Source organism: Atractosteus spatula, chromosome 7 (assembly GCF_055471065.1).
Source record: "Atractosteus spatula isolate fAtrSpa1 chromosome 7, fAtrSpa1.hap1, whole genome shotgun sequence".
In the NCBI taxonomy this organism is placed as follows: Eukaryota; Metazoa; Chordata; class Actinopteri; order Semionotiformes; family Lepisosteidae; genus Atractosteus; species Atractosteus spatula.
Genome location: NC_142712.1, coordinates 64,048,096 through 64,192,274, shown reverse-complemented (window position 1 = coordinate 64,192,274; position 144,179 = coordinate 64,048,096). Strand labels below are relative to the sequence as shown.

Below are 144,179 nucleotides of genomic sequence, written 5' to 3'. Positions count from 1 at the left end.
AATCTTAGTAGCTGAGCATAAAAAGAGGAGCATACTGTAACGCGTGTGAAGGCCATAAACGATATTAATTTTGGAACATAAACATACAGTATATGGCTGGTCTCGGTACTTTAAAGAAAAAATACTCACCAGTATTCCATTTCTCCCTAAACATTTTAAGCATCGAAGTCTTTAACTAACGTCATACCGGAGTCAACAAGCATACTTTTAGAATTTGATTAAAAGGGAATATAATATGGAATCGCGTATCTAAAGAAATTAATAACGATATAATTATATTCATGTACCGCAACACAAGAATAGTACATGCTGTACAATGTCTGTTGGTACTTTTTCTGTAGGGCTTTTTCAGCCCTCATCGTGGGACCTTGCCAGTGGCGCCGTGGGCTAGGTTCCCGACTTATACATCACACGTTGGGTGTTCGAATCCAGCCGGAGCCTGGCTTTTTTTTTCTTTGAAAAAATAAAATAGGGTTAGTGTTAGGGTTACTGTCAAACTTTAAATCAACAATTGATTTAAGGACGATCTGTCAAAGTGCAATGGAATATAATATTGTTGTTGTTTTTATCCTGTAAAGCGTTTTGAGAAGCCACCTTTAAAGGCGCTATATAAAAGCGCTGATTCTTATGGAATGTGTTTTCTTTCTTCTTTCTTTCAGCATGGAATAAACCTATTACTTGATTCTTATGGATGCCCGGTTCCGCCGGGGATTCAAAAAAAAACCCATGGAATCGCGTATCTAAGGAAATAGCAGTATAACCTTATTCATGCACAAACAGTGGCATGTTACACTATTAATTTGGGTGTCTCCTCTTGCCAGAAAGCTCTGAATTGCATTTTGAGTGCGGTTTTTGACTTTTTTTAAATTACAACCCATAAATAAAGCTGATACTGTTTAGACTTTTAATTATTTTAAACTGTATTACAGCAGCACAATGCACAATGCAACGTAAATCGCTATCTTTGTCTTCTGCGTAATAATGTTCACCTCTCTGTCCAGCAAATTCACAATAGTAATAATAATGAACTTTATTGTATATAGCGCCTTTAAAGGTGGCTCCTCAAAGCGCTTTACAGGATAAAAACAATAACAACAATACTGTTAGGCTGGGCAAACGATTTTAAATTTTTTAAAAAAAGAAATAAAAAATGAGATATCATGTTGTGTTCCGGCTTAGACATTAACGAAGAGCATAACGAAGGTGATTTATTAGCATGACAGATGGGTACAATCAGTGTTGGGTATTTACTTTGTAATCTGTGGTCCTTTTAACTGTTTTTACATCTACTGTATTGTTTTGAGATGCCACTTTTAAAGGTGATATGTAAAATAAAGTTTTTTATTATTGTTATAGAGAAACATGATCAGATTTTCCCTGGTTCAGAAAAAAAGATCTTAAGTATACTAGTTTGTCACTCTTCTCATTCCCTCTTTGCTAAATGGCTTTTCATACTAATCTGATAATAAATAAATCTAACTGCCTGTTTTCTGTGCTTTCTCTATCCTTTAAAATAAACTATTATTCCACAATGCAGGGTATTACATGGCCAGTATCACAGGCCAGTTCACAGGTTTGCATGCATAATTTAATTTTGAAAGCCACTGAGACATCAGGTACTGCTGTTGTATTTATGAAAAAGAAACAAAACAAAAAGTATACTAACAACTGTGCCATCCTACTCCTTAGTTAATACATTTTATTATTTATAAACAGTTAACATTGTTAGCAAAATATTTTGAATTATATTTTACCCTGTTTTTTCTTTGGTTTTATATTTAACTTATTATATGATAGTCAGATTTAATGTATATTTGAACAATGAAAATATATTTTTACAAGATGCGGGGGAAAGTGCAACAACTTATTACAGAGCTAAATTCAATATTATTAATTACTAATAGTTTATGCTAACACCTACCTTTCTTAATGTATTTAAAACAGTAAACTACTGTAAGTGTAACATAACATTCAGAAATACAATCGAGAATAGATTTGTGGTGTTTGTATAGATGAAACGTTTCTAAAATGTATAACGTAACAAAATTAAAGACGATAAAAATCTGTAATCTTTCCACTTGTATGTCATTAGAAAGTACAACAAGTTTCTGCTTTGTCTAAGGATGGTATCAAAAAGTAGTGGTGAGAAAGCTGTGCTTATTGATAATTAAGAGACTTAAAAGTAAAAAGAGATGCTTCATATTGCTTGACTAATTTTAAAAACTAAGTTATAAATGCAGACGCTCTCTCAGTGCCGCGCCAGGTCTAAATATCTAAACATATTGCAGCGCATTCGCCCCGGGCAGAGGCCGAAGGGCGCCCGGCTGGGGTGCGCGGGGAGGGGCAGGACAGGAGTGAAAGTGGTCAGGGCGGGGTTTAGGAAGGCCGCTGACCAGTGCGGCTGTCCCACAGTGAAGCGGGCGTACAGTCTGGGGAGGTATCCGTTTTCCTTGTAAATAGTTCCCTGCGGGAGAGCCGGGCTGGCAGGTGGTGACGGAGAAGAAAAATAAAGGCTTTAACTTGCTTTAACTCCGCAAGTCTGAGTTCTTGTGTCCGTCCTATCCGAACCCAAAAGTATTACAATATGTATCTTTATAGCAGGTGATGTACAGCGTTTTAGTACAGATTACACTTTTCTAAAATGTATTTAAAAAATAAAAACGATTACAATCTAATCTTTCCACGTTTGATCCCAAGATCCCAAGAAAAATAAATCTAAACGGGGAGAAAGCTATGCTGAAAGTTTATTAAGATACTTAGAAGACAAAGATATCAATTTATGTTGCATTTGTCTGATTGTGAATCAAAAAACACATATAATTAAACACGCTTTTGCGATTTAAATCAAAACGCGATTTAAATCAATATAAATGTTTATATTGTAACGCATAGGTGACTATTCATTGTTATTAAAATGACTTAAATTCGATCATGTTGTGATATTTAGAAATATAAATTTGTTTGGTGTGAGTGAAGTTTTATTTCATCTCTGAGCCAGGGAAAAGTGTGGTGTGGACGGTTGAGGAGAGAATGCAGGCTCGCACTGTGTCCGTTATTCTTGATTCTTTTTTTCTTTTCCTGGTTTGGTCGGATAGTTTTTGTTTTTGTTTTGTCAATAAAGTTTGATAATCGGCCAGTGAAAGCTCTGTTGTCCTTCACATGAATGTCTGAAACATTTTACCGAACCCAGGATTTTACAGTATTTTTTCTTTAAAATACCAATAACAGCAACATACAGTTTACATAATGATGTTCCAAAATTAATATCGTTTATGACCTTTATGACCTTCGTTATGCTCTTCGTTAATGTCTAAGCCGGAACACAACATGATATCTCATTTTTTATTTCTTTTTTTAAAAAATTTAAAATCGTTTGCCCAGCCTAACAGTATTGTTGTTATTGTTTTTATCCTGTAAAGCGCTTTGAGGAGCCACCTTTAAAGGCGCTATATACAATAAAGTTCATTATTATTACTATTGTGAATTTGCTGGACAGGGAGGTGAACATTATTACGCAGAAGACAAAGATAGCGATTTACGTTGCATTGTGCATTGTGCTGCTGTAATACAGTTTAAAATAATTAAAAGTCTAAACAGTATCAGCTTTATTTATGGGTTGTAATTTAAAAAAAGTCAAAAACCGCACTCAAAATGCAATTCAGAGCTTTCTGGCAAGAGGAGACACCCAAATTAATAGTGTAACATGCCACTGTTTGTGCATGAATAAGGTTATACTGCTATTTCCTTAGATACGCGATTCCATGGGGTTTTTTTTTGAATCCCCGGCGGAACCGGGCATCCATAAGAATCAAGTAATAGGTTTATTCCATGCTGAAAGAAAGAAGAAAGAAAACACATTCCATAAGAATCAGCGCTTTTATATAGCGCCTTTAAAGGTGGCTTCTCAAAACGCTTTACAGGATAAAAACAACAACAATATTATATTCCATTGCACTTTGACAGATCGTCCTTAAATCAATTGTTGATTTAAAGTTTGACAGTAACCCTAACACTAACCCTATTTTATTTTTTCAAAGAAAAAAAAAGCCAGGCTCCGGCTGGATTCGAACACCCAACGTGTGATGTATAAGTCGGGAACCTAGCCCACGGCGCCACTGGCAAGGTCCCACGATGAGGGCTGAAAAAGCCCTACAGAAAAAGTACCAACAGACATTGTACAGCATGTACTATTCTTGTGTTGCGGTACATGAATATAATTATATCGTTATTAATTTCTTTAGATACGCGATTCCATATTATATTCCCTTTTAATCAAATTCTAAAAGTATGCTTGTTGACTCCGGTATGACGTTAGTTAAAGACTTCGATGCTTAAAATGTTTAGGGAGAAATGGAATACTGGTGTGTATTTTTTCTTTAAAGTACCGAGACCAGCCATATACTGTATGTTTATGTTCCAAAACTAATATCGTTTATGGCCTTCACACGCGTTACAGTATGCTCCTCTTTTTATGCTCAGCTACTAAGATTTCCCTTCAGTGGTAAAATTCCATATAAATATTCAATACTTAAACGGGCACAGTAAAGACATTAAATATACATATACATACTGTATACAGTACAGTTTGCATACAGTAATATATTTATGTTCCTAAATCAATCTCTTTTATGAGCATGTGAAAGGCATGGTGAATCAGAGATTCTCAAAAATTACTGTACTGTGCATGATTGGAAACAAATGTGTGATTGCGAAATGCTGTGGTGTTAATTTTACAAAGAGGATCAATGAAAAAAAGAATGTGGACCAGGGCAATACTTTGAGTTTACAGCTTGTACAAGGTCATTCATTATTAATACTATTAGTAATATCTTCGTTAAAGACTTTGATGGCGATAGCTCAAACATGAGAGGTTGAGCTTTATTACCTCCACCTTATGGAAATTCCGGATACTATTATTTTATTTGCGGTACCACGTGGTATTATGAGGTACTATACGAGAATTTACGGTAACTCGCGGTAGGCTGCGTCAAGCGCACCGCAAAATAATGCGGTATCGCCTGTTCGTTTTGAATGGCTGCATCTGTATATGATTTCTCATGTCTCCTTTTCATGTGACTTGCAACATCCAGTTTTGTTTCTGTTTTCTTTTAAAAGAACATTTATAATCAATCAATCATATTTAACAGATCTAGTAAAAAAACATTCTAGTCAGGTGAACTCATGTCATAATATATTACATTGCATGATCAGCTCTTGGGCTGTCCTGTGAGACACCCCTCATCTAATTAGGGCTTGAGTTTAGCTGGCCTAGCTGGTAGTAATTGCTGGGCATTGTAGTAGCAAACTGCTATATACCGATGGACAAAGCCATGCTGTTTATTTTTCATTAGTTTCAATGGTGACTGTATATAGCAATTTTATGTATTACCTGGTCACACTCTTCAGCGAAGTAAAACATTTTGTAGTACAACGACTACCTTCCATTTTCCTTAAGTAAACTGACCTGATATAATTATGATAAACAATTTAAGGAAGTGTGTTCTGTACAAAATTCACATTTCATTTATTACAGTAGCGACAATATCTCTTCAGATGTCTAATGATGTTTGGTTTGTTTTTGAACCTGATGTAGGTGTATATGATTCATACAACTGTCCTTCTTTGTTAATATGTTTTTTCTTTAGGATCACAATGTTACGAGACAGTTCTTTCCGGGCCCTATGCAGATGACACAATCCGGAATAGACACAATGTAACAGACTATGAAAATCCTGAAGTACAAGAAATTTTACTGTATCATTTTTTTAATATGACCCTCTGAACATGGCATGTGAGGATTCATAGTCAACAAAATAGCGCACGTTCTTCTTCGGGTGTAAGAAAGATAGGGCAGTGAATTCACGTTTTGCCTTTGTCTTATTTACTTGTTGTCTAACATGCAGGTCTGTGTTATTATGAGTTTTGAAAATTGGTTTTCGAATTTCCGAAATTTGTTTCATACAAAAATGCAATCTTGTCCAAAAGTATATATTTTACCTTTAATTTGAAGAGTTTAGATTGCTTACTATAAAATACACTTTTGAAAAAAGATTGAAATAAAACTGATACAGTATGCTTATATTCTCTTACCTTCAGTAATTTTGTAAATTTGTTAATATAGTAAAACAATTTGTGTGCTTTGTCAGGCTAGTTAATTCTTCATTGTATTTTATAAAAAAGTAAATGGCACTTTTTAGCATTTACTAATACTTCATATAAGTATGTTTTATGTATATGTATAGGTAACTTCAATTGTAGAATGTGATATTGTAAATGATTTATTACAAGCTTAATAATGTTGCTTGAAAACAATGTGCAAAACTGATAGTCCTCATTAGTATGAACTTATTGATATTAACAATTGACTGCAAAAAGAAGTATTTCCTGTGATTTTAAAATGAATTGATATCAAGTGACCATTCTGATCCAATATCTTTCAGATCTAGCAAAAATGTGAAATTACATCTTCTCCAAGCTTTGACTGTAACTGACAGCTTATTGATAGAGTCAATCTATAAGGTCAATTATAATAAGGTGTAAAATTAATTCACTAATCATTCCAACATTTTCATGAAAATCCTTTCACATTGAGTTGAATACACATATAACATATACAATCAAATTGATGTTACATTGGTTTCAATGATGTACTTCTGGGGTAACAGAAATACCAGCATAAAACAAAAACTTAATTCTGTACACTTTTAAAGTTTAGCAAGACATGCTTTTTGGTTGGTTGGCCATCTCTGGAACAGATATTTTCCCCATATCTGAACTATCAATTTGCAAACAGAAATCGGATCAAAACTGATTGTCTTTCTCACATTTCAGTTGAATGTTTTCATTCTTATTGACAAACTGATGTATCTTTGGTTAAAAATATTGCCTCAGTCAACATTTAAAACTAATTAAAGAAAATCCTTTAGAGTGCATATTGTGGCAAAAATGCCTAAAATAAATGCATTTACACTGCATTCAAATAAATACTATAAATGTAGTATAGGATAAGGGCACATAATAATACAGATACAGTATAGCACATGGAATATTGATTTGCACTTCAAACAGAATGGAACTTCTATTTAAATTAACATTTACCATTTTGATATGTGGTTATAAAATAATACGGGACTCAAATCTGATTTGGATTTATTAAATATATCTACTCAGCACTAACAGTACAATGAGAAACATGTGAGAAATAAACTAATTCTCAGAGAAAGTGTCAGGGCAATGATGTGTTTCAACTACTAGCTTCACAATCAGACCTGAGGCCTGTCAAAGCAACGTATTGTCTGTAGAGACTACAAAAACCCAAACTTGCATGTTCAACATGTTTGGTAAAAACTGCTAAAAGATATTAAAAATAATCAGTGGAATTAAAATTAGAAATGTGTGAGGTGCATGATTAGGCAACAGTTTGAGAGTAAATAGAACAGAAAAAGTGAAGGTATTTGGGTAATACTTAAGATGTATGATCCACTAAATTGACCTAAATGTACAGAGGTTAACTGGCCAGTACAGAAAACCCTGACAACACTTGCCATTGTCCATAATTACAGAAACAAATAATTATGCAAAAAACATAATGTGATACAGAAAATAAGGCAAAGACTAATAACAAGAAAGCAAAGAAAAAATAAGATAACCAATCTGATTACAATTTTATAGTAGTATGTCTTAAGATCACATTTCATCATACTTCAGAAAACAATATCTGATGAATTCTTAAAAGACATCTTGGAAAATGCGATTCTTATACAGAAATAAATATACACTTTAGTGTGTCACCGAGTCTTAAATGTGCATGCTTGATAAAAAATATCTCAGACATGTAGGAGGCGTTTCAGAGTCTACTAATCTGACTACTGAGTGGGAGTTTGTACTTTTCATTTTGAAGTTGGTACATTTTCCTATACTATGTGTGCTAGTTTCAATATTTTGTTTTCTTAAAATATTGTCATACAAAACATTTTTAAATCAACCTGCTGCTGTCAGACTCTGTGTTTAGCAGTGCACCAATCTACAAGGGATGTGGTTGTGGTCAGCCCATTGTGCCATTTTCTTCTGAAAGAGTTCAGCAAAACAAAGTTATTCTGGAAGTAGGTCAAGAAGCCACAACAGATGTTTCATGTGAGGAGAGCTGGAGAAGGGAACTGTAGCATGGCAAGTAGTAAAAAGTAAGAAACAAGAGGCATACAGAGCTACTGTATGTGTTGGATTTTCATCACAGGGCTGAGTCACAGGTCTTTGTCTGAGAGACAATAACAATAGCTAGATGAACACTAGTAAGCATGCAATACTGAAATAGTTTCAGTTTCTGAAAGTTGGATATTCAGTTGCTCACACTCTTTCTCACAAGGACACTCAAGATAAAATGGCATGTATTTTTCCAATACTGTATCTGTACACATCAGTTATGTTTCAGAACATGTTTTTTTTTCTTAGATAAATTTACGGCATAGATATTCATTTTTAAATGGTTGTACTTCTTTATACAGAGAAATTGATTATGATCCAATACAGACCTAATTATGTACTGAATGATTTGTTCTAGATTATTTTGTTCATGAACCTGTCCCAAAATATTGCCACCTGCCAGCCCTTCTTGGATTCCTCTATGGTTGGGGAGGGAGCTCTCACCTGGGCAGGGGAGGAAAGTGGGTGCACTCACCTGAGTAACGTTCTGCAGTAAAACATAAAGATCTCAATATCTTAAATACTAAGGAGTGAAATACCTTCATGAGACTGATGTCTATTCGAGGAGTCATAATAATAATTCCTTACACTTATGTTGTAACAGAAAGAATAAGGTTCTGGGTCCTGAGATGAAGTTAAATAGATGAGTTTATTGCATGCAAGGAACAATAAAGCCGAAGTCTTGTTTCCCGCAAGAAACAACAAAAACAAAATATTGTTCAAAGTGCTGGTACAAACTTTAGGTTTATATATCGTTTCCTTTCCGCTTCTGACGTCACTGTTATTATGGTAAAGGGGGAAGGTCACGTGTTTGGCCAGTTTACAGCTTTTTGGCCAAATGGTCAGGGATTAAGTCCCCAGGGAGTTTCCTAGCTCACATCTGGAATCCTTATCAGTTAACCCCCTTCCTGCCATAAACTCCAGCCTTAGAAGTCTAATCTTCATGCAGAAAGGGCTTAAAATTAACCCCGTCTTCACATCTTACATCACTTATATACAGTGTCTTGCAAAAATATTCAGATCCCTTGGACATTTTCACATTTTATTGTGTTACAGCATGAAACCATGATGTATTTAACTGAGAATTAATCAACACAAAGTACTCTATAATGCCAAAGTGAAAAACAAAATCCAGATATTTTACTAAATTAATTAAAAATAAAAAACAGAAAATAATTGAATGCATACGTATTCACCCCCCCCAACTTAATACTTGGTAGGACCACCTTTGGCAGCAATTACTTGACACTGGAATTTTTGCCCATTCTTCTTTGCAAAATTGCTCAAGCTCCATCACATTGGATGGGGACTGTTTGTGAATAGCAATTTGTAAGTCATTCCACAGTACTCAATTGGATTGAGGTCTGGGCTTTGACTGGGTCACTGCAGGACATTAACCTCTTTGGTTTTAAGGCCATTCCAGTGTGGCTTTTGCTGTATGTTTCAGGTCATTGTCCTGTTGGAAGATGAATTATCTTTCAAGTCCCAGTGCTCTTGTAGATTGCAACACGTTTTCCTCCAGGATTTTCCTGTACTTAGCTCCATCCATTATTCCTTCTATCTTTATGAGTTTTCCAGTCCCTGCCACAGAGAAGCATCCCCAAAGCATGATGCTGTCACCACCATGCTTCACTGTAGGGATGGTGTTATCAATGTGATGTGCTTTTATTTGATGTGCTGTGATGAGTTTTTACCCCCGCACTATCAAACTGTTAAATTCCCAGCCTCTCTCACTCTCACTCTCACTCTCACCTCACCTCTCACCTATGATCTGAACCTCACAGTGCCTTCTTCCTTTCTTTCTTACCAAAAACCCAAACACACATTGAAAATCTACCTCTACCATACATGTCAAAAGCTCACTCCCCATAATTTCTATCCCTTTATTTTATTCTGTTGATGCATATTTTTGCACATAACCTATTACCTTTTTGTTGTTTTGCACATTGCCTGTTGTTGTTTTTTGCACATCGTCTGTTGTTGTTTTTTGCACACTGCCTGTTGTCTCTGTCTTTCTTTTGCTACACAATTGTATTGTTGTTGTTGGTTTTTTTTTCTCTTTGTACTACTTATGTCCGAGAGCTAGCTAAATAGCATTTCGTTATACCATATACCATGTATATGAGTGTAATGACAATAAACTTGAACTTGAACTGTGTTAGGTTTGAGCCAAACATAAAGTTCAATTTTGGTCTCATCAGACCATAGAATTTTCCTCGAAATTGTTGTGTCTCTCACATGCCTTTAGACAAATTCCAGCCAAGATGAAATATATGAGTTTTTTTCAACAAAGGCTTTCTTCTTCCCTCCCTTCCGTACAAGCCAGATTATGAAGTGTCTGTACTATTGTAGTCTCATGCACAGTTTCTCCCATCTCTGTCTTGGAGGACTGTAACTCCTTCAGAGTTGCCATAGGACTCTTGTTGGCCTCACTTACTATGGCTCTTCTTGCCTGGATACTCAGTTTTGGAGGACAGACAGTTCTGGGCAGATTCACAGTTGTTCTATATATTCTCACCTTTTTAATGATGGACTTCACTGTCCTTCGAGGTGTATTCAATGCCTTGGAAATTTTCTTATATCCTTGCCCTGACTGGTATTTTTCAAGAACCTTGTCTCGAATCTGCTTGGAATGTTTTTTGGTCTTCATGGTGTACTGTTTCCTTGGAAATGCACTAAGTGGGTAAGCTCACAGACACAGGCGTATTTGTTCTGAAATCATGTGAAATACCTCAGCTGCACACAGGTGGACTCCAGTCAAGTAATTATGTGACTTGAAGAAGAGAGTTGGTTACTTCAGAGGTAATTTAGGTGTGTCAAAGCAAGGGGGTGAATACTTAGGCATTCAATTATTTTCTGTTTTTTATTTTTAATAAATTTAGCAAAATTTCTGGATTTTGTTTTCACTTTGACATTATAGAGTACTTTTTGTTGATGAGTGGCAAAAAATCTCAGTTAAATACATCATGGTTCCATGCTGAAACACAATAAAATCCAAGGGGTGTGAATACTTTTGCAAAGCACTGTAGCACTTTTCTGGACACTCCACTCAAAGCGCTTTACAGGTAATGGGGACTCCCCAATCACCACCACAACCAATGTGCAGCCCCCACCTGGATGATGCAATGACAGCCATAGTGGGCCAGTACACTCACCACACACCAGTTATCAGTGGGGAGAAGAGAAGAGTAATGAAGCCAGTTCAGAGATGGGGATTATTTGGAAGCCTTGCTTAAGGCAAGGGGGAAATTTGGCCTGGACACTGGGGGAACACCCCTACTCTTTTTCAAGAAATGCCCTTTGATTTTTAATGACCACAGAGAGTCAGGACCTCGATTTTACGTCTCATTCAAAGGATGGCGCCTTTTTTTTTACAGTATAGTGCTCCCCTCACTATACAAGAGCAGGGTGAGCACCCTGTACTGGTCCCATTGACACTTCTTCCAGCAGTAACCTTAGCTTTCCCATCCAGATACTAGCCACCTGCTTAGCTTCAGTGGGTTGGAAGTTGTGAGTTACAGGGTGATATAGCTGCTGACAAATGCAGTATAGCCCTGTAAGTACTATATATTAGGAGACTCTTAATCAGCTTCAGTGACATAACGATTAAAATAAATTGTACATATATTATTGTTTTCACTTATAATTCAAAAAAGGCTTAAAAGAAAAAATACAAACTGCTTTAATATAATTACCTGCTATACTTATATCACAGCTAATTTAAAATTAATACTTTAATGTAAACTTTGCAGATGCTGTTTCTTATCCAATACTTCCCCCTAGTGTTCTAAGGAAAGTAGATCACTTGCAGGTTTTTGTACAGAGGTTCTATTGTGTTTCAATGCTGTGTAGCTGCAAGCACAGAAATACACAGCAGAATCATCAGTCTGCAGATCCACAATGTTTACAGGGGAGTACTTTCTGTCCTGTCTGCTGGCTTTAAATCTGTCTGGTACAGACAACTTCTCCACACCGGCATTCTCAACATTAGAAAAGAAAATGAACTCCAGAGCCTTTTGGGGATACTGTCTGTACCAGTATAATTGTTGATTAGTGCCATCCTGATGGCAATGCAGAACTGTTTCCCCTTTCCTGACAATGGCGGATCTGTTTTGGGTGACTGTAGTTGCTTCTGCCAATTCTGTAAGATAAATCCATAAGAGAAGAAAGCATTAAAAGGACAATTAACAGAAGAAATGTTACAATTTCTTTTTAAACAACTCAGCAAAAACTAGCTTAAAATGCCTTTTTATATTCATTATTAGATGCATCGTATGTGTTATTAATCTCACACATGAGTTATTAATCTCATGTGTGTGTATGTGTATTGATCAATATCTGAGATAGTTGCTGTTCATTAACATTAAAGCCCTGTTACATACCTAACAATAATTGCAACTACAAGACAAACACCACTTAAGCAAACATGACTTCCCAGAAAAATTATCATAACTGAGTACGCGATAAAACTTCTTCAGAGACTGAGGGTGTGATCAGTGTTGACCGCAGAGCTCAGAAAACTTCCTCTTTAGCAAAAACGCTATGTTAGGCTGAAGTTGTTTCTAAAAATACTCTAATAAACCGTAAGATAGGGGATACGAAGTAACAGGCTTGAAAAAAACTGCAACAATGTTACTTACTATTATGGTTTAATTACACTCGGTTGACAACAATAAAGGTATCTCTGCTACGTTTTTTCAACATTAAAACTTTGTAGTTGAGACCTCTAGCATAATAATTTATGATACAAGGTGTAACTGTTACTAACACTTTATCAATAGCCAAAAAAAATGATGTAATAAGAATACAATGCAAATAAAAAATAATACTGTATAGACATTTTATTTATTGTTCATAAAACATCGAACGGATTTCGAGGCGAGGGGAAGGACAATCAACCAGCTAGAAAACCGCACGTTAACACCAGGCTGCAGAACCTACTCTAAAAATACGGTCGGTTATAAAACGAGAGTTCAATTTAGACAGATTTTACACAAACACCACACATAAGATTCCCAACAGATAACCCCAAACCAGCTACGTTCTGTAGCGGAGGGTTTTCTGTGCCAACCATGTGACGTCACACGTTGCGTCTAATACCATAATGGAAAATATAATTTTGACAACATTCCTGGAAGGCACTCTTCCTTTATTTTTACCGCGGGCAATTTAACTGTTTATACCCGTTAAAATGATATGGGTCCATAATAAAAATAAAAATGGTAAAATAACATCAAATTGACAATGAGGTTACTCTTGACCCTGCGTCACTCTGTGAGTTCACAACTCCTGCAGGTGTTGCAGAAAGCTGTTGCAAAGAACCATGCAGATATATACTGTACGTGATATCAAAGACCAGCCCCCTCGAAGAACGCAAAACTGTGCAGAACTGTAGAAAACTGCACTGACGCCTCCTAGAGGAAGCAGGAAAATAAGGAAATGAGTAAAGGAGGGATTTGATTTAATATTAAATTTAACATTATCACAGATAATACAGTTTTAAAGGTGTATTTGAAGAGGTCGCTACATCAAAGGTTGTGTGACGTGCGCGGGGGGGGGGGGGGTGAGGGTGTTTACGTGAATTTCAATTTAATCAAGATTAATCTACACGTGAAGTGTTCATTCTAGAATGAAAACGTGTCTAATTCAAAATGTCTTCGTCTGTCTTTCATAAAGACTTCAATGAGATCCTCAGTGATGATCATTTTCCCTTTTCCCAATCGCTACAGTCCGCCCACTGAAATAACTTTTATCCTCCACATTGGGGCGTCTCTTAATTGTACCCGCACGTTACAATTTTTTATTGATATTAATACGGAATAATACCCTTTTTATTGTTACGCAGAAGTAACACCCAATTTGCAGTATAATTCGGATTGCTAGATGATTTTGAGATAGTTTGAAACAGCTTTTTTAAACAGCGTGTTTCCCGCAAATTCACAAGTCTTGAAATGTATTCGTTCCAGAACGAGCTGATGAAATTGATTCAATCAGCAGATATAAATGTATGAATAACTTTCCCGGAATCATATTTTAGATTTAAACTTTAAAAAAATAAATATGTATTTTTGTATGGTAACTGTCCACGACGCATTTGTCTTTAAAACAATACCTACTATACTGCAAGGTGAATAAAACATTTAAATTGTTGTATTTCTGTAGATATTGTTCATTAGGTTTTACAGTGTACAGAAAAATATTCATGGGATACTGTAAATGTAGTGTAAATGGCAAACTTGTCTACCCTAGGAAATAAACATAAAAATATAAATTAGTTACTAATTACTTGTGGTGAGCAATTTATGTGCCAGCTGGAGGTTTATTTATCCTGAAACTTTAGAATAGTTAATGACTGGTAAGGCTATGCCACCATGAATTCCCTTTTTTGTCATGCCGCTTTGATATCAATTAGGTTTAAGCACTCAAATATTTCAGTTTCCATTTCTTTTTCTTTTAAGTGATCCTTGAATTTAGAGGTATGACAAAGAGCCTAACACGAATGGCCGAATAAAGAGAAATGTATCCATATCTGCTACTTTATACATTCAAAAACATAAAGTAAAGCAGTTTTTTTTCTACCATGATTAGTGTTGAACTAGGATGAGTGGTGATCAGGATTGTTAAAACTATTTCAAAGCTTGTTTTGCAACATTTTTCTTCAGGAACATTAGTAAAAACAAATGAAACTTCCAAGTTCACAATTGTTTCATTCAAGATTCATTACTTTATTTTACTTACTTTAACTTTGAAATAGATTAAGAGTATGATTTCTCTAAAACACAGATACTGTACTTCACATGGTGTAATGGTTCCTTTCATAAACAAATAAGAAACAAGAAAACCTATAATGGTGTGAAGAATGTTAAGTTCTCTTATCAGTGATCTGTGGAATTAATCCCCAACTTAGTTTTATTGGAAAAGCTTGCTTGTTTTAATGCTAATGTTTTACTCTCCAAAACAAAAACATGACCTTTCAGATATTGTGATGATCAATAGGGCATGAGCCCTAGACAATATGTAAACTATTTTTCTGTGCGTTGTTCCTTTGCAAATTAAATTGAGATGATTCAGAAAGACAACAAAATGCTGACCATTTCTAGTCCAACATTTTTTTCCAATTTGTATTTCAGGCATTATGAAAACCTATTGCCTTTGGAGTGCCATTATCCCATTGACATCCCTTATCTGCTCTGTGCCCTCTTGCCAGTGTGGTAAAGTCCTGGTGTACCCTACAGAGGGCAGTCACTGGGTGAATATGAATGTCCTTATTGAAGCCTTGCATGCCAGGGGACACAACATCACAATTGTACGTTCAGAAAATAGCTGATACATCAAAGATAATTATTCTTACTACAATTCAGTCACAGTTCATTGTGCTGAAATCATAGATGAAGCATTTCTTAAGAAGACCTTGAAGAAACTGATGTAGATCCAAAGGGGAAAGAGCTCTGTATTGAACTTCTTTGCCTTGCAACTGGAGATATTTGATACGTTTTCTGAAACGCACAGAAGAGTGAGTGTAATGGTCCAAAAAATGTTCGAAGACCAGCAGTTAGTGAAAAACCCCCAGCCCAGTCAATATGATTTAGTCCTTATTGACCCTGTTTGGGGTGCTGGAGTTTTGCTGGCACACTACCTTAAGCTCCTTTTGGTTTTAAATGTATGCTGGACCACTGCAGGAGAAGCCATTTTGCTGTTGCTCCATCACCAATATCGTACATCCCAATGACAGGATCAGGATTAACAGATAAGATTAATATCATTGAGAGACTGAAGAACAGGCTGTACTATGGTCTTAGTCTCTTTCAAAACATGTGTCAGTCCACATTATCAAGCTGTGTGTGATAAATACTTTAACTTAGGAACTAACTACTATCATCTGTTGCAGTCTGCTGATCTTTGGCTCATGAGGGTTGACTTTGTCTTTGAATTTCCACATCCCACCATGCCTAATGTTGTTTACATTAGGTTTCAGTCCAAACCTGCTAAGTCTCTTCCAGATGAGCTGGAGGAGTTTACTCAGAGCTCTGGAGAGCATGGTGTTATTATCATGTCCTTGGGAACGTTTGTTAGCAAACTCCCCAGTGATATAATAGAAAAGATAGCCACTGCTTTTGCCCAGCTCCCTCAGAAGGTTATCTGGAGACACATGGGTGACAGACCTGCTAACTTGGGCAACAATACCCTATTGGTTAATTGGATGCCTCAAAATGATCTCCTCAGTCATCCCAAGACCAAGCTACTTGTATCACATGGAGGAACCAATGGGATCTATGAGGCAATTTATCATGGTATGCCAGTAGTGCGACTGCCAATATTTTTTGATCAGTATGACAATTTTGCCCGGCTTCAGGTTCGAGGAGGAGCCAAAATCCTTGATGTCACTAACCTAGACAGATATACTTTCTTCCAGGCCTTGCAGGAAGTCCTCAGTGAGCCATCTTACCGGATGAACATGCAATGGCTCTCAAACCTGCATCGGAATCAGCCTATGAAACCACTGGACAGTGCCCTCTACTGGATAGAGTTTGTGATGAGACACAAAGGTGCTGCTCATCTATGTGCAAAGTCCTTCAGACTGCCTTGGTACACCTACTATTCTGTGGATGTTATTATGGCCTTGCTAGTAGCTGTGGTTATCTTCATACTCATTATCATTGTAATTTTCAGATTTCTGTGATATAGGGTTTGTTATATGATAAAACCAAAATCAAAATAAGCTTAATTTATGCCTAGACCGGCATATACACTACATAATCTCTTATTTTTTTGTAGTTTTACTCAGATCAGTAGGTTTCTAATAAACTATAACATTTCATTATGAGAATTATAACATTTCATTATGACCATTAGAAAAATTTACAGAAGACAAACATAGAAATTCATATGGGGCTGTAGAAGAATAGCTCGCTACTGTAAGTATATAACCTCAATAAGTAGTTCATAAGTAAAAGTGCAAGGTAGTTTAATAATATAATTATTTTTTTCTGAGTTTCAACAAAGGGAAATGTTTGCATCTGTGTAACAGCTAACCAGGGCAAACTCTTTGACAACATAAGATAATAATTCTCAAACTAGATGGGAGCGTGGAGGAAAGCTTAGGGCTCTAGCCTCCTAGCTAGCATATAATAGGTTCAAAGGATTCCAAGGTGGGAATGTTGTTGTAAAGTCGTGTTAAGATTAATCCTTTAAATTTGCCATTGAATTCAGATTGATCTTACCCCATAAGACAACAACAACTTTACAGCAAATGAATGGCACAAAAAGACGGTCAACAAGTGAATAACACACAAAAAAATATAAGTCATGACCGACATACAGAAATGTATATCCCCAGTCCCTGTGTACCCCCACCTCACAATCTGGTTTGAGCAGTGAACCCATAAGAGCCCACAGCTGAGTGCACATGCGATTTAAAAAAACTCCAGAAAAGATGGTTTTCACAGAGGACTCGCCCACTCACACTTTAAGGTACTGTAAAAGCACAATTAAGTAACCTGTAATTATATAAATATAAATTAATTATATAAATAATTAATCTGCAGGGATGAGAGCCACATTGTCACACATTTTGGAAATATTTTTTCCTATATTGAAACAGTTGTACAGCTGTCTGTTTTTCATTGCTTGAATAGTTTTGTTTAGCACCTAGTTAACGTAAATGCCATTTCACCTAAAAGGTTGATTCTGGGGTTGTTAACAGCACCTTGACTCTAGTAGAGAAAAGGTTAGTGAACTCACCTATTCCCTTTGCCCCATACAGATAAGAAAGTATACTTGTCTTTAAAGTATAAAGGTTAAGTAAAAAAGACACGCTTACAAAAAAGATTACAGATAAGATGGAGTTTAAAGTGTCTACGAAATGCCAGGTTCTGTTGTCTGTTTTATACAATACTTTTAAGAGGCCTGTTTATTGGTTTTCTATTTAAAAAATGGTCTGAAACCACATCAGCTGCAGATTATGTAGGATAACAAAAATGAAATGGTCTAACAAAATCCACAACAATGAAGTAATATAACTGGCAGCCAAGTGTTAAAGACACACTAACATGAAGACAGTTGACATGGGTCATTCACATCATATATATTTTCATGGAAAACAATCAGCGTCATCAGAGAGTTCTGTACAGTGAATTTAAAAAGGGCTGTGAGAGGGGAAGCTGATTCAGACTCCCCAAGGACTGTCTTAAGTAACAAATACTGTACAGTCAGTCTGTCGGCTGAGCTTAAGGACTTGGGAGGATCCAGTCTATGTCATTTGAGTTTAGTACTCTGGCATGAAGGAACAGAACAGATCATCAAATCACCCTGGCTGACATCAGGAGAGAATACAGAGAGCAGCTTGTACTAGCACATTTCTGGAACTTTAAATGGAAGATCTTAACTGACTAGATACCAAATATATCCTGTTTTTTCATTCATCATTCCTGACATCAGTTCTTAAGAGATAAACATGTATAACATATGTTTTCATAGTTTATTTCATTCATCCCTCCTCCACCCTTTCACCACCTTTACAGCTGTCCCTTGGTCACTCCTCACAATGAATAGGGGTCCCAGCCACCTCATATTATGACCTGGAGGATGGCCCTCACCCAGGAAAGTTCAGCCAAATCTCACTTTACTAAATATTCAGTAAACATCCTTAAATCCTTAAATTCTCTGGTGTTTTAATTTATCATGAAATGTAGAAACTGATTTTTGGTATCACACATATTCATACTGCCAGCAGCTATATCACCCTGCAGCTCTCAACTGGCTACCCACTGAAGCTAAGCAGGGTTGAACCTGGTCAGTACCTGGATGGGAGACTTCCTGGGAAGCTATGGTTGCTGCTGGAAGTGGTGTTAGTGGGACCAGTGGGACCAGTGGGACCAGTGGGGGACCCACCCTGCAGTATGTGTGGGTCCTAATGCCCCAGTATAGTGGTGGGGACACTATAATGTAGTGGGCGCCGCCTTTCAGATGAGATGTTAAACTGAGGTCCTGACTCTCAGTGGTCATTAAAGATCCCTGGGCATTTCTCGATAAGAGTGGGGAGTTATCCCGGTGTCCGGGCCAAATTTCCCCCCTCGGCCTTTACCGTGGCCTCCCAATTGTCCCCATGTATGATTGACTTGCACTGGCCCTGCGATGGACTGGCGACCCGTTCAGGCTGTACCCTGCCTTGCGCTCGTTGCTTGCTGGGTAGGCTCTGGCTTCCCACTACACCGTATGGTATAAAGCGTTTTGGCAAATGACATGACATGACATGACATTCATACTAAAAATATGATTGACAGGCATTATAAAATGACATAGTAGGTGTAGAGATAATCTCTGTATTCATTTCCACTTTTCTCTTGCTCAGCAGATGAAAGTTCATTGTACTTGCCACTATGTCTGTTCTGTCGTCATAATAGGATGTATTTTTTCAATGAATAAAACCCAATGAGACTTTGTCTCAGATGTATTAAACAGTAAAAAACAACATTCTCAATGTGCATCTCAGTAAGTCAAGTCATCACTTATTAGTCCATATCTGCTTCAAAAGGTCCTAAAGAAAATGTATTTTAACTACAAATTTTATTTGCTTACTTTTTGTCATGCATCTACATGCTACATCTGGAAAATGTACAGACAAAAGGAATCACACAAAAAAATCAAAGATAGCAAAAGTACAACATCAATATTTCTATTAGGTTGCAGCTATATACATTTGAATGTAAAATATTTTGGTTAATGGTTCATGAAGGACACGGGGGATAACCCAAATATGAAGAAAATGAAGGATGACAAGTTAGCTTTAGAGATGTTCAAATGCTCACATTGAAATGTTATAAAATATTTTAAACTGTTTCATTACCTTTTAAAAGTGGTCATTAGAGTCGATAGTTTTGAATCCACCTTGCCGTATCATTGGTGTTTAGTATCATGTCTTTACTTTATTGACTGCAATTATCTTTTAGTTATTAATGAAGAGCTTATGACATACTGTAGCTATTTTGTCATTTGTGTGGGCATATATCTTTACAATTATCACAGAAATGTGCCGGAATTATCTGAAGAAAATATAAATCTTATATAAATTTATCAGTGGATTCTAAATCTTGTCTTCGTTTTGATTTGCTTAGTCAATGAATACCATGCTATTTTTAAGAGTGTCACTCCATAAAGTGTGGACTTGGACCTCAACCTAAATGAGTACTTTTACTAAATGACTGAGCAGACTCTGTATGTCAGGGTCACTTTTGGATTTCTCTCTCATGTGCCAAGGATTTTAAAACACGAGTAAGTGAATTTTCAATATATTTACTCCTTAAAACTTTTCATAGAATCTTTCTTCATATTTACATTTACTTTTTAACATGTTCTGTCTTTGTGGGAATATGTACTCTGTAGTATGCAATTTAAAGAAAATGTTTTTAGTATTCTAAGTTAGTGTCAATATCAATGGATACCAAATATTTTCATAAAATGCAGCAAGTTCTAATACATTGGAAGACTTAAATATTAAAATGATTTTTTTCTCATAGAAGTATAAAATCTTTATCTTTATATGTGTATATAAAAGGGCAATTGTTTTCCAATATTTGGGATTTGTGGTCTAGACTGAAAAAAAGGCAGTCTTTCTCCATGTGTAGATTTCTTTTAAAGTGTGCAGCTGTAGAGAAGGAAATTATGGAAGAATAACAACAGTAAACCCATTATACAGTTTGCACCATGAAATGTATCAAAATGGTCATTTTGATTTAAATGGTCTGGTTCAATCTACTGCTTTGTGTATATTACAATAAGACTGCATTATTGATCACCATTTATAAGAATCTTAAATGTTTTTTTTTTAGATACAATGCAGACGTGTGGTTCATGGAAAACTCTCCCCACTTTAATATCTCTTCTAATTATCATCTCTGTCCCCTTTTCTGATGGTGGCAAGATTTTAGTATTCCCAGTGGATGGTAGCCATTGGGTGAATATGAATATTTTGATAGAGGAGATGCACTCAAGGGGACATAATATCACTGTGATCCGAGGTGAAGGCAGTTGGTACATTAAGGAGAACTCACCCTACTACACCTCAATCACGATACCTGAAAATAAGGATATGGATAATAACTTCTTCCACTCATTCCTCATCAAATACCTAGAAGTTCAAATAAAGGAGAGTTCCCTTTTGACATTCCTCACCTTGAAAAGGGATTTCCTTGCCATGATTTCTGAAGTTCACAGAGCTATATGCAAAATGGTGACTACCATGTTTGAAAATAAGCAGCTAATGCAACGTCTACAGGACACTCAGTATGACCTGGTCCTGACAGATCCTGCTATAGCTGGTGGAGTCCTGTTGGCCCACTATCTGAAACTACCTTTAGTTTTGAATGTTCGTTGGATCACCAGTGGGGAAGGCCATTTTGCACTTGCGCCTTCACCATTGTCATATATCCCAGTGCCAGGATCCAGATTCTCAGATCAAATGAATGTCATTGAAAGGGTCAAAAACTTCCTTTATTATGCCATCATACTTTACGAGCAAACGTTTGTGGTTGACCCACATTATCGAGCTGTATGTGATCACTATTTTGGTCCAGGAATTGATATTTACAGTCTCATTCAAAGTGCAGATATATGGCTCATGAGGGTTGACTTTGTCTTTGAATTCCCACGACCCACAATGCCCAATGTTATCTACATGGGGGGCTTTCAGTGCAAGCCTGCTAAGCCTCTTTCACCAGATTTGGAAGAGTTTATGCAGAGCTCTGGAAAACATGGTGTTATTATCATGTCCCTGGGAACCCTGGTTAACAGTCTTCCTATTGACATAGCAAATGAGATAGCTTCTGCTTTTGCCCAGCTCCCTCAGAAAGTCATTTGGAGACACCAAGGGAACAGACCTGCTAATTTAGGAAACAACACACTATTGGTCAATTGGATGTCACAAAATGATCTCTTGGGACATCCTAAGACCAGAGTTTTTGTAGCACATGGAGGAACCAATGGGGTACAAGAAGCAATTTATCATGGCATACCAGTTTTGGGTCTTCCACTTCTTTTTGACCAGTATGACAACCTCCTACGACTGAAAGGAAAAGGAGCAGCCAAAATCCTGGAAATTAACAAAGTTAAGAGTAACACTTTCCTTCAGGCTTTGCTGGAGGTACTCAATGATCCATCTTACCAGATGAACATGAAAAAGCTCTCCAGCCTGCACTGGGACCAGCCTATAAGACCCCTGGATAATGCAGCATTCTGGATAGAATATGTGATCAGGCATAAAGGTGCTGCTCACCTACATTCAGAGTCCTACAAGATGCCCTGGTACACATATCACTCTGTGGATGTTATTATGTTCTTACTGGCAGCTGTATTTGTCTTCATAATGATTACCATTGCTGTCATCAAGTTTATCTGCTGCAGGGTTTGTTATAGGAGAAAACTAAAATCTGAATAAATTGAATTCCTATTCATGCTCAAATTGTCATCAACTTGACTGTAAATGGTTTGAAAATGTGAAATTCCATTATGTAAAAATGTTTGCTAAAATGCTAAAATGCTAAAATGTTATGTTTTAAGTCCTCATAAAAAATGTCTGATAAATTAATATTATGGGTATTCAAAATTACATTTTCTTATTAAATAAAGAAAATAAATAAGAAAGGAAATAAAAGGTGTGTGCCTTAACTACCACACCTGTACACCTGATGTTTGAAATCAGAATCACTAAACTCAAACTCTGGCCAGCTGCTTTTTTAACTCCTCCTGCTACTCTCCTCAGTGTAGAATGTTGTAATAAAAGATAATAGAACCACAGCAGCATTACTTTAGTTCATTTTTTTCATATCCCATACCTATTCACTAGAATTTTCAATAGGTGGCACTGTCAACTAATTCATGTATTTCTCAGGTGATTACTATCAAAGGTGCATTTGTGTGACATAACCTTGTCCTCTTCCACATACAGTAGAGAACATTTCGTGTATTTACAGTCTATATTGCATTCAAGCCTGTCATTGTACAAATGTATGAACACACTGTTTTATAGTTTCATTCTAGCATAGCTCTTCATTATCTAATAGATATAATATAATCAAACTATTGATTGACATAAATCGGTTCCCATTGTTAAAGAGTTGGATATTGTAGTTCAGTAAAGAAAGTTCAATTTAGTACAGATAACTGAGAGCAGGACTGAAAATTGAAATCAAAAGATATCTCCGGGTCTCCAGGGCTAAAACGGAGAGACCTTGAAAAAGAGAAAACCATATCAGAGTTCATGTCACATACAAATTGAGATGATAAAACCACAAATGGTTCACAACTGGCAGAGCACTGCTCAGCTGGGCTTGACTGATCAAGGCTAAATCCTGAAACTTCCTAAGCACCTACAGGCACCCACTCCCCCACGGGTTGCTGTGCAGCTTGATGAATGGCTTGATGAGTAGAGGAGTCTGTACAGTATGTCCTTCCTCATTCGCCCCCTCATGCAGTGCAGGTGTTGTCACAGTGAATCAAAGCGTAAAGGAACAGAAACCAGTTGAATTCTGGGCAGCTACTCTATATGATAAGGATGGTACAGAATTCTAAATTTAAAACATGATAGGTCGCTCTTGGAATTTGACAACCACTGAGACTTGCACAGAAGTCAATATTTTGACCTTACCAGCATTCGAAAATATAAGCTTAATTGCAGTTTTCTTTTTGCAAGTGGATTGTACCATCTACCAATGGAAAGACGTCACCAAGAACAGAACTGGGAATTCAAGGCTTACAAGTTAATATACATTTTAATATAAGCTATTTCTCAGTCTTTTTATAAAATGCAGAATTTATCCTTTTTTCTTTAGTCACTTAGCATTTTTTTAACCTATTCTTTTGGAAATTTTGGCAACCCCGCAGCTTTGTTTCATTAGGTAATTTCTTAAGAAATCCACAGAGATTTCACAGAGATGCACAGAGAAAGAAAATCTCCAGAAGCACCATTTTTAGGCCATGCACATTACCGTGCAAGGAAAAATATGATAATAAGCAAAGTTATTTATCAACAGAACAATAAAAGATTCTGAATGAAGTATTATTTTGTGGATTGCTCAAAATAGAAATAATTCATACAGAAAAGAAAGTGTATTTTCTTTACTGCATCTTCAAAGGACTTCACAGTATGACATTAGGTAACAGCTGACATTTACTTGAATAAAAATGATGTTAACCTGAAAAAATTAACATGAAAGCATAGCTTCAGGTTATTTATACAAAACTTTAACTTTGTTTTTGCAGAACCTAATGTATCCCGGGGGGGCCTGGATGGTTACATTTAGAATTCTAGCTATGTCTGTTGTTCTGCAAAAGTCTGCAAAAACTGGTTTGAACAGTCTGAAGAATCCAAACTACCACATAAAGTTGCAAGATAAGACATGGTGGTCTGAGTTTTGAGGTATTTGAAAAAAGGCGTGAGCTGAAGGATTTGACTTCAGAAAACTAGGACAAGTGTAGCTGTTGTATACCACTGCATGCTTTGGTAGTTGCTAGAGTCTGCATTTGGACCAACTGTCTACAACTGATGCATGCATGATTGATCATAAGGGATGGAGGTACAACCTTGTTGTGCACAGTGTTACTTGTTTTTTTGCTAAATAATAATAGCTAAATATATCTCTTCTGAATGTGAAATGAGAAGCAATGGGCTTGGAGAGATCTTTAGTCTTCACAGCCCTACATTTTCTGAAGCGATCTCCGAGTCTCCTTCCTGTTTCTCCAATGTATATGGCTGGGCATTTACTGCAAGAGATCTGTATCTGTATAAACCTATTACTTGTTCCAATACAATACATGACATACTTGTATGTATAAATACTGACTACAGACCCACCAGCAAGGTGTTACTTCTTGAAATAATAAGCCTACCTCCAGATCAGAGGATTTAAATACCAACTTTGGCAAATTATCAAACCTAAGATTATTTTTTACAACATCCCAGGTCCCCTCCATGACTGAGCTTAGTTTCCAATGTCTCAATAGAAATGCATACTGTATATGGGGTGAGAACAGAATTTAGTATTCAGCACCCTTTCATAAATAGTAATAATAATAACAACAACAACTTATATTTATAAAGCACCTTTTCAAACCCAAGGACAATTTACATAGTAATAAAGAAAAAGACAAAAAAGTACTATAAAAAGTAAAGAAAAAAAAACAAGAACATACAGGTTCATACAGATAGAATACAATCAGACATAGGCCCTAGTAAAAAGGTCTGTTACATACTTAAGTGCACATATAATACAGTGTGTCTCAACCACTTCTATTCATGCTAGTTTTATGATCTCTTTGACAGCTTTGTGTTTACTTTGCTGTTGCAAATAAGAAGTAAGCACCAAAAAGATGCTTCTGTGGTCTTGAGTATAACTTTCTGCCTTATTAAAAGCTGCCTTCAGGCTGCTTTTAAGTGCAGTTTTTCCACAGGCTTTTTGTACTTGATCACTTTTTATTTGCTCCACTATTATTATTATTATTATTATACTATTTGCTGTTGCTTGCAAAGGCTTATCTTATATGCGTAGACAATTTCATTAAAAAAAGGATTCAAGTGGAATTATGCTTTACTTCAATGGTCAGAAGATTGGTCTTCAACTTATGTGCATCTGTCCATCAATCCATTTTCTAACTGCTTTATCCAATAAAGGGTCGAGGGGGAGCTGGAGCTTGTCCCAGCAAGCAACAGATGCAAGACAGGATACACCCTGGGCAGATAACCAGCCAATTGCAGTGTACATAAAAATACTGATACACACTCAGTGACACACTGATATCAGGGCCAGTTTTCCCAGCAACCAGTTAATCTACCAGCTTGTCTTTGGACTGGAGTACCCAGAGTAAATCCACACAAACACGGTAAGAATATCCAAACTCCACGCAGCATAGCACCCTAGAAATTGAACCTAGGGCCCCAACAGTGTGAGGTAGCAATACTAACCACTCCTGCAACACTGTGCCTCCTACATTTATGTGTATGAACAAAATTATCTGACAATGTATCTCCGTATTAGAGCAGAAAGTTATCAAATATCACATTCATTTTCATTTACGAGTTTAAAAAAAAGCTTAGGAGATTGAGGGTATCTGAGTATTAAGAAATATACAACAATTCATACTACAGCCTCAGGTTCAATGCATATTAGGGGATTAGAATGATATACCCTTTGTGCACTCTAGTGTCCTTCGACATGCAGTATATCTTCACTGTTTGCTTAATTTAAAAACCACAAAAGCAGCCCACCACACATGAGACATTTTCCTGTATGAATGATTTAGAGATTATTTCATAGTTAGACAAAGTTGAAGATGATACCAAAATAGGAGGGTTAGAAAACTACATAGCATCCATCAGAAATTCATAATAACTTAAATAGCAAAGCTCGTGGTTGATGACTGGGAAAACATAGAAAACATGGAACATGTCCTGTGTAGAGTGTTACATACAGGTGGTAAATACAAGACCTACAGATATACAGTAGATGGGAAGCACAGAGCTTGAAGGTCCTGCTTATGAAAAGCACTTAGGCATTTAGGTGGGCGTCATTCACACTTTCACATTATAGATAAGGATCTATAGCTAAAAGTGTGGGATTTAAATCAAAGGTATGTTAAAATTGTGCAATGGAAATTAGGTAAATATATGCTTAACAAAAATATATTTCTGCTTTAGGATATTTTTGCTTTTATTATCAGAGACATCAGAGAAGAATGTCTAAATACGTACTGTAGACAGGCTCCATGGAATGGCCTACACACAGGCTGAAATAGATGAGCCTCTTCAATTTTAAACAGAGAACATCTTTTATGTTCTTGTGTACAGCCTGTCGGTCTTTCTACCCACTGTATACTGATTGTAATGTTTTCCTTTTTACTTTCAAATAAAGGTCTTTATCATGAGGGAATGTGTGGAATTTAAGTAATACAAAGTAATATTAACATTATACAATGGAAATAAGGTATTTGAGGTAAGACCTCATTTAGAATGTTGTGGAATTTTTTTATTATTACATACTGCATTGCCATATATATATTAGACAAAAACAGAAACCCTGTTTGAGATAATTAATTTATGACACATCTGGTACATGCTGTCATAGGTTTATTCCTATGCAGTTATTGAAATACAGCTACATATTTGTTTCCTGTGTCTAATTAATACAATTGTTTAAACCACAGAACAGTCCTGTCCAGTTTCCTGGAAAGATTATAAATATTTTATCTCACATTCAGAAGAAAACACCCATTTTAGCAAAAACTATCACATTTGTCCTTACGTGGAGTGTAGAATGTCCCCCTACTGCAGTAAATTTGAAGTAATGACAATGTACTTGTATAAACTTTCCACAGGTGATGCCATATTTATATATTACAAGAGAGCACCTTTCAAGGTCACTAATTTGAATTCCAAGTTTAATTTCTCAATGTAGAAATTAATAGAATATTCTATTGTTTTCTATCAGTGATTATACTTCATTATACTTTGTTCTCTGCATTTGCATTATAAATATAAATAAAGTAGTCCTGTAATGATCTAATCTGTACTAAAAACAGACATGGAATGCAGTGCAAACAGTTATTAAGGGGAACATGAAGCTACACTTTATCCTAAGTACTGAGAGAGCCCTAAAGCAGAAAAAAGCAGAAAGCAGAGAGAGCCCTTACATCAATTTCCCTACGGGATTAGTAAAGTATTATCTATCTATCTACAGTTTCCTTTCCAGGGTGTACCCTGCTTTGCGCCTGTTGCTTGCCGGGATAGGCTCTGGCTCTCACTCCACCCTGAAATGGAAGAAGCAGTTATTAAATGAATGGATGGGTATAGCAAGGAATCTTCTGATTCTGTGGTCTGGTCGGATACCACAACGAAAGTGAATGAAAACACATTCAGGAAAAGGGAGAGTTACAAACAATAAAGCCTAGTACATATTTGTTCTGTCAGTTAGCATTATGCCAATACCTGGTGAGGTGTCTGAGCCCAGAATAGGTTTTAGCTTCTTTTTAAGGAAGACATGCAATTTGTTCAAAGTACACACATAGGAAAGAGACAGCAGGCCCATCCTGAATTCATGTAATTAAATAAGCTAAATCAATATAAACAGTTCTTTAGTTTATAGTATTTAGTATTTGCCAGATATTTCATTTTTGGATAAAAAAGCATCTAACCGCAACAGTATTACTTCTCTGTTAAAGGCAATAATTTTATTACCTACATTTTCATGCAGGTAAGCCTATATCACCTCTGGATGCTCTATCGTTAAGGGAAACAACTATTTATACTATGATTGCACCCATAACAGATGCTGTAATTTCCCATCCAAATAACAGGAATCAGGAATAGACCTGAATTGTTACACATTGTAAATAGCACGCACAAATACAATTTTAACAAACGATTTTGCTTTTTTGCCATAATACTTAAGAATTAAACTGAGATTTAACAAACTTATGAGAAACCACTGATACCCAAGGGGTACAAGCAGGTCCAAATATCCAATTATACTTTGGGCTCAGAAGATTGAAATATCTCTTTGCATTAAAAAGAAATTAAGGAGAAGTTGTGATCGTCGCGGTTCCGCGCAGGGTCGTGCCCTCCGCCACCCGTTCCGTCCCGCAGCACCTGGGCCGCGAACCCAGGTCTCCAGCGTAACGCAACAGGGAACCAGCTGCATGAGCTAAAAGAGACCTCCTGCAGCCCAGGCAGCTGAGGTCCCTGCTACGCGCAGTGAGGGCGTTGACATCACCGTATCCGAACTAGCTCCGCTACAAAGTTTCTGAGGATGTACAGTATCATGAAAGGTGTTGCATAAAATAAAGTTTATTATCTGTGTTAACAAGTCTTCCTGAACCAAAACACAAAAAGAAAACTGCTTCCTAGGATGGTAGGTTTCTTCAAATGTTTTTTGTAAAGCTGCAGGAGGAGTTAATTAAAAAAGAATAATCTGAAAGTCAAAGCATCTAATGTAATAATTGGTGAGGTAATTCATTGTTCTCCAAAATTTTCATATGTGTCTTATGATTGATTTGCACATATTTCAATTTTCCTGCTACAGCATTTCATTCAAAACTCTGAATTTTCACCAACTTCAGGTGACAGAAGGACTCAATGCAACTACTGTATAACATGTTAAATGTTAAGTGACATTTGAAGGTCCTGAAACTCCTACTGCCCAACAGTGGGAAGGGTATAAGACAGAAACAATTTCTCTTGTGTGTGCATATCATACTGATCTCTCTCAATAATTGTGCAGAAAGTGAGGACATACAGAGGATGGAGCAGTGCTAATTTGTTTCTCCACACTGCTCCCTGATGGGGAGCCTGTTAAAAGCCTTTAAAATATTTTCAAACTAAAATCAGAAGGACTGTCAGTATCCATGGAATTCAGTGACTACTGACATGGTTATGACAAAATAAGAAATGTTTTGATGAAATTCAAAAGTGTATTGCTAAATACTATCTCTGTATATTGTCATGAAACACAGTTGACTCACAGGAAGCTGCACCTAACAGCAACAGTGGGGTATGCCATTCTTAAAGACCTGTATGCTCTTTAATATTTACTTTACCTCTAGCTGCAAAGCCATGTATATTTCACTATGCGGCTCAAAACTGTATTTCCCAGAAAGTAATGAGTGGACAATAGATTTTTTATCTTTTTTTAACAAAGCACAACTGTGTGCCATTAGAGAGTGTGTCAGGTGCATTGCTGAGTTGTGGCAAACATACAGTAGTTCTTGTTTTCTAAGAGACCGAGTGTTTGATCTTCGTTTGTGCCAGAGGAAAGACTTTGTGTGAAAAGACGTGTGAAAATTGTGTTTAGACCTCTTTAACTATCACTGCTGGTTCAGAATATATACAGTATAACAAACATATAAAGCACTACTAAGGCTTATTTAGAATATTATAAACATATTTGGTGGTCACATTATAAAAATGGGAAAAATGTGTTTATTATGTGAGCGTGTTTGGACATTTGTCTGTGCGTGCCCTGTGGTAGAATGTCATCTAACAATGCGTTTTGCATTATTGCATTCTTCCTGTGTGTGGAAATTCTTATTCTGGATGACAAAATCAAACAAGCCCAAACAACTGTGATGAAGTGTTGCAATACAAACAGTATCAATAGTTTTACAACATAAGGAAAGTAAGACCTAGTGACAATTCATAACTTTTATACTTTAATGTCACCCTCAACTTTGTGTTCTTTCACCGTTCTAGTTTATTTACTGAAATGTGACCACAATTGTTTTATTTTCATTTTTCTGTGAAACCCACACATTTCAGTCAGCTAAATTGCAATTTGATACTTTGTTCCCATTTTCTGGTATATGTTTTTGTTCTGTTGATGCTCTGAGAAGATCTAGATCTATTAAAAGACACAGCGTGTAAAGTAGAACTTGAAAAATACAGAAGAGTAGAATCCAAGCCTGAAAATATTTAAAAGTTCACAACCTTGAGTGTCTTACAGTTTTCATAGTTCTAGTACTGAGGAAGGAACTATTTTCAAGTCAAGGATATTCGTTATCTCTAAACACAATACGTTTTCAAGTAGTATCCAAATTCTCCCCCCCTGTTCACAACTCCTTTGTCCCATGATATTGTACATACTGTAGATGTGCCCTAACTTCTCCAAACTAACAGGAAAAGGATGTGGTGTTTATTTTTTTTTCAAAACAAAAATGTCTACAACTACAAATTACTGAAGCTAAATTCTTTGAAATATTTTGAAGAAATATTAAATTAAATTATAATATTAAATTATTATATTACATATATTATAATTAATACGGGTTTGATTACTGACCAAATTCTTCTTCCCAGTCCAAAACCATGCTGGTAGGTTAATTGCCTTCTGGGAAAATTAGCCATGATGTGAGTGTGTTTACAGTATGTCTGTGTATGCCCGGCGATGGACTAGTGTCCTATCCAGGGGGTTACCCTGCTTCACGCCCACGTCTCGAGACAGATAGATTGATGGGATTGACTTTGGCTCCCTTTCAACCCTGAATTAATAAAAGTGGTTAGAAAATGGATGGATGGATTTTCTCATAGCCAGGAATACTCTGTATAAAATACTAAGATTTTAGTTTTTACTGTGCACACATACTTGGGACTGTGCATTAATGATCAAGGTGAGTGATACTACAGTAATTTATCATCATAGCTTAACTTTTTGTTCACTCGTGTCATTTCCATTAAGGGAATATTTCCCCATAGAGTCATACTCTTTATATTCGCCACATAGTAGTTAGTATTTGTTACCTGGGTTTGACAGCCTACCAATGCCCTTCCTTCTCATGACCTGGTGTGTCAGAGGCTCAAGAAGATATTATGTTAGGCCAAGGTTTGTGAATTGGGAAGAAAAGAAAACAGTGGTAGATTAGACCAGTAGTTTCTAGTGGGCTATGAATCATGTGGATGTCAGCACACTGAAAAAATGCAGCTTGTTCATGTGGGATGACGAACTCCACTTTTATGTGCGCCTAGCTGCCTCAGGACACAGCTGTGCTGTACAGGATTAATGTATAACTATATAAAAGGGGTTGTTATTCCATCATACACTCCGTGCCCTGTACTCACGTACTGTATAGACAATGTGCTGTGCTGTTCAAGAGAAGCTGATTGGGTTCCTGGTCTCTGTGCTGAAACGGAAGCTGACTATTAAAATCCTTTGGTTATGTTGTTATTTTTTAAATTCATAAACAACATCTCCATTGGGATGCACCATCGCTGATCATTCTAACAAAATACAAAAACAAAACAAAAATGTAGATACAAAGGGCTTTCTTTAACATATTACTTTACTGTCATTCACACAGAAGAGATGAGCAATTGTAAAAACAAATGTCAAAATTGTGTTTAATAATGACAACAAAAGGTGTCTGCATCACAATTAAGAAAAAAATATAATTGCTGGGATAAAAATAATCTGAATGTTGTTTTCTACATGAGCAAACTCATTGCTTGATTCCTGACTAAAAAGTTAAAACCAGGAACTATGGTCTCCCAAAACTCATCAACAGAATATAATTCTCACCAAACATCATGTGGGTAGCAGTGAGAAAAATAAACCAGTGTGGTCACTGCCAATGATAATTATCACAAGGTTACAAACAAGTAACCTTATGTTCAGCCCAGCTAGATTCAGCCTATCTAACTCATTTGGTTACTTGTAGCTAATTTGTTCAAGGATCTTAATATTTATTAAAAGAAGCCAGAGTGTGCGCTTTGACCACTGGTCAAAGCCAGAATGTCTGCTATGGATAGCTTGTTTGAGACTTCCACTGCACTTGTGACATATCTGATTAGGAATTAAAAGTTGCTTTAAATTAGAGTACAGCTTACTGTAGGGAGAACTTTCTTTTCCTGTTTTCTCAACGGTTGTTTTACAACAGTGTTCTTTTGGCAAATGACTCATTTGAATTTTCCTGCCTTTCAGGGTCTTAGGAATTACTGTAAGTAATTGGAATCAATGCTAAAATTTGATTTTTTTCCAGAAACTGCTTTTAGAAATGATGCTGCTGGTGTTATGATGCTTTTCTGCTCTGCAGGCTTAAGTTCTTATTTTAAAGTCTTCATTGTCATGAAGTTAGGGATTCCACAAAATAAAATAATTGTGACGTTGACATTATCATGAACTAACACAGCAAGTGAAGCAAGTAAAATCCATCGAAGTATTTAATTACAAATATTCTTTAGATCTGTAATGGAACATTATATAGTATGCGCCCGCCTCCTGCTTACTTCCTACTGTACAGTATGTGGGCTGGGCACTTAAATAGCAGTGCACAGTACATCTGTCCGTGGCAGAGAGTTTGAGGCACGTTTGATAATGATTTGCCAAATGCGTATTTTTATACCTTTTTATTTCAATCTAGTTCTTCTGCTAGCACTGGATAACAATCAAACACCGAGGGTGGTTTTACACGCGACGGGTAAGTACGGAGCGCTACTAAATTTGTGTGAAGGTTGTCTGTACGTTCAATTCAATACATTTAAGCTCATTGAAAAAACATGACTGTTGTAAGTTCTTTCTAGTAAATAATTCACTTTACGTCGTTATGCCATTTGTGATATGAAATCTTTAAGAGTGGGATAATATGAGGAAAAAAACATTATTGTTTAGAAAAAAATATGCGTTTTTCTACCAAATGAAACAACACTATCAGCTATCAACAAGCTATAAAGCCAAATTGACACGCTTCTCATTTTAATCTAACAACAACACACAATTTTACTGTAAATCAATAATGTTGTTATTCCTATTAAATCTCATTGAACATTAGGTAATTACAGTAAGATTATGTAACTGTCTAGGGTCTTCTTAGTGACAGACTCCAGAAAAAATGTAATTCTATTTAATCTAAATATATTTAATACACGATAATCCGTGGAATTCCCAGCGCTGTAGAAGTATAGAAGTACTGCAAGGAAGCAGAGTTTATAAATTAGATACACTAGAATAATTGGCTTATTGTAATAATTTAAAAAACGTCATCACAGGAAAGTTGCTGCACAGAAGGTGTTTCATCAAAGCATTTTTAGTTCATAGCAGTGTTGTTTCAGTTTTTAGGTTTTCAGATCTAAATTTAGATAGCAGAGGTTGTTGATTCTATGACATTGTATTGTATTATCCCCTTTATTAGTCCTAGTACTTACAAATATAGGACAGTTATAGAAAACAAAGGGAGATTAAAAGCCAGAAAGAAGTAAAGGGAGGGAAATCAGTGGAAAGAGGCTGCACTCAACGTGAGCTTCTGAGCATCTTGAAGAGGCTTGAAGAAATCATAAATGACAGAAAGTTCAGGTGGGGAGCTGCATCAGCATGCGTAGACTGCAAAGGAACAAGTAATAGGTTTATTCCATGCTGAAAAGAGAAGAAAGAAAACACAACGTTTCGGCTGTGGAGCCTTTTTTGGATGTACAGTAGGCTTACACCCAAAGAAGGTTCCACAGCCCAGACATTGTTTTTTCTTTCTTCTCTTTTCAGCATGGAACAAACCTATAAGTTACAGATGCCAGATAAAGACTGAAAACACTTTAGTCAGCCTACCAGTCAAGAAGTAGTACTGGCTGGTTTAAACTTGGTTCCACTGGAACTCAACAACACTACTACTCTGGACATTTCCTTGTCCAATACATAGGTCACCTTCCCAATTACAATACTGGCTTTCAGACTACAATAAAATGTTGTATAAACCAGCATAGCCGGTTTGCTTTCTTTTTATTAAGTGGCCAAACTCAGTCTTTTTCACTACTGCATGACCACCTCTGGAATCATAGATCATGCTATTGATCTCCTTCCTTCTCCAGCTCTTGTCCTTTTCTTTTAGGATGTTCATTCAAGTGTGGAGTGCTCTCTCTCTTTACTTCATAGGGCCTATACATCTCTCAGCTCTTAAGCACCATAATTTCCCTATGATTCACTCCCACGAGGCCTTAACTCAGTCTTACCTTTACTTTAACCTAAGCCTAGGAAAGGGTCAGAATGAGTCTTTGATGGGTCAACTTAAGCATCCAGTCCTTTAAAAAAAAAAAATCGTCCAAAATTTCACCATGTTTTTCTCTGCAAAGTCTAGAGACTGTTGGTACATCTGTTGGTACATACTGTATCAGGCACGGCCTCCCTCCTCCAAGTGCTATCGCCTCCTGTTGCCCGTTATCTAGCAAACCACTCCTGTTCCTTAACAGTTCATTTTTTCACTATTAGGAATGGAAAAGTACCATGCAACCTGACTGTCTGGAACCTGTAAAAACCTAGCATCATTTGCTACATCTTAAGCTAACACATAACTCACCAAGTCCCACACACTGGCTAGCCAGTCTACTCCAGCTCGAATAAAAAAAAACTCCTAACACTCTCTCTTGGCTGATCCCGTTTGGTCAGGGCCACATAATATAAAATACAAGTACCAGACACTACTTATCAGCATAACCACATGTAATATCTTGTGAGAGAAGGGCAGCGTTATTCTACTAAGAGCAACATGAGTAAAGTGAATAATTACTAGTGACTCGTCCATATAGTTAGATATAAATGATCTATGTATTTTATCACTACAGAAAATAATAACGTAAGCAAATTAATATTTGTTTAGTTCTTTAGCCTATCGGTGGAAGGTGTTCCCTTAAGTGCAAATATGTACTTGGTTGCTCTTCTCTGAACTGATACCAGAGACACAAAATATTTTTCGAATGTTGTAACATAACATTTTTCAGAATACCCTAAATGAGGTTAACTAGTACAATTTTAAAATACTATCCCTTCATTTAAATCCTGTACTTTTAACAATGAATTATAATACTGCCTTTCCTTTTTATTGCTTTAGACAAAGTGATATGAAAATTTAAATATAAAATGTAAATGATGTGTCAACATAAACACCAAAGTCTTTTTTCTTTAGAAGCCTGTTCAAGCTCAGTATTTTCCTTTTCTTGTAGTTTATGGTTTTGGTGTCTGCATGTAATAACTTTCATTTGCCTACATTAAACAGCATTTAACAGATGTTTTCCCAGATTAAAATACTATCTAAATGTTTTTGAAGTGTCATATGCTAACATTAAGAGTGAACTTTACAGGAAATTATTTCACCAATTTCCATTTCCTTGTTTGAGCAAGGAAATTCTCCTATTTACACATCATGTACTCATTCTAAGTTTCCATTTGCATTGGTGGGTCTTTGTTTCAACATTGGTTTGGAATTGGTCCTCTCATATGACTTTGTCAAATAATATATGCATGAAGAGAGTATCTTATAGATGCTCTTGATTTTAATGTTTTCATATCATATCAATGCAGCATTTTATTAGGACACTTCACAATCTTAGTTAATAGCAATAATTCCTTACACTTATATAGCGCGTTTCTGGACACTGCACTCAATATACTTTACAGGCAATTGTGATGCCCCTCCACCACCAATGTGCAGCACACACCTGTGATGCGATGGAAGCAATGGTGCACCAGTACACTAATCACGCACCAGCTAACAGTGAGGAGGAGAGCAGAGTGATGAAGCCAACTCAAAGATGGGGATTATTAGGAACCCATGATTGAGAAAGACTGGGGGGATTTGGCCAGGACACCGGGGTTAAAACCCCTATTCTTTTTGAGAAGCACCCTGCAGTTTATTTAATTAATGTCTAGATTACAATGATAAGATGCCTTTCCTTCTTGCTCCTTTATTATTTAGAAATCAAAAGGATGCAGTTTTTTAAATGTCAAAACAAGGCTTTGTTCTTGTCATGACTTCAATTAATACTGGATTATGAAAATCATGTGACCGATGTGCTGCATGTTGAAAACTCTGGTATACTGTAGTTAATCTCAGTGTTTTGTTTCTAGATAGGAATGTAACCCAATAGAAAGATAAATGTCCTGGAAATGAAATGGGAATAGATTTAACAAGTAGTACTCCAGGCACTGGGAAACAAATTGTATTTGGGATAACTCCATGGAATGATTTATTGAGGCACACCTGACTGAATGTTTTTAAAGGAAGAGGAATATCTGCCTTTTACTGTCAGTAGAGCATTAACAGCTGGATGAGCTGATAGTTCTCATTTGTCTTTTTCAGTCTGACAAAAACTAAGAAGTTAAACATGATAAACAAGAGATTGCTGATATCTCACCCAGTTAAAAACATTTCGGACAGCCCAGTTAATCTTCCCTTTGTAGCTATGTTATAGTTATGAATCAAATCTGCACCTTGTACAGAATGCCTCAGTCAGATTCCTTATCCCAGATTCCTTATATAAACATTTTATCTGCTCTCAGGTGTCTTTGTTGGGTATTGGTAACTTTTTGAATTGGTTTGAGTAGTCACACTTAGAATGTTCTTGTGCTGGAGCCTTCTTACTTTCTGGAGGTACTTTATTCATTTTTTTGCTGAATGTTTCCTGGGATCACAAAATACAGCTATGTTTGCTACTTTGAAGCATTGACCATGGTTAGGTGCTGTGCTTTTCACATGACGAACTTCCTCCAAGATAACTTTGTGATTATTTTATGTTTGAACTAAAAACTGTGTTTATTTAAAATGCTTCTGTTTAACAGATTATAATTCAAATTAACTTTGCTTTTTTACGAAAAAAAAGCATCTGGAAACATTAGCATGAAGGATGCAATACAAACCAGTCTAAGTCACACATTCTTTCAACTGTTTGTATTTCCCATAAACATATTTAACAGAGCTTTGCAATGGGTAGCATTATTCTTTACTAAATGAGAGTTACATTGTATTTGTTTTCTCACATATTAATAGATATATTTACTTATTGTACTGTTAACTTTCCTTTCATTGCGGAGTATGGTATTAAATTATTCAAAGCTGTGTGCGTTCAGTTTGAGGGGTTATACCTAAAAATGTGGAAACCTAAACTTGATCATAGATTTCAGGGAATATTAAGAATCCTCAAGCAAGCTACTCATAGAAATATTTACATTTCATAAGCTTATTTTTTTGTTATTTTGTGTTTTGTTGGAAAGGATCGTTGGTCTCAATAATCACTTCAGCATCCAACATACTGTACTGTATTTGGAAGGCACTACTGTACTTACAGTTGTCTTACAGAAAACCTTCTATGAAAATTACTGGAATCTTTCAGGCTGCATGCAGAGCAGAAAGAGATAGAGACTAGTCTGAAAAACCAACAGCATGCTCTAGAATGGATTGATAAGTAATTAATTTGAGAACTGTTAAGGTTGAATTTTTTTTCCCAGCTAGAAGAGCCTCAACAGCCTTAAGAAAAGTTACATAGATGTGGTCAAACAGTGAATTAAGTGAAATAATTGTTTTGCTTTCCTTTCCATTGTGATGCACTAGAAGTTTTGATTTCTTCTTTTCTCTGTGTTGGAGGATGTACTCATGAAACATTTTAAATAAAAATGGAAGTGATACTGTTGCTGCTGTATGCTGCAGAACTAGAAACTTCATAAAGAAGATTTTTAGTTTCAGGCTTTGTCCTTACCACCAGGCAAGGCCACTGTCAGTTTAGTGACATGTAGTACATTCTAGTTTTCTAGTTAAAACTGTGCTGCCACTGAGAAGTTTGTTATCAATCTTCACAGCTAGTCAACTGATAATTGTGATGTTTATAATGTTTTATTTAAAAAGAAAATAATCCTTTAGCATGCATTGTTGACATAGACAATATCAGCTCCCATATGTATGAATTTAAAATTCTACATCAAAATATGAATGCAAATCCAAATAAAAAAAATCTATTGCTACTTTACATATTTTGAAAACAAATATTTCCACAAAGATGTAGATAGTACAGAGAAAATAAGATTTAGTAATAAGTTTTGATATTTTTGTCATAACCTTAAATTGGCTTGTGAAGTGAATATAATCATACAGGGTATATAGGATATACTGTAATGAAGAAGTTCAAGTAGGTCTAATGACCAGCTAGGGCATTTCCTTTGGACAATTCTGGTTCACCCAGATAACATTATGTATTTCCAGCAACCTTATTTACTGCATCTCTTGCAGAAAATGCCCAGCTATTTACATTGGTGGAGACTGGAAGACCATTTCAGGGAACATGTCAGGGCTGCGAGGATCAACGATCTCTCCAACCCCATAGTTTCCCATTTCACCTCTAACGGCCTTGATCACACTGATCTCTCCATCTGCGTCCTCACAGACGGGGTTTTGGACCTCCTATTACAGAAAAAAAACAAAAATTAGAGACAAAAAAATGCTGAAACTAGAATCACACTTTCCCATTTCTCTTAATGACAGACTTGTCTCCTTCTAATCCTCTCTCCCAGTTCTTCCAGAGTTTTGGTACTCCTTTTTCACATGCCCCATGCCTCCTCTCAACTACCCTGTCTTTTGTCCTTGTCACTGATGTCGGAAAGGACGAACCGTGGAATGTCAGGAGAGCATAAAAGTCCCTATGCGTAGCGCCGAAACAGGGGGTTTAGCCTGGGCTCAGCTGTTCAGGAAATGCCGTATAGAAACCAATGCCCTCAGGTAGCGGACGTGGGGCGACCTGGTGCTAGGCGGGTCTCAGGACATCCGAACATCAATGCTGAGCGAAGGCAAATGAAAGACCCAGAAATATATAGCCCCAGAGAGAGAGAAACACCGGAAGGACAGCAAAGCACCGGAAACAAGAGACAGGACAGAGAAGGAGCGCCCTCCTCTGGCTGCAGAGGGCGTCACAGTACCCCCCCCCCTTAATGGGCAGCTTCTGACGCCCATACAAATAAGTGAGCTGCACAGCACTTGGGGGAGGAAAAACCTAATTTAACTGAAAGGAAACCTCCGGGAGTCCACGGCTGAGAGCTACCCCCTCCTCCAGGCTATAAACTTTTATTGGGTAGAGGAAGTGGGGGTCGAGTAGAGCTCCGGAGACTAAAACAAAAAAGACAAGTACACACGCACAAACCACAACAAACATAAACCTGGGAGACCAGGGAGACATCCCTGGGAACATCAGGCAAAAACAAGAATAAAAAAAAAATACCCGGGGAAAAATACTGCAGACTGGGCAAAAGGCACGTTCACATTCTAACACTGATATTGGAGTGGTCAACCCGAGGAAAGCCAGACCGTAGTCCGCTCACAGACACGGATGTCCGGAGAGATATCCAGCGAAAAGAATGGAGGAACGGCAAAAGGCTCACCAAACTAACGCTGATATCAGAGTGGACAACCCGAGGAAAGCCAGGCACAGGACCCGCTCACAGACACGGATGACCGGAGTGATATTCAACAATTAGAAAGCGAGAGGAAAAAGCTCAGCATCCTATCACTGATATCGGAGTGATCTACCCGAGGAAAGCCAGGTACAGGACCCGCTCACAGACACAGAAGACTGGAGTGGTATCCAGCAATAAGGATGGGAGAGCCAGCTCAACATTCAATCACGGATGCCGGGAGAGACAACCCGAGGAAAGCCAGGTATTCAGGAGTGTATGTCAGGACGGCATAACACAGAATGACCTGCTCACAGACACGGAAGTCAGGAGTAGCATCCCGCGATTAGAATAGAAGAACTGAAAAAAACGCCCAGAGAAAAATAAAAAAAACTGCGGAAAAAACAGAAAGCGCCGCTCGCGGGGTCAAAAAAGGCTCAGCATTCTGTCACGGATGTCGGGAAGGATGAACCGTGGAATGGCAGGAGAGCGTAAAAGACCCTATGCGTAGCGCCGAAACAGGAGGTTAGCCCAGGCTCAGCTGTTCAGGAAATGCCGTATAGAAACCTATGCCCTCAGATAGCGGACGTGGGGCGACCTGGTGCTAGTTGGGTCTCAGGACATCTGAACGTCAATACTGAGCGAAGGCAAATGAAAGACCCAGAAATATATAGCCCCAGATAGAGAGAAACACCAGAAGGACAGCAAAGCACCGGAAACAAGAGACAGGACAGAGAAGGAGAACCCTCTGGCTGCAGAGGGCGTGACAGTACCCCCCGCCCCCCTTAATGGGCGGCTCCTGACGCCCATACAAATAAATGACCTGCACAGCACTTATCTAATTTTACAATCATATAAAGCATTTACATTTGTAGATCCAGATTTCATATGCGGGGATAATCTTAATGTGAATTAATGCAGTTTGCATTAAAGTAGGTTAAAATATTTGTTATGTTCTTCAAATTCTTTTTAGATTTCTTTTGGTCTAATGATATTTCATGTATTCTATCCATTCCTCTCCAGATGGAGAGTTCATGAGATACCAGTTCAAAGAGGATCACAGCTACACAGTGTTTCTCCTGCCTGATGACAGTAAAGAAATGCTTTATGTGGGAGGCCACAACAAACTTTTCCACATCGATTTTACATCATTGAATCAATCCAGAGAGGTAAGCTTTGGTTTTTTGCAAATCATGCTCAGACATTTTTTTTTTTGTAAGCAAAATTCACTGCTTGATATGATATGACACTACTGGCACTCTTTCCATTGTACTAAAAGTTTTTTCTTTATCCTAGTCACACACAGTAGTCTCTCCAGTATCTTTTACTGTATATGCCATAGAAAACAAAATTAATATTGTCAGGGATAAACGTTACATGAACTCCTTGCCTAATTGTCTCTGTTTAAATTTTTCATAAATGGCTGCTTTATATAAGATCAAATAAAAGGGGAGCTGGTTAAACAATTTCACATTTGTTTGTACCTTACAGATTAAATTCCCTTCATTCAAACAGGAATGTAACAAGGTGGTAAGTTTTTGAAATACATATTATATTTTGTTTTGGAAGGGACTTTCCATGGGAAAAATATAACATTTCCTTTCATTAGAGAAATACACAAATAATGCTTTATTATATCAATAGCACACAAAACAGGGGAGGATGGTTCTTCATTCTTGACAGCTGATCAAATGAACAAATAAAATCATAGAGTCACAAGTGTAAAGTAAGAAAAGAAAAGCTACAACAGCTACAAGCTACTACAGTCTGTCCTATGACTGAAAATGAAGCTTGCAGGACACTAATAAGACTTACATAGGATCTGTTGGACAGCATTAGATAAAAATAGTCAGATTTAATCAGAAATGACCATTACTGACATTTGTTACCAACATTACTGGCAAGTCCACAAGTAAAATTGTCTCATGGATAAACAGTAGAAGTTTACTGTTACTACTGTGTAATTCATTCTTTCTTGAAAATTTTCTGTTGGACACAATATGGCTATTAATGTATTAAACATATACATTATCAGAGGGCTTTAAACTGATACTGCACATCTACTCATTACCATCTAGAAATGGGTGTAATACGTTACTTCTCTACGTGTGGGAATGATGGATCTACACAGGCAGTAGTCAATGAGCTATTTAATGGTGTTTACTGTATATACAGTATGTAGAAGCAGACAGGTGGTATATACTGTAACTTAAGAAACTGGTGGTTTCATTTTTTTCTCTGTGTTTTATGCAGGATACATGTGAAAATGACATCACTATTATGTACAAGAACAATGATTCCCTCTTTGTATGTGGAACAAATGGAGGTGCACCATTATGCTGCTACATGGTTTGTGAAATTAATTCATACAGTTATTTTAGCATCATTTAGCATTGCCCACTGTCCCCCAGATCACCTCTTGAATATGTGGTATAGTGATCTTACCAGCACAAGCTACAGGTGGAAATCGACATTTTGGGAAACTTTTAAGATTGAAGCTGGTAATGCTACATTACCTTTGGAAACATACTGTCGATGAAAAAATTGTTTTCCACAGTATGTCAGTGCAATCCAGTGTTGATACACAGCTGTGTCAGGTGTTACTTGAGGAAAACTGTTTCCGGTTTCTATTTTGTTTCACTGCTGCTGTTAGTTGCAGTGCCCATAAAAGTGTTGTCATGTTTCTAGCTCTAAATATATGTAGTTTAATTAAAGGCCAATGTCATAAGAATATTTCCAGATTTAAATAGTAATATATTGAAGTATTGCATATAAATACCAAAAGCTGTCAATTCCATGTGAACAGGCATATGTGGATGAATTGCAAAGTCTTATAACAAGAAAATTAATTGTAACTTTTGAAATATAGCTGAAAAAATCTCTAGTTATAAAAAAATGGCAGTGTTTTTTTTATTTCTGATCCTTGGGATTATTGTAGATTTGATTATTCAGTATATGGTCATGGTAACTTACATGTCAAATTTTCTGTGTATACCTATGTTTGCCTTGTAATGTTACACAGGACAAAGACAAATCTGACAAATGTGATAGCACTAGAATATACGATGGTGCAGGAGCTTCCCCGTACTCACCAAGTGAACCAGTTGCATCACTATTTGTTGGTGAGTTGCTGAATTAAAATGTCTGCTATGTGGTCTCTTTGAAGGTACTATATAGAGAACGTTTTTTGTGATTTTAAGTTATCATTTTTCTCTCACATGTTGCATTTTTCAAAATAGAGATCATTCTGGCCCATGAGTTAATCAAAATGAGAACATTAGAGAGATTTCAAATAAGGGGAGGTCATCTAGCTCTTTTATTAGGTAGCGAGTGATCAATTGAAGGTGTTCCTTCATGGAAGTTTGGGAATCGGCATCAACTACGTGGCTGAGTAGCCTGTTTCAGTCCCCTGGTCTTCCTGGTCTCATGGTGAGGACCATACACCACAGAAACAACTTTGCAGAGACCATCAACAAATTATTCTATAAGTGTTAGCCCTTAAATCTTTAACATTTCTGTTACAAATCTTCTGTTACTCACAAAAAAAAGCCACCCTTGTTAAAATTCTTAACTAACATCATTAAAACTGTCCACTTGTAGGCATGACTAACCATTTTAGCAAAAATGGCATTAAGATTCATTCCATTTACATTTGTTTAGAAATAGAATATCATAAACCAAAATTCCAAAGCATCTGTTTCCAGGGTTTGAGACTCAATGCTCTGCTAAGTGATTCTTTTGTTTTGTTCTTTTCAGATGATGAGCTTTACTCCACAGCAAATAGGCACGCTACTAGAAATCAGGGAGGAATCCGCAGGTGTCTGGGGAAGAAAGGATCTGTCTGGTCAGATTCACCCAAGACTGGTGAGCCTCAGACCTTTTTTTCAAATGTGGTGTACACTCAGTCAGGTTAAACATGAGTAATAGGCACAGCCTAAAACAGGAGGTGAGTGAAATCAATCCTAATATTACAACTGTGAAATGCTGTGCCTACTTTTCCAGTAATCTTTGAAAGTCATTAAAATCAAATTAATGGTCTCATATTTAAGATTTTATATTTTTAGGTACTTTCTACAAATTCTAAGTCTAAGTTTTGGAAAATGTATTTATACAGTATACGCAAATGCATGTTTAACTGTAGAGCTCTTCATATTTGCCTTTAACTCTATTCTATTCTACCTACATCACTAATTGTTTCCTGATATGAAGCCCCCACCTACATACAGTATATCCATATGCTGAACCTATGATCTATTTGTTCATTATATAGGGATGGTTGTGGATAGTAATCAGTATCTGCTGTAATTTACCTAAGTGCCATAAAGTAATTAATTTCTTTTTACTTTTTTTTGGTATTTGTCTGCCACTAAGTAGAAACACGGAGTATTATTACAACTACACATAAAGCTTTTGAAAATGCAGTAAATATTGATATTTAATACTATAAAATGATATAATGAGTTTGAAATGTTTCATTACACATACAAGAAGGTAAAAACATACATGTGTTTGAAGTCTCTTACAGTTGTGTTGGAGAATTCATACTGCAGTTAACTTACTAGCTGTGTGCCACCTTAGATAGATACCTCAATAAATAGTTTTAACTGTGTGTGATAGGAAGAAGATCTGCATGAAATGCCCAATGTCTTCATCTCCTCTGAACTAGAACCATGGCATTGCATTGCATGGCTATTAAAAACCATCCTTATCACCCTTTCTTAGAACAACAATATATTGGCATGACACTGAGCAGAAGAAATGGTGATGGGTTTCAAGACAAAATCTATGCCTTCCTCCGAGAGAAAAATCTGGATGAACATCCTGAGGCAGATCTCTGGATCTCCCGTGTCGTCCAGATTTGCAGGGTATGTACCAGTTGTGCACATTCTGAACTCATAACATTTAATGATGGCAAATCTGAGGACACTGAGTCTGAGTCTGAGTATCTGAGTCAAATACTCCAGAATACATAGTTGTAGCAGTATTTTAATTGTAATAGTATATATCGATACAAAGAAATGTCCTTTTTACTTTAGCATGTGAAATATCTTTTCTGTCAGGTCTGTCACTCTAGAGTTAATTACAAGACCAATAGAAGACCAATTGTATTTTAATTGAGGACTGAACTACTCTAGTCATTACTGCAATTTCTTACAGAACCACTTGTTAATAAAAAAAATGGACAAAATATTTTAAAATATTACACATCTGCTTTTCACAATTAATATATACAGTATTAAATATTGGCTAGATATGTAAAATATTCTAAATTTTATAAACTGCATGTTTTGTGCTATAATATTAGTCACACACTTCATTATTGATCCACATCAAGCAATTAGAAAAAAATCTAATAAATATTTTATCAGTTGTAGTTAATTGAAAGCAATTACATTTATTAGTCTGACATTCCAAGGTCTTTTGTTGTAATTAAGAACGTAAAAGTAAAGTATTTTAATAATTTTACACTTACCTAAGATTAATGAATATGACAAAGTGATTCTGGCATTTTGAAACTGTTCTTTTAATTGGGCACTGCTACTCCTGTTACTCCTCTTTTGGGATGTGCAGAATATGTAATTTCTTAACATTTGAATTTCTTATGGCCATTTCAGCACTGTGCAGCACTATGAACAGTAGTGAATTGGTACCAACATTCAGGTCAACTACTTGTAGCTCTTATGACATTTTGTTCTGTGCCAGGCTGATCTAGGTGGTCCTAAAAATATACTGCAGAAAAAATGGACTTCAATTCTGAGTACCCGGCTGTCATGTGGAATCCCTTCAGAGAAAATTTTCTTTAATCGCCTGCTGGATGTCTTTGTGTTGCATGCAGATGACTGGAGACAGAGTAAGGTGTATGCACTCTTTTCTAGTCGCTGGTAAGTGTTCATTAGGGATTACATTAACTATATAAACAAATCAATTAAATATCAAATGTTTCAAATGAAATAAGAGATTGGCCCACCTTACAGGTGAAGAGATATAACTAGGATACACTTGAGTGAAGTTTATAGCTCTGTATGGTTCTCTTTGCTTTCACACAATAATTATTAATGGCAGGGAACCCAAAGTAAATGAAAATGTGCAACTCCAGTATACAAGAATGGAAACATTACTTGATATCTTTGATTTACAGGTACACTCATTGATTATGTTCAAACTAGTACAAACTAAGTGCTAGTAAAAACGTAGCAAAGGTATTACCAAGCAATTTGTTTTCTTGTAACTAATTATTATTGTATAGCCTTCTATGATGACTCAGTGCATTCTGTTTAAGAGTTAATTATCTTTTCTAGGAATGCAACAGCTGTTTGTATTTACATGATGGATGAAATTGACCGTGTATTCACACAGTCAAATATTAAGGGCCGTACACAAAGTCTTCCAAATCCCAGGCCTGGAATGGTAAGGGAAGCATTTCTGCATTCTGTTCTTTTTTTTCCTGCCCTGTTCACCAGCTAATAGTGGGACTTAAAAAAGTTGTCAGCTGAAGCTCTTTCTTTGCTTTGTCGATTCTTTAAATTTATATTGTATGCATGACTGTAAGAGTAACTTGGCTTTTAATGATAAATTTAATCTGAAAGAGACAGGTATAAAATTTTAGTCATTCATGTAGGTAATTGAGAGATGATCTGAAAGTGATTTGAGCTGTAAGTGGGTTGCTGGATGAGAACCTACTGTATACTTATCAATACTGTTATTCATGCATTTAAATATTCAGACTTGCAAGTTCTGTAACACCTGATTTACACTCTGTTTAAAAATGCTTTTTAAACTCTATCAGTTAAAAATTCCACATCTTTGAAGAAACTGTCAGGAAATTAGTGGTAGGCATGATAAGGATTTTAAAAAATGAAACTGCTTGGTTCATGGTTTTGAAAAGAAACTTTTTGAAATACCTAAAGGGCTGTATAATGATAAATGCTTTAATCCATCCTGAATTGCAGGATGAATTGGACAAATCTGAGTTAAAAGCAAGAGGCATGTAGTTGTGAGCCATATTGGGTAACAGCTATTGATCGGAAATGTGGGATTCAAATGGTTAAAATAATTGCTGATTTTGGAGCTATTTAAGAATTGACAAAGTGGCAACTAAAATATGAAAATGAGGTGTGACAAGGCCATTTCTGTGGCATCTGTTTAAAAAAATGTTTCTGTACTTCAGTGTGTTAGTGACAGTACAAAACTGAACATGGACGTCCTGAATATAATAAAAGACAACCCAGAGATGGAAGATTGGGTCAAGCCTATTGACCAGACTGCTCCTTTCATGGTTAGTCATCGACATTACAGACAGATTCAAGTGGATGTGGTGAACCGTCGTGCCAACTCGTCACACACTGTCTTGCTGATGTCTTTGGGTGAGTTACATGCTGAAGTCTTATTGCCTTATACAGGAATTCTCTTTTTATCTTTGAAGGTATGCTTGATAAGCTCCTTGGCTTTTACTAAATTTATCTCAAGCTGCAGAATAAGACAGGATTGCCAGAGAAATACCCTACAAATACTTCTCTACATCTGATTTACCTGCAAGAACGTTTATGAACAGCTTGTCATCTGCAATAATTCTGACTGGGAATGAGTTTTTAAACTGCTGCAGCTGAAGGTTGGAAATGTAGATGAAATTAAGAACTTTGCACAAAGAAGTGTTTAATTTAGCCTTCTGTGGTTTGGAAAAGTGTTTGCCAGGATTCTGTCTTGCCTGCAACAATGTATTGAATAATACAATTAGAAAATAGTGGATGGATTCTTGCGGATAATAACTCTTTTGAGTCTAAAGTCTGTTTTATGGTTTTACCCCTTTACAGAGTATGGAATTCTAAACCAAATGTATTTTAATATGTTCTGCATTGTCAGTCTGTACAATGTAAAATAAACATTACAGCATGAGAGGCTACAGTATCTACTATTTCAAGAAAATGTGCAGTTCTAAAGATTTCCATTTAGTAAAAATCAGGAAAACTATACACGTGAACTCAATTTTGAGATTTTCATGGGACTGTTTAAAGTGATGAAGTTAAAAGATTTGTCACTTTTAAGATTAAAACTAAACAGAAATTAGACTATAAAGAAGCAGCTTAATTTCACACACTGTACATATAGTAATATTTTCTTATTTTTCTTCAGTTCAGTCTTTCTCTTTCATTTTTTTGGTATGGACATGTGGTACCTTTTTTTTACATATGTACAGCAATAAAATCTTCTCTAAATCTGGAAAAGACTCCCAAGAAGCTTCAAATAAACTGAGAAGATATGTATATTAAGGCTTCTTTTTCCAATGATTCATTGTAAGAAGTTCACAACACACAGTTTGTATATACAGTACATGGACCTACATATGGGGAAGCTTTGATGTATTTCATATCAATTCAAACTTTCCTTTGTGGGTGTACCTGAAGGAAACTATGGTTTTGGGGTTTCTGAATGTTTTTACACCAACACCCAGGGGTCTTTGTTAAAAATGCTGGAGAAAGTCTCTTCCTTTAACACCCCTCACACCTTGCAGTGAAACTCATGCAAATATGTTGGTAATTCTTGTAACTACATTTGACCTTATACTTCCAGTAAAGCAGGCAATATGTCTGTAAGAATAAATGAATCAGACAACACAAAGGTTTGTTACTGGGGAGTGAGCGATGACTTTTCAGCCTCACAAACATTTTCTTGGAACTGAAAATACAGATGAAGACAGAAATACCGCTTAAATCATATGTAATAGCTATACACTTCCTTTTCTTTTTCAGTCCTTAGTTATAGATGTTTAATGCCTTTCTATAACAATTAAAAATCTTATTTGAAATAAAAATAGTAATTTAAACTTTAATTTTAAAAAGTTACATAAAATTAATATCTGGTAAAAGGATTTACATTTAATATTTGTGAAATATTTTTTTTACTTGTAACCTTTATTAAGAGCAGAAACAAACATTACTATATAATTATATACATTAATATATAACAAATATAATACATTACTATATAATTCATGTACATTTGATATATAATATTGTTTGAAATCGTATAATGTTATATTGATGCCATTACTGCTGATGGCACCAGGCATGATGGGCACAATTTTCACAATTCAGTTATCCTTGTTGTACTTAAAACTTTCCTACAGTACATTTCTACTTACTTTACCAGCCTATCTATGATTCACAGAGTTAAGGTTAAATGGTTTAGGTGTTTTAGCAGTCTTAATGCAGTGGACTTTGTGTTTCTTTGTAGATAATGGTGCAGTGCACAAAGTTCTGGAGGCAAATGGTAAGCCCTTCATTATCTCAGAAATCTATCCATTCAAGAAGAAGACCTACATTCAGTCTATGATTCTGGATTCAGCTAAGGTTAGTGTCACTAGCTTTTTATTATTGTAACTAATTGTCAAGTGAAAGTATTGTTAACTTGTAATGTGGTGTTACAAAATTCTAGGGAACCTTAATATTAAATCAAATTAACTGTTTAAAACAAATTAAATGTTTTCTTTTTCTAATGGTGAGATAATGGCCAGTCAAAGGTTGTTAATTTCTCAGATTAAAACCCATTTTTAGGACTATTCAGCTTTGCTATTAAATTGTTGTTGAATAAACAATTAGATAACCATGTCACTGCAATTAAAGTCCACTTTTATTCCTCACTTTGGGACTCTTAAGAAAGGGTGTGAATTGCTGTAAATGTATATTTGTTAAATTACTGCACTCTGCTGGAATTATGTTTTCCATTACATATGTTGGAGGGTAACTGGAAGGCTTCAAGGGTTAGCAACACTAAATGTTATTTGACTAATGTAAACGGTGCAACTTTTATGAGTTTCAATTCTGTATATATTCAAATATCAGGATGAATAGCTAAAAGCTTCTTTACAATAACTTCATAAGATCAGTCACTATGTTCTCTTTTTTCTCTTAGAAAAAGCTATATGTTGGTTCATCTGAAGAAGTGGTTCAGATTGACCTGCAAAGCTGTGATCACTATGGGAAAACATGTGAGCTGTGTGTCTTAGCTCAAGACCCATACTGTGGCTGGAAGGGAGATAAATGCACAAGAATAACAGAGTAAGTTCCTGATTTCTTCTTGTGTGAAAAATTCAGTGAGTTTTTAGAACTGTCAAATAACATTGTAATAATTTTTCAAAAAAGTTTTTTTTCATTACATCCAGCAAGACAAACAGAATCTCTTGAATTTTAAATAATACATTCATTATATACTACTCCAGAACTTAAGCCTTTACTGGGATTAGTGAGCAACACATCCAGTAGAGTATGAGTGTAAAACAGCACAGTGGTAAGCAGCACAGCTATAAGAGCCATACAAAACAGTAGCATCTTGATTGATTTTTAATTTCAAACTTCCAGAAAAAAAACAGATAAAAATGATAATGTGCCGGAGAATGCCTGTTTTTAAATTCGTATTTTATATTATGATTTGGAGTAATATGCCCTCAATAAGCACGTTTTTCTAAACTGGATGTTAAATCATGGTAGATTTGAATGTTCATATGTTAAGGCAGTTGTTAGGAAAATAAGGTGAGCCTTATTGTGGGCAAAATCCCCTTAATTGCTCTGAGCTAAAGATCACCTAAATGCATGTGTGACATGCACAAAGAAAGTCTATACCCCCCCCTCCCCCTGCAAAAAAATAATATGCTTTCTGCTCAAGACACTTCTATGTTGTGGTTTTCTGGCCTGTCCCCTATTGCTTGTATACTGGAAATTACCGAGTGTTTTTTCACACTTCTGCATCACAACCCAGTCATTCCTTCATTTGAACTATTTAAAGAGAAAAACATTTTAAATGGCCCGATTTCTCCAGACTTTGAGGTCTGTTGTGTGTGGTCACAGAAATAATTATTCAGTGTTCAAACATTTATTAAATGGTTCTTTTACATACCTGTCTCTTTAATTTTCATTACAGGTCAGCAATTCAGGAAGTCCATTATGGAAATTATTCAGTGTGTAAACAACCCATGTGTGAGTATTTGTTCCTCATACTACTTCATCTTTTATGGTTCCATCTCTCTTCACTGCTTTAGGTGAGGTAGAAATAAATATGATGCTCTGTGCAAATACAGAAAAACCTTGGCAGGCTCTATAAAATAAGTCTGCTTATGGTTCTTTTACAGAAATGAGGAAATATCTAAAGCTGTATTTAATAAAATGCTACAGATTATTTTTTTTGTCAGAAAGTCTACCAGTACTAAATTAGCTTTTATTGAGCAGGGATGCTCATTTTCTGAGATTTTAATAGTTCAGCATTAAAAAATATGTCTGAATAATTGTAACACCATTTAATGTGATGAAAGCATATAAGTATTTTGGAATACATCGTGGCTGGCAGTATAATTCTCGGCCATTTGTTGTTTACATTTACTTTTCATAAGACATTGCAAAATAAAGTAAAAAAATTGCCTTTTAGAGATTTACAATCTTATTTTATAAGCTCAAAAAAGGGTGAAAGAATTCAGTAATATTAATGTAAAACCAATGCGGATGTCAAGGATTTGCGAAAGGCTTTCACTTTATGCATCTTTTAAAATGGATAGAATAAAAACAGGAATTTGTCTTTATTTACACACTGGTTTTTTCTTACTCCAGATCAACCCCAAACATCTTCCAACATCCCAAATGCAAAGTCTCAAGCTACTGTTGAAGTTACTCTTTCTACCCACTCCTACATGAGCTGCCAGGTCCAATCTCGCAATGCAAAATATGTTTGGCGCCATAAAGAAAATGAGACAGAGTGCCAAGTTACTAATGGGGAGTGTCTGTACTTGATAAGGAATGTAGCTGAAGAGAACCTTGGTGAATACAGCTGCATTGCTCTGGAGAATGGCTATGAACAGCAAGTGGCACAGTACCTGCTAATGACTAGAGATGGAGCCACAGCCATCTCTTCAAGCTCTCTAGTTCTGATAAGCATCCTTTTGGCATCGCTGTGTTTCTAGGCCTTTTAAAGCCAGACGCTGGATCTCTGTCCCTGCCCTTTGAGCACAGGGCCTTCACTCCTAGAAGGCCCTACATCCAACAGGTGTTCGATCTTCTCAAATCACCAGCACCTTTAGAAATTGGAGGAGGTATTCATGACTTAATGAAAGTGCAGTTTAAAACTAAGATGTGCCAAGATGAAACCTTGAGACACAGCAGCCCTCTAAGACCAGAACTGGACAAGGCTGCATGTATAGTGACTGAAGAGTGAAAATGAAGAAAAAAGCCTTTACAAATTTGTTTTACTAGAAAAAATGGCCTTCTGAAAATGTTACTTTTTGCAAATATTCTATCCAGCTTATAATTTGAAAGAACTCTTAAAACCAGCTTTAGGAACTGCTGTCACTAGAAAGTGGTTTTAATAGAATAAGTAAATAAAGCATAATGCTAGCAGCCATGTCACCCTGCAACTTACAATTGGCAACCCACTGAAGCTAAGCAGTTGTGGGCCTGGTCAGTACCTGGATGGGAGACCTCCTGGGAAAAACTAAGGCTGCTGCTGGAAGAGGTGTTAGTGAGGCCAGCAGGGGGGTCCTAATGCCCCAGTATAGTGACGGGGACACTATACTGTAAACAAGCGCCGTCTTTCAGATGAGATGTAAAACCGAGGTCCTGACTCTCTGTGGTCATTAAAAATCCCAGGGTGTTTTTCGAGAAGAGTAGGGGTATAACCCTGGCGTCCTGGCCAAATTTCCCATGCCTCCTAATAATTCCCCTCTATGAATTGGATACATTACTTTGTTCTCCTCCCCCCACCTCTGATGGCAGGCGGAGCGACGCACCGGTTGGAGTATTCTCGGTCGCATTTAATGGCAATGTCAGCTCAAACCACCAAATGGAGACGGGCGTGCCGACAAGCGGACCCTGCTGATGTGGGATTAACGCTAGGATGAGAGACAGTAAATAAAGCATAATCATATAATCTAAGTACCATTCTAGGTCAAGCAATTACAATTTGCCCAACTGTGTAGCTTTTAAATTTGTTTTCAATAATGTTGTTAAATTTACATTAATGTAGGAATTTAGGTTATATGAAGGAAAAAGCCATTTAACATTTATTAGTGTGTAAATTAATGTGACTCTACAGTAAGTATTAGTCCTTGTGGCAAGAAGTGATACATTATTTTACATTTGTAGGTCATACAAAGTTTATTACAGATTGAACATGCCAAATTAAAATTGGGTCTAAAAGAGATACAGAAAATCTTGCTTATAGAGGAAATGATTGAGTGAAACGCTCTTATATGCACTTTACAGTACATGTCCTGGTGAGTGATTGATTCATTGGAACGTTCTTTTAAATTGAATGTAAATCTTCAAGATTTGACTGGAAACAACCTATAGAAAGCTTACAGTATAATGCTGTATAAAAGTAAAACCAGTCTGTCTGAAACCCTCTTTCCAAAGTATTTTGAATCCTATATTTTTAAACATGTGGTCTTAAAAAGTATTTTTTCACTGTTGGCAGTATACCAAACCTAGTCAAATCGCAATTCAAATTCCTGTGGGTTTGAGCAGTATTTTTAAGTCAAGGTGTTAAGACCTGGATAAAAATAATAGATTTGACCTTTAACCATTTATAGGTTTGCTTTAGTAATTTAGCGTTCACCTTTAATAGTACTAGTAACGGAGGTAATCACCTCTTATGACTAGTCACTAAAAGGGACAAAGTTTTCTGGATTTGTGGGACTTTTTTTTTACAAGACCTAATGGATTTAAAGTCACACAATAGTCATTCAAACTATTGTGTAACTTTGTGGATGAGCTAGCGAAAGCTAATAAGGAGAAAAAAAATCTTATCTTATGTTTGACATTAATTCAAACTAAGGCAAATCAACAAGGTCTATGTTTTAAGTCATCAAAGAAAGAAGAGTGACACCACTGAAATTCTGTGATGTTGATGTGGCTAAAGAAAAAGAGCACTCATTTTTTAAGAATTTCTAAAAGTAACCATTTGCACATAATGTGAGTCTATTCAAATTTCAATTATCTTCAGTCTAAAAGGGTTTTACTATTGTAGCCTGTATTTTTAGACAAAATATTTATGTTTTTTATTATAATAATTGTGACTGAAGTGTCTGAATGTTGAGCAATTGTGAAAATGTTTTCATTAATTTATTTATATTTTGTTGAAAACTGTGAAAAGAACTACAGTAGGTGTGTATACCAATAAGAAATGTCATTAGAATTGTATGCATCTGGGACAGTTTTGTTGTAAATGTTTATTTTTTGTACTTCATGGATTCGTTTCCAGCTTCTGCATCACAAGGAAAAAATCCTGGCAAATAAAGAACTTTCATACTTGTAGCTTTACCTGGTCTGTGGACTAATTTAGAGCCATTTGAATGGTGTGTAAAGTAAAAAAGCTGTGTACATTCATTAGAGGAAATGGGAAAATGCATTTGAATGGATGAGCACAGAAGCAACATTCTTGTAACAATAGAAAAAAACAGTAGGAAGACATTCCTTCTAAACACAGAAACTGACTCAAGTTTATATGTAATATTTCAAACTGAATTAATAGCTATAATACCAAAATAATTTAATACAAATAATTAAATTACTGAAAAGCCAAAAGGTCTACTGGTTTTCATTCCACCTGAGTTCTTAATGATTTAATTGAATCAGTTATGGGCTTAGTTGGCCAATTACAAATGTCTTGAACCACTGGAGGGTTTGAGTTCCCCATAAAAGTTGTAGGGTCTGGAACCAGGAATGGAGATTATTAACTACTACTATTTCCTTAAGACCCAACTGACACATGAGATCCTGAAAGAGTCTGATACAAGTTAATACGAAACACTTTGCAATAGCACAACACAGCATACAGAACAGTGTAAGTTCAAAATAAATACACAATGTTATATCAACACTGACTGAATCATGTCAGTAACCAAATTAAATGTATTCTGAATATTTCATTTCAAACTGAATTTATAGCTATATTCTCAAAATATAATACAGATGACAATGGACTGGAAAAGTGATAATCAATCCCAAGCCAGGAGAGCCAAGGCTATCTTTACATTTTTATTTCAATTGCTCTTTTCTCTGGAACCTTCTATGGGGATTACAAAAATGCTTAATAGGGTTAAATATGTTTTAGAGTACTACCCTTTACTCCCCAAAAGTATCTTAAAATATCCAGAAAGTTATTTTCTGCTTAATACTATGGGTTAAATAATTAATGCTGCCTATCAGTCTGTACTAGTAGTCAATTTCTACTAAGGTCAATCTTTCAGTTACCAAGGAAAATGACAGAACTTCAGCTCCACAAAAGCTCATGACAAAGAAAACCAGTTTAACTTTCTGGTACACAATAAATACTGGATTTCATTTCCTTATATGCTTTAGGGGAAAGGAAAGAGGAAACTCATGACCACTATTTCTCAACAGGCAGAAAAACCACGATACAAGTCAACAGTTAGAAAAACTTCTGCAGAGCAGCCAAAACACCTCTACTAAAGTTCACATCATATTAAAATAGGACACATCTTCACTAAATGAAAATAATAGGTACAGTGTAACATTCTGAATAAGAAAAAAATGATTAAAAGCATTTATCAGTATAATGCAAATAAATACAAAGTGACAGCCTTCATTCAGGGGACATAAATGTTAAACCATACTATTAAAGGGGCTGTTTTGAAATACAAGAGGACTTCTACTCATGAGATCATTGAGGAAAATGCAAATCAAGGGTAATGGCAGTGCATTCTCACTTAGAAACGAGTATTTTGTGTGAATACAAACCACAGGCTAAGTCAAAACTACAGGAACATGCATTCGAAACTGAACAGGAGACACTTTTTTACTGAAAGGGATGAGGGTGCATATGAGGGGGCGGAGCGGTGGCTCTGTGGCTCAGGATCTGTGCCTGTGACTAGAAGGTTGTTGGTTCAAATCCCGCAGCCGGCAGAGGAATCGTACTGCGCTGGGCCCCTGAGCAAGGCCCTTAACCCCAACTGCTCCAGGGGCGCTGTACAATGGCTGACCCTGCACTCTGACCCCAAGCTTCTCTCCCTGTCTATGTGTCTGTGTCTCATGGAGAGCAAGCTGGGGTATGCGAAAAGATGAATTCCTAATGCAAGAAATTGTATAGGGCTAATAAAGCAACATTATTATTATTATTATAATAATATAACAAGCTTTGCAGCCACATTGTTGAAGCCACTGCATTGACTTCTTTCAGGAGCAGCTGGATGAGATCCTCAAATTACTTGGCTCCTACGTTTTCACTGGCTAGAGAAAATCTACCAGTGAATCCAATTGCCCCATAATGGTGGCTGAGGCAAGAAGAAAGTAACTACCTGGAAAAAGTAGTGTTGTTTTAAGTTGGGCCAAGCGTGTGAAGAGATGATTTTTTATCTTTTTTTGTCAAAAACTAGTCTGGCTGCAAGTCTGTGGACCAGGGGAGGAGAAGAGCTTGAGGCAATCTACAATATTTCACACTGATACTCATCTACCATGGTTTAAATGATGGAGAAACATTACTTTTACACCAAGGAGATTTGCCAAACTTCCTGGCTACTCTTTCAGAACAACTGCAAAGTTTTAAATGTGTGCAATAACTGAAACTATTTACTCATTTCCAAATTGCACAACCCACCACAGGAGCTGTGAACACCTTAATAAACAATGAAATAATGATGAAAAAAATGGTCTTCTCAAATCACTCATTCTGTAATGACCTTCCTGTGTAATACTTGTGTATTACGTTCAGATGGAAAGGATTGCAGATACATTTGGTGAGCCAAAGTCTTGTCATATATACTCCCTTTGAGCTTCTGTTAGTTACGATATGACAGTGACAGAATAGTATTGAGAAAATATAAAAGGAGTGGCAAGCATAATACACCCATGAATCCAAGTGAACTAGAGAATCAAACAACATACAACAAAGTTAGATATAAAGTAAAACTTTATCATGACATACATGTTTGAAGCCCTGAGAACCACATCTTTTAATTACTAATGTGAAAAAACCTGTGCCAATATCACTTTTGGAAAAAAGTGCTCCACTTTTAAATACACTTTACAATCATCATCACCAACCAATTTTACAAGCATTTGTTATATTTTCAATTTGCTTCTTTGACTAGGAAATACAAAATATGCACAAACCCACAAATGATTTTAAAAAGGAGCATTTAAAAAAAAAGATGAGGTATTGGATTACCAATTTTTATGCATTGTAATATACACATTAGGTTAAATAAAGTTAAAATTCAAATAATTCAGATGCAAAGGAGAATGCCATTTTGCATCTGACCCAATGTTGGCCTAAGATTAGCAGACCTCAATAGAATGTGGCTGTACATTCATGGATACTACCATTTAATACATGTAAACTGTGTTTTGGAACAATGTTTTCAATCATTATAAATGATGAATCAAATCATAAGCTCCAAGTCTTAAGATCTTTTGAGAGATCCATGATGGGTAACATGACAAAATGGACGCACAGGCAAGATGACATGTGACTGAATGTCATATAACATTATAAACAGTAATGGCACAATGTGCTCAAGGAAAGCCAGATACAGAAATTCTATACGGTCTGCAGCAAACATTTAACCCAAATAAGTGAACTTCATACATTTCCTAACAGTACCTTACAACCTATCTTCCCATTTTCAATTGGTTCCTTTAGGATCATATGTAGTCCCTAGAAACATTCATAACGAGAAGATCCTATAGCTTTAAAAGAAAGGAAAATCTAATAAATAAGACCGAGATAAAGGCTTGTAACTGATGTGTACAGAGACAATACCAATTGAAATAAAAAAAACAGCAAACCTGAAACATGGTTCAGACAACATTCGGGTAATTCTCCCTCAGTTTCTTACTGTATCTAAGTAGGTTTACTCAACAGTTAAATTAGGGTGAAAAACTCTTATCATGAGTGAGTTAGTCCCACAGCCAGGTTATCAACAGCCCTGTCAAGCGGTCGGCTGGCTCTGTAAAGATGGCTGCTGACAAGCTGGGGCAAGGACTGACTATCATGTCTACAATGACTCAACCTGGAATTGAAGCCAAGCCAGATCTTTGAAAACATTGGATTAAGCTACCCAAACCACTTGTTGTTTGTAAATAACACTGTTGATATTTCTGTTGATTAATTTTGCTTATTTTTTACTTCACAAAGACAACAGCAAGCATACAGTGTTACACATTCCTTTGTTGACTAGAGTGACCTGATTTATTTCCTATGTGAAGTTGTACCAGCTGACCAGAACATAAATGTGCAAAAGGTCATTCTAGTGAGAATAATGTTACAAGTTTATGCCAACTGAAAAGTTTTGCTTAAAGTGGCTATGAATGTGTTTAAACATAAGGGGAGAAATTACAGGGATACACTTTTTTACCTCATTTACATAAAATTATTTTTCACTTGAGATGCAAAATCACTTTTTGGCTATGTATTTTTACCCAGACTGACTCCATAACACAAGTTGTTGCTTTTTTACTTAAGAATTACAAAAAAAAACAAATTAGTTTAACATTAGTTACCATCCAACTGGCTTTGACTTTACTGATGCACCTTATTACATTTTGTTTTTATACAAATGATTTAGTAATTCAACGGATGGTAAAAATGTCAGTAGCATCATGAGGAGTGAACCACAAAAATATCTAAAAATATGCACGAGACCTCTCATGCACAGTTATTTTAGGAGAAATTGGTTGTCCAGTGGAGAGTAAAACAGTAAAACATTCTGGGGAAAAAGGATGATATACCTATTTTGTTCTAGTAAGATAGATACGCCCACAGCAGCATTGTAAAACTCATTGTGAGCTACACTTACATACAATCATCCACTCAAACGAAATGTCCACTATTCTACAATGTACTTTACATTGTGCCCAGCTTGCTACATAACAGAGTGTGCAACCGGCATCCAAAGAGCATCATGACATTTATGTACACTTACAAGTAAACAAAATTACAGGTGCAGACTGCAGCATTTCACAAGACTGCCGAGTAGCAGGTCTGATTGAAGCGGTCGCATTATTCCCTGAGTTTCTAATTAGGTTTTCCCTAAAGAGATATGAAGATTCCACATGTTTCTCTTTTCATTTGGAGAGACTTGGGAAGGGATGTGTGGAACATCAGCTTAAGGTGATGCCGTCATCTAGAAGTTTGCCATAGTGAGGTCATTGAAAAGCTGCCCCATTTCGTTAGAACTTTTTTCTTTCTTCAGTATCGGAACACCCTCTTCAACAGATTCTGAGAATCTAAAGTTAATGTTGTTATTCTTGCTCAGTTGAAAAATCTGCCATCTGATCGAGAATAACGAGTGAAGGCTTCTGGTTTTCAGTATTCATATGGAAATAACTTACATGCAAAAAGTGTTTTCCCAAAAAAGTGACCTTACCATCAGAACATTCTAAGTTTTTTTACCACTAGTGCAGTGGTTGTTTCAATCTGAGACCACAGTCTTTTTTTAACTTACTAATTGAACTGCATAACAATATACAATATAAGTAATTCATATTAGAACAGTTAATTTCAAAAGATTGTTTGGATAAAAGAGTTTCACCAATAACTACACAACTTCACAGTTATAGCCCACAGTGAGTAACTGCACTTTTGTGGCACACCTGGACAACCTAGCATTAAGATTTCTCAAGGCAGAGAAGAAATCAATAAGATAAAGTGTATTTTGAAGAAGGTTCTGAGATGAAATGGCCATGAGAATTTTATTCTGTATTTGTGATCAAACTAAGACTAAGAGTGCATAAATGTGAAACAGGGACCTTTTGTTAGGCACCAAGATATACTGCAAAAGCTTTTATAAATAATGTAACTATACTTAGGATACTGGTCATGTTAGTGTTAATAAATATCATACCTTTTATGAGTCATACTGTAGCTTAAAACTAAGATTCTCACTTTAGTCTGATCATATAGAGTAACCATATATGAGACTGAACACCAGAACACTTTCAGGCAGGAAATTGAAATTCATCGTCAATTAATGCTTGTGAACTGTAAATAAGCTTTTTTATCATTTAAACTGTGGTATTTAAGCAAAGACATAATTCTAAATCTATAAAAAAATAAGCCTCCTGTTGTCAAAGTGTCCCACTGATAACAGACATACAGTCATCAAAGCTACGGACTTCAAATATAATAAAACAAAACCATTTTTCATTAGTCAATAAATTTAAAATGTATGCAGAGTAAAAGCAGCACTGACTTAGGGCATGTTTTACAGCCATACATTCCTCCATTATCATGACCTGTCCTGAACTTTTGAAAAATGCATTCTGAAGAAGTGTCATGCACCACAAATGTTTGTGAAAACAGGCAAGTGAAAAAGCAATCAATGAACCAATACCAATTCAAAGCTTTTGAGAAAAGGAAAAAATAACTTCTAATTTATTCAGATTGTGTGCTGCAACCTAATGAAAACCAAAAATATAAAAGGACACGTACGCAGTTCTGCAAACACCCAAGTATAATGAGAGAAGACCCGTTCCTCTCTCAAAATACTCACCATTCTAAAATAAATTTAGTGACTTATTAAATTTCATAAACGTTTTAATTAAAGACCAGTAGTTAAAGTTGGCATAGGACAAATGGGGAAAAATTAGGGTCTGTAAATTACCTACTGACCCCAATGGCTTATTACACAGATGTTAAATAAAACCGTAATAAATCCCAGAAAACCAATGATATGCAAGTCTTGGGAATCCCAACAATATAATAGCAGCTTACTAAACAATTTAATATTAACTCTCAAACATACGTTACTGGGAGCCACAACGTGCTTCAACACTAATATAGATGATTGGCTGCTCACAAAAATGAACTATAAAGTACAGAATGATTTCTGGCAGTCTAAATTTCCATTTTCACAGTGTTTCATATTACTTCCAAAGTGAAGAGAAAACAAGCAAACCTTTCCATCAAATGCAGTACCTGTACTCATGAACTTGTGATATATCAGGACTCGACAGCTGTTTGGAAACATGATCTCGGAAATTTCGGATTAATAACCAAACCCCAGAACTGTATTATAACACTGCCATTAATGTTGAATAAATATGGAAGATCTCAGCTCCTTCTAAATTGCTCAAACAAATAGAAATGAAACGAGCAATCCAACAGCTAGGCACTAATCCAAGTCCTCCAGGTTGCTCAAAGCATTATTTTAGATTTGATGGAGAATATTTTAAACTCAATCTCAAAAGTTTTCCCAATTGAAGAAAGATATATATATATATGTACCCAATAACAGACATGGCCCATACAACATTCAAAATTTCTCTAATATTCTTAAATACAGCCATTCTGGACCACACAGAATACTTCAATGTGCATCACATAATGCTAGTCACAACCATGAGACTACCTAAAATTAAACTGGTATGAAACAAAGACAGGAGAAGATTCTAACAAACCAAGTATCGTTCTGAATGTGCCATCAGTGTCTTGGAACAAGTCATTTTCTAAAATTCATGGGTTATTGAAAACATCAGCCATTGCTTTTTGAAATCGGGAATTGAAATTTCATAATGTTCAGATCCAGGATTATTTACTACCAGGTACAAAGATGTTTATGATCTAAAGATGTTAGTGAAAAGATTGACACAGCTACAACTACATTCAGATTTTAATTGCCATAATGATCCAGTCCAAAGTGGTTCGTGTTTTTTTTAAGTTCGGATATGTAAAATCAACCCAGGTCAAACCAGGTAGCCTTCACATTTGGGACACCATTGTAAATTGCATAGGATATTTCACTTCAGTTACTTAATTACACAACCTTTCATTTAATGTTAATTAAATCTTTACCTGAAAAATACTGGATTTTACATTAATCTTGGTATACTGTTTTATTGACGACAAGCAAATAACTCTTATTCAAGAGTATGAGATGTCTTTGGTATTCAGCTGTACTCTGACATATATGCATCATCTGAATTGTGAGATAAATACTGGTCAAATGATCCTGTGATATTTTCCATAGAATGCCTTAGACTAAATGTTTTGAAACAAGCATGTGAAAAAACTTAAATCCCACAGTCCAAAGATAAACTGTCTTTAGAACATTCTGCTGGAAAAAAAAATCCAATGAGTCCTTGAACTGACAGCTGCAGTCCAAAGTCAAACATCTCTCCTAAAACGCATCACACCTGTGAAGCGCTGAGAGGACGCTCATGATAGTCTTTGGTTTTCAGCAATGAAATGTCAGGTTAGTTTGATCACATGAGGTATGTAGTTTCCCACAGACGTCTGAGGTATTTCACTGAGTTTATAATATTGTGCAAGGTGAGAAGAAACAAGCTTTACAGAAAGCCTGCATGACACATGTATTCCTGAGAAAGTTTCTTTCCAATAAGGAAAGGCAAGTATCATTTGAATGTGAACAGTTTTAACCTGGCCATTCTGCACTAGTGAGAATGATTTTAAAATCAAGCTTGTACCACAGATCACAAACTGTCTAACCACAGCTCTGAATATCTGTCGCAAGGCCTATACTCAATTCTTCCTTTATGGTTTGCCAAAAGTCAAAGCCCAGGTGAATAAAGGCTAGTTTGCTGTTGGAGCCAAAGGTGATGCATGCTTTGTGGAGCACTTATCTTAGTATTTCCACACAGTTTAAATGAGGGGAAAAGTTTGCATGGCATTTGATCAAGAAAAGCCTTTGAGTCAAAAACAACAGATGTGACAAACCATATAACAAGCTTTACACCCCGAGGACTATTCAGCATACAAACTTGGTGCTTCAAGTCATTAAATCACCCACAGACTGAACTAAAGGGCCCTTTAAAATGTGATAAAGAAAACCACAGTCAGGTTTATGTAGTGCAGCATTTCAGTGTACTAGCTTTCATGCTTTAAGAAACATTGGTTATAGCAATTTGATTTGATAGATAGGACTAACACAACCAGAAAACGCTACTGCTTTTTGAAGGTGGCAGAATTAGGATAGTCCGAGCTGAAATAGCAGTTCAGATTAGAACTGCATACTCTATAATTACATTTCATGGTATTGTTATCACTATGTCTGATTTTAGCTGCACATCAGCTATACAATTATTAACCTAACAGTACTAAAAATACCTTAAAGAAGAGACAGAAATTAAGGCTCACAGATAGAAGCATATCTGCTGGAGATGTGGGGGAGTTGGTGGAAGAAATCCTGTATCTCTACACAACATGGATTACAACAGTTATAATGCACATATTTGTAGGGGAAAAGCCTCCGTTGTGAATGCAAGAAGCAAAGCAAGGACCCTTCTGACTTAAGAAAATAAAGCTTAAAAAATGTCAGCTAAGGTATACTACAACTCCTGAGGTATATAAACACTGCAGATTACATGTTTTGAGGTATGTAACGGAGAAAGAGGAAAACAAAATCAACCTAAAATTAATCAATGACAACAACAAATTCATAATAAAAATCTTCAAGTTCCATTCAGAACGCTCATCATTTTTGGCTGTTCGTGTAGGATTTTTATGCATATAGACAGCCAGTCCTGATGAGTGCGATGAGGTAATAGTTGTGCAACAGTCTGTAAATCCCTGCTGGGTTAGTTTCTTTGAGGAGCCTAAGGAGCAGGTGGCAGTGACAGGGGGGAGAAAGCTCACTAAGGGGAGCCACTGGTGGAAGGTTCAGCTGAGCTGGGGGCCTTGGAGGAAGAAGAAGGGCTGTGAGAGGAGGAGGATAGGATCCCAAAACCCCCACTGGGGCCAGGAGGTCCTGCTGCCACTGCTGTTGGCTTCTGGGCAAAAAGTACTCCTGGAAGAGAAGAACAAAGAGCTTATTTCACATAGGAAAATCACTTGGCACTTTCATATCTGTACTTGTTGAGCAATTTCTTCCAATTGGTCAAAAAAAAGAACACATGAATTGTCCACTAAAATATTTGTCTTGGGAACTGGAATACAATAGGTTGTATCTGATTTCTACAATTCGTATGTTGAAAAACACCTAATGGCTCTAAAGGCGAGAGCAGCTTCAGTTTACGCTGCAAGAGTTTAACACAAAAATGATACATTTGGTATAGTACACCATAATGAGGATTTTCAACTCCTTAAGCCTTCCCAATTTGCCAGCAAATAGCATACATACCAGAATATATAGTGCCATTGACCTCCACTGACATATTGATACTGTTAGCTCCATTTGTAGAAATACTCAGTGCCATATCCTGCTTGTCTTCTGTGAAGGAATAAAAGTAATGGAACATGACTTCAGAGACAGAACAGCTGTATCAATATCCATCTCAACCTAAACAAGAGCAGGAAGGTGGTGCTTTAGTCCATCACTGCAGCTTCACCATCACATTTTCCACATGTATTACAGGATTCTAGTTTAAGAGAAAATAATTGTTTCTGTTATCTCCTTATCTTTGTCTATTCTAGCATTTTTAGGTAATGTTGTTTTAAGGCTTGAGATATTTGCTGAACTGTGATGGAGACAGAGGACATCCTCTATTATGCTCTAAGGAACCTTTGCAGTTTTCCCACTGTCCTTCAACTTTAGCAAAGTATTGGAAAATCAGACCCAAGTATCTAGATCTGGCAGTTTATTTAGGAGATCCATTCAAGGTGCAGAACTGAAATTGTGTCAATAACATCCACAACAGCAGCCAGACCTTACACCTTAGTGTGCGGTATCATTGTAATGAACTTCCATTTGCATCAGAGAATACAGTGAAATTGTAATACATGCTCTGAGTATGTTCTCCTGACATAAGCACTACTACATGACAATTCCCACCCTATCCTTAACTGCATAACCCATAACCAATATATAAAGACAACATATGCACTACAGGAAAGCATTTCAAAGTTCCTCAGTGCTTTATGACACCCCAACTATGAGAAGCTGAAGCCAAAAAATGGATGAAATCAATATGGGTATTAATTTACTGGTTTTGTTCTACTTTTTGTTGTGCATAAAAAAAGCGTTTTGACCATTATTGTGGGATTTCCTAGAAAGACTAATCTACATTTGTGCATAAGCAGCCCTGTTTAAAAACACAAATAAATGACAAAAATCTGCAGACAGTAGTTTGGGCATCTTCCTTGCGGTCTGTGGTGAGTCCAGTGAACCATGGAAATGCTGTTTCCACGGGTATATTATTTGAGGTACACAGAGGATGGAGGGCAAAAACCAGCAGATCCAAACAATGGCAGACTCACCTCGGCTGTTGATTCTGATGTTCATGGGGATGTGCGTTGCCATGGCAAGCAGGTTCTGCTGGAAGGCTTGCTGCATGAGCCTCTGCTGCTCTTCAGCCAGCCGCGCCATCTTCCTTTCGGGAGCCTCACTCGTCTCCAGCTTCTCCCGCAGCTGCTCAAGAGTGGCTGCACGGGTCAATCCTGCCACCTGCTGGCTGCCCAGTGCCATGGCCATAGGCAGGCGGCTTGGCAGGATTGATGGTGGGCCTTCTTCTGGGGAGAGGAAATTGCGAGTTAGACTGCAGACAATGAAAAAAAAAAGTCATGCTTTCAAGCAAAGGTCAGATGACAAGACAAAACTATCACAAGACTTTACTTGCAGCCTTGCCTTGGGTAAATTTATATACATCTTTAAAATCTCACCATTTCAAAGCAGTTAAAAAAATCAACGTGTTGATTGAATACATAAGCGCATATCTCCATCTATTGTACCCAAAAGCCCCACACATATAATCCAGGCCCTGTTTTGACAAAATGTACAGGCTAGTGTTGCACATTTGCTGGTTTCTACTACTGCTTCAATGATCATATTAGTCAAGTTGACCAAGTAGAATGCTTGACATATAAATGGTGAAGAGTGCAAAGCAATAAAGATTTGATTGGGGTTTATTATTCTATACTGACAGGAAAAGCAGTCTGTATCACTGCCTAGCAAGAATAAACAAGGTAAAGAATGACACTAACAGAGAAATGCATACAATTAATTATTTGAAAAAGTTCAAAAGTTCAAAAGCCTGCCTTTCAAAATAAGTGTCCAAAATATTTTATAAAAGTAAATGTCCAGGCAACAATACTTAGGTAACGCCCTGTGGATTTGAATAGATTCACAAAATGTCATACATAAAATCAATTCAACAAACTTGGTACTGATCTTTCAGCTCCACCTAGTGAGATATTTGGAAACTGTAATGAAACTTAAAAATCCCAGAGCTGTAGAACACACACACTTGGAAGGCTGAATATTAAAATTGTGTTTTAATGGGTTGATTTTCAGTGGCAGTAATGTTACCAACTTGCAACTAGATCCATTCAAAACTTAGAAGCTAAAGTATCAGCATGGAACACCTCCAAGTTAGACAGAGAAAACCTGTTTCTGCAAGTGGTGCTAGTGGACAACTTCAAAACCAATGCCATAGTATAGTCACGAGGGACACAAGACACTGTAGGAGTTAGTGTTCTTGGGGCAGGACATTAAGAACCAAAGTGCTCACTGTTTTGACATTAAAGATTAGAAAAATTGTAAATTTTTCAATTAAACAAAATCTGTACAACCAACTGATAATCTGGATAAAATGTTTTTTTCCTTACTTGGGATTAAGGTTCCAAATTAGGCTGGTGGCAAAAGCAGAAATTTCATATGCTGATGAGAAAGCAGTGATAATGCTACCTTCTCAAAAAAGCAATTTGCTTCTCATGACTTTAACCTGAGTCTGAAACCATGAATGTAAAAGTGAGAAGACTACAGCCATTTCAAACTACAAAAAGTAACATTAATTAATAAATAAATGTACAGTCCAGTTACATTACAAGCTATGTTACAGCAAAAGATACAATTTACAGTTCTGTCCTCCAACTGAGTCTTAATGCCTCACAAACTCCCACACAGCCCAATAGAGGGAACTCTGTCTCCATCAACAAAGATATTGCTGTGTGCTAAAAAGGCATTTTGATATTAAAACACAGCCTACACAACCTCACATCTTGAGTAAAATAAAACTATCCATTTAAAGAATGTACTCATCCACAGTAATATCTTGTATATAATATAAATGTGATCAGTTATCTGCTAGAGAGATGCTCAGCAGCCAGGAAAGCTAGCAATATTACCTCTGTCGCTATCTCTTGGGGATATTTTTCCTTATTTTGAAGGAGGTGGCAACTTTCAGCTGACTCAATTATAAGACAAATATAAGCTCTCCTCAAAATGAGCATAAAGGGCATGTGTGTTGTGATGAGCACTATTCCTTTAAATATGATTTAACGTGATTTCCAATCAATACGTGCACAATCGCTTCAGATTTAATTGATTCTTGGCTAATGAATGCTGGTAGGGAAATCATTTGAGTTTTTTTGTCATTACATTTTACCTTAATTCAGACACAAAGAAGACTGCATAATGTCACTTAGGCAATTAAAAGGCCACTGGTCTGAGCTGCAAAAGTCATCATATTTTCTGATGTAACCTTTACCCTTTTTCACTGAGGGACTGGAGGAGGCTGGCATGCCATTGTTTGCCCCAGGTGGGGCTGCTAGAGAAGGCAGGTGCATCTTGGGGGAAGAGAGGATCTGTGGGGCCCCAGCAGGTGTGGGGGAGAAGCGGAAGAGGCTGGTGCTGTAGCTGGGCCTCCTGCCCTCCCGCCGATTGCTGTCAATGGCAGCCTGGAGTTCCACAGGAGAGCTGAGACCCTTCTTCTCACACTCGTAGGGGTAGAGGTACTTCATATACCTGCAACGACAGCAGAACGACAAAGTGAATCTGTGGTTTAATTTTTGCATAAAGTGCCACAAAACTCACAAGATCACAATCAATAAACGGAAGGAGCAATTAAACTCACCACAGCCAAAAAAGCCAAAGCATTTTTACATAATAGTCAATATTTGGCTCCCACAGAAAACACGGTATGTGATAGCATTAAGGAAATATTGTCTGAAATGAATAATAAATGACTCTGTAATGGGCTCCTCCACTAAGCACAGACTAAAGACAACCTTATAACCTTACAATTATAATTTGTTCAATATTTAGTTTCACCAACAATTGTTGGCCATTACAAAATTATAGGTTAGAGTCTAGGGAATTTATAATTAATTATAAATAATTACCCACTAGAAATAAAAAAAACATTTTCATAATCTCACAAATGTTTTATACTTCAGAATTCTGGCAGCTGGTAAAACTACATAAAACAATTAATAGGTTTATTCCATGCTGAAAAGAGAAGAGAGAGAACTGTTGTTTCGGCTAAGAAGCCTTCTTCAGGTGTGAGTTACATAAAACAATGGTTTTGTTTGCATGTGGCTTGCCATTTCCTTTCATTAAGACTTCTTTTACACATGCAAATAAGTTTTATGAAGAAAGTGTAATTTTTAGCAAGAGATGACAAGAGATGCATGAAATTCAAACTCTGAGGAGAGGAAATAGGCAAACAAACTACATTGACAAGCTCAAATGCTTACACTCTTGTGGTTGAGGGAGTGGGTGGACTTAACTCTTTGTGGGCAAAAGATATATTAATAAGAGATTAACGAATCAATTTTAGATAGAAATGTTTAGAACATAAGGGGCTGTGCCATGAAATACTGTTTTTGAGGCCTTAGTTTTTCATATTAAATTTGGAAATGTTTTGAGCTATTTTTTTAGAAAGCCAAGACAAAATATCTAGGGACAAGATCAGGCCAGTAAAGTCTAACCTGAGACAAAATAATATTTATGTTAGAAATTAGGTTTACCAATTTAAAGGGGAACTGCAGCATCAATTTCTTATACCGGTTATTAAATCTTGGTAACAACAGAAATTAATTAACTGTATCGCAACATTTTACAAATTCTAAACTAGAGTTGCCGTGTTGTCGGAAACCACTGGTCTTGCCATAGGCAAGAGTGAGAGTTTACGCAAATTTAACATGAAGCAGCCCTTCTTGCTCACTAGTCACTGTTCACTGTAATGACTGCTGTACTTATTTGCTCATACACCGCATTACAGGTTGTGCAGCAGACATTTCACCAAAGAAATGTTCCAACATAGATAACATGTAAGATGTATTTGTTGGCAAACAGTCTCAAAGTTGAGAGTAATATTTCTATAGGATTAAAAGAGATGCATTAACAACATGTGCCTGTTTATATTGTAGTAAGACCATATCACATCACCGGAGGTTCCGTTGCCTCGTTCTGAATAGCAGAATTTGGTACTGTACATACCTTGAAATTTTGTCTATTTTGTGATGGAAGTTGGAGATTTTACATGTTAGATGTACATTTTACTTTCATTGCAGTTTGAAATGCACTCAGTCGATTCTTTCTTACCCCAAAATATAAAAATAGTGCTGCAGTTCCCCTTTAATGATATTTTTGCACATTCCCCAGACAGAATATTGTGGGGTAACCTGGCTAGACTGGCCACCATTTTTAAGTCACTGTCTGAATGAAGGCTTCGTGTGGCTACATAGTAAAGACCAGTGGGATTCTTGACAAGTCAATTATATACGAAGACTCAAATCAATTACTTCTAAACTAACCTTATACCGATACTATAAAAACAATCAGAAGTAAAGCAACCTAAAGTGTCTAACTCTAACATTTAATAATTTTTATTTTGTGTACCAAAGTTTCATGACTAACACAACAAAAATGGACTAATTGGCACTTTATCTTCTACTGTCACTAGAAAACAGCTGCTTAGATGGGCAACAACAGTAGCTCTTTGCACGGGAGAATCACAAAAATATTTCAACCGCCCTAAAGAGGGACTACAGAACATGAAGACCATGAAACACCATGTAACATGAAACAGCTTGAAAAATTAAGTACTGATCAATCGATCCTCTAAGCAGCCAGCTGTGCAGGATGTTACAGGACTGCCTTACTGTGTGCGGAGTGTGAAGGCTGCACTGGTAATGGAAGTTGGCAGATTGAGGCCCTTGGTGATCTCTCTCCAAATCTTCTTGTTGATAACCTCCACCAGGCCACCCTTTTCTGTCACCAGCTTGTACAGCATGTAGAGATCCAAGACTTGCTTTGCCATAATAGGGATTCGGTTCACAGGTGTCCCTGGAAGTCCAAACAAAACAGGAATTACCTGGAGAAAAGCCGGGGATGTGGAATTTTGATGTGATGTCCAAACCTAAAGGAACCAAGCTTGGTAACGGAAACCCAAACCAATTAAGAACATGATGCTGAAAATGATTTGAATGTTTTAGTTCAGATAATAAAAATGCTGCCACCAGTGAGTTCATCATGGAAGGGATAACTTAATAAATATTGCTTGTTTTTTCACATGGTGTGCAGAAATATTTTGTATTATAAAAGAAACAACTCAAGAATTTATTTTTAATCACAATACAAAAGTTGAGGTATTTTACAGAGCCAATCATACCGCTTCAGGAAAGTATATATCCAGGAGATAAGTTGCTAACATAAACCTAAGCGATTTGGAACTATCACATTTTCCAATTCTAATAAACTGAACTCAGATGAGTCACAGGCAAAGGTGTCTTGAACTGGAAACATGCAAAACCAAGACAAAATCAATCCAACCACTCCATTGCACAGCATTCTCTAGCCTTAATCCACCTCAGAACAGAACAGCCAAAGGCTCAGGTCTGTTTAATGAAGCCCATTTCTTTAAACCTGGAAGCAAACATACTGCAGTAGCCTAACAGATTCCAGGATTTATTCATGTTTATACCAGCCAGACCTCTAGCCACACATGGCTGCTCTCAGCATAGAATAAACCCAACTACCCTCCTTGATTTAAAATAGATACTAATTTTATTTTTGCTTTATTTTTTTCACACATAGAAAATATATCAGTACTTTTTTTCTGGCACAGAATCCTGAAAGAAATCATTTGAACAACAGATTCAAAGCTAAAAAAGTTAAAAGAACCTTATTTTCTTCTTAAGGCAAAAGCAACATTGCTGCAAAAGTCAGTATTTAATACAAATTAAGACTTATCAAAACAAATTCAAAATTTGACACTTTATACACCTCTTCTTCATTCATTTTGTTTGGAGTTTTAAGAAACAAACAAAACCCTCACTAGCCCACCACTAAAAAGGCAATTCTCACACAATTAATATTAAAGGTCTTCCCAGTGACATGATATGGGTTAGGTGATGACTCATAACCTAATGGAATACTACATTGCACATTTTGCATCCTTGGTATTAAAAAGTTTCTAAATATTTCTTGTGTATTCTCACTTCATTTCCCTTTCTTGGGAAAGTAGCAGCTTTATGAAAAGATTCCATTACTGGGTTTCTGTATTACCAAAATTGAAATGTATACTTTTTTTGTGATTGTGTACATGTCTAATTTGTTTACATCTTGAGAAACATGTGTTCATACTCATGGAATCTTATTATATTAGCCTTTTATTCTCAATAAATCAGAAATGACCTCTGACCTTAACAGTTGAACTATTTGTTTACTGTACAATTGATATTCAATACTCTATTCAGGTAGGAGGAGTTTGAGTAGCTAAGAATTCATTAGAGTTTCGAGCTTTTTTAATCTTGAAGCATTAATTCTACTTCATTGGCTGGGGATTTCATGCTTGTTTAAAGCTCTCAACAGATCTCCAACAGATATTTGAGATATCTTTTCAGAACTTGTGAACCTTCTAAAAAATGACTACACCATAAGGATAAAGCAAGCATCAGGCTCTATACATACAGGAAAACCTGCACAACATTACAGGAATATTCCCCTTTAAATTAAGTGTTTTAAATTATGAGCTTATCTTGAAGCATTTTAATTCCACTTCATTGGCTGTGGATTTTCATGCTTGTTAACAGCTCTAAATACATCTCCTACAGACATTTGATACATCTTTTCACAACTTCTCTTCATTGACAGGAGAATTTTGCCAGTTTTAGAAAGGTGCGACTGATCCTAGGTCTGAGCTCTCGGGTGACCAGAGCTAAATGTCAATAACTACTGTCACAGAGAATACTTAACTCATCTTTGGAGCTCTATGGAGATATACCCAGTCTGAGGCTCTTAGCAATGTTTAATGAAGAAGCTCAAGGTGCCATTAATTACCAACAAAAATGGCCATCCAGCTCATATTGATAATGACTGGCCAATTAAATTTGGCAATTTAAAATAGCCCTGAAAGAGACTAGAAGAGATTGGCCGACACACTATAAAAACCATTTCTAATTGGTTCCCTTCCACCCCCAACTTTCCCAATCTGTCACCTGTCATGGTGGATTAATGTGATCTGGCACATGATGATTAATGACTGGTAAGGTCAGAGTTCATTATTGCAGAGGGAAGTGCCAGAGGCCTCAGAGAAAACCTCTCAGTGATATCACTCAATTTTATTCACAATGTTGTTTTTTCTATAACTTAAAATGCACCCCCCTTATGCTTTGGCAGGGGCTGGCTTAGAATGCTTGAAATCAAGGCAGAACAATCCACAGCTAACAAGTTTAATTTAGCGCATGAAATGAAAAAACACCAGGGAGGCACTGTTAACACTCCTCAAAAAAAGGCACAAATAAAAAAAGACAAAAACCACCAATTAAGGCATGATATTTTACTCCCCCACTCGTGATCTGAAACCATGCCTTCATCACCGTAAAAACAAGGTCATTACATGTGACCTCTGACCTATTTTTAGAGCAAAACAGCTGCCCACATTAAAAGGCTTTAATAATCAATGGCTGGTCCTGACGCCAGCGCAGTAAATTAAATATCGCTGATTCCACATTACTTGGATTCTTTAAATAATTAAGAGGCAGTGAATGACAGCCTTCCTCCTTCGCTGTGGGGATGACACTAAACATGCAGGAAATTAATAACTTTATGCCAAAAGCATGTGTCTGGGGCTTTATGTCTTCCACTTCTTGAGGACCTTCTAAAAAATGGCTTCACCACAGGGGTAAAGCAAGGCTCTGTGCATACAGTAAAAATAAAACAGCAGTACAGAAATACTCCCCATTTAATTGAGTGTCTTAATACATAAAGCCAAAGCACAAAATACAGCATATCTGTACTTTCTGGATACAGCCTCTCGCTCTTGAACTTGATTGGAGAAAATGATTTAAAAAATAATAAAAGAGATACCTCAAATCAGCTTAGTTGCATGACAATTAAAGATCAGAACATACAGAAAGAAGAGTCTTGCATCCATTTTCAGATATGGAGCATATATTAGCAACTACAGTACAGAGCTAAACAGGGCTGAGGGGAGAACAGCATAAAGACCACAAGAAAAGGCTCATAATTCCATAATTCACTACTGCAATTCTAAACTATTGAACATCAAATGTGGCTTCTTATGGCATTCTTCCATTGCCTAATTAAAGATAAATAAAAAAACAATTTTATGATCAATGGGAGCCAACTTGCAATCTTTTGTTTTTAGGACCAACCTTAAACCACTGTCGTAAAAACAAGCCACATGCCAATGGAGAATAGAGCACTTATACACAGTGATGTTGTACAGAAAGGGTAAACAGAAATAAACTAACCAGGGCTAAAGGAAACTCCCCAAGTTACTGCCTCAGTCATCCATAACATTAAATCTGAATAGAACATGTTTAAGACAAAGGAATACACAAGTGTTCTGTTGAGGGAAGTTAATGTATAAAAACAATACATGCCAAACCTGAAAGAAATAGCTTTTCATTTCAGAGAGAAAAACAACAGGCTTTATATCTCCACACATTTTTCTTCAGTAGTTGCATAAAACGGCACTGCAAAGATACTCTGATTATAAAGCTGATTCCTAATGGCTTTGCAACTTTTCTGGAGCACATATTGTAAAGTTAGTCAGCAGTAAATGGCAACTTATTTTTCACTTTATTTGAGCTCTAAGGAAATATGTAATTTATTAGAGCTCAATTTTTTATGGCATGGAAGAAAACACCATTCAGATCCAGAGAGCTGGTTACTGAACAGTACTAACAAGGAAACAGTTTTTTTCTTTCAATAAAAATCCATATAACTTTAATCACATATCCTCCAGACATGTTCTTCGGCCACCATCTATTATTTATGAAATATAAATGGTCCAGTACCTTTAAACTACTCAACTGGCAAGCAGGTCTGAGCAGCAGATCAACACAGCTTTCAACACCTATCCTTGCCATGCAAGAAAAGCTCTTGATCTCATCCACCTTGATTAGATCTCCAAGAATAAACACCAACAGCTAGAACTAAGTAGTGACCTTTATATAGTATATCAGCAGTCTCAGTTGTAATCTCTGCTCAAAGGGTATTTTCATTAGTTCCTTGATATATCTGTATAGATACAGGAACCATCCTCTGCAAAAAAAACTAGAATGAAATTCCCAGAATCACCAGCAGGGGGAACCATCTGTGCTTCCAGGCCAGAAACAAATCTGTGGAAAAAGAGATGTCTGCTTTAACCGTAACCCAAGCAGCTTCTCTTTTGGGGGCTAAGTAGGTCTTGACTAATCCCTCTGCCTCTAATCCATGCCACAGCACTCTAACAGATTGGGAGATAGAAGATGTTATTAGAAAGCCAATATCAGGAAGCATTCAACACAGCAGACAGGAAATCAGGTGGTCTGGGGTTCTCCATATAACTTTTGAAAGGGAACAATATTTTGTATTTGGACAAGATGGCTTCTTTGATATTGCCTGTATATACACACCTCATACTGAGAACAGCAAGCATAACACACTATTAAAACAATTATAAGGCATCAAATAAAACTATTTGAACTCTTTGATGATAATGGAGGGACACCTAAGAAGTTCCTCAGACTCCACTATTCACTCCACTGGTATTTATGGATTGTAATAGTGAAATTTCCTTGTACAAAATAATGAGACATTGTCAAAAGTAACTCTACCCTCATCTGACAACATAAAATGCACAATTTTAATAAAAGATTAAAATAATCATTAATAGGAAATTAGAGATCTAAAAAAGTTATTTCAATTTGCCCTTTTCTTAATAAGAATCCAACGTTTGTAAGGATAGACATGTATTCCTAATCAGGCTGAGCAACAGTGACACCCTCTGGCTGGGTAGTAAGAGCATATTCTTTAAAAATGACACCAGCATTTTGATAGTACTACTAAGCTCCCTTAATTCTTCAATGTGTGGATGTTGTAATAAATTTAAGGAAATTAATCCTTATAAACTGTTATGAACCACCATAAAAATACCGCACAAAAATTGCAGTCTCTTTCCTATAAATAACACTTGGCGTTGCATTGGATCAGCAAAACATTTTTTATCCTCACACACCTGTAAGTGTTTTTTGCCAGATAGAACAGGTTCAAAATTAAAGTAATTGAATATCTGGAATTAGGGCTTTGGGGTATAGCTGGCCAGCTGACTTTCAGATATCCCTCAGCGTTTAACATCTAAACATCCAAAGTAATGCAGTTGCCAGTTTAAGGAAATGGTGAAAACCCTAAATGAAATTAAGATACTTGGAGCACTTGCTGCAATTTTGCATTACATTAAAGAGGCCAAGCCTTGGATTATGATGCAAAAGCTACTTAAGGAAAAAATAATTGCATATTCAAGGATTATAAAGAGAATTGTGCCAACCCATGTGTTGCAAGCCACAGGCACAAGAATGAAACTGTACGCGACAGCATTGTGAAGGTTCCCCACTCAGAATGTGGTTTCCAACCATATCATATAGTGAGAAATCTGTAAGAAACCTAGCCTTGGTGCAAAATGCTTAAAAATATCATACACAATTTTTATTTCAGATTCAGCAGGATGTAAAAATTAGGAATTACACCACCTACTGCTTGGTAAAAACATTCCATTATATAAACATCAAAGGACCTATGGACCTATAAAGATCCATTTACAGACATAAAACAGATCTGTTACAGATTAAAATCATTGTCCCACTAGATTTAAATTATGGAATTTTATTAAGGACTGGGGTCCTAATCATAAGAACATACTGACCATGGGTTAAAGTTAGGGGAAGAATGTAATAGTGGATAAAAATTCATCGGGGCCTGATGGTGATGCAAGATGGCTGAAAGGTTGTTTTTAATTCTAATACAACCCGAGGCAAATAATTCAAATTCATGAAAACTCAAAACACAAATCATTATCTGCATAAGCTCTGCTTTGGAAAGCACTATAAATTGAGTCAGAAACACAGTGGGTTTTTAAAAGATACCAAGATTCCAGGTTCAGTTAATCTGAACTTAATTACAAACCAGATATCCAGTATCATACTCTGTTATTGGATTGATCCAACCAAAATCCAGACCTTTAGTCTCCGATACTGATGGTGTCTTGCAACACGTTTTGCATTCCACATAATCTACAGGAAGCCTTCAATAATACTAAAGGGCAACAATAGTGCTTTCCTGATTACCACCATCCGCCATAAACTTTAAACCAGAACTAAAAACAAATATCCTTAAGGGGAGCTCAATGACGTAGGCCTGGGGTCCACTAAGGAGGTTCACATACATAACTCTTTGCAATTCAAATGAGCTGAATTCAAAAACGCTGAATCTGAAGCACAGTTAAGGCCAAGCTTCCATCTCATCTGACTTTACTCCATTGAATTAAATACCCCTACATGTGCAATATTTTGTACACAAAACTAATAAATGTTTGCATGTACAGCTCAAAGCAGCTGTGCATTGCTACATCCCAGAATGTCGGAAGGACTGTTTTTCTACAGATAATGCCCCCTTTGAGAGACTACTAAATCACTCTCTGCTGTGTGCAGTGAACCACCTAAGCAATTCAAGTTACTTTTTACTTTTAAAGGATGTTCTCTGGAAGCAAAACACTGGCAGGAATAAAGAGATTCTGGGGAGTTACCATTTTGTAGTTACTTCTGTGATATTTTAAGCATGTCAAAACAGTAAAGAGAGTTTTGTTTTTTGTTTTATTGGAAAATAACCATTGATACAATTGAAAGTAATAATTAATATAAATGCTAATTGAAAGAAAATGAATCTCAGTTTTTTGCGTTCCTGTTATTTTGGCTGTGTGCTTAAATCTCCCTAGCAAAGTGTATACGTTCAAGAAAAAAAAACACACATAGCCAAAACTTCCACAAGGAATCCTGCTCTGGTGTTACACGACTTGCACAGAAGGGTCTAATTTCTCTGTTAAAGAGGACAAGATCACCGACTGTCGCAGGTTCGCTTCCTTTAGGCTCCCCCCTCCCCCTGCATATTCAATACATAGCTAGCCGTTGAAATCAATGGCAACGGAGATTGACAGATAGAGACATTAGCTCATAAGCAGCATTTCTAGGTCTGTTAAGGTAATCAATAGACAGCAAGCAGCTGCAAGGCACATCTTAGCATCGTTGCTAGGGACAGAATCATTTTTTAAAGGCTGAGCACCTAAAACAAACTCCAGTGGGAAGACTCAGAGCATGAAATGTTGATCACAGACAATTTTGTTTTCCTCCCATCTACAAAGAATCTCACACAGCATCTACTCATTAAAATCTATTTTGACAGTAAATTCTAATGATCTATTGACAATTGAGATTGTCTACGTTAGTGCCATTCTTATACATGTTTTTACATTATTCCACATTATTTTAGTTCAATTATAATTGAAAGCAAAAGGAATATCATATTTTCTTTTTCATCTTTGACAGACGCATGTTATCTATTATTAATTCAGTATTTGCTTCTTGAATAAACCAGGTAGAATTTTCTTTTAACGTAATCTCTCAAAATGTGTTCAAAAGCTGAATGGCAACAAAATCATTTGGTACATTTGGTTCACCAATTAGCACCATGTCTGGTTGGCTCCATTTTGGATTGCAATAGTCTATGATAGACTTCATAATGAAACCAGGTGTTCTGAGCTCTTAAACCTTGTTCTGTGAACAAAGCAAACAGATCTCACTCTCTTTTTGGTAAATTGGTTGGTCTAAAACAATCCTTGCAGGGTTCCATTGGCATTTATCAATAGTTTATCAACATTTGAGACCAACAGAGTTTGTGAACCTCTGCAGAGAATCAAGCCTCTTTAAATGAAGCCCTCCTCAGAGCTGTGCATTTCCCATTTGAGCCAAGACTCCAAGTGCATCATGGCAGAGTTAGGCAGTTGATTTTCAGCAAGCAAGGAGTGAATTTATTTATAGTTCCTCTGATTAAGTTCTCCACGTCCTGCACAGACTTTGCAGCTTAAGACGGCAAATCCCTATACATCCATAATTACAGGGGAAATAAGCCCATAGAGGCAGCAACTGCAGACATTTTTTCAACATCAGCGTAACTAATTTAGAGGTGCTTTTAAATGTAGATTACAAGAGCAAACCAGTCTTTTTGATTCCGACACTCCTGAGACATCTACAGCTTCAAAAGGATAATCATACCCCCCTCCCACAACCAATACATGTTAAATTAAAGCAACATTTAAACTATGGAAAAGTATGTCACTTTGAATAAAATAAAATAGATCATAATTATAAAGTTGGTGCTGTCTGTTTACCTCAAAAGTATCCTAAGTATTAAACTACAAAGGTTTTTTAGGTAATCACTAAATTACCTTTACGTGGCAGCTGCATTATCAGGACCACAGCAAAAAAACAAGGTAAATTAACTCCAGACCGAAAAGGACCAATAAGGTGTTTGTAAGTCCCTTGGGCTTAACAACCATGTATGTCACTGTAACTTGGACTTGAAAACAGTAATCATTGTGCTGATGTAGTCTGACCCATCTCACACAGGACGATAAGAGAAACAGAGACGTGAATACTTACTGATGCTCAATACACAGGTCCGCATTAAAGGGATGTCAAGCTTCAGTTGTGTAAATGTTCCACGAAATATGGATTAGATATACAAAACATGCTGTTGTAATTTACTTCATTTATTCCTCCATTATCTGTGGCCAAAACAAACATTCCTGCAGTTCTAAAAAATGAGATAAAAACCACTATTTCCAAAGCAAACAGAATAAACCTTAACTTAGAAGATAAAATGTGTTTATTGACGTCATGATCCTCACATTCCTATAGATTAATCAATGTCAGGAAAGAAGTAAAAATACACAGCTGTAATAATTGTAATGTAAAATTAAAGCAGTAAAGAAAAACCTACATTCATAAACGCAAAAGGCTCATGCCTAAAGATATTGAAGATATGACAGAAACACCATCCTGTTTCTGTTGAAAGTTATCAACGTAAGAGATCTTTCTACAGTGCTTCCTCTCATGTAAGATCCTGAATTTATATAACATGAAAATATACTGTGCTGGCCCCACGCTGCTAAACACAGTTCAGTTCAGTGTCCCCAGTGGAGACTTCATGCTTGTGAAGGTGAATTATAGGAAGATCATGCTTTCCTAATGTACATCAAAAAAGCCAAATTTTACCAAGTATAGTAGGAGATGCAACAAGACACGAACTCAAAAATGGTCCTTATGCTTGGCTGTAAAGGGAATAATATCTGGCTGTAAAGGAAATGACATAAGATATAATATCTTAGACCAATCCAGACATTGCTCTAATTTGCCATTTATGCCTATCAAATAGACCCTCACCAAATCTAAGCAGGGAACAAGAGTCCCATCACTAGTCCTAAGCATCACTGTACTCATGTTATGAAATCAGTCCAGTCCCTTATCTGGATAAAAGATTAATTTTAATTTCTTAGACCCATGTCTGGTTTTCCCTCTTGGATCTCACACAGAGCTTCCTTGTGCTGGACAGGTTCTCCAGTCTGTCAGCCTGAGGTCTTCCCCAGTGATAGATGGCCTATTTCCAGAGGGAAGTGAAAAGGGGCCAGTTTCCGCACAAACAAGATCACTACCCCCCCATCTCCTGCCCTTCCTTGTCTTGTCTTTTCAGTCCTGTGGCCTCTCACTAGACACGCGGCAGTCCCTCTACACGGCTGCTGTCCGTCACTCCTCTCTATCAAAGGCAGGGCCCAGATTTTAGGGGCTCATTAATCATCCACTGCAGGACAGGAGGCCCCTTAATCTGACCCATGCCTCCTCCTTCCCCAATCCACCCCCTCCCATCTCCAACACTTAATGCAGCAGCCCCCCACCAAAGGGTTATCATGTTTCAGCTGCTGCCACAGTAGCACAACATACTGCCAGACAGAGAGAAAGAGGGAGACAGAAGTGGCTGAGTTTGGCCCTTGTTCTGAAGGTTTTTGAATCTCAGAACAGTGGGCATGATCTGAGATCTGTCACTACAGAATACAAAAATGCCCAGTCTATGAATCTATTTTCGTGCAAAATGTCATATCTAATTAAAAATTCATGCAATAACTGCTAGAAGCAAAACCAACACATGAAATACATTTCACATTACACAATTTACAGTTATGTATACTAATAATTTCCATGAGGTGAACACTATTGAACATTGTGAAACACACTAAACATCAGTAAAAATAAATTTAAGAAAGAATTCCTTTGTAATTCTTAATTACAAAAATGAACAGCAACTTTTATGAAGATGTACAACTTTATTACTTATATTTAAAAAAAAAAAGTGAACTACAAATTAAGGTTATTTCTTACCCTAAAAATAGACCTTAAGCTTGAGTTCAAAATTTCCATTAATTTTATCAAGGGTACTATGCACCCAGAAGTTTCATGGGACAACCCTGGTTGGTCAGATAGCCTGTTAATTATATTTTAGCTATATACTTTAACAGCTTCCTCATGTCACCCCTTGGGCTGCTCTACATTTTCACTGCAAACCCACAAGAGCTGTTGGCTTTTCCCACGCAATTTGATTGTTAGTTATTTCCCCTGTTTGGACTGATCAAAACCAAAGCCTCAAAAAAACACAAAACAAACAAAACCCTTTTTGGGTAACTAATCAGGAGGGATTTCACATTACTACATTCAGGATGTGGATTGTTGTAGGAAACAATCAACATTTTTTATCTTTTTTATCTTCTTCTAAGATTACCACTGCTAAACAACCCTTCCCACTACAGCCTTTACCACTGTGGAATTATGGCCTCTTCATGTCCCATGGCTTTTAGTAAAGTCTAGTCTTTCCATTTGGGAAAAAAATCTTTAAATGTAAGAAGTACCATACTCTCAAGGAGGACTGAGAAAGTAGGATGAAAAGTTCTGGAAAAAAACTTTTATGTCAGGTATAGATAAGGTTTATGTTTCTTGTCCAAAACAAGAAATTCCTAAGTAGATCATACAAAATTGTTCAAGAACATTGTTCTTGTTTATCGTTTCAGAAAAAGTGCTCACTGCTTTGACAAGAGTTTACAAATGGCATTTTTATATCTGAAGTTAAATATTCTGCTTATAAAACAGTTGTAAGCTATTAAACTAGCCATCTTAAAAACAATGCAAAAAAACTGGAGGAAATGGGAGAAGGGTGAGACAGGGTGCTTACAGAAAACAAAATAAAGCTGTCTTGTTAAAAATGGGCAATTTATCTTTACAAATAGAATGTAAGGTTAGTGCTGGTGAACTAAATATTTGTTGTTGTTTAAAACAAGTTCAGGAATGTTACATGTACTTGTTTTAAGACTTAATAAAGAGTCAATGAAGCACCAAGCAGTGGTGAAAAGCTGATCAGACAAATGAAACTGAAGGGGTAGCCAAAATCTTTAAGAATATGAAGCAGATACAGAAAAGAGAAAAATCACCAGCTTGCTTCCCCCCTAACAGAAGTCACCCACAGTAGAAAGTCTATCAGTATATTGGATACACACCATTAATCATTTGAAGTGGACAGCACTGACAGGCATTTGGGTAAACTGCAAGTTTTAGTCTTTAAACCTGTAATACAGACCCCTGTCCCAGTCACCCTGCCTGGAGGGAAAAGGAGAAGCCCAATACAAACGACGACCCATCTGCTTCATTAAAAATCTATTGAGGAGGTTAATGGCACTATCAAAAGTATGATATAATGCGTTAATCCTCTATCAGTTTCAGGCATTTTGTTATCTGCACTATAGCTTTGACATGCATAACTCCATCTAGATAACTTAATTTTAGGCACCCCTGAAACATTTGGATTGCTATTTTATTCTACATAATTTTAAAAAGCTCAAATCATTGTTTATTATGTTTACTGATTGAACAAAAAATGATCATTTTTTAACTTTAAATGACCTGTTGACCTTGTACAATCCAGGATCTTGCAACTTTTACAGTATTTATTTTCCTATCAAAACATCTACTGCACATGACCTTCACTGTAAGAAAACAACAAACAGTACATAGGTACAAAGAGCTTGTTCAGACAAGAGAAGTTTTTGTATAAAAAATGCTAGCCTTACAAAATGCATTTTTAAAATGGCTTGTGAATACATACAAATAGGGAGTCCCAAAATACCACAAAATGAACATCATAAATGTAACAAGCTTGTATGAAAATCTTAGCCTTAATCCTATCTGAAAAGGATTGTGAGCTACAGAATCTTTTCTGTTTTGTTCTCCTAGAACCAAGGTTTCAAAAGTACAAAACATGCTAAATATAGGATGGTGCGTTGAAATCGGATCAAAGCAACACTACCACTTGATAAGAAAATTTCACTCCACCCTCACTGCCATATCCATATCCTAGCTTAGACAGTATGAGTAAACTCATCTTAATTTCATAATTGTTTTATACCTTTCAAAGTTAAGAAGTCATTGAAAATAAGCCCTCAGTTGTTGATGCTTGAAGTTTACTGGTACTTGTGGATTATCAAAACAAAACAGGAACTGGCAGTGATCTGTGAACACTTTTGGAAGATGATGTATATTCTTTTAATTGCTTGTGTAAAACCAAGATGTCCATAAAATAATCAGCATGAAAAAGTGATTTGCTTCACCTCCAACAGCTTTCCAAGAGCAAAAGTACTCAATACAAATGCTAAAAACACTTCAGTACAAATTCAAAATAGAAAAAAACTGCAAAAGAATTACAACAATGAGTACCAAACAAAAGGTATCTTACATTACATTTGAATGAAGATTTGGATCTCTGTTCAAAATTTCTGAGTAAAAGGAATGTATTTAAAAAACATGAATGTTTGTTGTCTAGGACCCTTCAGCACTTCTTCCTCTAATGAGATGCATCCTCCCCATTAGACAAGTGAGAGGCAGCCATGCAACTTTTTTTTACTGAACAGTGTCCCTTTTGGGAGAAAGGAGGTCTGCCAAGTCTTTAATCTACAGAAGCATTAGGGATATTATTTCTTCTTAGGTCTTAGTGAACAGCAAAACATAACATAACATAACATCACTTTATTAGCCCTATACAATTTCTTGCATTAGGAATTTGTCTTTTCACAGACCCCAACTTGCTCTCCATGAGACACAGACACACAGACAGGGAGAGAAAAGCCTGAGGTCAGAGCGCAGGGTCAGCCATTGTACAGCACCCCTGGAGAAGCTTGGGGTTAAGGGCCTTGCTCAGGGGCCCAACGGAGTAGGATTCCTCTGCCAACTGCGGGATTTGAACCGGCAACCTTCCAGCCACAGGCGCAGATCCTGAGCCACCGCTCCGCCCCAGGGCCACAGCCAGGTAGCTGACAATACTGGAAGGCATTTGATTTGTCACATGTTTGTAAAGCTTAATACACCAACAAGATAAATGGCTCAGCAAACTGGACTTAACTTCCATGGACACCTAAGAGAAGGAACATCATAACAGAAGCTTTCCCCATTGTTCTTTGGATTTTGCATACAATGTTTTTGGCTTAAAGCATACATTTCTTTAAAAGAACTGCTGCTATACATCTACCTTTATTTGCAGATAGCTTGCATCGCCTATCCCAATTAAAATAGTATGAAGTGCAGCATTTACATTTTTAAATGCAGTAAATTGGCATATGTTATCACATATTCGTAAGGCTCACTTTATTTTCATTAAAAATTACTTCATTATTACAACTTAAATGTGCTTGTTTTCTAAGAAAACCACAAGAACACATTGATCCCTTGTCTCAATCTCTCTTTAGGAAGGATTTGATCAGAAAATTATATATATACCCAAAATAAGTCTCCAAGGACAAAAAGCAAAATATGGCTGAACTTTTATCTTGTTTTCTTCCTATCAATACAGGTTAGTGAAACAAATATTCTCATTATCTAATTACCATGAGAAAGGCCTGGCCTGCTTCAGCCACCTCAGGCACATTTATTAAGAGCGCTGGACATAAATGGGCCTCCACTGCTGTGATAATGCTATCTTCATTTAAACAATCATCAATCAAACTACATAATCACATTGAAGGTGCAGCATCTACCTCTAGAGAGAATGAGTGGATGAGTGGAGAATGAGTGTCAAAACAAGGACTAAAAAACCTATAGGTTTCAAATTTTGCTCCAAAAACCATGAATAAAAATTATCAAATTAATTTGAAGACACTCCAATAGTAAACCAAACTTGAAAAACAATTTCTTGACACCACAAGAGCAAAATAATTGTTGCAAACCAAGAGGATGCCAACTGATTCATTTTGCTAGTTTGTAGCTATGTGAATCTAAAATGCCATCATTTTTTGAAGAAGACCTGAGATTGGAACTCAGAAGCTTGACTGGGAAGCCAGTTCCAGATACCTACAGTGCAGTATAAGGCAGTTTTTCTTAGTCTCAGTCTTTTCTTAGTCATCAACCTAAATGAATTTCTTTTTCATTTGTAGTTGTTACCCATTTCCTTAGTTGGAATCTCCAATCAATCAATTTCAGCGATTTCAGTGATAGACTTAAAAGATCTACATCCCTTAACTCTTCCTTATGCTGTGCCCTCCATATTTATTAACATCCTTTCTAAATGTAAACAAAATCATTTTCAATGGAACAATATGACTGCTGAAGACTGAGTTTGTTTTACTCAGTGTTAAAATAAGGATGTTCTTAAATAAACAACTAAGAAAACAGTCTTTTTACCCCAAACAGTAATGTATTTAAAAAAAACACAATGTTCTACAAACAACTACAAATAAATTCCAGCAAAAACAATTCTGTGGCAACATTCTGTGGTCTGGACATTTATAAAGCTTCTGGAACATTCTACAAGATTTAATTGTATCCCTGCTTCCATGAGGTATGAAAGGAGGTAATGCAGTAGCAAGGAAATCCTTCAGTAGCATTTGCCATTATGATAAAAGCCAGAAAAATCAGAATTCCAGACAAAGTTAATGATCTTTGTCTCCAATCGGATCAAAAGTTAGTTGATGTCTGTAGAAAAAAAAATCACAAAGAATTTTCCTTCCTGTACAGTTTCCGGCAGTTCAAATGACAGTATGAAAGCAAGAATTTCCATCATTAAAAATTCAAGATCACAAAAACAGTTGCATCATTACCAGGAAGTCACCACATGCAGTGGTGACAGAGAATTAGTTTAGAAGACAATCACAAATCCCAGGCTAAAACATTCCAGATCTGCATGACAGTCTGGTATCATTATAATACAAACTACTATTTGATGTCAACTTCCTTGCAACTCGTGAACACCATATGCATGAAGAAGCTTGTCCTGAAGTCATAACATAAAAATAGGTTGTATAGATTTGCCAAACTGCACTTAAGTGACAACTGGGACCATGTCTTATGGTCAGATGAAACAGAAATTGAGCTTTGTGGTTATACTCACTAGCAATATATTTAACACATGCTGAGAAAAACATGAAATATGAAATATGGAGATGGATCTATTTTGCATCTTTTGGTCCTGGTGCCCTTAGGGTTGAGAGAGCAATGAGCAATTCAAGAATGTAGCACTACATTTTGGCCAAAAACCTGTATCCTTTGCTAGGAGTCTCAAGCTGCACTGAAAACATTCCAGCATGATAATGATCCCAAACATGCATCACAGTCTACAAAGAAATGACTATCTGAACAAAGTCAACTGACTGTAATCGCAATCCCCAGACCTTAGTTTAATTGAACATGTATGGTTTGAACTTAAGAAAGCAGTGAAAAAAGCTAACAAAGAAATCCAGTGGAGATGGAGAAAATCTCCCTAGAGGAATGGTCAGAAATCCCTAAGGAGATGTGACACAGCCTTTTAAAATACTTAAGGAAGTGTCTTCTCAGGATGATCAAAGCAAAAGGAGGAGAATGCAGAAATCACTCATTGCAAGGGTTTTAATAAGTTATGGTTACTGTGTTTTGTAAATAACACACTTTGTGGACAAATGATGTTGCTCTTTTCAATTTATCTGAAAATAAAAAAATGGATATTCAGGCATGATAATGATCCCAAGCATGCATTTACAAAATAATGGTTATCAAAACACAAAATCAATGTTCTTGAGTGGACATCACAATCTCTAGGCCTCAACCTAATTGAACATGCATGATTCCAATTCAAGAAAGCAGTGACTGCAGTTAACTGCCAAAAATACATATTTCTTTCCACAGAATCATCTTTAGTAACATTTAGCAAGAGCATGGTTATGGAGGACACTGTATGTCAATCCCCTGAGACAAGGAATCATTTTTGCTGCTCACTTGGTACACTATATAATATCATTTTAGTAGTATGTTAACCACAATTGAACACAATATTCTGGATGAAGTTTTACTCCTGCATTTTGAAGTTTAATTATAACTTACATTGATTTCAATTTAAATTTTTTTGCTACATAACCAAACATCATTTTTTTATTCCACCCCCACATTGTCTTGATAAGGTCTTAATCACCCGTGAGAAATGATAGTGTATTGTCCTACTTCCTGCATGGATAAGTTTGTACTTGTCAACTTTAAATTTCACTTGCCTATTGTCTTCCCTAGACATGATTTTGAGCTTTATTTTCTCCTGACATTTGTTTGCTACTCCTTAATTTTACATCTGGAAATGTAAGGAGTCTGTCTTGTTTCTCACATCTTTTCTGTCTTCTAATTTAGCTTTATCATTTTCATAGCTATTACCAGTAACAGTGGTTATTCAGTAGAAGTGTTTTTGACTGAACAGTACTGAATGGTGAAGCACATTTAGTCCTCAAGTCTTCTTACCACATGACTGAATTCAGAATACTACAATGAATTTTTCTGTTCATCACAAAAACAGAATAAATTACATGATTTACATATTATGGTGTCCCAGTAAGCTTGTCCATAATGCCAACACTGTAAAAACACTAAAAGAATCTTAACCCTGGAAGCAAACATTCGCATCTGTCTGACCGATGTCAACTATGTTTTAGCAGGCAACAGTTGCCTGACATTTTAGCTCTAGAGAGAACATTAAACAGTGATAGTAAATGACAAAGGAAAAATACATTTTTGTAATGTAAATTAAACATTTAGCTTTTCTTTGTGTGTAAGGAAGAGAGCATGTTTACAATGCCTAATGTCTAAACTTTTTCTATCCCAGTATCTGAAGAATGAACATCCAGAAAATGAATTGGTACTTCATAAAACACAAAATAAGATATCAGAGTTCAAATTATTTTATGAAAACAGTCAGTCTTGATCACAGTCAGTTAGGCTTGTGGTTTCTTATAAAGTGAAAACTTGTATGTCATTATCAGATGGTTGCTGTTGTTTAGGGTTTTTTTCTCCACAGAAGTAGTATGGCCTTATTTTTTACTTCCAAATGACTTTTAAAGAGAGATCTTAAGACTTGAAATCCCCACTCTTACCAAATTAAAGAGAAAGTCACACAAATCACAACAATCCAACATTTTCACACAGTCTCATTTTACAGCAAAAATAGCCCAATGAATATGAAAAGTATTTAAACAATGCTAAAGTAAGGAAATTGTAAATAAAATCTCATAGCAGGGAGCCCCTTGAACCAGTGATATATTAGCAGGAGAGGTATTTTAAGACTGTTTCATTGTGTAAATTCTTAAAAGCCTTCAGAAATAAAAGACTTACCCCTCTTTTGCATATAAGTAAACAAATCATCCAGAAATTCCTTGCGTTTGGGATCACTGTCCAATTCATACAGCTGCAAAAGGAAAACATTTTAACATGAAAAATCTTAACTTCAAAGCTCTGGGAAACCTTCTTTTTTTTTTAAGATTTAATTTTCAAACAGATGGTTCCAGTCTGAATTAGGATATTTTTTTCAAGAATAATCTTTTAGTCTTTGCAGCCCAGAGAGATATTCTAACAGAACTACTGAAATTCCAGTGGAGGCTGACCTTAGCAAAGTCTCTAGAGGCCTCTCCTCTTCCTCTCCCTCCATCAGCTTCATCACTCCAGGTTGCACTGCCATTCTGCATAAAAAGAGAAAGGGGACATTACGTGCTGATACCACACAAGCAACAATGAAAATATCTGAGGTGAGCCTTAAAAAAGATGGATTTTCTGAGCAATCCTGCAGTTCATGAGCACAGAATACCAGAGCTATACAACCATTTATGCCTATACCATTAAATCATTCAAGATTTTGATAATGCTGTGATATGGTACTGTACTCAAAGACTCTGGAAAAAGACTAAATCAGTAGCTTTCTCAGGAACTGTGCCTGCACATCGTGTGGTAGTGTGCAGAAATAAATGCCTGCTTTCTTGACCACTGGGAAATCTTTCTATGGCAAAAACTAACTGTAAAGACTTGATGGATTATTTTCATGAGATGGGTATCATTTGGCTTGGGGCAAAATTTGGAAACATTTAAACTGCAACAGAGAATCTAAACCAATTTCAAGTAAGATACTCAGCAATTAGCCATAAGGAGCAAAGGCCACATAATTTAGTGCTTAATGTAATGCCATGAGTATTCAGAACAAAATACAAGAGATAAACACTGTAGTCTTAAAAAGAGACCTGGAAGAGGTGGAGGTATAGCACTATACACCAGCGTATTTGGGTATGGGAATATTACCTTGAGGAATTCAGGGTCTCAGAAACTATACACATTTGTCTCATGATCTAGACCTTTCAAATAATCATAATAGAGTAAGAAACACAAAGGTGAGAGATGTATGATTAGAATATGTTATACTTTGAAGTATATACTGAATATGTGCATAGCCCAGAACAAAGGTTTATAATTTCAGGAAAGCAAAACAGTAAGGAATAAGACAGATTAAGAGTTGTAGGATGGTAAGGACCTACATTAGAGAGTGGACGGTGGCAGTTCACAAACTGAAGCACACAACAGACACAACTTATGAATATATCAATGAAAGCACACAAAGCAGGGCCCCATTGATTGATTGTTTAAATCAAAAGATTATTTAAATGAAAAGAAAGAGTACTTTATAAAAATATAAAAATATCCAATTATGAAAAGAGAACATAATGAATTACATGCATGGGTAAAAAGGACAGAAAAATAAGAATGAGCAAAAATATGGCAATGGAACTGAAAATGCATGTTTTCAGTATTACAACATCAAAACAATTGTAAAGAGTAACATACAGTGTCTCAAGGATAACAATGCCAAACATTCAAACATTCAAAGGGAAACGGTTGATGTATTAAGTGAATACTATACCCAGCTGTTTCTTGAGATTGAGGAAGGAAAGTTCAATATTAAATATGAGCTCAATATTCAATAATTACAGAAATTCAATGTATGTGTGACCTTTCAAGGAGCAGGAATTTGGATTCAGTACAGACAGAAAATAGTACAGATAAGGAATTAATCCTCAACGTAAGGTGATGTAATTGGTGGTGTACCATAGCAATCTGCATCAGGACTACCGCTATTCATTGTTTATATGAAAGATCTAGATTCTGAAACAGTTGGTTAAGTATTCAACAGCACAAATGACACCTAAACAGGTGTATTAGCAGATGCTGTGTAAATGCCAAAAATTCAAAAACATAGGAAAGAATCAAAACTCTACAAAACCATATCTGGAAAATGACAAATGCAGACTAGTAGGTTTTTACATCGTGACATTGCATGTATTTCAAACATTGGATAGAAAATTCAGCTTGAAAATGTTACTTGCGTAAAAGACATAGGTGTTTATGGTGACATCTTCATCTTCTAGACATTATGGAAAAGCACTGAAAATCCAGCATAAAAAGACATGAACATATTTTAATGTAGAGGTTAAATCAAAGGATGTTGTTAAAATAGAACACCACTAAAACCACATTTTGAATATGGTGTACAATTTTGGTCACCAGTTACAAAAAAGATATTGCTGGTCTGGAATAAGCACAGAGAAGACTAACCAGATATATTCTCTGTCTTAAAGAAATGCACTACAATGACAGACTAAAGGAACTGAACTTTTTAGTGCCGAACAGAACTGACTATGAGGGGACTTGAGTACTCCATTCTGATTTTGAAGCCTCAAAGGCAAGAATGTAATGTACTTTTTTTTTTTTTACAGAAAGCATTCTGAGAGTCTGGAAAAAAATACCCAGCCATGCAGACATCTTTGGAAAAAATGGATGGATGGGATCCACAGATCAATTAGTTACTACCAGCCAAACTAGATAACTAGATAACTAGATAATAGTAACTTTATGCTATTTCTGAAGTCAAGATTTTGTTCATGGAAAAAACCATTGTAAAATACAGTAAAGAATTCAATCTACAGCAATCATGTATCTACAACATGATAAAAAACAATTACAATAAAATTGTGGCAAGACTGAGTCCTAAATAAGTAGGACAACTGTTATGCTTTACTGTGATGTACAGCAACAAAAGGGAATCCAACACCTTTTAAATAAATTTGCCTTCCCTTCATTTCTCCTTTCTTAAAAAAATAAATAGATTTAAGCATATCTATTTAAGGGTAACACTGAACCTTTTTCAATGTATAAAACGATCCTTTACCAGTGCTGTCTATAAAAGCAGCAAAATTATACATGTTATTTGCTTGTCCACTAGCAAAACTTTTTTTTTTAAATTGTGTGGGGACAACTGACATCCAGGACTCTACACCTTCCTTCAGGGATACCCCTATTCTATTTTGTTCATATCAGGTATGTTAGTGCTGATCCTGACAAGTGTGATAAAAACAGCAAGTGTGGACAAGACACCCAGGATTCCATGTGCTCCACCTTCAACCCCCTCCCTCTCAAAATTCAAAGGCCCAGGAGCCAGTCTCCTCAGACCCTTTTGTTCTGAGCCCCACCACCACCCTCCATGTTCATAGGTAAATGGATATGTCAGGGCCTGCGAGTGAAAACAAGCCTGTTTCTGACATTCCAACAAACCTCTGTCCCACAGGCTGGCCTCTTCTATTGTCCACCCCCACTACCACAGTTGGATTATAAATCAAGCAGCAGCCGAAGGTTCAGGGTCGCTGAGTGGCCTGCCGTGTATATCGTCAATGGCCAGCAAAGCAGCAACACAAGGTATTTGCAGAACAGACATTCCAAACACCGTCACCTCATGCATTAAAGATGAAAATGAGCCTCGTGCCCGAACAGCTAGGCAGCATCGCAAAAATTTGAACAAAGAGCTAATTTCATTAGTGAATCCTCCATCCTTAATCCAATAGCTTTTTATTATTAAATTAGTAAATTACCGTCAAAATCTAGTCTCTCTGTCTCCACCTCCCCACACCCCACTTTCCACCAATTGAGCTGTTTTATTAATTACACAAGCCGTCTCTCTTTGCAAAGTGCTTGTACTTTAATAAGACAAATTACTCGTCAACCAGCAGATTCTCAGCAGAAAAAATGGGCTAACACCAATAGGTGGAGGAAATTACAAATGTTTTAAACAATACAGTAAAACATTTTAGTAATTTATATTCTAACAAACTGCCCCTATACTTAGCCATGCTATTTTTGAGCCACATTTCAAGACGTTGCCTATTGGGTCCACAGCTCCAGCCAAAATATTAAATTTCCTTCCAGTCTCTTAGTCATAATAGCAAGGAAAGACCACCACCTAAATCAGGTCTAAACCACAAGAAAGCTTCAGTTTTCTGTCCTTTAACTCAAACACCTAAGCGAAATTGCTCCTTTTCCTTCAAGCTTACTTCACCCAGTATTTTAAATCCAAAGGCAAACAATTCGATAGCTTGGGTTATGGGCCTTTGCTGGCTTTTGCATTAGCACTATAGAATGAACAGTTTATGCTGGATTTTCTTCCATTCCAGTTTTACACTTGCATCATCCTCTAGCTTTGCCTCAATATGAGGTGATGAGCTTGCAGTAATTCAATTAAAGCCCAAGCAAGTGTCAGCTAAAAGCTGCAGATTCTGGATTATTACCAAATCTGCTGTATCAGCTGTTAATGAACAAGCCACTTTTATGACAGTGTCTGAGCCCTTTTAGCCACAGGCCTTGCATATAGACCAGAGATGCAGATTAATGTATCCTCTGCTGCTCATAGCGAACTTTTAGTTAACCCTTGATACACTACCCTTAACCCTTCAGTGTAACCCTGCCAGTCTTATCCTAGCAGAAAACACTTTCTCTAAAGGTTTGCTATATTTAAATGCCTGGTATTAATTGCATGACGCAAAATAAACTTTTCTCTATATACTCAACATAGCGTGCCATCTATGATTTCTAATGTTCAGCATAAGAAACTGGAAGCACAATACAATTGCATATACGCAAGACAATTAAAAAGAGGAGAAAAAAGAAAGCACAAAAGAACGACCCAGTAAAACCAAAAGTAAAACTATACATTAAAGAGTATTGTTCATACATAACTAAGTCTTTCGAAAACAGATGAAAAGTGTCTAACCAAGAGTTAAGAGACAAGGTGCCGTACACAAGAAGGCTCCATCACCCTGGTCCTTGGTGCCTGGTCTTCAGCATTTTTAAACAGCTTCAACTGGGAGATCAAGGATTAAGGGATTCACACTATTCCTTCATTTAGGGACAAGCTAAGTTTGCTGCTGGAAGAGGTGTTTGTGGGGCCAGCAGGGGGCACTCACCCTGCGGTCCATGTGGGTCCTAATGCCCCAGTATAGTGACGAGGACACTGTACTGTAAACAGGCGCCGTCCTTCAGATGAGACATAAAACTGAGGTCATTAAAAATCCCAGGGCGTTTCTCGAAAAGAGTAGGGGTGTTACCCCGGCGTCCTGGCCAAATTTCCCATTGGCCCTTATCAATCATGGCTTCCTAATAATCCCCATCTGTGAATTGGCTTCATTACTCTGCTCTCCTCCCCACTGATAGCCGATGTGTGGTGAGCGTTCTGGCACACTATGGCTGCCGTCACATCATCCAGGTGGGGCTGCACATTGGTGGTGGTGGAGGGGAGTCCCCATTACCTGTAAAGCGCTTTGAGTGGAGTGTCCAGAAAAGCGCTATATAAGTGTAAGCAATTATTATTATTTTTAAAAGACTGGTAAAACTAATAATAAACTTGAAGCTAGATCATTCAGTGTCTCACACATGAGCAATAGAACCAGAACGTCCACTCTAAATTGCACATGAATGCTGTAGAATTGACAGAAAGCTACAGTATGTGCTGATGAAGAGTACATTTAATAAAGAATTTAGCTTCAAGAAAATGGCCAGTGAAGATATTTGTGATTGGCAAACCTCTCTATCATTGAACTGTATCAAAACAAAGATTTCACTTTGCAATTACCAGATTTTAAATTTCTTTCCTTTTTAACTGATTATTTAGCATAAAAGGGTAAATAAATATGAGAGAAATGTTTCAAGGGTATCACAATGTCAACTGGACAACTGCTGGGAACCCTGAGGCACCAAGCATATTGTAAAACTCAATTCAGGTTTTAATGATCGAAAGAATAAATGTTACCACTGAACATAATGCCCCTTTAAGAAAGGTTACAAGATAATGGGAGGACTGAGCACTGTTAATTTATTTGATTATAGCAGTTGATTGACCCTTAGTTTTAAATATGTGAAACAATATCTTGAAGTCAAGACAATGCAAAAATCTCTGATTTGGATCAATTTCCCTTTTCTCCCCATTATGTTTTAAGTGTAAGTGTTTAAGTTTGCAGCTTAATATTTGCTCCCTATTTTCAGAAACCCAACATAAAAATTTACAAAATCCAAAAATGACAATACAAACACTGGGGGGGAGGCTATAAACTAGGCAAAGTGGTATTTGTGAAAAATCAGATGCAGTTAGAAAAGGTTTGAGCAATTTTTTTGCCACATAAGTGATAATATGACATCAAATGTTTATGGCACTGACCACAAACCATGTCTGCTACAGAGGCTATCCTCCTAAAAAAAGACACAAAGAAATGAGATCATTTCCTCTCCTAATGACCCACTAACACAGGTGCTCATCTGCTTCATTTCCATCCCTAATTGGGCCGTTGGCCAATCAGTCACGGGTCTGGGATAACCCAATTACTGATCGGATAGTTTTCCCAATAAAATCCTTTAACAGCATTACACAGGAGGGCGGCTGCCAAAACCCTACAAAGAGCAGAAATAAAACGCCTTTGTGTATGCGTGTGGGGGGTGTAAGAGCCTGTTTGGCAATCAAAGAGAGACTTTACACAGCTTCTCGGATAAAGACTTGTCACAAAAAATCAACTGTGCGTGAGGTTTAAAAATAAAAACAAAAAGGGTCTCTTGTGATTTTTGACATTCCTCTTTTGATCAACATCCTCTTCACATGTGGCTGCATGCCTCTGCCTTTTGTTGCAGCAGATTTCAGTTGTTCAATAAAACCACTGTTTAATTGAAAAATACAAAGCACAAAATGAAAGGCATCCCAAAAGGGGAAAAAAACATTTTTACAGTAACATTTGAACCAAAACAAATTCATAATGCAATATTCAAATACAGATATGAAAATTAAAAGATTAATAAATACCTAAAATATTAAGAGAAGATGATTAACAAAAATAGCACATGAAGGATATCAAGTATGGAAATCTGAAGTCAGTGGAAAAATACATTTCATATATTCAAAATTTAAGGGAAAACAGAAAAGTTACCAAAAGGCGACCAATTGCCAAACTGCAGTCCAGTTTCATTTTCAATGCTTTTGAATCCAGCTAAAAGTCATAAATTAATAGCAGTTTTCATCTCTACATTTAAACAACATGCTTCTACCAAAAACAATCAATGGGAATTAATGATAAAGTTTCATGGTATCAGCTAATGTTAGCTGCACTTTTAATAGCTTTAGGTTCTGTTTTTTAATAAATGTTCTATTACAATCCTCATCATAGTAGATTCAAACTTAACTGTAATCCATGGTTGCATTAATCAGATTAAATTCCCTGTTTGCTGAACAGATTCGTACAATTATTTTGGCAGTTGGTTACTTATTTTATGTAGTTTGGAAGTGAAAACTATTTGCTCAGGTATTTGGGTATTTGTGCAGATGAACAGCACTGAACACTTCAGTTTGTATTGTTTATATCAGCTTATATAGACTTGTCAGCAGTTTTTGTTCCATTTTCCAGGCTAACACTTCTTCATGTTGTATAAATGCTGCAATATGAATACAATCGGTTTTTCAATTCCAAAACACAGGGGTTTAAAATTCCCATTTAGTTCATGACTGTTCAGATAAGTAACTTGGGGCCCAGGCTAAAAAAGATCTAGAAAACCATTCTAACTTAAAGGGCTAGAGCTTCAAACTCCTGATTTAGAGACCGCTTAGTTATATGGAATGTTAAAATTCCAACACGTGTATTTTACATCAAGTTTACAAAACAAAAACGTAGCCTTCGTGGACTGCAAGTCATTTTTAGGTATTCCTTTTGGAAACCTATTTCAATAAAACAAATGTAAATGTTCTTCATATGACTGAATATTTAAAAATGACCTTGCACCACACAAGTTAAAATCTGTGCAATATTAAAATTAACATTGGTTAATTCAAGATCAGTAATGGTCAGCAGTGTGACACAAGGGCCTAATAGCTACAGGGCTGCAGAATCACCTGGGCTGAGAGTTTCAACTCTCTTCTTGAAAGTGATACAGCTAACAAAATAAAGTGGGTTTTTATTTCCTTTTTTCAGTAGCATATGCGGGTTAACTAATTACAAAGCGTTCAATTCCACCTTTAAAAAAATCAGATTGTTTAGGTTACCCATAAACAGGTCATTCACATTCTATAATGTGGTTGATTTAATCGCTGAGGCCCATGGAAAGGTAAACACAGGGCAAATGAACCCGATGACATCTGTGGTGTCCAGTTACTGTTAATAAATGGCAGGGTGTGAATAACCCAGCTTTCATTTCATGTCACCGGTGGGAAGCATGCGAACATTTGAGCGAAATCCTGAACCTAAAAGCTATCTCTCATATGGGAACTTTCTGGACTGAAGTAGCAACATCTACTACTGCTCATTATAGAGAGAAAAAAAAAGAATGATTCAAGTCTTGTCCAGATTTGCCTGCAACATTAATATCCTATTCCTTTCAATGGCTGTCATGACCCCCAGTGAGTTGGAATAATATTCTTGGACTGAGGTTTATTATACTGACACTCAATAAGCCACGTGGCATTTAACTTCTGGGTCTGGGTGCAGCTGTAAAACTGAACCCCTCCCTATTCTAAATGGATCCTGTGTTATAATAGAAGGGTATAATAAAAAGTCTATCCACACTAAAATGACTCTCAGATGAGTGTGAGGTTTAGCAAAACCCCACGCTAAGCTCTATTATTTGGAGACGACAGCAATAAAAACTGTAGCCATTTAATTTCTATTTCAGGAGACCCATGTTTTTCTGGAAGAGTACAATTTTAGAAACATTCCTTAACCTTTAGATTTAGATCCATGCGAACAATTCAACATATATAGTGAAATTAATTTGAATATTTCATAGACCTGCCTAGTGTTATCGTGTTTCAAGTCTTTGGGCATGCATTTCTCTATTTTTAACAGTTCTGTACACTTGTAAATTCTAAAATCACATCACATTATGCATCTATATAAGAATTCAAAATGAACAAAAATAACATGCAATGCATCACTGAGAAGAGCAAATCGTGAAGATGAAAAAGCAGTGCTGAACCATATATCCTGTTTAATTGAAATGGTAGCTCACTGCCAACTGGCAGAAAAGGTTGTTAGCATCCTCTATCCCATTCATAAGTGGGAGACTGTCTATTCTGTCAATCCCATACTCACATGACCCCCTGCCTTTGTCCCAGCAGCCCCTAGTGTTCTTAGCTGTCCTTATGATTGCTGTAAAAAGTAAGTCTTAAGACACCTGTAGTGTTGGAGAGAGAGCCATGAATAATTCATCATGCTCTGCTCTTTAAAACAAAGTTGACTTTACAGCTAGCGACTTCTTTTAATACCATATAGTTCTCCCTTTGTGACACGTGTATGACCTTCCAACATCAGTGGGTTAAAATACAAACTCCTACCAATGTGGTAAAGTTCAGATAGAGCAGGATGAAATACTGGCTTTTTTTTACACATGCACAAAAATGTGTTTCTTGAAGAAATTATAATAGAAATTATAGTAATGCTTCTTTAGGGTCTAAACTGTAGCAATACAGTAATAAAGGTAACAAGATAAAGTTTGCAAGTCATCTTAATGTATTTACAGCCCTCAAAGACAGTTACTTTGCTATTTAATTTACTAAGCAAAAGAAAAATTGTATTGAAACAAACTTATTTTCCTGTTCTGGAGCATTAAAGCACTACATAAGTGGTTCAATCTGCAGTTTAATAAGTCTTACTTCTAAAAAAAAAGTTAATTTAAAAATACAAGTGTAGTATTGACTGAATTTAAGAAAGCAGAAAAAACATTTTAAAATCTTTGTATAACCTTTTCCTAGAGGTTTGAAAAAAAAACTACAGTATTTGCAAAGGAAGGTTTACATCTGATTTTACATCTACACTATATTGTGCTGCCTGATTCCACATAGGCCAACACTCATTTAGCAAAGTGCACATTGATGACATGATTCAAAGGATAAGGGCCTACAGTTACAGTTTTAAATCCAGGCTACAGGTTTTTCAGGTTTTTCCTGTGTACAAACTCTTAAACGAGACAAAGCAAGACAGGCAAGAATCTTAATTTTGCAATTCAACTGGTTGACACTTGAAAAATATGGCAATACTCAAAGGTCCACCCACATGCTTAGGATATAATTAACAACTCGACCAAAAACATTAAATTATGCCACTAGCAGGGCAATATAAATGGAATTGTTGATTTAACTTCACAACAGTTTTTGCCAGTACCATAATTTCAGGACAAACATTTTAGCTAAATTATGTAGAACCCAGCAACTTTTAAACATTCAGGGTATATTTACACTCAGAATAATGGAACAATGTTTTTGCAGTTTTTGATACTAAGTCATTACAGTAACTACCCTACTAATCTTTCGGAATTGCTAGTTTCCAAATAGCAGACAGCAAAGAAATATCCAATCCAGTCTTAGTGATACTTCATATTCAAGGATGGAAGTTTCAAGGCTAAGCATGCCACAACAAAGTTAAATATCATCCATCATTTTTAAGACTCCATAGTCTTCACTTATGCCAAATGATACTGGTAACTGAATACCTCAATGAAGTGCATACACGTCTAGCAGAGCAACTTTTAATATAAACCACCTATAAAAAACATCCCCCACAAAAGAGACTAAAACAGTTAATTCCACAGCAGTTCAAGTGTCAGAAAATAGAGGAAGAATTCACCATGTAAGTAACACGTTTTGCACACTAGAAGTCTACAATGCTATTTATCAACAACAATACTAAAGGGCTCTCATGGGGGCCATTTTAGATTGTATGGAAACAGCCTTTAACCAGACTGTAAATGTCATGGCAACAGAATGATATTCTACTACATTTGGAGTTCATCTACAATACATTTTATACTGGACTACATTGCATTACAGATCACATTTCTAACAACATAAGTTTCCCCACAGGAAAAAGCCTAGCCCATGTGGTGACCACCACCTCGGCAGCCTCACCCCCTAGCTATCTAACAGCTAGATGACTGTACTAGCTATCTAATTATTGTAACTAAACCATATTGTCCTGAATAAGATGTTTGACCACAACAATAAGTTTGATCATACAGTATTCATCAAAGATGTAAGCTACCCGTGATGCTGACCACGGAAGACCTTTGCGCTTGAAACACAGAGGTATTTTCTGTATACAGCATGTCACCATTGTGTTCTTCCTGATATTGAGGTGATATTATTGTGTTACACCCAGTGAGGCAGTAAGTCTTTTTTCACTTTGAAAAATTAATTGGCAAGCGACAAAGGGAAATGGTATTTATCTGTGACCCAATGATTCAGCTGTGAAGAAACCTTCCATTTATTCTTCTACGTCTTACTAACAAGCTCTCTAGGGTCCAGAACCTAGAGAGAACCTTTGTGAGGTTCTCAAAAACTATGATGGCTTACAATCTGTATTAATGGTTTCTTTTAATCACATACAAAAAATACATTGGTTAATTAACGGACTCATGAGCCTCTATAACAGTTTCAGAATTTCACATTCGTTACTTCATTTTTTTTTTTAAATCAGCCTAGGTGTGGTAGAAATACGCGTGTTTTTCCTACCAAGGTGCGAGACCATGAGATTTCCTCCCAATCTGTGAAAATTGAAAGTTACAATATGTAGGCATTTATGTACCGCTGCGGCTGCTGGCTGGCAAATGATCTTATGGCGTATTATTACAAAACTATTTCAATATGGAATCTTGTGTTCACACATTTGTTTGGCCAGACAGCACCGATTTTTGGACAGGAGGCCCACCTGGTCTGCATACAACTACAGGAAACCCCAACATGAACTGGTGTGGATGTTTCCCACAATACAATGCTTATCTAGTTTGGAATTCATCAGTAAAGTATTTTGTGCTCTCAAGAGCAGCTTACAAAGCAGAATACAAATGGACAAAAGAACAAAATGGTAGTCAGACTCAATCTTTGTTATTTTACTCTTCATGTCAGTTTGCCACAGAGCTCTTAACAGAATTGTACAGCAGTTTTTAAAAAACAATTGCTATCATTTTAAGCAGAAAGAGAGCATCGGGTGTTAATTGTCTGCTCACTAAAATAAAAATACTTCCTTGCAAAAATGGTTTGAAACAACAGGAGTTAGTGTTATGTGCCATAAAGACAGTCTTCTCATGGTCATCGTTGTTAACACAAACACATTTTCACATACATTCACCTTGCTGGTATTAGAATTGCATATATAAAATTTGGAATGTACTGGGCTCACATGTTTGAGCCCTTTACATGATGGCCAAGTTACAAGAACAAAATTATACAGTAGCAAGAATTCAGATTCATATTTGAATACTGCCAGTTGATACTGGTCAGACTGAATTGTATAACATTTTCAAGTATTTGAAAAAAACAGCAATTATGCTTCCAGACTCATTAAAGATTTGTGATTTTATTTAATCATGTAAGTTATCACAATACAGAAATGATGGTTTGGTTGCCTTAAAATTAGTTTCTTTAAATATTTTATTTGTACACTGTCACTAAAACAGTCCTTCTTGTGCTGGAGCTATTTAACATGAAGTACATTCAACAGTATTTGTACATTTAACAAAGACATGCAAACATATCTTTGTACATTTCTGTTTTACTAAAGTGGGTGCTGAAATTCATTCAATATTTCAGATTCTTCTGAATTTCAATTACATGAAATGGTTAAATTATTTTTTCCATGTGAACTAAAACTGATTCATGGAATATTTGTTAATAGTTCACAAAATATTATTCCAATATTTCATTGGGTGGTCTATTTATGTCAGAAATATTTAAATTCATGAACAGGTCATTTCCGTTTGACACTTGTGTCCAATTCATAAACATCATGATGGAGTGAAATGCTCCTGAGCAGTTAATAGAAAGCCAACATTTATAAACCTTTTCACAAGGGTATCAAGCATAAACACCTTCATTATTTTTCAGCATAAAAGGCCATTTCTGCAATTGCAGGCTAAAGACAATAAGAAGCTTGGAAGTAATTTATGATTCACTGGACACAGTCAAATACCAGGCCTTCCAGGGCATGTAATATTTCATTTGAATAGAACAACTGCAATTAAATTCTTTGTTGGATTCTTGGAATAATTTATAATGCTTCCACTGGACAAGAACCGTGATAGGAGACAGCTCTTTATCTAGTAACAGCAGAAGGATCATATTACAGCTTGTTGCCAAACCTGACCTGAGAGATAAACCTAAGGCTGGTGAAATGACATTTGGGCAGCTAATGGCAAAAACGTTCAAGCAAAACTGAGGGGCAGGAGTTTCCAGACATTACTGATAGTAATACACTTAATCATTTATCATTTATGAAATGTAGGATTTCTTTGAGACTTATACGAGATGTTTGACAGTACAAGGAGAGGTTGATTGCCTTAAACAAAAAACAATCGCAGATGGTTGAAACGGGTAAGACAACTTATGCCTATCACAGCCTAGCACGCAAGGCCAATTACACCCAACAAGGCAGTAAATGCATAAAAGATATTTGCAGTGCCTTCATTTCAAGTTTGAAAATGACACAGAAATCTTGAATCAACAATTAGTGTCCATTTCTCTAAAAATGTAAGAATAAGCACTGCAAAATTAAACAATCTTCAAAACACTTTTGCATTAAACCCTACATGAGCAGGCAGTGTAAATCTTGTACCTGAGCAGAACCAAGTTTGTAGTAAGCCATTGTAAGATCTTGATAATAATCTGCTAAACTAAGCAAATTCTTGTTTAAATTTGGTAAAAGAGAAAGAATAAAAACAGCAAATCCTATGCCTATCAAGGACTAGATTGAGACACCTGCCAACAGAAAAAACCTTTTGAACAGCTGTGTGTTAACATTGCAATCTCATGTTACATTCGGCAGCTTTTCTTAAAAATTACCCTTTTATCTATGTAAAATTCATAACCTTTCTAAAAATCTTTAAAATCGTACATAATCTGTAACAATAATATATAATAATATGCAGCATACTGTATGATGTATATGTTTGTATATGGCTTATTTTCATTTAACAATAGGGCTATTTCTGTGCAGGCCTATTTTAACAGGGGTAAATGGTGTATAATGCTCTGTGAGTGAACAGAGTGAGGTTTTTTTGGACTAAATATTGGTGGACATGATCACTTAGCCCTTCAGCACAGATCTGCATTAATTTTTACACGCACACCCCATGAAGTTTGGAAGAACAGATACTGTTGATACAAACGAGTTTGGACAAATTAAAATTACATTGTCTAGTACAAGTACATTTATTATCTTAAATATACCACGTAACTTACATATTTTATAATTCAACATTTCTTATCACAGCTTGAATCTGACCCTCAACTACCAAGCTGGCAAAGTGCTTAATGAAACAGACCAGTATACAGTAGCATGAACCAGCAGTGCTACAGATTCTGTAAAATTCCAAAAATACTTTCAATTCTCTTTCTGAGCTTCTCAATTCAGAAAACAGCCTTTAGTGTATAAACTGAAAGTAGAAAGATTTTTTGAGGAGACCAGTTAATTAAACTGCACTGATTTTCTGCACCGTCTGGCTTACACAGACTGAAGTACATCCACAAATCTGGAATGGGTTTTCACACTCTGAAATTAGTCTGCAATTCAAAAGCGCACCACAACACTACAATTGTGAAATTGTGAAAAGGAAGTAACTGCTGATCTTACAGTAAACAGCTTGAAATAAATTAAACAAATTCAATTTCTATAGTAGTTTCTAAAAAAAAAACAAGATTTTTGTTTAAAGAGAAGATAAATAAAAGAACAGAATGGTATATTATATATATCATTACATATGTGCTTTAGGCTAAAATCTGTAGAACGGGCTTCCTAAGACCTATCAATTATTAAAGTCTGCATTTTACAATTGTATGCTTCATGTTAGCACAAAAGTCATGTCAGAGACAAACTAAAAAAAATTCTTGTTTTTATTTGATACACCAAAAAATCTTAATATTCAGAGAGAAACTTACCTTATTCAAAGACAAATTTATGCATGTCATGAGAAGTCATGTTTTTGATACAATGCAAAGAATGAATTACTGTAATTATGAATAGGTAATGTCTTTATACACTTTTTTAACTATACATTCTATTACCTATTGTTTCACAGTAATTTAAAAAAAGATGATGTACGCAAACAAAAACTGAATTTTAACTTGAGGATCATGTTTAAAATAATGATTTGTATGTTACAGGTTGCAGTGTATGAGTTGCAAGATCAGTTAGAACTTCTAGACACTGAAATGTTCTGTATGAGTAAGAAATGTTTCAAATAAAAAAAAACTGACTAAGCAAAGGTCTTTTGATCTTATTTTATAAATACTTCAAACCCATCTGTAAAATCATTCCATTGACAATGTAATTCTGTTAATAAAAATACCTTCTGACTAGGTGTTCATAAATGTGCAGTTCTGCACTAAGACTATTAATTGCATTTATAGGTACAGTAAACCATTATGCAATACAAAAAAATGAATAATCAATTATAATTAAGAGAACTAATCAATAAAATATGGAAGAACAATGGCCATTTAAGAAATGTCATTTATATAGTACTTGCAAACAATGCACACTGTAAAGGGGTGATTCATACTATGCCCATTTCCTCTTATGTCTTAGATGTTGCATATATTGCAACAAAAGCTGAATGTTACTGTCTTTTTAAAGCTTGTTACCACACAAGAAAATTGCATTTACTTGTTATTTAAAAGGCTCTTAATTGAATTATCCTCAGCACACAGAATTGAGAAAATAAATGGAATTTCATAAGGCAGTACCACAGATATTAATCTGCACAAATGTTAGCTGTTGTCCTACCCCTGCCCAAAGACGATTCCACTCGCATTTCTAGTGTTGTGACCTTTATGGCACGATCATTGTGAAACACAGCTGCTGGAAATGCATCTCTCCTTTACAGTTCTGACCTTGTATTTTATTCAAGAAGTCTATTCCCTTCTAAATTAAAATACATCTCTTGGCCAAGATACAATAACATTAAATCTAAAGTACATCCTATTTTTTTTACAAAGAGCCGAGACAATAGTTGAAACAGAAGGTCAAATGGCCAGAAAACGAGCTGCTACAAGTCTTTGAGATGGAGGGAGTCTGCCTCTTGGCACACCTGTTGAGGCTTGAGCAAAATGTGTGTCCCCAGGCAAAGTCTAACAAAATGGAGATTAATCACAGCAATTAGACCATCACCCCACAATGCAGAGAGGCCAAAGAAATCAGACCAAATGGCCCCATGCCCCACCCTGAACTCCCTTCAATAAAGAAGGGAAGCCAAAGACAAAGAGACAAGTTGGAAGAAGCTTATCAATGTGTCAGCGCAAGGAGCCAAAGCAAACAGATTTGCTGGTCATTGGGAGCTGTGTTAGGCAAACAGCTAGCCACATTTGCTCAGTTAAATCCCTTTCACCAAGATATCACATTCCTCAGCCTTGAAGCTCACCCTCCAATCATTTTAATGTCACTTTAACAGTTTGGTGCTGAGAAACAAGAATAAAGTAAACCACAGGACTGAGAAAAAAACGACTACGCTTCAAGTCCTTCATAGGATGTACTTTCTGAAACCCAAAGTTTCCAAACCAAAAAAATCAATTAAATGTCTAAAATCACCATAGACTGCATTTTATTTTTTTATCAATATGCATTTTGTACATGTACAGGGGATGGAGCTATAGAAACTGTCAAAAGTCAAAATTGTGGCCTTGCTGTTCAACCTCTGCCTTTTAAAACGAGCAAATATTTTTAAACCTCTTCACTGGTTCAAAAGATCCAATTGGAAATGCCTTACATATCTTAAATCTCTCAAAAAAATACCATCCACTTTAACAGATTTTTACAAGCAAACAGTCCAATGTATGCCTTGTCTTTCAAACCAGTTTTATATTCAGTTTTATTGTCCTGCAACTAAACAGCAAGGTGAATGTTTCAAAGGCTACTCTACTGTCAAGGCACTTAAAAAAAAAGAAAAGCTTGCAGACTTTTGTTTAACCTGCTGCCAAAAAAAAGTGTAGTTCAAGGGAAAAAAATACAAGCTATGGCCTACATTTTAGCTTTTGAAATACTATCTGGATCATTGGTTTTAAGGTGTGTTCACACCGCAACTGAAAAATCTTTAACCAATACAGTACAACTTTATTTTTTAGTTTTATTACATAAAATATATCAATCAAATTGACTGTTCTGTCCAGGAGCACATCAGTTATCAGCACACCTCATAGTTCTCCTTCAAATATAAAGCCTATTCTGGTATTACCGATGTATAATATGTGTTTGCGTTATTAAAATTATTAGCTTTACTACTAAAAAACAGTTATCATTGACATTCATGTTGGCTAAAAACAACTATGGCTGTAGAGCACACTACTGCAACACTTTCATTAAAGTATCATTCCACCATTAAGAAGGGAGTGCATGAGCTTGAGTTTATACAAACAACCCTATCAAACTGTGAAACAAGTTGGGCTGGCTTTATCATAGCATTCATTTGCTTGCTCAACAGGACTTGCACGTTTTTCCCCCCACAAGTATTAAGCAAGAACACGCAGACCTTGAGACATGAAAACAAAACTACCCATGACTTTTCTATAAGATATGAGTGCCAGACTGTAGAGCTTAAATAGACTTTTAAAAAACAGAAAAACTACAATCATATGGTAGTAACGAAAAATATACATTAGTTCTTAAAAATGCCATTTATGAATGTGGCATTAAATAAATTATATGCTTAAGCACTGACTATTTTTACATGTAATTACCTATGTTTTGGAATGCTCCCAATGTTTAATAAAAGCTAAAAAAGGAAGTGTGGGTTTGTCCAAGTTTATAACTTATATCGTTGTTATGTAAAAACATGTAATGTACTCTAATTATATCCATGTGCATTTTACATTCCCAAAATCTTCCTGTAACAAGCCATAAAAAGACTTCTTGTAGGAGATCTCAGTCAAGACATAGCCTTTCTCATGAATCCCAGAGGTTTCTCTCTGCTTTAAGTTTCTCATTAAAAGGCAGATCAGCTGTTGCACATCTGGAAAAAAAGAGCTGGTGCCAACGACCAGCTGGATTAGACAGAACATTCATCCAGTAAAGGCAGACAAATTCCATCCACGATTAACAAGTCTATCAAATGCTTCAGTTAAAGGGCTCAGCCAAAGGATGAAATGCAGTCATAAAACTACATCCTCCAGTTGTGCAGCAGCTCCAGAGGAGTTAGATTCTTAAATGGCTTTGTGCCAAATTGCTTCTGAAGCTGAGAAAAGGATCAGAGCAGTGGTATTAAATAAGGTTAAGCAAGCCCTACACACTAGGAAAGATTGTCTTTTTTAATTTAATTTAAGAGATCTTTTTAGTGGTAAACTTCTTTATCCTTAGTATCCTAAATAGTTAAATGTATCCTTATTAATTAAATGTGTGATACTTATTTTACCTTCCCAAGTGACACAAATTGCTTAAATATTTGACACAACCTAATTCACTGTTATTCAACATCTTCACACATGCTGTGCTGTCTTGGAAAGTGTTCATGGGCATTTTGGCAGGTAAACAGGCACACCTGACAGAGCTAAAAAAGGAGGTCTGATCACAATGCATTTGTCATACCTCCAGGTGGCGAAATTTGTGAAATCTGGGGATCCACACAGTACGTCCCCCACACACAACACATGACCTCCTCTTCACTATGAGCTACTGTCTGCGACAAATGACTAGTTACATATGCCAACTGTTATATATGGCACTTTGTCAGAAAATTACCTTCTTCTTGAAACACTGCATACATCAATTACATGAAAACACTAGGAAGTTATGTTATTGAATAACTTGATTTTAATACATCACAAGCATGTTGCTTTAAGATTCTGGAAATTCTTATTTTTTGTAATTTGGTTTTGTCAAACACCATAAGGCAATGTTACATGGAAATAATGATTAAAGATAAGTATGATGACTATATCTATTTTACCACAGCATTTAACTAAACCGTGACATCTCTCTTGCCTGCTTGAAATCCTGGAGTGTTTGACATGTAAGCTGTACACTTTACTTTCCATTACCATAGCAGACTGGGAGAAAGAGTACTTCTTCCACGGAGCCATGGAAGGATGAGCTACTCAATTAAAGTGGTAAACTTTTCACAGATCAACACCAACACAACACCAGTCACCACCACTGCGGTCTTCCCCCCCGACACCTCAATCCAAACATTTGTCTCTTAACAGCAAGTGAATGAAGCAAACCATGGTGAAAATTTGAACACAGCCAGGAATGAGGAAGTAAGCAGACAGATAAAATGCCTGTAAAATTGCTTACCCCCTTCTACCCTCTAGTTCTTTCGTTACAGCTTCCCTTATGTTTTGTGAAATGAATTAACAGCTCACAAGTCCCAGGAAGTCTGGGGTGTGGTCTTTGACTAGATTGAGCTCCAGAGGAGAATGCTTACTATCTGAAGAGTTAACTCTTTAATTCTGTCTGGAATGTTTCCTTTGGGTGGGGCAGTGCAATCTGGAAAAAGCAACCCCCTCCCCCCCTTTGGAGCTGAATTAAATATCTTAATACAAGGTTTAAAGATCCTTCAGAAATGTGTAGTCTCTCACTAAGCTCTTTCTGTGTAAAACAGACCAGCACACTGATCTAATTAATAATGAACCAAACTGAAGGCCCAAGAACAGTTACACTGAATTCCCTGCATAATGCCACACACATTGAAAAGCAAATGTTTATACATTCATTTTATAAACATCTTTCAAACACGGAGCTAAAGTCTGCTTAAAGATCAGGAAATGGTATGTTGAGCATGGGGCCTGTTGTGATGTCACACAGTCTTTTTATTCTTATTACTTCAAAGAAAAAAAAACATACTTTAACACTGTTATTTAAAAAACACAAGCTCGGGTGTTAATTCGGGTTCGGTTACTTTAACAAATTATTGCAGAAATTTGATATGTATGAAGAAGATACAGATTTTAAAAATATATATTTTTATGTAAAAAATAGGTGGATCATTACTTCATCCTAACATCTCACTTTGCCAATAAAAAATAAAGCATAGAGACCTATACAAACCTTATTTATAGCATACTTTCATCTCTTTTCAAAAAGATAGTATTTCCCCTTTATTTCTTACTCACTTTCTCCAATTATTTTTAATACCTATAACGTAGTACTCCATGCTCATGCAGCATTTTCTGACAGCTACAGCATTTCAAAGCTCAGGAAGTTAAGACCTCCCTAGGTGAAACACAGCAGACATTCGTTTAGAATACCACTCTTAGAACTGATGGTATAAGGCTTTCCCAGGAGCCACAAATACTTGAAAGTTTCTTTTTTCTGTACATAATAAATAAATCAAACCGTCTTTTGTTTTATTAAGAGCAGGGCTGAGAACGGCCCATTCAAGATAGTATATGAGGTAAATCCATGAGCCTTCAATCTTTCACTTTTTGTGGTCTTGACTTAGTTGCCTGGGGCTGCAGTTACCTTGGGAACTTTATGGTTTGAGCCTCCTCCCAAATGGGAAACTAAGCCACAATCTAAAACAGAAAACTGAATACCTCAACCATCTAGTTCCATCTGCCCTAAAGATAAATGAGACATTTAAGGTACTCGTCCAGAGCAAGCCCCAAATGCCCTCAAAATATTGGTTTTCTGTGATGTAAAAAAGTAGCCACCATTGGTAATCTTGCTAAAAATGAAGTTAAAATAATTAATAGGTAACAATGTCAAATCTGCATTACTTTATCAACACCATGCTGAGTCAGACACTTATACAATCAGAAAGATGGCAAACTACAAGTATCTAAACTGCACAACAAAATCATATCCCAAAAATATTGTAACCAAACAATTTATTTTTGTACATTACCTAAAGAACAACAATAATAGTAAAAATTCAATGGTTCCACAAATAACTCACTTTACTCTGGGTTGTATAATTTTAATCAATTTGAAGTAGCTGAAGACTTCATTTCTTACGCAGGCTTGATGGGTTGCTGGGAAACAGCTAAATTATGCAACAGTATTCAACAAATAGGTCCTAATGCATTAGCAACACAAGAGGATGGAGTTTAATGATCTAGAAAGAAGCAGACGTAAATCTCCCTTAAATGGCACGGTCAGGGCAATGGTATAGATTCCACTATCAGATTTTTCCTTTCCAATACAGCAAAAGCTGGAAATGAAACCTAGCCTTTCTAGAGGGCAGTCAAAACAACCCAAAAATTTTAAAAATTAAGCAAATACGGGCAGGACATTTTATCCTGCTTCTCACCACCCCTCAACAGGTTTTAATGTAATTTCCTCAGTGCATTAAAAAATAAAGCTACTTAAAATAAATTACATTCCATCTGACAACTTAATCCCCCTCTCCTAATGTACAAGGTCTCTGAGGGGCAAGCACATTCTGAGTATCTGCCTCCTAAATTAAAAAAAACAGCAGATACAGGGACCAATACCTATCATTAAGATGTAGCCAAGAGAACTACTGGACAATTAATCTTGGCGTTTTGTTGATTAAAAACCTATTAATCACCATGGATTACTCCAGGCCCTGCACTTGCTTGACAAGGGGTGTGGAAGAAAACGTGGCTGTCAGAATGCTCTAAAGGGATAGTCCAGAGGTCTCAAGAGAGATGAAGGCCTCGTTTTCTGGAATAGGCCTTGTCAACAAGAGGTCTAAAAACTGCTAGGCCTCACTGCTGACAGCCTTTCTTGACAGCATGTTGCGGAGGTTCTTTTGTCTGTTCTCTTGTTTAACAATTATTTACTCTGCTGTTTAGGCCAGGGGCGAGGTCAAAAGACATACATCAATGACAAAAATGGACCCCTCCACATACACAGATATATACAACCACCCCCCACCATCATTTTAGGGAGACTGACACAATGCATGCGACATCTGTTGCCCTTCTCCAAAACCCTCATGCTGATAAAGCAATCAAAAGAAATGTAATAATACCCTCCCTCCCAAAGAAGGCACAATTTAAGTTAGCAGTGAAAGGCAACTGAATATTACATGCAAAGAAACAAGATGTACAGGTAATAAACAGATTCAGCTGCAAATCCTCTACCCTCTCACTCTGAAGAAACCGCAGACAATCTACAATTATGAGTCATTCTCCACCACAGTTTTTCCCATAATGCAGCTAGCAGGTTTATCCAACTCTCTTGCTAATGTTTCAGTTTACAGATAACATTCCCACCCTTCAGTCAATCTGTACTGCTGCTGAATGATACATGTCTGTGGTAAACCCCACCCTCCTGCTACTACAGCCTCTTTGATCTAGCACTGTCCCTATTGTCACATAAAGATGCTATCTGTATTTTACGATCACTGGGAGAGAAAAATAAAAATAAACAGCAACCACACCACAAGTGCATGTGGCGTTTGTCTGTTATGCACAAACAGCTGTGTGAGAGTATGTCCATGTGAAGCTCTGCTGAAATTAGGTAAAACATTCCATGAGAAAAATTCACATGGAGAAGTTTGGACTGATTGCCATAATAAAGTACAATAGCCCAGCAATTCGAAACAAGATCGCTGAACCACAAAAACATCATCATAAGGAAGCATCACAGCAATCCTTTTAAATGGTCAGATGTGGAAGGTATAGGAGCTCAGGATCACTGACAACTAGTCGGCACAACTTGTGGTTATGGACTATTTATATTTTCGCAGTGTAAAAAAAGACAGCTTGGGTTTTGGCACACAGCCTCCTTCAAACTGTGTCGGCACGAGCTCATTGACGAACTGTCAAAAGTTCAGTACTGTACTCGCGGTCTTCCACACTCCCACACTCCGGCTGAGGCTGTCTAACTCCACTGCTTGGATGCAGGCCAGCCTGCTACTGGATTGCCAGAAGCCCTTTCCTGGAAGGCCGAAGAGCACACTTTGAGAGTTGATTCTGGCAGAGCGCCAGGCCACACTTCGAGGATTTTGGCTACAAAGGCATGCTAGTCTCTCGAGAGTAATGGTGTGACACAAAGACAACGGTTGGGACACATAAAGGCAGATTAACCATTACTCCCAGCAGGAGCAGTTCACCCTTTTTGTAAATCAAAACAAAGCATGTGACAGAAGAAAAAGGAAAATCTGACGCAGGGTTATTATTCTCCAATCAAAATACACCTTTGCATAAGCTTCACAGCCCTGTTCATCATTATAATACATACATGTATCCATTAAAGGAAATAAAGTAAACAACACAAATTTAAACCAAATTGTATTTCAGCTTTCACTGGTTTGACAACAAAGTTTCTTTCAGAAAAATAATAGACAAAGACCTCAGGTCTGAGGAGGACAAAGTGAACTATCATAAAGTTCAAGTCAAGAGTATGGTTAAATTAGGTGATAAATAAGATGGTTAAATTGGTTTGCTTGTAAAGCAAAGTTGAACTGACTTTGAGACTCCGAGATGCATTACAATAATCTCTTATTACTGTATCAAGTTTAATCCCCTTTTGTCTGTTTAAATGTTCATTTGGCACTGATCAATATAATTTGTAAATCTGAAACTACTTACATTTCTAGTGTGCAAATGTATTTAGGAAATACACCAGTGGGTTGTGTGAAAGTATTTTATGCAACACTAAAAAGGAATCCTTTGTAGTAATGAAAAATACAGATCACATATTGCTCTCAAAATGAGATCTGAAAAATAAGATACACTCAAATGTTGGGGCAAAATGGCTACTCCACTACACTTCAGATATGACTCCAATTATGGAACAAATAATAGGTTTATTCCATGCTGAAATTTTCAGCACGGAATAAACCTTTACTTGTTCCTTTACAGCCTACGCTTGCTGATGAAGCTGCCCACCTTAGCTACTTCATGACTACAATTATATTTAGTACTGTTTATTCAGCTGAGGCATTACTGTCAGATAATTTGATATCCTTGTTTGTGATAGTGAATTGATTAATCCGAGTTGTTTCAAGGGACAACCAAGGAGCTGATAAAGCTAGTTTTACCTTAAGCTCATACCACTGAACATTAGGATCAGGTAACGGGTTTATTCCATGTTGAAAAGAAAAGAAAGAAAACACAAAGTTTCGGCTGTGAAGCCTTCTTCAGGCGTGAGCCCACAGGTTTCACATCCGATCATATGGAAGTGCCAGGCAGGAACTTTAGCAAACAAGCTATTCACTGTAATTACTGAAGTTACATCTTGCCACACAATTTTGACTATTGTGTGCATCGTTCATTTGACATTAATGGAAACAATATGAAAATACTTTTAAAGAATGACCACACTTTCAGATGTGGCATCTGAGACCGTGAAAGGGGCTGAGATATCACTCACTTCTGTTAGTTCACAGCTGGTGTTCTGCCTGCCATGTTGAACAACAACAAGAAAAAAAACTGAATGCAACCACATCTTGAGTACAGAAATTAAAAGCTGACTAAAACAGAAGAATAGACAAATGCCTCCATTCCTAGAAAAAAAAGTACACTTCTAGTAAGCAGTCTTATCTGACAGGACCTGCTGTTTTCACTCTACTGAGAAACTTTTTTTTCCAAAACCAGCCACAAATGAAGTAATGAACAATTATGCAGCTGGAAAATTGATATATACATTTCAAGTTAAATTTATACATAATTAAAACTTCACAAAATCAAATTTTTAATTGGTCTATAATAATATAAAATCAAGGGATGGAAGATAAGAGAACACTACATTCAAAGACTTAGGTTAATCCAAGTCTACTAAAGAAAAGTCCCACGACCATTTCAGGCTACAGTGGAGAAAACTCACATTCTATCCATCTGTGGATACAGATGGATACAGTTTGATAAGTTTTCCCCCACCTCAGAGTCCAAAAAGAATAAAGGACACACTGGACTACTATGCTAAATCTGATCTCTCAACATGCCAATTAGTGAGAAAACATCCACGCAAGTAGAATCACTCATCTATTTACCTTTTTCAGAGTTGGATTTAAAGAACCCTGTCTATGGCATCGTGTTTCTGGTGGACATTCATAATCCTCCCCTCATCTCGTTTTGAGATTCATAGGCAGAAGAATATGACACACGTCTCAAAATTTAAAGTGAGGCACCCCCCACAAAACAGAATGACAACCAAAATAGGACTTTTCAGTCTTCACATCCTTAAACCAGCATCAAGAGAATCCCCTGAGCGGAAGACTAAGGCCTTACCTGTTTGAACTGTTCGTCGTAACTCCAGTCTGCTTGGCCATTTGGGGATGTGGACGAGTGGGGTCCATTTGGTGAGTGACTCTCCTCTTCGGGCTCCTGCTTCACCTTGACAGCAGTGGTTGGGGCACTCGTTGAGCTAACAGGGGGGGCATAGGATCCCGATGCGATGCGGTGGCCTTGTTGGAGTGCTAGAGTCTGCTTCCGGAGGTACTCTAGTCCCCCTCCTTCCTCCTCCTCACTTCCATCCTCCTCACCTTCCATCATATCTTCATCCTCTGAGTCCCGGCCTCCATCCTCTTCCTCGTGCTCCGAATCTACGCTGCTCTGGTCCGAGGCCCTCTGTCCACCAGCGATTCCTCCGGGCAGACTCTTATTCAGGTACCCCTGGGGCAACTGGCTTCCTGAAGCCCGGGCAGCTGCCAAGATGGCCTGCTGTGCTGCTACCTGCTGGGCATACATGATATGGGCTTCGCGCAGGTGGCGCTCCTTCCTCTCGCGGTTTTCCATTTCGAGCCGGGCCTGCTGCTGTCTCTGCAGCTGCTCCATCACTGCCTCCAACTTGACCCCGGCGTGGGCGTGAGGGTACGGTGGGCTCAGGCCTTCCTGGGACAAACTGGGCTAGGTGCACAGAGAGAGAATGGAAGAGAAAGGGGGTCAGTACATCAGCAAAAAAAGGGTAACTTGAAGCAACACTTCACAAAACAAATAGCTGAGGTCCAATCAATCTTCTGCCTCTTTATAGACTTGCAGATGATGTGCAGAGGACACAAAAACCTGCCTTTTCCTTAACATGTGGAACAGTTTGATAACATGGGCATGAGTGTAAAGGAGCAGCGTGTCTTCATATAAAAAGCATAACTTCACTTCTCTCTACCAGTCATAAAGATATAAAACAAGATGCTTCATGCCTTCGGACAACGCAAGTATATTAAGAGAAGAAATGTTTTCTTGTTTAAAAAAAGCAGGAGCAGAAACCATATATTGCCAACAAAAGATACTTTACTGGATTTTAACAAAATTATTTTTTTCTAAACTACTTTTCTGAACTTGCATCAGACATCCTGTAAAATATATATCTCCTTAAATCCTATTATTTTTCCAAAATCAAAGCTTCTGTCAAAATCTGAAGCACCAGCAACGATGGCCATAGATTTTTCAATAAGGTTCATCATACACATTGATTCTGGCACACTCCTGAATCCATAAAAAGGACACTGAAAGCAAGATACAGAGATGTTTTTAAGATCACTTTATTGGCCATATACAATTTCTTGCATTAGGAATTTGTCTTTTTTGCATACCCCAGCTTGCTCTCCACGAGATGCAGACACACAGACAGGGAGAGAAGCCTGGGGTCAGAGCGCAGGGTCAGCCATTGTACAGCGCCCCTGGAGCAGTTGGGGTTAAGGGCCTTGCTCAGGGGCCCAACGGAGTAGGATTCCTCTGCCGGCCGTAGAATTTGAACCAGCAACCTTCCAGCCACAGGCGCAGATCCTTAGCCACAGAGCTACCGCTCTGCCCCAGCAACAGCAAAGATACAGCATCCCTCGATTTCACATTAATCTAGTAAGTTTACATTCTGAAATTAGTTTAAAAAAAGGAAACCAGTACAATTTTTTTCTAACTTGATGACAAACCCAAATTAATTTTTTAACCCACTTCTGCCCCCATGCCTGTATTTCACTTTGTAAGTGACAAAATATACTTTCCCACTCCGTCAGTGAATGCAAACACTGATGTGATAAAAAATCCAAACCAACATTCGCTGTTCATTTGTGCATAGGCTGAAGCAGTCAGAAATGGTTAGCCTGCTCTTATGACCATTACTGGGATTTTTACATCTTTCAAAATATAGAAAAGACTGTATATTTGAGAAAAGTGTAAAAGAAACCCTTGAACCCTTTAGACAGCCAGCAGCAATATCACCCTGCAACTCACAACTGGCAACCCACTGAAGCAAAGCAGATGTGAGCCTGGTCAGTACCTGGATGGGAGACCTCCTGGGAAAAACTAAGGTTGCTGCTGGTAGAGGTGTTAGTGGACAGAACAGAGCTCATATTTTAAATGTAGCACTAAAGAAATTCATGTTTTGAGAGACCAGCTCCATTTGCCTCATACAAATCTGATGGTTGACAAAACATTGTGGGGATATATAATCATCATATAACCTTGCATTAAAAAAAATAAAAATGGTATTGTCCTGCTAGACATACTAGACATTTTCTGTATTCTGCATACAGTTCAATTATGCATGTGGAAAGAATAATTCCAAGTTGTACAAAAAAAGGCTGCCAGTTTTACATCGGCAGCAAAAGAAAGACAAATACCAACCAATATAAGAGTAAAGTCTCTTTTTAAATTGTGGCTTATGAGGAAAATGGGGGAAAGTAAAAAGAAAACAGGGAAATGAATTATTTTGAAAATGTTTTCATGTCATAGGATATTTAAATACAGTTGTGTGGAACTTATTTACCTCGAGCTCACTGTGGCAAATCAGGGTCTAAAGAAAATGTTTAGTTGTCAGAGGTAAAATTTACCAAGTAATAAAGGTTACTTATACACCACTGTTTTATTTGTATTTTGATAAGCAGAATTTTATCTATTGTAGTTCAGTTTTGCAATGGTTAAGATATTAAATAAAAACAATTGTGACATCAATTGTACTACAATACAACGGATCAAATGCCAGTATTTCATTATGGCGTTCGTTCAGGGAAATATTACAAATGCAAATGATCGATTAACTATTTGTATGGCATGCATTATTACAATAAGTTACTTACTGTAACCTCCACCCCCAGAAAGAAAATAAACGCTTTAACACGTACAGTATTTCTTCAATTTAGATCATTTCTAGACTATGGACAGCTGTCAGAGCAGTGTTTTTCCTTCAAAACATTCACATTAAAATTTAATTGCCTAGGATCGATATCCCGAGAATTTCCAATTCGCTTAATGCCGCCCACTTTACTGTGAGGCATGCGTAACGTATATAAGACAGATAAAAGAAATTAGTTGCGGGTTGTCCTACAACGGGAAAATCAAATCTACATAAACAAAAGAATGTTTATACATAATACCAGAACAGATGTGGAAAAGTATTCTTGGTTCTTTTAAAAAAAATAGAGATAAGGCCTTCCTTATCTGAGAGGGAAGCAATATGGATAGAAAATTACATAATTTTAGGTTTAAAAAACGTGCGTTTTCCCCCCCATCTATAGCTCAATTGTACCTTTGTATTTATGAATAAAGTAATAATTCATTTAAAGATAGTAACTTAGGATATACGCGACATTATTTTATCAAATATTTTCGATTTAACGATCATTAAACACCATATTTTAAGTTTATTAGAGGCTTACAATCGTTTGAAACTGATGTACTTCTATAGCTAGATGCAAGAGATTTTACTTAAGGCATTTTAAATAACTAAAAGATGTACAAGTGGTTGATTTTATTAACACAAAATAAAGGCGAAACGTGAAAAAGGTTTGCATACACAGATGTACTTTACGTTTTAGTCACAAATATACCGACTCAATACTGCTGTGCAATGGTTAAACTACAAGCCTCGTTTTCCCCGGATCTGCAATAAAAGTTTAGCTCACACGCGGGCAGCCCAGAAGCTGGGGTCGTGTTTTCTAGTTTAATTGGACTTACAGCATTCTCAAAATTAAACACAGGACGCCGCTGTCAAATATCTGATGTATAGCCTATTTATTTTAACAAAAGCTAATCTTTGTTAAAAAAACATACAACCGAAGACACCTTGTTTCACAAAGCTAAGCTTTTGTATCGAGTTCTTCCCTGTGGTTAAACTGTTTTAACAATGGTGTTTATTCAGACACTAAAATATTTTAAGAACATTTACAGATTATACTGCTTTATTTTTAAAATAATGTAAAAACAAATCTATAGAACAAACTTGCATTGAACCATTTAGGATATTTGCACGGCGCGCTTCAGTAGGAAGGGAATGAATGAATCAAACCGTCTCCTTACTGTAAACTCAAGGTATTATGCCTTTCGTTTTAACACAAATTATCGACTAACCCAGACCACTTGTAAGAGTAGCACGAAAACGTATGTAAATATACATTTGCACGGATACTTTTATTACTGTGAACAGCCTGTTAAAATATTTCCAGGTGGCGGTTTACTATTGAATGCATCCTTTGAAGTTTGCAAAATGTATACATACCCTCACGTAAACAAAAAGTAGCACGTAGCAGTAAATAATCCAATTCAAACCAAATCTCCCTGGACATAAAACAGACAATCGAAATTAGTCAAAACAGAAGTATAGTTTGATTTCCCCCTTACAATCACCGATGTTCTGTTAATTTCCGCTCCGCTTTGGGAAGAGATCCAAACCGATGCCATTTCGCCTTGCCAATACTACTAGCGCTAATACATATCAGAGCTCAACGCCGATGGGTGAAAACTCACCATTTGAGCCTTGCTGCTACCGGAGTTGTCCACCATCCCTCCTAACCTTTCCTCTTTCTGGAACGAATTCAAACAAAAATCCACTTGGGTCCTGCAGTGCTCCACGAAATCCCGAAGCGGTTGAAAGTTAGCCGACCCTTTGTGACTATGTACGAAAAGAGGAATTTCTTAATTTATGATTAACTCCCCCAGACCCCCCGTCTTCATTCCTCGGAACTGTGTGCCGGCTCTCACACTCCTTGCTTGTCTTTTTACTGAATTAAACCCCCAGCCTAAGGCCCGCCCTGTCAGCAACAAGTTCCTGCCTCAGGGCTCAGAAACACTGTGGAATAATTACGGCACGTATGCAAAACATATTTAAATCTATGCAGAAATCCGCATAAAACTGAGTATCTTGATGATGACAGTGGTAGAATGGTAATGACGACCTTTAACGGAAAAAAAACGTATTTTCTTAGATGAAATTATTGTTGCTGTTGATGTTAAGAGTGCTAATTGACCAATACCAAAGTAAGTGAATTTGTTAATAAGGATGTAACGCTATAACGCGCTAAATAACTAACGGAAATATGTCTTTATCAATTATATTGTCTAAAATAGAACGTTTTTAAACACGTATTATTGTGAATCAACATATCTCAAAGAAAATGTTATTGTGTTAAGTTGTAAATTCAAATTATTCTCAATCGAGAATTTTAAAAGACTTTCAATAATAATGTATGTTTTAAAAGTGTACGGCTGGTTTACACTAATGGTTCTACAACAGTTTGTACTGATAACTTGAAACCAACAGGCAAACATATGTAATGCTGCATGGAGCTGCATTTAGAAGCTCATAAATTTACCCATCTTAAGCAGCAAACTCTGCATTGATTTCCCAGATTTAATTTGTAGGTATTATGTATCCTGATAATTAGAACAATTGATATAATCATGATATCCATAAGTGCTCCAGAACTACTTGGCATGTAAAAAATTACATCAACTAGCTGTATAAAGGATAGGGTATAGAGGAGACTTTTTTTAAATGCTCAAACTACTTTAGACAACAACTCACATGATAAACAGTATGTAGAAAATGTTAGAACAGGGAACTGTAAAGAAATAATAATATAATAATAAACTTTATATTATATAGCGCCTTTAAAGGTGGCTTCTCAAAGCACTTTACAGGATGACAACAATAATAAATAAGAAGAATACACAAGATAAAACACAATTACAATATACAGGGGAGACCGTGGATGGAAACAATGTTAATTTCATTATAAAAAGTGGAAAGTAATGTACAAGTGAAGAAAGCTCTGCATCTCATTGCAGAATTACCCTCTGCTTGTTCCTTATACTGTTTATCCTAAATATACATTATTTTTCAGAAGTTAGATTTGATTTTCTTCTCTTGGCAAATTTCAAAACTTGTTTTATTGTACACTTGCTTATTGTTTTTTTACCACTATATTTGTTTTGTTTTTTATGTGAGAAGCCCATATTGCTTTTTAAACTGGGAATCAGTGGCTTGTGTTTTGTAAAATATACTGGTCTGTGTCCTATGTAGTCGTCTGACTCTCATCATTCACTGCAGTTCATGCATGATTCCAGTGGAAATGTTGTTTGAAAGGTTATTGTTTCAACATATGGCAAAGAGGAAATTTTTATCAAAGATGTGCAGCTACAAATTCCAGCCTGATGAAACATAAAATTGATCACAATATCTGACAGATAAACTGAAATCTTTTAACTGACTTTTTTTTTAAAGTCAGGTTGATTTTTTTATTTTCTAAACCCACACAAGCGTGTCAGAAAGAAAATTACATTTTAAATCTATAAATGAAAAGCTTTCACTTAACCATTCCTACTTTTCTATACAAAGTGCTACATTCAACCTGCTTTATTAAAATTAATTTAGACTTTAATAATCAAGTATCTGCAATTAAATTAAAATGCCAGTTAATATTCTGAAATGTCCAATTGTTGGTGTCATGGATATACTGTAGGTTATTCTGAGCTGAATGCTGCAGCTTCTATGATACTTAATACATATCAAAAGGCCAGTCTTAGATATGCATGTTTTATCTGCACTGTGGACAGACATATTTTTACACAGTTTCCATAACTAAAAAAATAAACATAAAAAAGATATCCATAATCTGGATAACAAAAAAGCACAAATGCTTTTATTGCTAGAAAACAGCATTTAACTTTTTTGTTTGTGGAGAATTCAATATGTCAAAGGAGGGTTGTTTACCCTAATCCACATATTTATAGTGTTTCGTTTCTTTTTCATTTGAGTCCTGAAGTCTAAAGGAAGTTATGTTTTCGTCTGACAGTTAGTTTAACTAAATTTCACATACCACCAAAAACAAAATTAAAGACTGGCAAACATCTTTACCCAATATATCCCCAGTATATATACACCCTTTTCTTTTTTGCATGAAATTTGATCAAATGTGATGTCTAACAGCAGTAAATCCATAACTCCGTGATTGAGCACTAAGACGCTATTTACTTAACTGCTAGCATGTGAGGTCCAGGTATTAAGTACACAAGGTTGTTAAAATGTTAAAGCCTACCAGGATCATTTTTCAATGTATACAAAATGCTATAATTAGGCATTTTACAAAGAAAACAATTTGATGAATGTGGGAGTGTATGTATGGAAGCTGAGGATCATCATACTTTAATATATCATATGTTCTTGACCATCATAAAAGCGCTGCACTGTTGCAATCTGAGGGGCTCAGATACTTAATACTAGAAAGTACTTAAGATTAGAGCACATTTCTGTAGCCTTCCTCCCACATACTTTTCAACTATGGTGTTCCATCAAGATGTTTCTTTATTCCATCGGTCATCTGTATTTAATGTTTTAAAGAAAGAGAACCCCATATTTCCTCTGTAGGCTGGGAAAAAAAGGCCTGGTTACAGTAGAAGGCAATCTCCAAAACCACCCATTTCAAAATATGAAACATAAATTCTTAGCAACTCCAATCTAACACCACATGCAAAGAGCACATCAGCATGTCCCAAGAGAGAATTAAAAACCAGCAGTAACCTACATATAAAAAAGCTGAGAAACCTAGACGTCAAATTTGAAATTGTGACCATAGTATCCAAAGTTGATATACAGTGATCTAAGCAACAGGAGAGTCAATAGAAACATCAGGTTTCAGTTCTCATTTGTATGTTTTGAAAACACCAGTGCAAAAACCTCCATCACACCTGGCCATCTATTCCAAGGGCATCAATAAGCAACGCTTGCAGGTGTTTAACAAGAAGCCCCTTCTCACGTTTCCATCTGCATCATTCTGCCATCTGATCTGGATAGCAAGTGAGACTGCTTATTTGCCAGTAAATTTAATTAAGCCAAAGTTCTGACAGATTATCTTAGAAGAAGCCACTGTCAATGAAACTGTGTGTCCTTAATTTAGACTTCTAACTGGATCACACCATCACAGTCTTTAAATGACAATCACCATTTATCTGAATAGAAGCAGAAAAGTAGACCGATTCTTTGAATACCGTCTGAAGCATTTGTGAAACTAACACTGGTGATCAGAATTCTTGAAAAAGTTCTTCCAATTCCAATGCTTAAAGCTAGTTGCTGTGTCATGGACTGGTATAATTAATTCTGAAAACACAATAATATCAAGGAGTACAGAATCCACTAAATGAGTGAAATGATATAATGAAATAATGAGAATAATAAAAATCTTTAAAGTTTCACTACTTTATAATGGAAACTTGTTAAAAACATCTGTTCTGTGATTGGCTAACAATTGGATTAATCGGTTATTCTAATGTCGAAGCATTTAAAGGTCAGTTAAACTTTAACACCATCAAAGCTCTTTGAAAGGACAACTGCCAAAAAATGAATATCGGGTGGGTCTTTTTTTGTCTTTGCTCAATGAAAAAATGCATGCTATATGAACCATTTCCAAAACACCGGAGTAAATAATTTTATTTATAAACAACAGCACAATTTTAATTTATTAAATACAAAGCTTAGATTTTAATATATATAGAGGATAAATAATGTATTGCATTCAGCACTAAGTAACATTTAATAGCCTTAACTAGCAAAGTGAGTATAGAAAGGATTGTCAAGCGAGTTGCATAGTACACATATGTACAGCAAGTGTGACTACTTACTGCACTGTGATCAGTACAGTATTTAAACACAAACATAACTGGAGTCAAAAATACACACATGATAATTCACAAAGACACAGAAAAATAATACTCCTGCTCTATACTAAGTAGCACATTGCACCAAAAATGTCTCACCTCTGAAGAAAAAAAAGTTTTTTAAGGGTTTTTAAAATGTATATCTTAAGTAACGGGAGTGTACAGCTTGCAAACAGATGCACTACAATCTTTCAAAAAAAGTAACACAAAGTGTAAAACCCTTCTTGTAAATTTTATGAAGACAAATCATCCAGTTAATTTTACTGGTCCCTTGAAGTTTAGATAACATGCCAAGAAAATGACACATTATGACCAGTGGATTCCCTAACTTGAACTGAACAGCTTTTCAACGTACTCTCACTGTAAACTGTAAAGAAGGCTTGGAAACCTGGGTCCCTCTGCAGGCCAGTGTCAAACATGCAGGGGATTGAAAAGCACAAAACATGTAATGTGCACAATATGGAGATGTTCTACACATTAAATATATCCTCATTGAGCTGTGAAGATAAAAAGAGATGATCAACTGAATTCCAAAGATGATCGTAAGTAAAATGACCAACAAGTGTTTACTTATCGTAACAATGATTGGAAATACAATCTTATACATGGTGTTCACTTTGCTTTACATATGTATTGAGTAAGATGTATCCTACTCCCAACAATGCTTGCTACGGTTTATACATCAATTAAGTTTTACTGCAATGCATTAACTGGATAAATATCAAGGTGCCAGACATTACAATAGTTGTATATTGTAACAGAATTGTAAACCTCAGTGCACTGCATACCATTTTCATTATCATGACCCTTTCAATACTTCATATATTTGCCAGGACACGTTTTAGCAATAGCTTTCATTATTTCTTTTGTAATGTAATAAATCCCAGTAGTGTAATCTGAAGTAAAAGTGATGAAGTCCTTCTCTTTTTTATTGGCTTTATTGCAGTCATAGAAGTCAGAAAAAAATTGCTAAGTGTGAAACATTGACAAGTGAAACCTTCAGTGTCTCACTCCTCACTTTGTATTTTTCCCCACAAACAATGAACACCTCATGTTATGACAAGAACGAACAGTTAAGAGCAAATAAAAGAGACAACAGGTAACATCAAAACGCCACAGTGTGTAAAAACAGAAAAACAACAAGAGGAATAGTAACTGAAATTGAACAGTCATTTAATGGATTTTTGAGAAATATATATATCACTAGATTAACTTTATGTGCAAACAAACATTTGAGTATTTTAGGGAAAAGGGCAAGCAACTGTGTTACATAATCTCTTCTCTTTTTTGCTCAATTGCTTTTGAGTCAGAGATGTTTAACTGTGAAAGGCACTTACAACTCCAAAGCTGCAGTTTTCCTCTAGTGTTAGCAGTTATACCTACTTCTGATAAGAAAGTAAGAAAAGTTAGTGTTCCTGCCTTTGTTCTGTTAATCTATGTACAGCACCTGTAAGAAGGGCAGGGAAGTGTTTTAACTAAAACCAAATTCTCTAGAAAAAAAACAGCATAGTGTCACATTTTAAATAGAACAATTTGTATGAAAGTTAATGTTATTTTGCTAGTGAAACATTTAAATCTTTTTTTTTTATGTCCCACACCTCTGGCAAGAAACTCTTTTTGATTACGTTGGGTAGAAACCTACAAGACGATTAGCAAGATATGTAAAATACAAATATGTTGTAAGCTACTTGAAGTATAAAGTAAGCACACAAGTATAATGATAGTCTGATGGCCCAAGCCACAGATTGTTATTTTGAGAACCAGTACTCTCATTTCAAAAGGATGATAGTTTGAAGAACTCTGCCAATGTGCCCCTGGTATCAGACAACATTTCTTTCTGCAGAGAACTTATTTCATTGGACATTAAAGAAACCTTGACCAGTGATACTTTGCCAAATCTCTTTTTTAAATGAAGCTAAGTCCACATTTTTGACAAAGTCCATGTAAGGTCTTTATAAAAGGCCTTTTTTGGACAAAACAAACATCTATCAAATGTAGGACTAGGCGCTTCAAGAGAAAGAATTCCTGGAAACAATGATAACAAAATGTCCCCTCTATGTGTCAGGAAGTGACAGGATAGCAATTCAGAATCCTTCTAAATCAGCAAATTACTATTTGATACAAAAAACAGAATTCCTTGGATATTTCTTAAGAAGAAGAAAAAAAATCACCTGAAATTGCTATTAAAGTGCAAAGGGATTGAATTCAATCTGAACGTAGTTATCAAGGACCGTTACATTTTATACCTTATTCTGCACCATGAACTGAGAAAGAATTCTCCGTTTAAAAGTAATGAAGAAAGCAAGGAAAGCAAAGGCCTACCAATAACCTTAGTTATATAACCAATGTAAGTGAAAGTGCTTTTAAATGGTATCAAATTATTAAATAATTTGTCAGTAGCAATTTTGGTTTATGGTGTTTCTGAATGACCTTTGTTGTAACAATTTAGTAACAGACTGATCCTGGGATTGATAATGGGCATGATGTTATATATGACCACAATAGTGAGACAAATTACTCAGTCCAACAAATGACAAAAGGAAACCTTTTCTCTGGAGATTCTTGTTACATTTGTTTCAACCACATGTTTTATTCCAAGAGTTTTTGGAATCTGGAAGTAGTTAGGAATTCATGTTATCTCTTCATCATCTGGAATCTTGTTAATAGTGGGATTATCAGGGAAAAGTTCCATACAAATGGTAGATTTTGTCCTTTTGTCCAAAACAACATAAAGGACAAATCAATCTCTACACTACATACTGTTTCAGATTAGTTTCCAATATATTACTGTAACAGAATTGGAAGTTCTTAAGCTATAATAGCACCTTTATGAAAGTCTCATTACTTTGGTAAAGTATTAAAACCTGTTCTGAAGGCAAGCTCTGACAAAACGTTCATATTGAAATGGTGGTGATAATTTAAACACCAAGACAGATTGCTTTTTGATAAAAAAGTGCACATGCACTAATCTGAAAAGTGTCCATTCACTCTGCAGCTACTCTCCTGAAAAGCTAGCTTGTGACTTTTAAGAAGCCCTGGAATGGAACTTTTTCCTCAAGGATCAAGAAGTGTGGCCACAGGAGAGGTATAAACTGACAGGCATATGAAGATTGGTGCCCACACTGACCTTACAACACATTAGTATGACCAATGCACTGGAGGTTGGCCACTCCGAGCTGACAAAACTGTTATGCTCCTATAGCTACTGGATACAGCACAAAGGAGTCTCCACACAGCAGCAGGCACACGTAGAAGAACCCATGGCTTTTGGAGGAATGAGGTCCAGGTCCTCATCATCAGGCATCTCATCCAGCCGGTAGCCATCTTGCAGAAGCTGCCTGTTCAGGTCCTGGTTTACCTGCAGTGAGGATAGGCAGCCATCTGTATGTATAGTGTGATCAGGACGTAATTACACAACTACAAGAATAATTATACAACGCAGTTGTATCAAAACTCTGAATGATTAAAGTTGAACTAAAAAACTAGGTACCAATGAGATGCATTGTAATGACAAACTGCACTGCTTTAATAATAATAATATATACAGCAGATGACAAGTGGAAATTCATTTGTTAATATGAACATTCATCTACAAATTAACCAGGACAAGGAGTTTTTAGACAAGAGTAAGATATGATAAACCTGGTTAGATTTTGTGATCTAACACAGAACATGATCTGCAGGGTATGTACATAGCTGTGGCTCGTACACTGAAAAGACTCACCTCTGCAGAGGAATATCCAGAAGAATACTGGGACTCCAGTTCAGCATCACTGAGGAAGAAACACTGGTAAGAGATGAGACTTAAAACAGTACACAAAAGGAACTGCCAGTCATAATTTGGTTAGACTTAAAATATTGATGTTTTAAACAAAATGTAATTTTGAATAAAACTTTAATCAGCTCTGTAACAATTATCTTCCTTAAATTCTTAAACCCTTGTTTCCTGATGTATATATCACATTAGAAAGCAATAGGAAAACATAGGGTTACACTATATTAATTGTATATGTAATCAAGCAAATTTGGCTAGATGTAGCAATGGTGCCTTCTTTCACCACATGAAAGCTTTAAGCAATTTTGACCAATTCAAAATGATGCATAGTAAAGCAAGAGAAAAGCAAAATGAGTATTAGCAGTAAACATTACCTTTAAATAAGACTGAGATTGATTTTGTGAGAGAATTGTGTAACAATAGGTTCATCTGTAGAATTCTAAAACTGAAAGGAGGAGAAACGTGTCTCTTACCTATCTGAATCCAATGATACAAGTGCATCCTCAGAGTTTTGACTGAGAGCAGCATACCCTTTATTATACTTCACACTCCTTGAAAAGAAGGACATTTTAATGTTAATATAAACACATCATTACTTAATGATTTTACATGAACTGATTTTCAGTTTATATTTTATATTATATTTTCATATAATGTACTTTTATGTACTATAACATATATTCCACAGGTGGAAAAGACAATGAGAGACAATATATTATTTAGGTGTTATAACTAAAAAAAAATGCACTTTGATGCATTTTTTGGTGCATAGTTACGGAATAAAAGTTTATCATATTTGAATGTTAATACAGCAAAATGCATCCTGCGTTTGAATCATATATGATTAAACATTTTTCTTCTTCCCGTCTATGATACTTATAAACCACAGCAAACTGTCTTTCGTAAAAATCCCAGTGGTGCAATACATAGGCCCATAACAATTACTGCCAGCACTGCAAGTATCTTGATATTAAAGTCAAATATCTTGCAATATTCCATAACCTTACTTTTTTAAAAAGTATGAATTACAAATTACAAAGACAGTATATGAGAATAGTCTTCCTTTTACTCATTGAAAACCCATGAAGTAAAAGGATTATAAACTGTTCACAATGAATGTAAAGTATTGAGAAAAGTATTTAAATACAGAATATTCATGAAAGGGAGAGGTTTTGTAAATAAAAGTGGAGTACATATAAATCACCACAAGATGGGGCTTGTACATTTTTAAAACTGTGCTTTAAGAAATAACAGTGAAGAGCAGTCTGCAAAATATCACTATAGTTATCCATATATTTTGTTAAAACTACAAAAAAGTAGAACCTCGAGGGTGTCTGACTTATTTGGTGTACTGAAAAGGCTACTAAACTGTAATCTCACTTCTTTCTTAAAACGTTTTTCAATGACTAAAATAACTTTATTGTACTGCACTCCTTAATTTTTAATTGTATCTCTCATGTCATCTTGTAAAGGTCTGTACTGCTACACATGAATTACTACATTTGCACACTTGTTTAGTACAAGCCAGGAGCCTCACCAGGGACTTCACATATCAAGTGGTTATCCTAAACAAAAGCACATTCAAATTATGGAGTACAAGTTCACTTAAGTATACAAATCCTGTGCTTTTTATCATTAATAGCAGCATCTGTGGTATTATTGTTGTAAAGGCTTCCTACAGGCAAAATGTTTGCTCATGTTCAGAGAAATTCAGGACAAATCAAGTCCCTTCAGATAAGACTCAAGTTGGCTATACATGAAGACCGCAAATGAGAATATGTTGTGTGAAACTAATTTTCTGCAAACACAGTCCTTTCAGAACCAAATAAGAAACTACAAATTATCACCTTTCTTTAAACTTTACAAGGACCAGAAAACACAGACATTTTGCATTATACAATAAATAACTAATCCTAATGACAAGGGCAAAAACTATTTTAAAAAAGTCTTATTAAAGAAACTCAATTAAAAATGCCATTACAGCCCTGCATTATAAAATAAGTAGTAATTTAAATTTCATATAGGTTTTAGGATTTTATTCCACCAAATAAGACTTTGCTTAGTCAATTGAGTCTAGTAATTTTTAAAACTCTTATTCAATTATTACCTACTGATTATATTCTTGTTGCTTATTCAACATAAAATGTGATGATTACAACTTTTTTAACAGCCCAAGTACATTACCCAAGTCTCTACATTAAGTTAACAGTTTGAAATGCTTGGGGCATAAAGAGTATCTGCACATACATAAAGCCACATTCTTGATATATGAACACAGATTTCCCAAAGGGCTCAACATCACCAGGAATTCCAGGTTTCTTTCACAAAAAGAGATATACTAAGACATTAGTTCAGGTGGGTAGCTGCGTCAGCATGCGTAGGCTGCAAAGGAACAAGTAATAGGTTTATTCCATGCTGAAAAAAAGAAGAAAGAGAACACAACGTTTCGGCCGTGGAGCCTTCTTCAGGTGTCTATACTAAGACATGCTTGAAATGGCACATGAGTTATTTGACCCACCTCTTAGCTCCTGGCTTAGGCTGCTGGACCACGGCTCCAGCTGTCAACCCTTTCTTCTTCAGGGCCTTCCTTGCCATATCTCTGTGCTTTTCTGGTAAAATAGGTCAAATAAACATGATGCTCATTATCTCACTAATTTTCTGGTCAGATATAATAACCAAGATGGCTGGCTGTGCTGTTGGGGAAAAAAATAAATAAATAAATTGAAATAATACATGTACACGCCAATCCTAAATGGCATGAAGGCCAACCTAACCTCAGCAGTTGGATCAGTAAAGCTCTGCATCCCTCTGCTCCAGGGCTACTGAAGTCAAGAATCACACCTTTTCAGCTTTTGCAAAATTAGCACGAAACGAAGGTCTTTTAAAATGTTTCTTCAACAAGAGAGCAATTAAACAGCATAAAAAAAAGTTTATTGTGTTACTTTGATTCTATACTGCATGTCATCACAAAAGCTGAACTATCAGCATCATAGAGCAATTGGCATGGTAACTGATGGATGTGATCAATTTAAAAAAGTTTCCATTTTCATTGTTTATCTCTTAATGATGATGATGATGATGATGATGCAGTAGAATATGAAGGTAGCTCCAGAGAGTGTCACATGAGCTGACCACCTGGACAGAAAGCACAGCCACCAGAGGAACACAAACCGTGATTTGCATGACACTCCACGCAAATAAACTGTCTTCCTTATTTTATTAATCCGATGCCTAATTTATCTGTAATTCTAGATTAAGAATCGAAGAATGACAATTCTTATTTTATGAAATATGATGAAGGATGGGTGGCATGGTTAGCTATGCTGCCTTGCAGTGCTGGGTCCCCGAGTTCAGTTCCTATACAGTAATCATAATACATTCAATCTGTACTTTAAAAAGTAAAACCCTCAATGAAGTAATTATGTTTTGGTTTCTTCCTGTTTAATTACTGTCAGTTCTATTATTACTCTGAGCTTTGTGATGCCACAGTCTCCTTTGGTTATATTTTATTTATTTAGACAATGCATGGGTAATTCCACAGTTTGGCCGCCATGTGAGACATTGTGAGCAACTTAAGGTGATGAAATCGCAAGCTGATGTGAGTTGTACATATTTTAATACTGGGTTGAAGAAGTTCAAGTAGGTAGCTGCGTCAGCATGCATAGGCTACAAAGGAACAAGTAAAGGTTTATTCCATGCTGAAAAGAAAAGAAACAACGTTTCTACTGTGGAGCCTTCTTCAGGTGTCTTTTCGGCCTCCACTGCCGAAATGATGAGCTTCTTTTCTTCTCTTGTCAGCATGGAATACATATTTTAATACTGCTCTGTTTAGGTTTATACAATATATGATTGCAATATTTTATCTAAACCACATTAAAAAATGGATAAAGGCCGGCTGCTTTTTCATGGCTGCAATGGGCAAATACTTGAATATCTCAAAATATCTCTAGCAATTTCTAGCATGTGCACTAACACCAATTACAAAATAGGTGACACTTCCAGATACAGCACTTACGCAGTTTGAGATGAATTGCAGGAACTTTGGACATGATGTACGGGCCTCTCTTTTCTACAGGCCTCGCCCCACTCTCCGTCCATTTTGGTCTGCTACTGGGGACCTGACAGAAGATGAAAAAAAGCAGCACACTGCAAAGGCCTTCTTATCTATGGTGATTTCAGTTGGAAAGAAAATAAGCTTGTGCAACCACTCACCTGGGTATTGTGTGGCAGCCCCACTACACAACTGACCAAAGCTATTAATAGTTTCAATTCCACGCAGTAAGCTAGATATATCTAGTTAAACTGAAATAAACACCACTCCTTAAACAACAACCTTAGTACAGTGAAATGTGACGGGTCTCTGACGTCTTAAGAATCAAGCTTAATCCATTTTTAACTAATGAAACTTGTAAGTACTACAAGTACTTGTATGCATTACAATTATGGGATTAAAGTATGGTGATTTATTTGAATTGTGAATTGTTTTATCGCGCGTGGTCAGACAGAGGAGAGTCCCTGTCTTGGCAAACAGCACTTTGGGGATCACCTGACAACCGCAGAAGACATGACTATTTTTTCTGGAATTTAGAAGAACCCACTTTAAAAAAAACCCAAAATGTAATTCTATTACAAAAAAAACCTTTCATATAGATACTTAGAAAATATAAACTGCAGACTCTGTTTTAACAGGCGAAACAGAAATATTTCAAATTCGGGAAGGATTCTACATTGTAAGGTACCGATTCTACCTTCTTAAAAGGGACTTATACATTTACAATCTGGAAACCGCCTATCTTTCAAAGAGATTGTTAATGTTGCCAGTCTAAACATGCACCAAAACGTAAACTGCGAAGAAAATACTATAATATCTACTGACATGATTTTGCATTGTCTATAAAAATGGATAAGTACATCAGCTGTAGCTGAACTACGTTTGTTTACCCACCAGTGTCTGTGGCGATTCCGGTACCGAAAGCAAAGAATCTTTCTCCGGCACCTCCATCTTATCTCACACTGTTTTCACTTTAGCAGCTTTTCTCTATCCTCATTCTTTATTCTGTAGCATGGCGGCCAAACACGTTAAATATTTAGAATTGATTAAACTCAGTAGACTTGAACACAACTTCTAAACTGGCTATGCTGCTTTGACCCTACATATTGGTTCCGCTTCCCGGTGACAGTGAAGTACCCGGCAGGCCAGTACGCATGCGTTCAGCTGGCGGGGACACGAGGGATTGTCCAGTGTGAGAGTGTCTGCCGAGCTGTGTAACGTTTTGCTTTTGCATACTTTCAGTAACAGTGAAGCAAACGTTAGAAGTATCATTCCTTACCACAGATTTCGTATGCACCAAAAATAAATTAGTGAAGTGTGTACATCTTGAAAAAAAGATGCCAACGCTGCCCTTATGCGTATACAGTGTAAGCAATAACCGCTTTGCTTTTAACTAAAGGTGTAACTGTGTGCAACCTCAGGAAGCTGCCTAGAAAGGACGTCTGATTATGTTATCTTTTACTTCGACCAAGAGCTGTAGGACTATCACCAGTTTTTGCTATGCAGAAAGTTAATTTCAGGAGGATGGGGGTCCATACAGTAGCTAGCTCCTTATTCTGCAGCTGGAGCTCTGCTAACAATTAGGTGTAAACTGGAAATATATCACAGTTCAGGATCCACTGCCTGGTCCAGGTAGTTTACCCGTAACTCAGTGATTGAAGACTTCTTAACAATATAATACTTTCAGATCAATGCAATTTCACCATCTGACCTTAATTCTAGTCCAAGTATCTTAATATTCAAATACATTTTTTTTTAATATGAGCTCAAATTACAAAGCTCTTTCACAGCACACTGGGTTATACCCAAGTGCTGCATGAAAAAGGCAAAACGTTGAGGGCCAGTTACCTAAAATTAGGCAAGACATCAAAATGTCACATTTTATATCAATATTGAACAGCACCTGTGGCTTGAAGTACATGATCATCAGCATTTAGCAACTGTATTTTTCCTGTTGATACTGCATGGACATTATGAGGGCCAACATTTATTGAATGTTCATCCTAAGAGAGCTTTTTCCAGCATTATTACTTTTACTTCATTTCAAAGCAATTTCACAGAGTGAAGAGTGACTCATTTCTTTACCTGTGAAGAGCCACACACTATATTCTAGTCTTAAGCAAATATCCGAGTTCTGCAGAACCATAATGATGAATAGTTCAGCAGTGTCTTTCAGAGATCCATGTGCCAATCATCCTTATGCAGACAATTTTGAACTCTGACAAGAATGATCGATAACATGAAATCAACCAAGATGCAGCATGGGAAGAATATACTGTATTTACATGTATAATGTTGGACTGAATATTGCTCAAAGTGTAAAAAATAAAATGTTTTAAAAAAAGACTACTTTAAAAATGTGCAGAAATTGAAAATGAGAATGTCCTGTGGAGAAAAATTATATTTCATCTGCAGAGTGACAAATCTAAAGAAGGGAAAATAAATAAAAGGCACACATTTTCTTGTTTTTTAAATCATTTTTCCTTTATTAGGTCCATAATTTTACATACAGTAGGACACAACAAAGGCCAATGTAAATATCACACAAACATGGGCATACAAGCCAAGACTTCAAGTGCAGTGAACAAGTGTTTTACACTGTTGACAGCAGTCCTCTGGAGATCAGCCTAAAAAGAGAGATAAATACAATTTATTGTATCTAGGATATTATTGTGGGTTATACTGCTTAGACATTAAAAGGCAGATAAGTCAAGTAAAGAAAAATAATCAAAGCTTCAATGAAGTTTTACATAGAGCCAATTGTGAATTCACAAAATGACCACACTATTTTACCATAAAGAGCTAATGACTCAGTAAAATTGTTCTGCACATTGAACATGTCAAATATTAATAATTAAAAATACAATCAAAATTTTACTAAATTTGGTGTTGTCTTATTATAATTATATTCCCTGACTGAGAGGTGGTGATCTTTAATGTAAGTGACAAAGGACAAAGCAAATAGAGTTTGTCCCACATTACTGCTGGTTCTGACAGAAAGTATTTATCCAATGGACAATGAAACACAAAGCCAGTAATGTCAAGAACATTTAAAAAAAAGTCAAAGTTTGAAAAGCCCTTTTGAGCCCTTCATATTGCTAGTGTTGATACAAGCTTAATGGTACTGCTCTATAGTAAGAGCCCTTTATATTTCCTCCTGTGTGAACACATTAAAAGAAGCATCAAATTCAGAAAGTACATTTTAACAAGGACAAAATATAAAGCGGTCTTCTGCCTGACTTAAACATCTCCCAGAAGCAAACGTGTAAAAGAAAATGTGGCAAATCTGGTGCCGAACAAAATAAAAAGCTACCAGTTATTCTATACTAAATAGACAGGAACCAGATTAACTTCTTTTCAAAACACTTATAAAGAATATTAAGAACATGAATATCTGTTGAAATAGAGTGCTAATTACCAATAAATCAAATGTAATTTGAACACCACTATTTTCTTGATGTTTTGGAAGCATTAGGCAAAACTAATTTAACATTTTGAAACTGAATAACAGTTATTTTTTGCTTTTTATCCTAGGCTTTTGCTGATCTAAGAAGTTGGAAAGTGAACCACACAAATTCACATTCTCATTTATTGTTAGGTTTAAAGTGCATCTCATTAGAAAAACATTTGCACACTGAATTTTGCTTGAAAAGTGTAAAAATATTTTACTGTTAAAAAAATTACAGAAATAGAAAATTAAAATACCTCTACAATTTACACTCCCACCCATTAGTATTGCTGTGTTTTTGATATGCATAATTTAAATAAATGACAAATCACAAAAAATATTTCTGTAATCTTCCGAGACTCCCATGACAGGGCCAGTCTCAGAGTAGTATTCAGCTCTACCTACCCAGGGTATTGAGGTCTATGCTTTGTCGATGCCCAATTCTTCTGGTGTGGAGATGCCTAATTCATCCAGGGTAGGCCTCAGTTCCTGAATTACGTAGGGGTAGATATCTTTGTGAGGTCCTGCTTTATCCTGCCAAAACAAACTTGGGTTAGAACACTGGCAGCACCAATAGCCTTTCACCTTCACAGTCACAAAAATCCGTAAAAAAAATTAGATTTAAGGATCAGGAGTTAAATTTGGAAAACTGAAACAGCTGACTGAAATCGTGTTTTACTGAACTCCACACATTAGGAGTCAAGCCTTGTTCATGCCCTTCAGTACGCTTTCCTTTTCAGTTTCAAAAGGCCAAATGCTGTGAAATAAAGTGACTGCTGGGAGCACATAGCTAACCCTCGAGTAATGCCTGAAACAGAACACTTCGGATTCTTTAACTCTAAATTGTTAATGAAGCCACTGGTTCAAAAAAATCAAATGAGAAATAAATGGGGACAGCTCACTGTTAATTAGAGGAGAAAAAGCAAATTAAGTGAACATTATAGATTTTGGGGATAAAAGTGAGGAGTCTTCCAAGTCAAAACCCTGAGCTGGCACATTATTTGAATTTAATGTAAACATTTAACACAAAAAAACAAATATTTAAAGCAAAAACAAAATTTTAAGCTATTTGTTAGGCTTATTGTACATTGACCTACTTGATCAATCTAAATATTACATTCGAGTGGTACTTTGACACCAGTGCTGTGTATGTTCTTTTGTTGCTTAAGAATACTATCATTTGGTTATTAAGTAGTTCACATAATGTAACAAAAGAAGACACTGTGACTTACAAGACTGCACGTAGCAGGGGTGTATGTGTGTGTGGGCGGCGTCATAACATCTCACTTTACAACCTCCACTTCCTTCTGTGGCGTAGTTCATTTTACTAGGAGACCTTATCATAATAAGTACTTCTCAATTTGATTTTAATTAAAGTTAACCTGTTGGTGTTCGGAGACTGATAAAACAGACCCTTAATGTCTGTATACCTCTCCTAGCATTACACTTGTAACATCCATCCAGATTTAAGAGCAATAAACACAAAAGGGTACATATACTGTATACAAACAGGATGTGGTACCAACTATACATTGTTTCATTAGAGTTAAGGGAGGCATTACATTCCATTAACTCAACACAATAACAGTACTCGTTGTAGTCTCAATGTTTTGACTTTTCTCACCCTGAATGTTTTTACGATCCTAGACTGGTAGACAAGAATTTCTGTATATCATTTGATTGCCGATATCTAGTTCACAGATTCGTATAGTTTGAATTTTCAGAGGATGTCTTCTGTCTCTACTCAAAAATCTTAAAAAGCAATACAAAATAGTGTAGAGTTGCTACAGACAGCACAATATCCAAAAATAGGTGTACATGCATTAAAGCATATCTCAGATGATTTGTTTTTGCTCTAAATCTGGGAAACTATGGAAACATACTGAGGGGAGTTCTGATGGATTATATGAACAACTTGTGCTGGGCCTTCCTTATTGAAACATCCTACTCTGTAACATATGTTTAATGGAGAGGGATACATAAGTATACTTAAATACAAACCCCTGTCGTAAAAAAAATGTATCCGTAAAGGTTACACAAGAGATTTTAAAATTTACCTTCGGTGTAAAGAAAAAGAAGCTCTATCAGAAGTCTCTCACCTTGACGGCCTCCAGGATGCGGATTGCGCTCGCCAAGTCATTTAATCTCCGGCAAGCCCGCAGGGCTGCGTCAAGGATCTTTGGTTCAGGTACCAGGTCGTAACCAATTAGGGTGTTCATGCCTGTAAAGCGAGGGCAAGAAGAACTGGGATTAAAGCCGTGGTCTAGAATTCCACCATCATTTTCTGGTGAAACGGCAATAGTCTGCACAATCCAGGACAAACAACATTGATATAAAAGAAGTTAAAACCACAGCTTCGTTAAAAAAAATTACATTAAGACTTCTACGAGAAAAAAATGTTAATATCATGTATTACAAAATCTGTTCTGACCTATTTTAGGATTTAACCCAAGACATTTATTGAGCTATAGTTGTACATCTATCCACTAGAAATGGAGAAGACAAGAGTATTTGCAAATCTCACTAAATACCAAGGGGAAAGAAAGGTCAAGGTTGCAAGAACCAACCTGGAAATGTACCTGGACAATCCTGTACGGTCTCTCCTTATCAACTGCAGGAATGGTTCAATAATGAACATGAAAAATGCCATGCACTCCATTAAACTCACCTTTTCTTAGCTCCCAGGCATCGATGTCGGGTTTGTTGAAATAGGTGACCCAGCGGGCATCAAACTCTTCATCCGTTTCCTGCTTGCCATGTGAATAACAGCGGGAAACCACGGGAGCTAGGATGAACAAACACATCTGTCAACACATGGGGTCGGGTACCAGATTCCACATTGAAAATCAGGAAATTCTGTTCATCTGTATTTGTATGTTAAAAAACTATGTCTTTAAATGTTAAAACAACTTTTTTTCTAAATACCTGCAAGAAATCAATTTAACCAGTATCCAGGAGGTTTAAATACCACGGGAATCTTTCCCAGTATCCTATCTTTTCAAATAGGATGCAAAGTGGCAATTCTATTTAACAGTTCTTCAAATATATCTATGGTAAAAGTTAGACTGTATGTGAATATAGCTGGAAAAAAGACCACTGTCAAACCATTTTAGTCAATGGGCTTCCTTGGACCAAAATCGTCCTATTTTGGCTGTCTTAAGCCTAATCATAACCCTGCTGGACATCTGGGATGCTCCTGAATAATGCATTCCAGCAAGGTACTCATGAAATAACCAATTGTTTTACGATCAATCAGTCCCAATAGAAAAGGCAGAGATGAATCTTGCATGAATGTGAACTTCTCGACTGGCAAAGAACATTGTTGCTGGCAGTTTTGTTGTACAGCTCATGTTTGCAATACTACTGCATTATGAAGAGGATGCAGAAACTGCAATCTTCCATTTTATAAAGGGGTAAAGTATTCACTTTTCAATTTTTCTCACTACTACTATTATCATGGTTGTACAGCTCTTCGCATTAAAATATTTTTAAATAGCCAAACAAGCATTTTGTGTTTAGTCTTAGATTTAGGAAAAAAAATTAACACTAAGACAGAAACCTTTTGCTATAAACCAGATATGAACCTGGAAACTATTAAGGATTTTTAATTATTTAAATATTTTAAGATTTCCAAAAAATTTTTGATAACATTGTCAACTTCAAAAGGTAAGACATCCCATAGAATCTTCAGGAAAATACTTGTATTTTTTGTTTTAAAGCCCAATTGCCTGGAACAAAATGTCAATTATTCAAACCTTAAACTTCCAGTTGATGTCTCAAATTACGTAACCGCATTAATTAAATTAAAACATAATAGCACTATGCCCTGCAATGTCACACATACATCACAAATGCAGTATCCGTATTTAACAATATGGATACTGCTTTACTTCTTGAGGAGGCTCAGGTCCTTCAATGTGTGTAGTAAGATGCTACATATGTTCTATCAGTCGGTTGTGGCGACTATCTACGTGGTGGTGTGCTGGGGCTCTGGGATTAGAGCAGTGGATTCTAACAGGCTGAACAAGCTCTGTCACTGGGTCTGGCCTGGACCCCCTGGAGGTAGTGGCTGAGAGGAGAATGGTGTCCAAACTAGAGGCCATCATGGACGACGTCTCCCATCCCCTCTATGACATGCTTGTAGAAATGAAGAGCACGTTCAGCAATAGACTGATCCATCCACGGTGCGACAGGGAGCGCTACAGGAGGTCATTCTTGCCGTCTGCCATAAGACTGTACAACGCATCCACCTTGCGTCTTGGCAGAGGCAACATTGACAGTGACCCGTTTCTGGACTGAACAGTAAACTGATACATCTGTTCTTTTTATTTTTCCCCATTTACAACCGTTTTTGTGCAATATATGCCAGGGATCTGTGTAATACATTTATATTTATATTGTGCAATATGACTTTTTTGTGTACTGTTCTGTTCCAGTTTGTTCTTTGTGTGTTCTGGACTGTGAGTAACTCTTCTTAGTGTACTTCTCACTGTACTGATTGTATTGTATGTATTGTATTATTATTATTATTGTATCATTCGTTACACTGTTCCTGTGTTGTCTATGTTAAACTGCTGTTGCACTGCAATTTCCCTCACGGGATCAATAAAGTATCTAACAAGAAATTTTGAAAAGATCGTCTTCTCAAGTTATTTTTAAACGCTTGGAAATAATTCTGTGCGGCAAACAGACTGCCATCATAAATTTTACTGAGGAATAAAAATCCCTCAACTTATCAAGCCATAACTATTAAAAACCATATGAGTCAAATAAAATCATGAACCATTTCCTGGTGTGAAATCTTATTCCGTTTCTGGTTTAAGCTATGCGGAGACAGGTAGCTACAGATGCTAGGCCTTAAAGCCTTAACTCCAGTGGGTCATTACAAGGACACAATATACAGAACCAGAAAGATGTTTTAAGCCTTTTCATCAAATCACGTAAAATAACTTCACAAGCAGAATGCAAGATTTACTGCACTTCTTTTCTAGTGTGATAGGGTTTTATCCACATATTTGAAGACTGACCGCTATGTACTAGCAGCGACACTCAAATCCTGTCAAGCTTGTGAACTGAATACAATGCACATTAAAACAGGTTAACCTTATATTTACAATGCACGTAGATGAAACGGTGATCTGACAGATATTTTTGGCATACAATTAATTGAAATACTAACTAGTGTTAAGAAACGACGGTGCAAGACCCAATTCAAACAAAGGTCCCCTGCGGTATGAGCGAATTTCAGTTCTATACCGCCTCTAAGGTTTTGTTCGCGTTTGTGAAACAAGATAAATAACCTCAGAAAAAACACTGCCCGATGTGCTCAGTTAAGACCTTCATCTACTCCACACAATGCATGTCTCGCTGCCTCTCGATCCTCCTCTTTTCGCCGGCAAGACTGCATGACCCCTCAGGCCCAAGGCTCGCAATCTCTCCGGCGGAACCATGAACCAACCTCCAAACCTAACGAGCCGATTCTTACCGCTGTGTTGCGGCCGAGTCCGGGCCAGGCTCCGAATACCGAAGGCTGTGTAACGAACGGCAGCTCTGAACATGGTGCGGGAAAGAAGAAGCGGAAGCTCAATGAGACTCAGCACAAGAAGGGCATCGGAACACAGCGGGGGAAACCAGAGTCGACACTGCGGCTGCGCTACACTGGCCGGGGCCTGTGCAACGCAGGACGCTGACGAAAAAGGGTGGGATTAAAACGTGAACTCTGCTGTGCTTTGAGATGACGTTTCAGGCAGACAGGAAAGGAAGGGAGCGTGCTTCAACAGCCGCTTTTGTATCAGCTGGTGTACAGTTTGTCACCGCTTAGAGGTGGCGGTGTGTGCCTGAGTTCTTGGCCGTTTTCACGTGATTCGTGTTTCACAGTCACCTTTCGACTAGTGTGTTTGGTTAATATAATTTATTTTGCGCGAAATATATCGGTGGATCACTAGAGATATCAAAAAGTCATGAAGGTGTAAAAAGTTTACATCAGATGAAATGCACTAAGTGATATTTCAGTCTTTCTGTTCTGACTTCCGCATGCGTAGTATCGTAGTTTCATACTACTGGGTCGACAAATGCGGTTAATGAAATTTACTGCAAACAGATTCAGACTGACTACATCAATCTGAGATTGTTTTCGCATATGGTCTTGAGTCTGACTCGCCTACTTGCTGATGTGGAGCATGAATGTTATAGATTTTTATATGTCAAATATAACTTTTAAAATTAATTGGATTAGGAAATTTATTTATAATAAATATAGTATTTGGAATTTTGTTCCAAACATAATTTTTCAGAATGTTGGGGATCTTGACTTTTTGTTAAAATGTAACTTTGATATAAAAAAAATCCCAGTTAAGTTATGTAATTTTCATAAGCAAGTATTATTATACTGGACTTTATTATACAAACACAATTTTTCACCACACACATATTATATTTGGAATAATAAAGACATTAAGTTTAAAAATAAAAGTTTATTTTTACATGGTTTAACAACAAAATTTATTTAGTGGATCAACTGTTGAATGAAGACGGTAGATTGCTTACTTATCCTGAATTCCTGGAGAGATTTCAGTTCCCTGTCACTCCTAAGGAATATGCAATAGTTTTTGATGCCATCCCGGAAGGTGTAGTGGGCTTATTAAAAGCAAATCAAAGTGTTAATAGGACTGACTTCCTTTTGGGTCCTACAACTGATTTATTCTTGGATGGCATGGAAATAATGGACAAGAAATGTAACAATACTCATAATAGGAATATTTGTAAACCCCATCTTATCCCTTCTTGTTTGTCTTTTTGCAATGCAATGTTTGAAAATATAAACTGGAAGTTAGTTTGGAGAACTCCTGATAGATTTTGTATTACAAATAAAGTTAAAGAGATATCATTTAAAATTATTCATAAATTTTATCCAGTTAAATTAGTACTCTTTAAATTTAAGCATGAGCAGGATGATCTGTGTGTTTTTTGTCAGGCTGAAAAGGAATCATTGGTGCATTTATTTGTTAGGTGTAGGTTTGTGAAGTTGTTTTGGACGGATTTACAGAGTTTTGTTTGCAGGCAGTTAAAGGTGTTTTTTAGATTGATGGATTTTGATATTTTATTGTATTGTTTAATAGAAAATTTGGAAAAAGAGCATTTATAGTCAATTTATTAATCATTCTTGGTAAATTTCACATCCATAAATCCAAATGGTCAAATAATACTCCCCTTTTTAGTACTTTTGAGGTGGAGCTGAAACACTATTTAAATTCTATTAAAAATGTGAGAAATAATAAAGCAAGGAAAACATATGATATATGTAAAAAATACAATTTAATCACATAACTTACTTATTACCTCTGGCGGTTAATTGTTTATTTTTCTGTTTGTGTTTGTTTTCTTGTACCTATTTTGATCCTCTGGTTGTATTTGTATTTGTAAATTCTTTATACATTTAATAAAAAAATATTTTAAAAAAAACTTGCTGATGTGGAACCATTTCCCGGAAGGATGAGACACTAACATCAAAGTCTCATAAATTTCAAATAAGTGAAACGTTTAGTCATTTTTGTTTTTTCAGAGGGCTTACAACTTAATGATTGGTTTTGCAAACAGGAAAAGTAGACACTTCTACATGGATGTATTCTAGTAAAACTCCAAACTTAAGACACATTGTCGCATAACATCACATTTTGTCTTTGCATTTGTCAAACCACAATGCTAACCTCTATAACTCTGTCATTTTAAAATCATTCACCGTTGCGTGTACTTATATCCAGTAGGAAACAACTAACACTGAGCTCACTAACTTGAGAGCTGGAACAGAGGCTTTTATAGTACTACACTAGTACACAGAAGGTATTTAAGTGATAGATTTGGATCTAAGCAAATGTCATGTTCTTTACACTTCATGACAATGGGTATGTTCCCGATTCACATATCTGAAAATATGTGGGTCAGCTAGCAGTTTTTTTACATGATCTCCCCTCTCCATCAAATGCTTTCTCATTGGAGTCTTATTGCCAGGTATAGGGCTGATCCACTTAACCAAGTAGACTGATCTCATCATTCTCTGAAACAGCTCTTGCAAGAGGTCTAGTGCTTTGGAAAGAGAATGGGTAAAGTGGAAAACGCATGGAGAGCAGTTTAACTCCTTAAACATCCCATTTAAGACCAATTCTTTCTCTGCCTGATGCTGAGAAATTAGTTCATGCTAATCTTCTCAAGGTTAGACTACTGTCTAGACTACTTCAATGCTTTATTAGCTAGATCATCCAAGAAACTACTATAGAAACTACAGTATATGATTTTCTATGTTCACTGAGTGCTGTCCAAGATTTAAAATAAATCTGAACATATTAGTTCTCTTTTGCTGAAAACCAGCACTGACTACCAGTCTATTACAGGACAGTCTTTTAAATTATCTTGTTGACCTATAAGGCATTGCATGGGATGTCTGTTGTGTACCTTCAAGAGCTATTGTCTACACATGTCCAATTTCGCTCACGTTGTTGACTTGTATCTGCTTAACGTTCCATGGACTTCACATTGTACATTAGGGGACTAAGCTTTTTCATTGGTAGCCTCTCTTTCTCTTCCTGGCCATATTAAAAATACAGCTTTCTTTGATGTTTTTACAGTAAATTTTGCCTTAAAACATATATATTTTTGATGCGATTAAATGCTTAATCTATTTCTTTCTTTTAATTTTCTCAGTTATATTTTTCTGTATATTCTGTATACTGTAATGATTTTTATTGTATGTGTTGTATTCATTGTCTTTAGGTAAAGTGCCTCAAGAATGCTCAGTTAAAAATAAAATTGATTGCTTTAATTATAAATCTGCGTTTACAGACCAAGCACTTCAGAACAGAATGCCATTAACTTAAGAATGTCCACTTTTTGAATCGAATATTTCATTTAATCTAGCGCAAAATGACATATTTCCCCATCCACATCTCACTATTGGGAAAGTGAGGTGGTTAGACAGAGTACATCTGCCTTTTTTTCTGTCAGGTGTAGCTTAATGTGAAACTGGAGCAACATTATTGCTGTCATTTGCTAACCAGTAAAAACCTCAGTGAAGTGATCTCACTTGATCTTTAGACTGGACTCTGTTACGACCCCAAGTGTCTAGGGGTAAAGGGGTATAACATTTAAGATAATTCTTTTGGAAGCAGGGGGGGTTTTGGTGAAGGACTAGGAAGCGTGATAACAAGGGTAAGGAACTAGAGTGGTGCCAAAGGAAAGAAAATAAACAAAAATGGAGCTGGCTAGGACAGTAAGGGAAAGCTAATCTGACTACAAAAGAAAACCCGAAACACACGGTCTTCGGCGTTGTCAACACCCTAGCTAACCTGCACTGACTACCCAAAACCATACAAGACAAACGGCACTCACCCGTACTAAACTAGTGTACTAATACAAAATCAACTAAGTGTGTAAGTGTACCCAACAACCTAAACTAACCTTATATACACAAAAGTTCACACAAAAACACAAGTGAACCAGGAATACAAATAAGGGAAAACAAGAGTAATCAACAGGAGTACAAAAGAACACAAAAGTTGAACATGTGTAACACTGGGGCAAGGTAATGGCAAAACAAGGATGAACACACAAACAAACGAAAATGCAAAGAAACTAACAAAAAACCCACAAAACAACAAAGCCGAAGCTATACGAAAATACACACACAAAGCAAAACAAACTAACAAACGAAGCCGAAGCAATAACCAGAAGCAAAGGGAAGCGAAGCGATAACCAAAACCAAACGGGACCGAAGTCAAACGAAAGGCCTTTTCTTCCTGAAAGCCTCCATGTTATATAGTGAATAAAATGAGTTCTGATTGGCTGAGGGCTGATTGATGATGACATCATATTGAAACAGTGGTGTGATGGTTGGCCAATGGGGAAGGGAGAACAATCAAGGGTCAGCAGTGTGGACATAACAGAAAAAACACACACAGAACACACACTGGGACGTAACAACTCATATCAGAAGAGTCTAGCAACAGAGGTATCTTCACAAGACTTTTCCTTTTGTGAAAATGAATTGGAGTGACTTTATTTTCCCCCAGTAGCTACTGGAAATATAACACTGTTCTTAATATGAAATACATATTCCATGATCTAATTTTGTTGTACCTCAATATTGTTTAAGAATTGGTTGTGTTTATAAAATTAAACAATCTACTCTTCTGTCTTGATATATTCTATCATCTTTATATGCACGCATGTGTGTATAATGCAATTATTTGTCTTTATGCACTGATTATAAGTGAACAAGCAGGAAGGCAGTTCAGAGTCCATTTCCTTTAAGATTCCAAAGCATTGCTTACCCTAGGTTTTTCTCTAATCATAATCCCAGTCCCAACCAGAAATCTGGACTAAGTCATTAATCCTGTAGTGGACATTGTATTTTTTAAATATGTAATCAGTAAGTGTTAAATCCAGTTATCATTAATTTATCTTCACGATATGCCTATCTTTACTGTTCTATAGCAATTGAAAAACAATCATTGACAGTTTGACAGTTTCTGGGTGAAAAAAGAAAAAATCCTTTAGCCTTTACTTACAGTGATACAAAGGGAAGACTTCAAATGTCATCTGTGTTTTGCAGCTAGAAAACACTGAAAGAATAAATATTCAATTTAAAGGATTTTTAGATAAGTGAAGTTGAAAAATGGAGGCAGTGCCCAGTCCACAAGATAAGGGAGCAAAGAACCATCTGGAATGAGTGAGATAGTGAACTCCCAAATGCAACGCTGAAGAGGTCTGGCTTTCATCTGCTGCTTATTAGAAAAAATGAACCAGTCTTACTTTTAAGATAAGTTTTAAATTAATTTACTTTTCTTATTGTGGGCTTTGTGGGTTAGTGGATTTAAAGAAATACTCACATGAAATAAATCTAATCAGAAAAATGCTTTTATAAAATTTTGACAGCGAGCTCTGAGCCTCAGATGTTTTGCATTGAAAACACAGGGAGTCAAGATTTTTGATCACATGGTAAGTTATTTGAGTTAAAAAAATTGTGCATCCCAAGAGTGAAGTCATCTGTTTGATAACCCCATTTTTTTCAACAACGACCCTCACAAGGAACAGAAGTGTGTAAACATATGTTTCGTTCACATGCAGGTAGACTGAGCAGATCAGAGGAGATGATTTAATTAGCCAGGCCTGAAGACTTCTTAACAGCACAAAGTACTAGAGTCTAACCTTGTTCTGTTTTGAATGGAGCACTCCTATGTCTGTATTAAACTTAAATAATTGAAAGTTATATCAATTGAAAGTTGCAGAGCATAAAGAGGCCATAATTTGGATTTCAAAAGGGATTCTCAGCCCAGACTGTCACGTCCTCTGCAGCCAGAGGGCGCTCCTTCTCTGTCCTGTCTCTTGTTTCCGGTGCTTTGCTGTCCTTCCGGTGTTTCTCTCTCTCTGGGGCTATATATTTCTGGGTCTTCCATTTGCCTTCGCTCAGTATTGACGTTCAGATGTCCTGAGACCCGCCTAGTACCAGGTCGCTCCACGTCCGCTACCTGAGGGCATTGGTTTCTATACGGCATTTCCTGAACAGCTGAGCCCGGGCTAACCCCCGTCTCGCCACTACGCATACAGTCTTTTCGCTCTCCTGTCATTCCACG

At 36.4% G+C, this 144,179-nt stretch overlaps 4 protein-coding genes and 2 pseudogenes across 4 annotated transcripts; 3 read left to right on the top strand and 3 right to left on the bottom strand.

Annotated features, from left to right (window-relative positions):
• Positions 1 to 15,861: 15,861 nt before the first annotated feature.
• LOC148831660 (UDP-glucuronosyltransferase 2C1 pseudogene) lies at positions 15,862 to 16,879 on the top strand (annotated as a pseudogene).
• Positions 16,880 to 21,031: 4,152 nt separating this feature from the next.
• Positions 21,032 to 22,630, top strand: LOC148831659 (UDP-glucuronosyltransferase 2B31 pseudogene; annotated as a pseudogene).
• A 10,364-nt stretch (positions 22,631 to 32,994) lies between these two features.
• LOC148831658 (semaphorin-7A-like) lies at positions 32,995 to 54,154 on the top strand. Its single transcript, XM_088922023.1, has 14 exons — positions 32,995 to 33,147; positions 40,887 to 41,032; positions 41,355 to 41,393; positions 42,117 to 42,212; positions 42,886 to 42,985; positions 43,620 to 43,727; positions 44,586 to 44,728; positions 45,567 to 45,745; positions 46,163 to 46,271; positions 47,032 to 47,227; positions 49,095 to 49,210; positions 49,773 to 49,918; positions 50,778 to 50,833; positions 51,458 to 54,154. Exons 1-14 carry the CDS (start codon positions 33,045 to 33,047, stop codon positions 51,805 to 51,807), a joined length of 1,887 nt encoding a protein of 628 aa, XP_088778149.1. The 5' UTR covers positions 32,995 to 33,044; the 3' UTR covers positions 51,808 to 54,154.
• Positions 54,155 to 63,252: 9,098 nt separating this feature from the next.
• Positions 63,253 to 117,154, bottom strand: LOC148831657 (AT-rich interactive domain-containing protein 3B-like). The gene is made up of 10 exons (XM_088920217.1): positions 117,097 to 117,154; positions 112,648 to 113,265; positions 87,794 to 87,868; positions 87,525 to 87,597; positions 69,639 to 69,822; positions 67,235 to 67,497; positions 65,912 to 65,917; positions 65,013 to 65,264; positions 63,937 to 64,026; positions 63,253 to 63,603 (listed from the first exon to the last, which is right to left on the bottom strand). Exons 1-10 carry the CDS (start codon positions 117,130 to 117,132, stop codon positions 63,452 to 63,454), a joined length of 1,749 nt encoding a protein of 582 aa, XP_088776343.1. The 5' UTR covers positions 117,133 to 117,154; the 3' UTR covers positions 63,253 to 63,451.
• A 3,873-nt stretch (positions 117,155 to 121,027) lies between these two features.
• Positions 121,028 to 130,244, bottom strand: fam219b (family with sequence similarity 219 member B). Its single transcript, XM_088920216.1, has 6 exons — positions 130,002 to 130,244; positions 129,072 to 129,174; positions 127,575 to 127,665; positions 125,530 to 125,607; positions 125,006 to 125,054; positions 121,028 to 124,639 (listed from the first exon to the last, which is right to left on the bottom strand). The coding sequence occupies exons 1-6, from the start codon at positions 130,056 to 130,058 to the stop codon at positions 124,484 to 124,486; spliced, it is 534 nt and encodes a 177-aa protein (XP_088776342.1). The 5' UTR covers positions 130,059 to 130,244; the 3' UTR covers positions 121,028 to 124,483.
• A 1,320-nt stretch (positions 130,245 to 131,564) lies between these two features.
• Positions 131,565 to 138,241, bottom strand: LOC148831655 (cytochrome c oxidase subunit 5A, mitochondrial-like). Its single transcript, XM_088920215.1, has 5 exons — positions 138,041 to 138,241; positions 135,224 to 135,340; positions 134,655 to 134,776; positions 132,961 to 133,089; positions 131,565 to 131,734 (listed from the first exon to the last, which is right to left on the bottom strand). Exons 1-4 carry the CDS (start codon positions 138,111 to 138,113, stop codon positions 132,976 to 132,978), a joined length of 426 nt encoding a protein of 141 aa, XP_088776341.1. The 5' UTR covers positions 138,114 to 138,241; the 3' UTR covers positions 131,565 to 131,734; positions 132,961 to 132,975.
• Between the last annotated feature and the right edge of the window lie 5,938 nt (positions 138,242 to 144,179).

Excerpts from the sequence above, each read along its gene's own strand:
- LOC148831657 (XM_088920217.1), bottom strand. The coding sequence starts at position 117,132 with ATGGTGGACAACTCCGGTAGCAGCAAGGCTCAAATG. Across the intron at positions 87,598-87,793 it reads CCTCTAGAGACTTTGCTAAG|CTGTATGAATTGGACAGTGA; the intron begins GTCAGCCTCCAC and ends TTCCTTTTGCAG. Across the intron at positions 69,823-87,524 it reads TACTTATATGCAAAAGAGGG|GGACACCTGTGAACCGAATC; the intron begins GTAAGTCTTTTA and ends TTGGACTTCCAG.
- LOC148831655 (XM_088920215.1), bottom strand. The coding sequence starts at position 138,113 with ATGTTCAGAGCTGCCGTTCGTTACACAGCCTTCGGTATTCGGAGCCTG. Across the intron at positions 134,777-135,223 it reads TGCCTGGGAGCTAAGAAAAG|GCATGAACACCCTAATTGGT; the intron begins GTGAGTTTAATG and ends CTCGCTTTACAG. Across the intron at positions 133,090-134,654 it reads GCATCCTGGAGGCCGTCAAG|GATAAAGCAGGACCTCACAA; the intron begins GTGAGAGACTTC and ends TTGTTTTGGCAG.
- fam219b (XM_088920216.1), bottom strand. The coding sequence starts at position 130,058 with ATGGAGGTGCCGGAGAAAGATTCTTTGCTTTCGGTACCGGAATCGCCA. Across the intron at positions 129,175-130,001 it reads CGGAATCGCCACAGACACTG|GTCCCCAGTAGCAGACCAAA; the intron begins GTGGGTAAACAA and ends ATCTTCTGTCAG. Across the intron at positions 127,666-129,071 it reads TGCAATTCATCTCAAACTGC|AAAAGCACAGAGATATGGCA; the intron begins GTAAGTGCTGTA and ends CTATTTTACCAG.
- LOC148831658 (XM_088922023.1), top strand. The coding sequence starts at position 33,045 with ATGATTTGCCAAATGCGTATTTTTATACCTTTTTATTTCAATCTAGTT. Across the intron at positions 41,394-42,116 it reads AACAGGAATGTAACAAGGTG|GATACATGTGAAAATGACAT; the intron begins GTAAGTTTTTGA and ends TGTTTTATGCAG. Across the intron at positions 43,728-44,585 it reads GTCAGATTCACCCAAGACTG|AACAACAATATATTGGCATG; the intron begins GTGAGCCTCAGA and ends ACCCTTTCTTAG.